The sequence below is a fragment of the Hydractinia symbiolongicarpus genome, chromosome 12 (assembly GCF_029227915.1).
Source record: "Hydractinia symbiolongicarpus strain clone_291-10 chromosome 12, HSymV2.1, whole genome shotgun sequence".
Taxonomy (NCBI): domain Eukaryota; kingdom Metazoa; phylum Cnidaria; class Hydrozoa; order Anthoathecata; family Hydractiniidae; genus Hydractinia; species Hydractinia symbiolongicarpus.
The window spans coordinates 13540200-13684378 of NC_079886.1; the positions used below are offsets into that span (position 1 = coordinate 13540200).

A 144179-nucleotide genomic window follows, 5' to 3' on the forward strand; every position below is an offset into this window, starting at 1 on the left:
AGAACGACTTAACACATCGTAGTTCATTGTGATTAAAAGTGCTGTACTGATGACCACCTGTTTGACCACGTGGAACTACGTTATTTACGTGTAGAGTATTTATTAGGCTATAAAATACCAATATTAGAGATAGAGGAATGTTCCTTCTGGTACAGTCGACGTCGACCAAGGGAAATTCTCTAAGTTATCTGCCAATAACCAACACAAAATAATATGAAATAGTATTAAATGCCAATCAGCAACACATAATAATGTGAAATGATATATAAATGCTAATAACTAACACATAATAATATATATCAGAAATACATGACGTCATCTGCCAATCACCAACACCAAATAATATTAAATGTAAGATATATTAAATACTAACATATAATAATATTAATGAAATCATATGATGTCATGCGTAAAAGCGACTACCGGGAATAATGCTGATATCAACAAAAAATAGAATTTAGAATGAGTTGGAGGCAAGAAAGATGGAAAAAATTTGTTGAAGAGGATCCCCCAGTGGTAAGGTATGTTTGGGACAGGTTCAAAACACGGGAAATGTGCAACGGGATTGTTCAAAAGAACCACTGGTTATTCAAGTATATTCCCGACAGGTTTAAGACGCGGGACATGTGCACTATGGTGGTTGAGGAATATCCAGGGATGCTGAGACATGTTCCTGATAATTTCAAGACGCAAGACATGTGTAATATGGCGGTTCGAGATAGACCTCATGTACTCGAGTATGTTCCCGATTGGTTCATGAATCAAGCGATGAATAATGACATCGATCCGCAGTTGCTTGATGCGTATCTTCAGCGGAAAGCGGAGAAGGGTAGGATTAAGGAAGAGATACTTTCTATTGCGTGGCATCCCAATAGAGCCGTTGATTGGTGTTTTTCAGAGGATGAAAAGGCAGACCTCAAGCTCTTGTGGAGTAAAAAAACGATGAAGGAATATTGTGATGAATGTGGAATTGATCTCGATCAATATGACAGATGTGATAAGTGTGGACGGAGGCTAATAATTAAAGAAAGGATGCTCTATTGGCAACACTATATGATGTATATAACGTATAATGGAGGTTACTGTGTTTGTAAAATTCCTAGTTGAGGGTTCAATTTCCATAAATAAATGTTTAAATTTTACAATGAATCCATAGAGACAAGGGATTTCTATAGTGAACCAACAGTACTTAATCTCGAGGAGGTTCAAATTGAGAACATTGTAGTTAGTGATCCTATTAAAGTTAATAAAGGCAAGGATGAGCGTTTTGTCATTGGTTATAAAAATAACAATAGATTTGAACTTGAAAAAAATAACAATAGATAGTGGCCACAGGTCGATGGGGATTAAGTTTATCATCCCCACTAGCCAGGGCCTGACATCAGAAGGCCTAGCAAAGCTAAGTAAAAGTATACGCGTTTATGTAATCCTGCTACTAGGATCACAAGCGAGTGCAAAGGCATCAATCCTAATGCCGATAACTATACAGCGAGGCAAAAACTATTGCAGAAATTCAAGGAAATGGTTTTACGCGACGAGAACGTAGGTCAAGACATCGCCGAGTTTCAAAAGGTGCTGCAGTATGCCAGAACACCAGTAAATTCTGCTGTAATGTCAAGCGTATACATGCTTCCCTCGAATATGGATCTTCGCATTGGAAAGATTGTAGGGTATAACAACAACGTTCTAATTGCTCCTTCTAATGTCGGTGTTGGTGTGGAGCTAGGCCTGAATACCATGGTTGTCAAACATAAGACATCCTTTACTATACCTCATAGGCAACATATCAAGCCTATACCCCTCCCTCCATCATCCTCCAAGGAAGCTCCTGTTCACGATGATACCAAAGCCACGTTGGTTATGGTAGGAGTAGGACTTATCCTCGCTTTAATCTGGATGAAAAAATAGGTCTAATGTGTTGAACAACATTCTAGACTCTTCATCGATTCTTACTCCTCCTGTTACTTAAATACCCACCGCGGCAGCCAAGGCCATATACAAGTGCTTTGCTGCGAATTCGACAACTCTCACTGCAACTCTGAAAAAGAATGATGCGATGGTACCGATGATCCCTGGGAGGGCAGCTCCCGCTTTGCCTGCAAGATACTTTAAAATTTCCTGAGTCTCTCCAATTGTTTTTGAATAAACCCTTTCCCACCACCACTTCCTCCCGCACCTGCTGCCCCATTTCCTCCAGTGACGGCGAGCACGATTGTAGAGACCAATAGACCAACAGCTGAGACGATGTTCGTGATAGTTATCCCTTGCTCTTTGAAGAGAATAGTCAGCTTCTCCCTTAGTGATGTGTCGTCCTAAGCGATTTTCATGAGGGTCTCCTTAATCGCCTTGAGCTATGGATTCCAGAGAGACCATGTTCTTCTATTATCGCTTTTCGATCATCCTTTAGCTTTTCACAATCTTCTTTGGCTTTATGGAGGTCCTTATCCCAATTTTTTTGTTGCTCCTCTGATACGTCGGAGCCAGCTTTCTTCGCCTCAAGCCTCTTGATCTTGTCATCTGCCTTGGAAAGCTCACCATCGTAGTAAATCATTTTACTTTTCACGTTATTCAAGTCGTCCTGGAGATTTCTAACATAGAAATGAAACTTTCTTCTTTCGCGTTCATCGAACGCTTCGGTAAAGGAAGTATCCTCCATAAGGCTCTTCGTTTCATCTATAACATTCTCGAGCACCGGCAACATTTCGATGTCACCAGGGTTGTCATTGATGGTATCAATATCATTCATAAGTTTCTGGGCCATCTTCCTACTACCCTTGTTCGGTGTTGAATATTGATCGAATCCCATGGCTCGCAACCTACCAGTGCCCAAGGCTTTTTTTATCGCTCCAATGGATCTCAATTTACCATTTTGTTTCGTGAGTTCTACGTCGTCATATAAAAGCCTGTTCCCATTCATTTCAAAATCATCATAATGTCTGGCATTCGGCTCTCCCAGCTCCTCACCAAGGGCTTCGTAGAGGCTATCAACCTTCGATATCAGTATTTTCCGCCTTACCGTGTCAGTGAGGCTGCCTCGTAAAGGTGTTGCGGGCTCAGTGCTTGTTCCTTGAATATCCTCGGGTCAAAGGATCTCACTCTCGGTGCTGAACTCCTCAGACTCCTCTTGAATGTCTTTCTCTGGTGTAAAATCTGGTTCAAGCGCTGGATTTATAGGCATTTATTTTAACCCATGTACCTGTATAAATAAAGATGTCTGTTTTCGGAACAAAATTAGATCCTAACAAAGAGATCAAGACGATGCTCGGTATGAAAGGCAAACGCCAAAGAGTAAAGATCAGCCATGTGCCAAGCACAATTAACCAGAATGAAGATCTCTACGTTGATATTCCTAATTTAGGAAAAAATGTTGTAATTTTCCCCGGCTCAATCAAGTTGCTTTTTGACTTGGAATTGACTGGTACAAACACCAAACGTTAGCAATATCGGTAAGGCCCTGGTTCAAAACCTTCGCACAAGCCTTAACGGCCATGAAGTGCAAAATATCTCTGACTACAACACCCTGGCAGTATATCGGGATCTATGGATCCCAAAGTATGACCGAGAGAACAACCTAATTCTAGAAGGTAGAAGCCAGCGATCACGTAGGATATGACGAGGAAAAGGCGATCGTGGCATCGTATGGAAATACTTTTGCTATCCCTATTGGCAAAATGTTCGAACTCACTAGAGACTTACCCTTCTATCAAGCAGGCTTACACGACAGATTGCAGTTTGTACTGCACTTCGCACAGCACAGCGATATAATTAAAGATGCTGGTACAGCATCATCTGGAAGCACAGCGGCAAAGGCCGCGGATTCCTCCTACAAGATCAGCAATATCTGCCTTTAATTTGACAAGGTGGTCAATGAAGACCTGGCCTCCGCGATGATGTCTCGATATAGCCGTTTAGCCATGCCGTATGAAAGGATCCTCCGCAGTAAAGTAGTGACCATAAAAAAGGCCGACACCTCCTACAACCTCCAGATCGACACTCCTGCCAAGTCTCTGAAAGGCGTCCTACTGTTGTTCGTAGACCCGGGGAAAGCGAAGGCCTATAGCGGGGTCAACTATAACCCAAAGATCGAGAAAATTAGCATCACTATTAAGGGTGAGCCTAACGAACTGTATAGTCACGCCATGCTTCCGAAAGATCACAAGGAAAACGTCGTTGAACTTTTTGGTAGCCACGATTCGGATATGACCATTGGGCAGTTCTTCAGTGCAAGATATGCGTTATTTATGGATCTTTGTAGCAGTCCGGATCACAGCCTACAGGGTTCTGGCAGACCCCTACAATGATTAAGCGATGGTATTACGCTTCATTTGACGAAAAAAGCTGACGGGACCGGTGATATACGGTGTTACGTGTATCTATTAATGGATGCGCAATTGAATATCCTCGACGGTAGGTTTCATTTAGTAGAATATTAAGAGCATTAAAACTGTTTTTTGTAGGCCTTTGGTCTACAAAATAAACATGGCAAGCATAGCAGTACTCGCAAGTGGAGCCATTATAAACGCATTGGCATTTTCAGGCTCAAATTATCTATTTAGCAAACTTAGTGGACACGGCGAGGCAGAACGCAAGAGGCATGATTTAGCGGTTGAGAAATTACAAGATGCTCAAGCCCAATGGGTTAGTGACAGACAGAGCAAAATTGACTTGTATAACCAGCAAAGAGAGCTTAAACGTCAAGCTGGAGAGTCTCAAGGAGCTCGACGAGGGTATGAGGAAATACTATATCGCGACGATTAATAAGACCCCGAAATTTTAAGACTTCCATACCCCAAGCAAACAGCAACAAGACGGGGAGCTGACGTTCATTCTCGGCTCATTAACCCCTCCTCGGCTTCATAGCGTACAAATGGATGTAATCGTTTTTTGACATGTATAATGAACATGTCAAAAGTAAAGCATATTGTTACAACCGATGAAGCTGAAAAGCTAAGTCATTATATATTACCAACCAGAACATCTCTGGATCGGGAGAAAAGCGATCAAACTACTCACTGAGCAGAGTAGTCTCTCCAAAAAAAAATTATACATTGGCTGAGTCGACAACTCCTGTGGCTCCGAAGTATCAAGGGTCCGAAAAAGATCAATTACCCGCATTTCACCATCACGAAACCGAACGAAATGCACCAATTCGACTTGCTTTACATGCCTCATGACAAGCTGTATGGTAATACGTATAAATATATTCACACAGGTATTGATATAGCCTCGAGATACAAAGTCGCGAGACCCCTGAGAACCAAGAAAGCCAGTGAGGTCGCTGATATGCTCAAGGATATTTATAAAGCGGAACCTCTCCGATACCCAAAGACTTTCCAATGCGATAACGGGAGTGAATTCAAATCAGATGTAAAGAAGTTCCTTGAAAGCGAGGGTGTCGAAATAAAGCGTGCAACTACCAAATACCACCATACTTTCACGGCGTTTGTCGAAAGCTATAAAAAGGTGTTAGCGGAAAGACTCTTCAAGCCTCAGGACGCGCAGGAGCTGGTCACTGATGAAACTAGCAGTACATGGGTGAAACATCTATACACTCTCGTCAAGAGTTTGAATAATACCAAGACGGCTATGATCGGAATGAAATCTTCATCTACCATCAAGCTTGATGATGTGCCACTTGCAAAGAAAGAGAAGCACCTGGAGGAAAAGCCTTTGCCTGATGATGGCCTTTACCTCTACCTCTTGCAACCTGGTAAGAAACATGGTGATGACAAAAGACGTGCAACGGATGCGTGGTGGAGTAAGAAAACGTACAGGCTGGATCGTATCGTACCCGCTACCCGTCTCCTATATTATCTTGATGGAGGACCCTCGCGTAGTTTCGTATCAGAGGAATTGCTACTGGTGCCCGAGTATGTAGAGGTACCTCCCGAGCATGTGAAAGAATGGTAAATTTTTGTGGCTTGACCACTTCAATCATATTTTTAAAATATGATTGAAAAATATGTTTATTCAAAAGCTTGTTAAGGTGCTTTCCCCACATGTAGAAATTATATATGACGATTGTGAGGCTTCATGGTTTAAAAGAAGCCATGTTGGTAAATATTTTGGGATTTGTGATATAACAACATCATCGAGAAGCTGAAAAATTGAATACCTAACCAGATATGAGCTCTGCCGATCATTCTCATCCAGATCCGGGATGAGAGGAGGTGGTAAAAATGGGCATGATATATTCATTTCCACTGAGGATGTTAGGAGAATCTTGGTGCGATGCAAAAGCTTGGATGCTATTAAAATTGAAGAGCGCTGTGGCTTAGAAATTCAAAACTTAAGGCTTTTGCAAAGAGATATAGGGTATGAAGTAAAAAGACATAAACATATTGAGCATGTCCTTGGATGCACATTTATACGATACAATCCCGATTCCCACGAATTCTCCATTTTTCACATCATTAACAAAATTTATCGTTATATTTCCCACTTCCAGCACTAGGGAGTAACCAGGCCTATTCATTACACGAATAGATGTTGTATCACAACATCTATTTTTTTGGCATGCCGGGTCGTACCAAGTTTATGACATATCGATATCATACAACCCTTCGAATAACTCACGTGTGGCGTCATCGAGTAAGCTGAAATGATTACGCCATGAATTTTATATCCCGGGATTATCATCTCTGAACCTGTTCCATGTATGTTCAGCGTTTGGATCATCGCATATTGGATTTCTTTCTACCATATATGGATACATCTCCCATAAGGTGCGGAGTTGATCGTTTAATGATCTACGCTGGCAACGAATAATGTAATGAGGATGTTGGCCCTTTTTTCCACATTCATTAGGATAGTTCTTGTCAATAACACATATCACATTATCATAGGGATAACCATTAGGTACGTATCGATCACGAAGTTCCGTATTTTCTAAGGTTCGAAGATCTAGCTGTTTCTCTCGCTCTTGGAGGTCATCGTTGAGTACTGCCAGGGCTTGACGATATTCTTCTATTTCATTTTGTAATTTTTTGATACCCTTCATCGCAAGCCATTTCATAATCTCAAGAGCTCTTGGTTTTCTAGATCTATGTACAATCTCTAATGCAGCATCCAGGGTCACGAAAGCATCGTCTCCGCTTACTTCCTTGGACCATGCGGCTGCCGCATGGTCTGTGATCTCATTACGAGGCGTGGTTTTTACATCTCTGTAAGTTGCTCTTATATCAGCAATTCCCAAGAACCTTCCCAGATCAGAACGCTTGAACATGGGTTTACCTTGATTGTTTAATAATATCTCAATGGTAGGCAATAAGGTAAGTGACATTTTCATTTAACTAATACTCCAACCAGAGTCCATATCATTAGGACAGATATGAAAAAATACTTAGTATTCTTTTCCCTTTCGAGTGCATCCCTTAGCTTTTCGTCAAGAACCTCTAATTAAGATTCCAGATAGGGTATCCTATCCATCTCTTCATGACAGGCTGTCAACTGATTTTCTAAGGTTCTTATATATGACATATTTATTTTAGAACACTCCAGGCTCTGGGGTGTTCCAATCTAATATACAAATACGCGTGCTTAGACTTTTTGAGTTGAGTCTTGATCTCTTCCCACTCGGTAGGTTCTATCTGGTTCGTTTCTTCGTCAATCAATTTGAGGTCTGACCTTTCCGAGGGATACCAGCAAAACAACTGCTTTTTTGTCGCCTAAGGTTCTTTGGTAAGGCCGTGTAGGACTGAGTTAACAACCACAACGAGTGTTTCTTATGCCTTCCACTGATCGCGAGCTCAAGCAAGGGTTGACGCTTCTTATCCATACTCTCGTCTTCTATCATATCATCTATAATGAATAGGCTTTCTTCACCTTCTAAAAGCCTCGATAATTGTTCTGTCCATTAAAAGAGTTGATCACCTGGTTCTATAAGGAACACATATGATCTCTCCAAAGTGAAGATCTTTCCAAGTAAGTCTTGTTCCAGCGGATGGTGGGACAGAGAATCACTATATTACGAAAATGATCCTTGTACTCATGCTTAAGCAGGTCCAGAACTCTTTGAGTTTTACCACACGACGTAGTCCCGGTAAATATTGTAGTGCAGGGGTCTTTAACGATGTCTAGAGTCATTTATTTTTAATGTATATCCGATAGTATACACAAAAATTTCCAGTGCTTACTTAGTTTTGGGGACTATACTCGCGGGCAACCACCCCTTACTCACTGAAAACGCACGACTACCGCGTCCTGCTGTGAAATACGCTACCATTTTCATAACGTCGCTGGTATCGAGTTTTGTGCTGGGGCTCGAGATTCCTAAAAATCGCTTACCAAGCATCGCGTAAGCGAAAGTGAACCCAAGGTCCACGACGGTTTCATAGATCATATCAATAATCTCTCTTTGCTGAGGGCTTACGTTTGTAGACATGCTTTATTATAGGGTTCATCGCATGTGAAAAATGTCAATCTCGTGGTTGATTGGAGGTTTTTGTTGAACCGCTGGTGGAATCTGCTGGCTACTCGCGGATTTTTTACGAGTAAAATATATTACACCCCCAATACATGTGAGTATAGCAATGAGACCTCCCGCACCATATATATATATCCACTGCTTGACTGTATAGAACTCACACCAGAACTGGTTTTGACTGGAGATTGTACAACGCCCTCTTGTTGTCTAAGATCTTCTTTCCGCTTCTTCATCAGTGCGGCCAGCTTGTGGCCTTAGGCTACTCTACCAGGATGCTTCACTGGTTTTGTTATTACCCTATCTTCTTGTGGTTGTTCAATACTCATTTTTTATAAGCCGCGAGACTTATAAAATCTTCTTTATGATGGAGAGCTTGTATCATTCATCGGTTCCTTCGAATCAAGGGAACCCTGTTTAGACATCTGAGTATGATTAATGGTATGTGCCGCAACGAGTAAGGGGCAAGGAACTTACCAAAGGCTGTATAAAGAGGATTCCAAGATCGGTCATAGACTCGCGAATGATCAAATTATTTTCTAGATCCTTACGGAGAGTATCGACATCATCGATGGGTACAAAATTGCTGATGGTTTTGCTATATAACCCAAGAGCGTAAGTGCTGATGGCTCTCGCTGTCGTTTCTCCCTTTTCCTGCAGTTCGCGTTCAACGAAATCAGCGTGTATTTTCTCGATAACCTCGGGTGTTGTTTTGTCCAGGAAGGCTTCGGTACATTTTTTCGGTAAAAGATGCTGCTTGGATTTGCGAGCATCTTTGAGAATCTGGCGTTTATCTATGGGTTGATCAAGCGCTTCTGCTGGTGTATCAAAAAGATCAGCTAACTCAGACATCCTATTTCTTATATGTTTGTATCGACAAAGGAAAGCAAGTATCAATATATATGGGAGTAGAATTGCGATCAGTAGCACTACATCCATTTTTTATTTCTTCAACCGGTAATGACCTCGGGCAAGCGTCGTGATCTGATCAGCTTGAACTATTCTCTTATCGTCAGCTCTATTTAACGCGATTTTTGTGACTTCTTGTGTGCATATATCGTGACCTTTGTTCTGAATACACCTCCATGTTTTGTTAACATCAATACCTTCCTTTAGACATTGTTCATAGTCCTCGAATGTGATACATTTTTTAGTCACGGCCTTCTTCACACCCTTGGCCTTACGATCTCCGCCCTCTTTCGTGAGACTCTTGTATGCATAAGCTTTTGGTCTCAATGTGATGAATGAAGTCATAATTTTGCCCCCAAGTTCATCCTTCATAAGGCCCACGACTTTCTTGTTTTTGCCGATCGGGAGAGGTCTGTTATCATCCTTCGTATAGGCACTCGTATCGAAGCGTGATTCAACATCATCGGCAATATCCCGATAGAAATCCTTTGTTCGTATGTGGTATACGAACGAATCTGTATCCATATAACACAGTTGTATTTCACTACCATACTTTGGCTGCATGTAGCCGTAGTGGAACTTATACATAATAGTTTTTGATTGATCCAGGATATCTTGACCAATATATACGGGTTTATTCATCTTAATACCCGTCCTACCCATCTCAATACCCATCAAATTCTTACCGAAACAAGTGCCGCTCTTGAAATTTGGTTGCATGGTAAGCTTTGTAAATGCAGTTTCATTCGTAACCAACTTGATATTCCTATGATTCCGAATGTTTTCCATGGTCTTCTCAAACACGCTCAAATTCATTAACTTGTAAAAGTACTTCTCAAAATCATTTTTAGCGGCAGTTCTAAGCCTCGTGTTGTGATCTATATAGTCCCGGAGCCATGCAATATGTTTAAATTGAATAGCACGGTGGACCTTCTTAAGCTCTAGCTCGTGTTTCAGTGCTTGATGTAAAGCTCCGATGTATACCACTTATTTCCGCTTGTGTTCCAAATTTGGCATCAACTTCTCCACTCTATGTACAAACTTGCGCTCCGGCATGAAGGGTAGCTCGTTATGCTTAACGTGGAGCTCATTCGGGTAGTCGATGTCGACCTCAAGGAGATATCCATGTTTGTTATCAGATACCAATTTCTCGATCTTCTTTTCATTTATTATCTCAATATGCGACACCCTTTTAAAACCATGTGTTAGTAGAGGCTGTTGCATTGGCGACCCGTACAGGTTGTTGGCGTCTAGGTACTGCAGATACGACGTTTTTTCATTAGGATTGTATTTATCCCCCATATATTTGTTATTCGCCTTGGCATATCGGTGTACAGCCTGGGTTATACCACCTCGGATTCCTCTCTCAAACATTAATAACATATCAGGGTCCGTAAGGAGCTCCAGTTTCATTTATGTGTACTTGAGTGCTGCCTTCCAGGCGGGACCAGGTGCGTTGTAGAAGTGAGCAGGATCCTGTTTGTAGTTCTCATGGCACACTCCTCGAAAGTTCTGAAAGATATCAGTCAATAGCAGTACATCCGTCACTAAATATGCATCGTGGTAGTCAGCCATGGTAGTCTCTGGACCCTTTGGAGTAATAGCATTCCATACATTCTGAGCATGTTCGTAGTCGTTATCACTGATATAATTCATATTAAGGGTACTATAAAAGGCCTCCTTTGGAGGTAGCTCAGCCTCCTCGAATCTTCGCCAACCATTCATGTATTCGTATGGGCATATGCCTTTCCTAAGCATGAACCGGAATAACTCATCATCGCTAAAGTAGTAGATCATAGCTGGTGTATTGGCCTTAACTCGATCCTTCTCTAACTACTTCGAGGTATTTGAATCACAACTGCTTCACTAAAAGCTTGATATATAATCATCATCAATGTTCTTAAATTCCAAGCATGTATCAGCGCACTGCTGGCATTTCATGCCTGCCGTGTTCGTACCAAAAAGATTAGATGCCAATTTCTCCAATGAGGATGCCATAAACCGACAGCTGTCAATAAATCTTATTTCGATCTTTCTGTAAAATTCACCATCGCCATATCCCATGCCTGCAATGGGTACATTGATTTTCACATTAAGCGATATGTACTTCTCGGTATTCTCAGCGATGCAGCCGATATCTTGGGTGTCGTATTTTTCGCCCAGCTCACGGATGAACAGGTGGACATCATACCATGAGGTTGTGAAATATTACGGGTATATGGTTTGGTATCCTGTATTTAAGATTGCAGGTATTGTGAGCCGCTCCTTGGTATAAGCCTGTGTATTGACAATGATCCCTAACCTTCCCTAACCGATTTTCATCGTTGAATGGTTTCATGCATATGTGGCAACTAGTGGCGGAGTCGTGCTCCCTTTTTAGAACCTCCGTTAATGGTAACATGTCCTGTTGAGGGTATGTGTTATAGAGTCGCTTTACCTCATTCTCTAGATGATCAACGAACTTCTTCACACAATCTTCACCTCTGTAGACTGCTAGTGGATCTGGCACGGAACCGTAAGCAAAGGTACTATATGTTGCCCAGCCGCATGGTTCATGCTTGTTTATGTTTTTAGTCTTTGTATCCCGAGCATTTTCTTTCATCGGAATAAGTAGGCTTTCAAAATCTGCGGAGATGACGATTGGGACCATAAATTGTTGTTGTCCATCCTCATAATATAGCCATTTTTCCTTCTCGCTGGGCATCGTGATCTTCACCGCTTCCTTGTCTTTGCAGTAGGTATAGTGGTTATCCCTAGATTCTATCGTTTGGAAACCCTGCAGGCAATTTAGACAGAAATGCATTTTGCCATGATTCTTCGATATCTCACGTCCTAGTAGTCTTGATAAATTTTTCATGGCCACGTAGTGGCTCTTCTTGTCATCGCTAAGTAGTAGCAAATTAACCTGCGTATCCCTTTCATTAAATGCCGATCGCCGTAAGATATTAAAATTTTTATTTGTTGCATATAAGACGTTCACGGCAGTGTCGGGATTGTTCCGCTCAAATTTTGTGATATCTTTGATGGATGTTGGGAACTCAATACCATCCCAATTATACTGCTCCTCATATGGTTGAAGCTTGCTTATTCTCTGATGATTTGTACCTATTTCTTCGTGATGTATGGCAGCGATAATTGACCATTCAAAGCATTCGTGATCGTTGTTATTCGGATTAATTATGCCTCGCTTGGTAGCGATCCACTTGGGTGTTTTAATATATGATGATCCCCGCGTTAACTTCAGTTTGTAGAAGTCTACATCGAGGTGTTGAATACGACCGATACTAAAACTGCTCTTGGGTAGCGCGGGATTCTCCACATGCGTTCTAATTTGAGCAAACAATGTGTCCATCCATTCATCCACTATGTTGCCTTGAATATAGATGTCATGTTGCTGTGAAAGACTTTGTCTACTTCAATGAACTCATTGGTACCATCAATGGGTTTCCTCCATAGGATCCATAGGGAGCACTGAATATTTGCAGAGCCCATGTCTTCCACCTGCTTCTCGATCAAATTTTTCACATGCGATCGTATCATACTAAAATACCCATTAATATCTGTTCCGTCAATACCAGCTATACGATAACTTCTAAAAGTCTTGAATGGATCGCATGTTTACGCTCTTGTGGTGTGAAATCTTGATTCGGTTACTTTGAAGTATGATCCTCCTGCGCTTTCTCCTCGACCTCGCCAATCAGGTTCTTCTTCTTGGCACCATCATATAGTGAAAGTATTCGTGATTTTATCGATGTATATATACTTTGCACCGGTTTCTTTATAATCTCAGGTACATGTGATAATAGCCACTCTGACCTTTCCTGCAATTTACTTTTGACTATTGGTCCTCACCATCTCTTGGAGTTCAAAGATGTCCATGTCCTCTGGTGTTGGTAGAATAGCCACTAGTCTGACTGGATTTCCTCGCTCGGCCCTCCTGAGTGGTCAAAGTGGTACATCCTCTGTGGGAGTTGATGCTGGAGTTGGTTCTAATAAAGCAACGAGGTCTGCTTTGCGTAATTTTGAATATCCTTTAACCCCACTGGTTTTTGCGATGACATGTAATTGTTTTACGGTTTTAAAATTCAAATCCATCTCTTTTATTATATATAATTTTTTGATTTCAAAAATTTTTTGCACGGTCATGATTTTGAATGGGAATTTCCCTTTATTCATATTCTATATACTAGCATACATGCCTTTACGCATGACCTTATATGATTTCAATAAAATTATTATATGTTAGTATTTAATATATCTTACATTTAATATTATTTTGTGTTAGCGATTGGCAGATGACGTCATGTATTTCTGATATATATTATTATGTGTTAGTTATTAGCATTTATATATTATTTCATATTACTTTGTGTTAGTTATTGGCAGATGACTTAGGGAATTTCCCTTGGTCGACGTCGACTGTGCAAGAAGGAACATTTCTCTATCTCTATATTACAGCCTTTGAAGGGCTGCGCACGTAGTTAACAGCATTCTTAGTGCCTGATGCTCAGAAAATCGACTAACACTTCAAAGTCCAATGAGATTGAAAGGTCTAGACCGTTGGTCAAATGTCTGGGCACGTGGAACCACGTGATTTACATCTAGAGTCCTTATTCGGCCGTAAAAATCCATAATACAGGATTTAAACGCCTGTGCACGTAGTTAGCAGGGTTCTTAATGCCTGGTGGGCAGGAAAATGAATTAATACATCGTAGTCCAATGACAACGAAAGGAGTAGAATGATGGCCACCTGTCTGGGCAGGTGGAACCACGTCATTTACGTGTAGAGTCCTTATTAGGCCGTAAAAGGCAATATTACAGGATTTAAAGACCTGTGCCTATAATCAACAGCGTGCTTAGTGCTTGGTGCTCAGGAAAACAACTTAATACATCGTAGTCCATTGAGATTGAAAAGGCTGTACTGATGAGCACCTGTTTGGGCACGTGGAACTACGTGATTTACATGTAGAATCCTTATTAATCCGTAAAAGACCATATTACAAGATTTGAAGGCTTTTGCAAGAACTTAGCAGCGTTCTTAGTGCCTGGTCCTCAGGAAAACGACTTAATACATCGTAGTCCAATGAGATTGAAAGAAGCAGACCGATGGCTACCTGTCTGGGCGGGTGGAACTACGTCATTTACGTGTAGAGTCCTTACTCGGCCGTAAAAAGCCATATTACAGCCTTTGAAGGCCTGTGCACGTACTTAGCAGCCTTCTTAGAGCCTGGTGCTCAGGAAAACATCTTAATGCATCGTAGTCCAATGAAATTGAAAGAACTAGACTGATGGTGACCTGTCTGGGCACGTGGAACCAGGTGATATATGTGTAGAGTCCTTATTAGGCCATAAAAGGACATGAGGCTTGTTATGAAGCCCAACTTTAATGGCGGAAGCCGGTTTAGTAAACATCTCCTAGGCGTTGAAATGGGGAAGACGGAGGTCAAAATGAACAAGCCTGTATACATAGGCCAGGCAATCCTGGACATGTCGAAATTGATCATGTACGAGTTCCACTATAATTTCATGCAGCCCAAATATGGTAGCAAGTTGCAGCTCTGCTACATGCTTACGGACTCGTTCGTTTATCACATTCGAACCCACGGCTTTTACAGGGATATCGAGGATGATGCTGAAGATCGATTTGACACAAGTGCCCACAACAAGGATGATAATAGGCCTCTTCCCATAGGAAAAAACAAGAAGGTCGTGGGTCTAATGAAGGACGGATTAGGTGGAAAAGTCATTACGGAGTTCATAACACTGAGGGTAAAGTTGTATGCATACGAGAGCCTTACAAAAGAGGACGGTAACAGGAAAGCGAAGGACCTTAAAAGATGTGTGACTAATAAGTCCATCACTTTTGACGACTATAGACGATGCTTGGAAGAGGGCATTGATATATGTAAAAAACTGGTGTTGATTCAACACAAGAACAATTAATTATAAACCTAGGAGGTTAACAAATTAGCACTTAACAGGGCCGATGACAAGAGGCTCATGCAACAGGACCAGGTTACCACGCTAGCCGTGGACACTACCCCCGGACCGGCACTTGAGAATAACTAAATGGATATATGTATACTAATCGCCGTAATGCTACCGTATGACCTAATCGCGTTTTGTTTTTTTCGTTCCAAAAGGTTATTAATAAAGATGTCAGAGCTTGCAGAAGTATTCAGCACAGCCTCAGAAAATTTTGAGCATGTCGAAAAACCAACGGTCCTGAAGGAGGCCCTGAGGAAGGGTAAGGGACATCTCCTACCGAAAAAAATGTACAGAGGGCTTTGTTGGCAAGGCCCCTGATGGGGCGGTAGAAAAGGTACATGCCGAGTACGTACAACGTGAGCTCTAAGAGAAGAATGACATGACAGATATCGGGATCCTTGTGTACTGCACCATTGGTAGATGTCTGGCTCCAATTTTGGTTGCTGGTCATACCGCGAGACACATGTCTAAAAAAGAGGATGAGGCGGAGGAGAAAGATCCTTGAGGATCATGTAAAATTTATCTTATACCCCTTCATAGCTATAAGATAAATGAGTGAAGAAGAGAGACAAGAAGAGCGAATCATTACAAAGGCAGTAAAGCATCCGGGGCGTGTTGCCCAAGGCCACAAATTGGCGGCACTGATGAAGAAGAGGAAGGAAGAACTTAGACAACAAGAGGGTACTGTAGAACCTATAGTCAAAGGCTCTTCTGCAAGTTCCGTGCAGTCGATGGACAATGTCTACCTTTACAGTGTAGGGACTTTGGCCGTATTAGCAGTAGGGGTCGGCGACTGGTACAAATTTGGTAGAGGCAACAATGATGGAGAATCTCACAAGCCCGCGACTCCAGAGCCTCAACAGGGCAAAGCCCAGCCTCGGATTGACATTTTTTGAATGCACTAATTTTTTTCAAAAAATGCTCTAAATAAATGACTACAAACAAGGCTTACATGGATAGCAACGTAACCCAAAAAGAAAAGGAGATCCTGGACATGCTATATGAAACCGTCGTGGATCCATCTATCACATTTGCCTATGCCCTGGCAGGTAAAAAGTTTCCGGGTATAACAAGACCATCTACCAAGATGGATACAAACGATGTCCTCAAGATGGTTGCCTATTTTGCTGCAGGGAGAGCAAGTCGCGAAATGACCGTGAAAAGGGGCTGGATACCCGCGTCCATAGTCCCGAAGCCTTAATGAGTGTCTGGTAAAATTTCTCTTTGTCGTATAGACAAACCAAAATCAACATGGAGGGGGCTAAGAAATGTTAAAATGTAAACATTTTTTATATATGGACAATTTCAAGATTAAACGTAATGGTCAAACGATAAAACAGCAGTGCATCAAATGCCTCGCTGCTAACAAGGCGTCAAAGGAGCGCACATGGTGCCCCCATCAAAGGCAAAGAGGCAATGATTGTAAGGGAAGTGGGATTTGTGAGGAAAATGTGAGGGTAGTAATCTCGCTTGCGTTGTAAGAAATTGACCCCGCAAGGCTCTACATGAAAACAAAGAGCTCATAGCTACACTGCGGGCCTATATTGAAGCTCAATTTTCGAAAGAGATGACTTGGGAAAATTACGAATGGTTGCATTTTCATCACAAGGTGCCATTCGAGTATCAAGAAAATGGCAATTCTCCGACGCTTGCTGAGGTGGCAAGGATATTACACCAACACGCAATCCATGTGGGCGAATCTCGGAATATACTTGGAAAAAATAAATGGTAGACCCCATCAAAATTGGTTCAGAAATTAGAAAGACCCAGCAGGATGAAAATTACTTGCGTCTCCATGCCCTATTTTCCCATGACATTGTGCCTCGATACATTGAGCTGTTGAAAACACCGATCAAAATACCTTCTTTTAACCTGGCACCCTGCCCTGTCAGCCAGGAAAAGGGGCGACTCGTTAAGAGGTACGGCAAGGTACTGCGGTGCCTAGATGGCAAGCTATTGTTTGACCCACTACCTTCCGAATACCATACTCGAAAGACCAAGTTCTGCCCTGCCTGCGGGGGTCTTTTGTTAGCAACCATGGGGACGTATGGATTTGTTCTACATGCGCCGCCATATACCCGAAAGTTCATGATAAAAAAATGATGTTATCAATAAAATGGTAAACGTTGTGAAGAAACATCACACAGCAATCTTTACGGGTCCGACAAGTTGTGGTAAGACACAGCATGCCCTGGACCTCCTCGATCACGAGTATAAAAAACACTATCACAACATAGTGATAATATGTCCTACCCTGCAATGGAATAGATCTTATCTCGAACGTTCCTCACTCTTGAAAGACGACTACGTGTTCCTGATCGATCCTAAGGACCAGCTGTTTGAATAGATCCAAAAATGATCATCGTTGCTGGCAGGTGAAGAGACTTTGTTTGTCGTGGACGACTGTATAGCCGACGAGAGCCTTGACAAGCGGCGACAGTCCCTGCTTGAATTAGCTATTTCGGGTAGGTATCGCAAGCATAGTTTGTGGCTCTTAACGCAGTCTTATACAGCTTTGCCTAAAAATTTGAGAAGGCAGAAGAAACAGCTGTTTATGTGGTATCCAAACGAAAGATCAGAGATAGAGAAATGTATGTTCTGGCGCAGTCGGGCACGCACATCGCGCATACCCACAGTCAACCACAACAAATCCAGTACCATGCGGTGTTAATCCGTGGAATTCAAGGGTAAGTCCCCATCCCATCATGCAGTGTTTAGTCATGCATAACGAGGTAAATTCCCTATCAATGCTGCAAATGAGTAAAAAAGTTCTAGCGCACCTAGTAGGGAAATTCCCTGATAGAGTGATGACGTCATCAGTAATCAACGCATGCGCAGTGAAGATGTGAACTGCGTTAGTTTTTGAGCAAGATGAACACGTCTGACAAAATAAAAATTCTTACAATAAAAAATGAACACACACACTGTGAAACAATTACGTGATATTGCGAAAAGCCGTGGTATTACCGGGGTATTACAGGCTACGTAAGCCGAATTAGTGGATATGTTGGAGAATGTGCAACGAAAGCCAGTTAAACCTATAACACCGGAGGATATGAACATCTTTGAGAGGCAAGAGATGTTCAAGACCCGTCCAACTATAGGCGGTAAAATCCGTGAATGGCACAACTGGCTATTACCCCCATCCGAGATGGACATCTTCGAGAAACAGGAGCTGTCGAAAAATCGTTCGGTTGTAAGGGATAAGATGAAAGGGTGGTACAAATGGCTTGTGGACGCCGTTCCCAAGCCTGCAAAGGAGGGGGTCAATAGAACCTATGCAGCCTTCAAGCGTAATGTGATGGGACTCTGTAATAAGACAGCCAACACGAAACCTTCGCTTCATGACGAGGTAGAAAAAGAGGCCGAAGAAGACTATCTCGAGGATATCCACAATCTATATGATCAACCGGGGCAAGATTTCACACCTCATGAACATAGGTATGCACTCCGCAGGACCTTTCGAAGTTTCCAAATTTCAGGTATAGGAGAAGCCGACGTATAGGGATGGTGCGAACTAACGTGAAAACTTTGGTTGAGGAGCAGGTAGAAGAAATGGGCTCAGCAAAGATACAGTTGTCCCTGTGGATTATGTGGAAAAAAGAATCGTGTCAACCTCGGAGGGGGCCAATGACGATTACATCAATGTAAAGAAGGTCTTCAATAGCAACATGACGTCAATCTTCCAGGGTAGCGACGTAGACGACATGTTGGATAGGATGTTTACATCAATCAAAACACACGTAGAACATCCGGCATTACCCCAAAGCGGATTTACCATCGATAGGTTCCTTCATCTGGATGTAGATGAAGGATCCTATCGATGGTAAATCTGCACTATACTTATATACTATACTTTCATAAACTGCGGTTAACAAAGGGTTCATCGTATATAGAACCCCCTAAATGGATAGCCTCGAAAAAGGCCATTATGAACCTGAAAGATGATGACGAAGAGTGTTTCAAGTGGAGCGTCATAGCATCTCTACACCATACAGAGATTGAGAAAGATGCACAAAGAATTACTAAGCTGAGACCCTATGTAGACCTCTATAATTGGGAGGGCATAGAGTTTCCGACAAACATCAAGGACATATCAAAGTTTGAAAAGAATAATAAGGACATTGAGGTGAATGTCCTATATGTAATGGGAAAGAAGATCAACATCCTGCGGCGATCAGAATACAACATTAGGCGTAACAAGCAGGTGAACCTACTGCTTATCACAGATGACAAAAAGACCCACTATACGGCCGTCAAAAGTCCATCGCGACTCCTAGGCAGTGAGACTTCAAAGAACACAAAATCGATGCATTTTTGCCTAAACTGCTTACAGGTCTTTCCCATGGTTGTATCGAGAGACAAGCGTTATGGCTACTGCAAGGACCATAGGCAGTTAAAATCACGATGCCAACAGAGGCCGAGAAATGGTTATTCTACAGAGATGGCCAACAACAATTCAAGGTACCCTTTGCAATATATGCCGATTTCGAGAGCCAGCTAGTCCCGGTAGAAGATGCTAGGGAGACCAAGACGAAAAGGCTGAGGAAGCATGTACCATCTGGCTGGTGCACCTATAGTACCTATGGGGATGTACCAGATCCGCTAACAGTCTACAGAGGTGAGGACTGTGTCACGTGATTCGTGGACCACCTGGAGGACGAGGTGAAGCGGCTATACTATACCTACCCGCAGCAACCCATGGCTGAACTGACAGGGGTGTCGAAAAGGGAACAAAACGAGGCCACGCACTGCCATATCTGCATGAAACCCTTTGGCGGCTGCGAAAATAACCGTAAAGTTAGGGACCATTGTCACTACACGTATCACTACTTATATGGAGGCGCGGCGCATAACAGCTGTAACCTCAAGCACAAGATACCTAGCAATATACCTGTGATATTCCACAATCTTTCAGGGTACGATGCGCATCTCTTTATCCGGGAACTGGGTGAAAAATACGACACCCACAATCAAAATATTATTGTTATACCTTACAATCCTCCCCATACGCAGATTCATATTGGATGGTAGCATGTACACGTGGTTCATTACAGCGAAGTTCACGGGCGTTCAGGCATATTGAAGTACTTTTTGGAACTCGGTGATGTCATGGCTTACATTTTCTTGCCTTTGCACCATGGATTCAAATTTCTGTACCAGGATCTGACTTGCTGTGTAGTTATCCGCATTTAATCTGATGAGAGATGCCTTGGCACCAGCCTGGGACCCCAGCAATAGGACTACGTAGACGCGAATTCTCTCACTCAGCTTGGTCAACCCTTCGGATGTTAAGCCCTGACTTGTTGGCATAATAAACTTGGCCCAGTCCCCATCAACCTGCGGCCACCATCTACCATTTGTCAATGAGGACATAAAAGCCTTGAAATTATACAACGCATCCGGATCTGCACCGTATTCGCGGTATACCTGGGCATAGCCCGAGCTCGAGTATGGATTTTTGTACTGCGAGAACCCATCGTCTTACGGCATGGGTACTTTCATCCTTGCCAGAATACGACGCATATAATAGTAAACGTGAAATTTGAGAATGTAGTTAATGAGTGGTACAGAACCCGTCATGTGCAAATCACATATGCCTAATGCCGTAGTTGAGCAATGGGTAGCGAAATTAACCTTGATATTCCAGTAGTCTAATGCTTGACCCCTCCAATTCACATTAACAGGGTAATCAAAGTTGTTGGGACCTTTATGGCGTATTTGGTAAACTCCGGGAATACCACGACATATGACTTTTAAAATGTGAAATAAATATATGAACCAAATCGGCACACTAAACTTAATAACGTTTTATCAAAATCCATAATATACTAAACGTCATAAAATCCTTTATCGAAATCAAAGTTTTCAAATAACGATTTTAATTTGTTTTTGTGAAGTATGGTGATAGGATTATCATCTTCCTTTATACGAATTTTGACGAAACCATTAAAAGTACAAAATTGTGAAATTTTATCGCCTTTGTGTAGCTTACGGCAATCCCACCAAATCGCTTTATATGATGGGCATAAATTCTCATTAATATTGTATATCTTTTCATTGCCAAGATTGAGTTTCTAGCAAGACTGTATCTTTGTAATAAACAGTCTTCGCATTTTCTACGGTTGGTAAAACGAATAATGGTTTTCTTTGAACCTTTAGAATTTTTCCCTTTCGGTAGCCGGTGGCACGCTTCGATTTCGTCCCTATTTACCACGACGCCAATCTTTGTGAGAATTTCCACAACCGATTCCTGAAGATCATGATGGGAAATTTCATCAGGAATACCAGAAATTTCTAGGTTGTTCCGACGACCATATTGGTCTAACTTACTTTGGTTGATTTCAAGGTCAATAATCTTTTTGTTCTGTACCTCGATTTCTTTTGCGAGGCCAAGAATATCATTTTTTAACTTTGTATTTTCATTTTTTAAATCTGTAACTATGGACTGTTGAAACTTTTCCAGATTATTTTCTAAAATTTCCTTCATGGTTAATATGATTTGTTTGGCCAGATGACCCTCCGGAGTATCAGGGAGCTCTGATATCATGTCATATACAGCCTCATGATCTTTTAGTATAAGTGGTGATTGACTATCTCAGTCCATAATAACATGCGAAGGTTTCAAAATGGCGGATTGGTTGACGTCGGTTTCGTTGAAGGATGAATTGCTACTGCTATACTTCTTGTTTCTCTTCTTTATTCTCTTTGATCCTGTGGACATTTCTTTACATTTAGTAACTTAATTTAATATTTAGATTGAAAACGCCCTTTTTTCCATGAGCATGACCGTTCGCATCGAAAGCTGATCAGATTTAAACGAGGTAGTGACGTCAATGATTTCTCACCAGGTGGGTAACTAGGGACCATCTAGGACCAATTTGTGTAATTTTTTCCAAACCTGGGTCCCCGCATCCGTTTCGGAATGGACGGATTGATAGTTGATGAGACCTTTAAACCCTAATATCTCTGCAACCGTTTGTCAAAAGTACACATTTTTTTGACAGCGTTTCAAGATCTATAAGATGAAGGAAACGGGTATACAAATTTCGAAAGAAAAAAATTTTGTTGTTTTATTAGGGACTTTGCTGACGTCAGCAAAATTTTTAAACCCTTGTATCTCATTAAACACTCATTAAAAGCACGTGATCATATGCATTTTCTTGATCAGCAGTGTAAGCTCTGCGCAATACAGGCAACGTGAAAACAATGTCCTAATTTTTTTTTTGTGGATAATATCTCTAACGTGAACAACGTGAAAACAATATTTGTGTAAATGGGTTGCTGACTTCATCAAAATTCAAATGACGTTTCTCTTTCTTTTTTTATCCTGCCTCAGTGGATTTTTCCACGGGCTTTATCGACTGGTCTTTATATAATAATACGTAGTGTTTGTGACGGTCATAGTGGATATCGTTATTTTCCTTCGTCGTCGCCGAAATTTTCTTTGAAGTCGCCGAAAAAAGTATGTCTTAAATGTTAAGTTTATGACGTTACGGCGCGACGTCAATAACACTACTTTAACGTCAATCTATATAATAATACGCCAGTTCCGTGTCTCTGTGACAGGCAAAGAGGATGTGTTCATTTTCCTTTGATCTTACCGAAATTTTCTTTGAAGTAACCGAAAAATGCATGTCTAATATGTTATATTTTCTGACGTTACGGCGCGACGTCAATAACACTACTTTAACGTCAATATCTTATATTAAATTAATGAAGCTGTTACAGTGCACTTAAAACTTTGAGGCCAAATAACTTGGAAACGAGGTGGTGACGTCAATGATTTTTCACCGCGTGGGTAACTAGGGACCACCTGGGACCAATTTGGGTAAGTTTCCCAAACCTTAGTCCCTGAATCCGTTTCGGAATGAACGGGTTGATGACGTCATCACAAAACCTTCAAACCCCAATATCTCTGCAACCGTTTGTCAAAAGTTCATGTTTCTATACATTTTCTTGATCAGCATTTCAAGATCTATACGATGAATGCAACGGGTGTACGAATTTGTGAAGAAAGTTTTTTTGGAACTTTTGGTAGGGACTTCGCTGACGTCAGCAAAGTTTTTAAGCCCTTATATCTTCTTAGGCGTTTGTCAAAAACATACGATACTATGCATTATTTTGACCAGCGTTTCAATTCTACACATTACAGACAACGAATGACTAAATTTCACCAATTTTGCTTCTGTATATGCACTGCTGATGTCAGCAAAAAATCTAAAGCAACCTATTTTTCCATTGTTCTTCTGCCTTAGTGGATTTTTCCACGGGCTTTATCGACTAGTCTCTTATAATAATACGCTAAGTGTGTCTGTCTGTGTGTCTGTGACAGGCAAAGTGGATGTCTTCATTTTCCTTTGATGTTGCCGAAAAATGCATGTCTAATATGCTAAATTTTCTGACTTTACGGCGCGACGTCAATAACACTACTTTAACGTCAATATCCTATATTAAATTAATGAAGCCATTACAGTGCACCTAAAACTTTGAGGCCAAATAACTCGGAAACGAGGTGGTGACGTCAATGATTTTTCACCGCGTGGGTAACTAGGGACCACCTAGGACCAATTTGGGTGATTTTCCCAAACCTGGATCCCTGAATCCGTTTCGGAATCGACGGGTTAATGACGTCATCAAAAACCTTCAAATCCTAATATCTCTGCAACCGTTTGTCAAAAGTACATGATTCTATACATTTTCTTGATCAGCATTTCAAGATCTATACGATAAAGACATTAGATATATAAAATTTGAGAATTTTTTTGTTTGTTTTTGCGGGTCTTTGCTGACGTCAGCAAGATTTTCAAACCCCTATATTTCCTTATACGTTCGTCGAAAACCCTCGATCCTATACATTTTTCTCATCAGCGCTTTAACCTCTACACATTACAGGCAACGAATACACTAAACTTCGCTAAATTTCTTTTGTAACTGCACTGCTGACGTCAGCAAGAAATCTAAAACAACCTATTTTTTATTGTCCTTCTGACTAAGTGGATTTCTCCACGGGCCTTATCGACTAGTATCCTATATTAAATTAATGAAGCCATTACAGTGCACCTAAAACTTTTAGACCAAATAATTTGGAAACTAGATGGTGACGTCAATAATTTGTCACCGCGTAGGTAACTAGGGACCACGTAGGACCAATTTAGGTAATTTCCCAAGCCTGGGTCCCCCAATCCGTTTTGGAATAAACGGGTTGATGACGTCATGAAAAAACCTTTAAACCCCAATATCTCTACAGCCGTTTGTCAAAGATACATGGTCCTATACATTTTCTTGATCAGCGTTTCAAGATCTATACAATGAAGTCAACAGGTAGATAGAAATTTGAAAAAAATTTGGGGGGGTTTTGATGGGCCATTGCTGACGTCAGCAAAATTTTTAAACCCTTATATCTCATAAATCATTCATCAAAAACACATGTTCATATATATTTTCTTGATCAGCGATTTAAGGTCCTGCACAATAGAGGCAACGTGAAAACAAGTTCTAAATTTTTTTGTGTGGATGGATTGCTGACGTCATGAAGATTCAAGTGACCCTTCTTTTTCATTTTTATTCTGCCTCAGTGGATTTTTCCACGAGCTTTATCGACTAGTTTAATATGAATTTTGTGTAAATTTAATTGCTATCCAAGTTCGTTGTATTTTTTAATAAAAATGAGAAATAAAAAAATGATTAGCTCTAAGTCAGTTTTGCTATCAATTAAAGCGAACGTCAAGGCGGGGGCATGTATAACACTGCAATTCTTTGACTTCCTCATCAATTTTTTTTTCAAATTCTTCGTGGATTGTAGCACCCATGAGTTACTACTTCTTCCCCATGCCCGCCGAAGTGACGTCACAAAATTGGATATTTTCATCAAACACCGTGGTGATTACTTTTGTTTTCAAATACAAATGGCAACCACCGTAAAAATAAAAGTAACAAGGTAATTGAAATTTCGAAGGGTTTCAATCAAATTTGGAGATTAATTACATTATAACTAAGATATTACTACATTTTCAAATTTAAATCTTTGAAAGATATTTTTGACGTTCCTTTTCCCTTAAAGATGACGTTGGCCACAAAGAAGGTTGAAAAATATAGCATGGAAAACGAGAAATGAAATCAGGAAATCTCCTTACACCAGTTAGTCAGCCATCTCTAAAACACAGTTGTGCAAACCTCTTATTGATAGAACTATCTCAGGTGGCAATCGAGCAAGGGATGAATTGAGCAAGTAGGCGCTTGAATCTTACCTTATCTTACCTCTGGAGATTCACAGCACTCTTTAAAATTCAACTTTTGTTCCACCGCAAGTGCTATCTTAAGAAATCGTAATAAAACAGTTGCAGCAATATGAAAGAACCTAAGCGAGTGCGTAACCCATCCTATGCGCTGGTTAAGAATCGAAAGTGAATTTTCGAATAGTGTATAGGGTAATCGAATAAAACATATTGCTTTGAAAAACAATTCTAATTTAAACTTGCTGTATTACAGGTATCAGGCGTTGGACATTACGCAAGTAACAACGACTGCGTTATCCTATCAAAGAGTCAAATTGGAATGCACCAAGAAAAAAAAAATTCCTGTCAACCTGCATCACTAACTGGATGTAAGTATGATCAACTAATTTTTTTTATTATTATTTAAAGATGGAGCTTTGCCCTTAAAGAAGAATATGATGCACCCAAATCATGGCAAGTGGAAAGACTACGGGAGTATATAACTGTCGCTTCTCTCGTGCCAGGCGTGTTATTGGAAACGCATTCGTCTTATTGCGGCCAGATAGAGAATAATTAGCTAACCAATAAAAGCATATATATAATAACTTACAATAAGTTATAACGGCGTTGTATTGTTCGGACGGTTTCACGAAAATCACATGGTTCCACGTGCCCAGATAGGACGCAATCGGTCGAGTCCTTTCAATCTCAATGGACCACTGTGTTCCAAGTCGTTTTCTTTAGCTTCAGGCCTTAGAACAATGTAAACTATGGCCACTGGCATCCAAAGGCTTAATATGGCCTCTAACAGGCTAATAAGAGCCCTATACGAAAATCACGTGTTTCAAAGCACGAATCCAAGACGCAATCAGTCTAGCTCTTCCAGTCTCCATGGACATTGACGTCCCGACTTGTTTTCCTTAGCGCCAGGCACATAGATCACCGCTAACTACACGCACAGGCTTTCGATGGAAGTCATATAGCCTTGCACAGCTCAATAACGTTTCTACACGTAAATCACGTGGTTCTACGTGCCAATACAGGCAGGCATAAATCTAGTCCTTCCAGTCTCAATGCACTACTACGTTTCAAGTCGTCTTTAGCGTCAGGCCCTTAGAACACTGTCACCTGCGTGCGCAGGCCTCCAAAGGCTGTGATATGGCGTTTTACAGCCTAATAAAATGCCTACACATAAGTCACATGGTTCAACACGGCTGGACAAGTGGCAATCGGTCTAATACATCCAATCTCAATGGACTATGACGTCCCAAATGTTTTTCTTAGCGTGAGGCCCTTAGTACACCTCGAACTACGTGCTCAGGCTTGGAAAGTCTATAATAACGACCATAAACGTAAATCATGTTGTTCCACGTGCCTCGACAGGCGGTCATAGGTCTAATTCTTCCAGTCTTAATGGACTACGTCGTTCCAAGTCGTTTTCCTTAGCGGTTGGCACTTAGAAAACAGCTAACTATGTGCGTCAACCTCCAAGTCAATACTATGGTTTTTTGCAGCATAGTAAGGGCTCTACAGGAAAATCAATTGATTCCACGCGCCCAAACAGGTGACAATCGCTTTAGTCCTTTATATTTCCAATAGTCTTTAACGTCCCAAGTCGTTTTCCTTACAGAATTTACAAGATAAATCACTGCATTTACTTCAACTAATTTGTATTGAATTATTTCGTAATAAGTACGGCTAATGTATAATAAGTTAAGTTAAACAATCGAATTAAACACAAAACTTCTTTAACGCGCTATAGATATAACCTCTCTAACTTAAAGTCACAGTGAACTAAAATCTCTACGGTGGAGAGCACTTTTCTTTAATGACTAATGACAAAAGGACAATTAAACTGTGAATATTTATGATTAATTGTTGCTTCGTAAAAATTGCTTTTCAAGAAAGAAATAAGAGTTATTAACAAATAATATCGGCTTCTTATAGTGTAGAATTTTCTCTGTAGAAAAAATATATAGCATATATTTCGTGTAGATTAGCCAATCATAGTGCGAGAAAAACTCTAGCCATATGATAACCTTTAATATACGTGTTTTTATAGGTCTTTCCTCCAAGTTAGAATATCGGGGTTGGGATTTCGCCATAGTTTAAAAACATAATAAGAGTGTAGCCTGAATTCCCTCATAATTTGCAAAAACTAAATAATGCGAGTCTAGTATTACTAAGTAACAATTATCACCAAACAATTTTTTTTTCTTTTTGGCGAAATTATCTTATTGTAAAAATATTACGTATACTTACGTATATTGTTTTACCAACCTCGTCCCCAGGGTCTTGTGGCCTCTGAACCGTTATTACGGTGTGGCTAACAATTATCCTGGAACAGGCTGGTCAATTATTATCCAGGTGGGTGATTTTGTTGAGAATACGTTAGAAATTGTATGAGAAGAGCCGGGTACTCTAGATGCACACGAATTTTTTTTGATATGCACAACAATTTTTCTTATTTTTCAAATCAAAACTAAGAAGTATAGGTTGTAGTGCTGAATTTATGGATAATTCTCGAACCCGGGTTAACATGCTTGACATTTTCTCATTTTTCCCAACAAAAATGGCCAACATATTTAAATTCAGCATCAAAAATTATGGAATCCAGCATTTTTCAAGTTTTAAATCCAAATGTGCAACATTTCTCCAAAGGTTTTTTGTTTTCTCTTTTAAAATGATCATAACCGAGACCCGGAATTAAAACTCTATTTTTACCAGTTTTAAAATATAAACTTTTTCCATGTTGTTCTTAATTATATATATATAAACTGTCACCAAGACAAGAAGCCTTTTTCTTTGCAGATTAATATTTACGGATTTTGCAAGATCTCATTTCGCAAAAGGGACAACACAGCCCCTAGCCCCCCCCACCATCCCCCCACCTTCCCCCCCCACACACACACACTTTTTGCTAAGTAATAATTTTTGATTTTCCGCCAATAAGTGTCTCTATCACTGCATGAAAATTGATGTTATCCAACCAGAGAACCTGCAGGCTATCTCACTAAATAATGCAATTACTTAGTCTGAAGTCCAAGGTATAGCCGTTTTACGTGTTTTAGGACTCCAAAAATGCGTTGGCTTCGCTCTTTGATTGTCACTAAAATCTCAAAATCTCCCACTATGCCTAAGCCTTCCTCCCCCCACTTTGGAAATTGTAGCGCCTCCCTTGCAACTTTTGATATTATTTAATGATATATATAAATAATGGATTAAGTTAAAGCTGCTTTATTATATACGTGTAGAGTATTAATTCTTAAAATGCTATTTGTACTTGGCCACGATGTGAAAATATGTCAGTGGAGCATAACCAATCGCTAGCCTAAAATATAATATTAGGACCTTTATTAGGAGGAATATTAGGAATATTATTTTGATGTTAAACTTTCTCAGTGTGGTACATTGACCTTAGAAGAATTATTTTGTTAAGAAACCTTACTTTTTTGTTCTTATTCGGTCCAGATTTAGAAGTTTTGTTACAAAACCTTTATCGGCCTTATTTAAATTGCTCAAATTCTGAAACCTACAAAGTATAGCAAATTCAAAATATTTCTTTATGTCTAAATAGGAAATATTTGCGAGAGCTTTCTCCATTTAAAAGGGAATGCTAAAAAAGCGCAATAAAATTTACATTTTAGTGCTTCACTTAATGTACATTTCATGAGCCTGGTTAATATATCAAATAAGTAGCTCATCATATTTACCTAGTTACATACACAAGTTTCAAAGTTTATGTTTTTACGAGATTCTTGCACATGCCTGGAAAAAATCAGAAAAATTGACAGGCAAAAATATGCAGACATTAGATGAAGAAAGTTAAATCACGGTTAAAAACTTTCGTACTGTGGCCACTGGCATCTTTTCGCTGATATTATTCAAATCTAGACTATACGCAAGTTATATATATATTTTTTTGATTTCAAGTTCAAAGATACGTCTAGCTGAAAATAAAGTTTGGAATGGACTAGTAAACGGCTTACCACTTGCATTATTTTGCCTGTTGCTTTGCGTAAGAGGTTTGGGAATATAAACAACACATATCACAATAAAAGTCAGCTGCATGGTTTTTAGCCAACAAAATGTATCTAGAAATGTGACAGATATTTTAGTTAATTTGCCCATATAAGATTTGAAGAGAAAATAGCCAGCTTGTCACCAAAATATTTATCAAAATAGACTTAACATTGTCTAACAACATTGAGTTTTGTACCCAAGTAGGGTAATAAATTTACAACATTAATATATATGCCCACTAGCTATTAATTAAGAATTTTGCTTTATATCATGTAGAACAAAAATAGTATCTTTTTCTAACATATTTCTCGAAAGAGTCTTCCTAAAGTTAATGCAAAACTTTAGCCAGTCATTTTATCCACGCTACAAAATAGAATTAACGGAAAGGCAGTCATTGCCCCATTTTTTTAAAATTTTTTTTTGGACGCACGCACCGTGGGCTTGACCAGATGCGCTTTAGGGGCCTTAAACAAATGCGTGCGTAGCGCGTAGTAAGAAAAACAGAAAAAAAAGGAATGGGAACATTTTACAATAAAGTTAATTTTTTCTTTTTATAATAATAAGACGAATCTCTCTTTTCACCGCACTCTCATAGGTTTAGATATAAAAACAGCAAAGCATTTTGTGTTATCATGTGTTTTAAAAAGTTTAACTAGATAGTTGGTAGATCACTTTATTTTATTTTGATTTATTTCCAGTTAAGCAACAAAATGATGATGATCTAAAAAACATTTAAAAAAATTAAAAATAGTGTAAGGTCCCTAGAAATAACTAGAAATAACCGATAAATGTCATCAGCAACGGAAGTTGACTGCTAAATCGGCTTGTTCCGCCGTAAACGAAGCGCATTTGCAATGATACCATTGCGGACATCGTGTACATTACACCCAGTCAATTTCGTTGTCTTTGGGTTTTTTTAGACATGCCTGAAATCAAGAAGAAGAATCATAAAAGTTCGAACTCATTACGACAATTGATTGCTTGTGTACTCATAAATATGAATATAAATGCACTTACCCGACACATTGAATGTTCTTTCTGAATATTCTTCCATGTACGTGCAGATGAAATACAATTTCCGACAATCGCCTTATATATATGTCTTCTAAAGCCCATTGGATCGCATTTGTCAGTTAGCTTGCCACCTTAACGAAAGTCATAAAATTTTGTTAACAAAACTTTCAAAGGTATTTAAATTATACGTCTTCATTTCTTAATTTCGCTTAGACAAGTCCTATAAATGATACACTTACCTGACATTATCTTTGACGCGTAGAAGCAGCGGTATACACCACAGCTGCGTGCATCTTTCTGCATCACATGTTCTTCTGTTTTGATGGATATGTTGGTTACGTTTTCCCAAAATTTCTTTTGCAGAATTTTCATTGCCACTGATACCGCATCGCTATGGGATTTTAGATTAGGATTGTAGTCGGTTGTCATGGGGTCGAGTACAATGATCGATCCACTTTTCACATCCACAACTGTCAAAATCCAATGTGTGCCGCCGTCGTTGTATGGTATAAGCACGTACTTGATATTATCTAAGTCGATTTTTGAAAATAAGCCTCTGATAGACTTGAAGCGATCTATAGCAAGTACCTCTGCCGGATCAAGATATATCATGTCGGTGTTTTTACAGCGTAGGTGAAACAAATAAGCTGTAATGATCTCATCTTGTAGCCAACCAGGTCTAAACCACGTTCGACATTCTTGAGTTCGCGCAGTTCAGATTCAGTGAATGTGACCTCCAAAGACAGCAATGAAAAAAACGTAATTGTGACACAATCAAACTTCAGCAATGGTAATCGCATATCGTCAAATCCCAACACCCTGGGTGTCACATTAGGGTTAGGGGAATTATTTTTAACGACAATTGTTGACAAGCCGATGCTTTTGTTGGAGGTTGATTTTTTTTTCCGTTCCTTGATGTTTTTAGATGATTGAACGGTAGGTTTTTGTTTTTCCAATGGTGCTGGAACAACTGTAGCTACATTCATGTAGGTGTTAGATTTAATGCCATCCACAATAATCTGTTTTTTCTCGTAAGACGGATATGAATAATTACTTCTTCGCTTTAGTGGAACCTTTTTGGTCTTTTCAAAACGCCCAGGACGCAACTGTGTGTCGAGATTTTCATTAGGACTAATTTCCCGTTCTGTTTTGCTGTAAATAGGTGTTAAAGCAGCCATAGAGTCAACGGAATCAGCGGAAAGCATTGCTACAGCTTTGCACTGCGTAATAATGTCTTGCAGTTGTTTGTTGATGTTGGGTGAGCGTAATGATGCAACAACAGGGTTGTGAACGAGTTCTCCTAATTTCACTATGCTCTCTTCATATTTCTCAATTTCAGATCTTCCTATTTTTTGTGGAGTTGTTGCGATAGGTTCCACAAAAGCGAATTCCTCGTCCTCCGTTGATAACGCAGTTGGAACTTTAGCGGTCTTGACGTCAGATGTATATATTGCTACCAGTAGTGAATGGACTTTATGAATATGTTTGCATATCAATTCTGTGTCCAGACAATTGCAGGAATATAAATGAGCGCACAATCCAAAGCATGGTAGCTCCAGGCATCTTGAGCGTGAAATAAAAGAATGTTATTACAAAATATATAAATATTATATTTCGCATTAGGAAACAAAATGTATGAAATCATTTTACAGCGAGTTTTAAGTTTTTAAATTTCTCCTCAATCTTCAAACTTCTAACCTTTAAATTTTGTTTTGTTTTTTTTGTATTTCGTATTATAACATTTTGTACTGACCTATCCAAGCAATCGTTGTCGGTGCATTTGTTTTCCAGCATCCTCACGTTGTACTGACATCCATCGCGACTTTGGGACTGTACTGTCCATTCACTTTCTGACAGCTTTTCCACTTTAGCGTCTGATATGTTTAAACCTTTGGTATGCCTTGAGTCCTCAATAGAAATATTTTTTAAATTTCCGTAATAAGTCAGGCTTCTCTTTCTACGCCAATAGTCCTCTTCTTCAATGGTTAGCAGCAAATTGATGAGGTCGTCAATTCTTTTATTCGGTCTTCTTTCCATAAAGAATGTTTTCAGTTTGTTATGAAACGATTCAACAAACATATTAGTACCTGTGTTGCAATGTTCAAACTGCCTGTAACACATCGCCCATTTTTCGGCCCTTCGAACATAGCGGTCCTAAAAGTACTTGGCAAAAGCAGGAGCAATTACAGAACATTTTTTGAGGAATCCCCTTTGCAGAATTTCAAATTGTGAAGCATCTTTTTCATTTAAAATAACCAAAAGGTGTTGCATTACTTCATCTTGCTGACTTTCTGGAACTAATTTCAGATTCCTGCGCCAAGCCCGGGTTATGTGCCACTTACACAGAAGGTGCTTAGTTTCTCCAAAAACAGCAGAAAATGCGTTCCATCCGGAATTATCATCGTCTGTCATCAAACAGTTAACTGTGAAGTCGTCAGGACATCTGCTTTTTATTTCTTCTAAGAATGGCCGGAGAGTTAATTCGTCATTTCGATTGGATATCAACCAACCCACTGGATAACCTTTATTAAATTCATCCGGCACGATCACAGTTGTCAATGGGAACTCATACTTGTTCGTGCTGTGGGTGCCATCTATACAATGTACTTTGTTTGCACCCTTAATGAACATTTCCAGCTGTTCCCTTGTTTGAATTCCGATTGCAAAGAGATCCTTTTTGATATCGATATCATCGTACATTTTTGGCCCAATAACAACTGACTGTCCCTGTGGCTTATACACAATAATACAGTTGTAATTTTCCATTTCTAATTTTTTCACCAACAAGTGAGTTGATGTGCTGTCATCAGGGTGTAGCCTTCTACCGTATTTCATGTGTCTTTTTATGTCAGTAACATTGCTCTTACTGACCAGATGTGCCCGCGTCATTTTTGAGTCGTTTTCCCTGGTATTACGGTTACCCATCCCGTCACGTAAGTCCTTGTATACTTCGTTGACTGGTATACCAATAGACAGTTTTGCCTTTATTTCCTGGCGGATGGTTGATGGTATGGGTTGAAAAACAGTATTTTCTAAATTGACTGCGTGGCTATGAGATGTGATATACTCTACTCTAATTTCTTTATTAACTTTGTCCATGTGACAGGTCAATCTAGCTGGGCAAAAGCGTCCTGTTTTAATCTGACCGCGTTTAAATTTTTTCTCTGTTTTTCGAGCTGGTTCACCTTTTTTTCTATGCGATCTTCCGTCCCCGTCATGCTGGCAAACGTAATAAGCGTATTTCGTTAATTTAGAGTCACCATCCCCTCTTTGTTTTGAAAAATATATGTGTTTATCTAATTCTTCTTTTTCTTTCCATTCCATGAACATCTGTTCGTCCTCAAATACCAAGTTACGAACGTTTGTCTTCGTACCATGGAATGTGTTTAGGTGTGATATCATTCTACTTTTGTGGTAAAAAGTCTCTTCACAACCAGGGAATGTACATTTTGAACGCTTACCCTGATCAGTTAACGTAGTGTTATGTTTCTTCAACATATGCGCTTTTAACTTATTTTTGCGTGTACAGTTTGCGTCGCATTCATCACATTGAAAGGTGGTTACATTTTCTGTGATGACCTTTTCAGGGAATTCCGTATTAATTCCATCACTTTGCTTTTCGGCAGGTGAATCTGAAAACATGAGTAAAAAGGTTAGAAAAAAAAGGAAAATATTTATCATTTAAAACATTTATCTTTATCGCATTTTTTACTTACCCGATCTTTCATCATGGGTAATTATAACTTCATCTTGAAGTGCTTGAAGCTTCTTTTCTCTTCTGCGCTTGTATCTTTTAGTTTGCTCTAAAATAATAAAAACGTGCCTTGCCTAAAAACTCAGAATTTTTTACTTATTTTCTCGCAAGGACGCTACTTTCTAGACGTATTACAAATACGAAAGGTAGTTGGGAAGTGCATACATAACTTACTAGAAACTTCTTTTCAACATCTGAAAATATTTTATTTAGCTCTGTGTTGCATTCATCTTCCGAAGAACTGTCAACTAAAAAAAAGTGTATAATACTGTATATTGGAAACAGTTTGGCGATTACTTTTTAACATTGAGGATACTTTACTCATCTTACTCACTCACCGATTATTGAGTACTTTGCTTTGTTTATATTTTGCTTCAAGCAACCTTGTGAAAAATATTTTTAAAAGACTAAAACATTTTGTGACAGTGTCTATGAAGTAAAAAATTACATTTTAGAGACCTTACCTAATTCTTCCCTAGTTTCCCTTATAATGGCTTTGTATAAAAGCTTCTCTCCGATAACGTTCGAACTTGATTCTTCTACAAACAAGAAAACACTCATTGAAAAAAAGGTAAAACATTTGGCGAGACAACTTTCATAAAGAAAATACAGTTTTTCTCACCTGTTTTTTCTGTTTCCATAACTAATTCTTCCACAAACTATCTACAACAAATAGTTTAGCCGAGAACAAGCACCCAGCACAAAGTAAATAAACGTTTTATATATAATTTTTAATATTTCAAAAAATGGACTAGCTTCAAATATGTACTAACTCAATTTCCTTGATGATATGATTTTCCCGCGCGCACGTGGGGTTTGTTTTAATGTTTAAGCCTATGACTTTGAACCCTTGATTCCATATTTGGTGTTCTAATATTAAACTTACAACGGAGTGTAACGATATCTTCATCTGAGAGGTTATTTAAAAAATGGGGCAATGACTGCCTTTCCGTTAATTCTACAAAATAATTGACCGCCATATTTGTTGTATTCTTGTTTACACAAACTCCCGTGCGGGGCAGATTTAACTTTTTGCAGGACAATAAATGTTCATAAATTAATTTTAGGGTATAATTATCATAACTTATAAGCGATCACGACCAGCCTGTTCAAGCACTTTTTTGCCGCTATCAACTTCATCAACAAGGCAAAATTACCTGGGAACGAGGCTGTGATTTTAGAATAAAATAATTTCGACAATTATTTTAAAAGCATTCATTTGAGGCTGAAAAAGTGTTAAAATAAGTACATCCATCCTACTCTAGAATTATAATAATAAAAAATGTGTATCTCATAGTACAGAAACAAATTCTAATTTAGATAAATTAATCTGTCTAATTAAAATACCATGACATTCACAAGCTGGTTTAAACGTTAAGTGAAAACTGAGCTGTATTTGATATAAACCTGTGATGAAAACTAAGCCTAAATTATGATTTTGCTCGGAACTATTTTGTGATAAAACTCAATGATAACAGTCGATGTACACATCTATAAATTACGTCCACATAGTAATATTCTGTAAACATAAACTTAACATCTTAACTTAGAAGTAAGATCATAGTAGCGTTGTAGTCTAAAATAGGTTGCTTTTAACGACTGTTTCAGTTCGTTGGATGGTTGTACTTCTATAAAAATACTGAGAAATTTATTGCGTTTTATGTTAACTAAAGAGCTTGAAGGAAAATATGAAGAAAGTTAACGAGAAAAGGTCGATAAAGTTAAGAAGGTACCTTTGTTTTTTTTCAGTTTATCACGTGTTCTGTTATCTCCACTTCACATCTCCACTTCATTTTCTAATCTCTTTCGTTTTTCAAATTTTTGTAAAGTTTGAAGCACCAATAAACGTTTCAGTCCATAAATGATTTTTTGTAGTGCCAGTTGTAATCATTGCTTGAGTACTAAAGGATGCGCTGTGTAAAACTTGCAAAGGTTAGACATCATCACACCACTAAAGCCCACTTAAATATCTAGAACATTCAAAAGACTGGTTTCTTTATATGAAGCCAGGCGTAATTTTTCAGCGACCTTATTTTAAACATTTTAGGTAGATGATTTAAATTTTCTTCATTCATAAGCAAGCGCTGAGTGTGGGTTGATAAAAGGGTAAAGTAGCTAATAATATAAGTTGTCAATAAGATAATGTTTTTTATTGAACTGTAACTATTACCATGACAATAATGTACCCACTTATTTTTCTTATACGATAAATTTTATTAGAAAAAACAAGCCAGAAATTGCTGAAAGCTAAGTGCAAAATAAAAACAATGGTAAGGATGAAATTATACTGTTTTACTATTTCCTTACAATACAAAAACGAAATAAGAACAATTTCAGGATGATCATGTATGAAAAAAAACTTATACGCCACTTTTATACTCTAACTGAAAATAAATAATGATATAATCAAGTGAATTACATTGGAGATTTTCTCTTTGAGCTAGAAAAAAGATGATGAGATAATCCTTTTTTAGAAACCAGAAAACTGGCGAAAAACCCAAAAACTACAATCATGGACAAAATGTATTGAAACAGCACAGCTAATTTCGAATTTAGGCACCACAAGTGATCACATTGGTTGTTTCTATGTCATTACAGTCGCTCATTTTGAGAATTCACTTGCACATACTTACCTAGGTTATTTAAAACATGCCAATTGTTACTGACTTCAGCACAACCCTTTTTCCCAAATATCGTAAAACTTGTGGGCTGCGACGTGGATTATTTTGTTGTGAGGGCTAAAAAGAATGCTAGCTTCTAGCGAATTTCGAACGCCCACTACCTGGTCTACGAGTGCGCAAGAGAAGAGATTTGCAGCCTGTCTGTACAGGGAACGATCTCGCTCAATTAGATTATCATGTTGTAAGAAACTCTCAAGACTCTAACGAAATTGCCACATGAGCTTCTCTTTTAATATGTTTCCGTCGACTTGCATGTAGCAGCAGTTATCAATTAAGTAGAAGTTAATTTAATGATATCAAAGATTTTAATAATAAATACTTTTAAGTCTGGAAAATCTCCTTTAATAATACGAAGAGTGTGTCTTTCTGTGACAGGCAAAGTGGATGTGTTCTTTTCCTTTAATGTCGCCGAAAAATGTATTTCTAATTTGTTAATCCTTCTGACGTTACAGCGCGACGTCAATGCATTTAGACTGACGTCAATGCGTTTAATTAAGATTAGTGAAGCATTGCAGTTATAGCTTTGAGGCCAAATAAGTTGGAAACAAAGGTGGTGACGTCTGTCATTTTTCACTGCATTGGTTACTAGGGAAAACCTGGGGCCAATTTCGTTTCGAAATGGACGGGTTGATGACGTCATAAAAAACCTTTAATCCACAATATCTCTTTACCGGTTCTCAAAAATACATAATCCCATACAATATTTTGATCAGTGTTTTAAGATCTATACGATGAAGACAACAGGTATACGAATTTCTAAAGACGTCAGCAAAATTTTTACACCTTTGTATCTCCTTAACCGTTAGTCAAAAGTGCATGATCCTATACATTTTCTTTATCAGGGTTTCGAGCTCCAGACAAAGAGGCAACGTGTGAACAAATTACCGAAAAACAATTTTGTGTATTGACGAGGCTTGCTGACGTCAGCAAAAATTTTAAACGTATATATCTGCCTATCTTATCCTTAACCGTACATGTTCATATACATCATTTTGGTTAGAGTTTCACAGAGTTTCCAATTATTTGTTACGCCGGTTAACAAAATTCTGAAAAAATCATTTATATATATGACCTTGATAGTGTCATTTTTTCTCTGCCTGAGTGGATTTTTCCACGGGCGAGTTTACAGTAATAAACTAACAAAGACGTATTTTTTTATAAATAGCCAATAATTTCCTTTTTTCATCTTAAACCGTAATATTATAAGGACAAGTAAAATATAATTAAAAAGAAACTTCGATCTCTTTAAGAACAGGAAATACGAAGATTTTGTAATAAAAAGCTCGTCTTTGTTTGGAAAAACAACTGTCTCGATGGGTTGAAAGTTTTTTTAAATTTCAGTTTGTTTACTTTCTAAACAAGGAAAGGAAAGTGAGATCAGAAGTGGAAAGACATACTTTTATCACGAATAATAAAATTCAATTATCGATGAAAAAGAAGCGTTGGTCTGTGATGGCGAATCGGCCAAAGTAAGAGGAATAACTTATTTATTTATGATTTTCTTATTGTAAACAAAAATCCCAGCTGACGTCGTCGCCGTTGATAATTTTGTTCAGTGTTTACACAACCTTATTATTTAAACATGCCATGTTTCTTTTTAGAAGTAGTCGTGGCTTAATATTAACTTTATTTTATCTTCCACTCCGTTGTTCTATTTGAATATGCAAATACAATTATACCATTACACTACGTGTGGTATAACGTGTACATTTCTTCTTATTATTATTGTCCAAATTTCTGTGATTCTTAAGAATTCTTTATTCCAGCCAACACTAGGATGTCTCCACGACATCAGAAAGACGTCTTTTCATGACCGTCATTACACTGTTATGTAGTGGTCATAATTTTAACAAACGACGACGTCATTTACTGACATCTTAAGGACGTCTTCAAAAGACGATATACGGACGTCTTCAAAATACGTCACGTGTGATGTCCTATAATCATTTCCAAGACGTCCTCACGACTTTAAGTTGAGTGTAAAAACTGGTAATTGCTGCGAGGTCGCCGGATGGGATACAGCCTGTAGTGGGATGCAGGGAGTTAGAACTGGCGTTTATATTTGGGAATACTTTACTATGTTACAGCACAGTAGTCTGCAGGATTAGAACAAATATCTTACGATGAGAACCTTTTTTGGTCCAAAATTTATTTTTAACAAATGCAGATATACAACTTGCTTATAAGGGTACTCGAAAAAAACTGATGTTTTTTTCGATTTTGTTCTTGTTTAGTTACATTAGTTAGATGAATAAAAAAATCTAAAAATCATATTTAATAAATCATTAATTTTAAGGTTTTTGTTTTTTCGTACGCGTTCAAGGGCATGTTTTATAGGCCATGGGATTGATTCTCAAATGATTTTCAAAAACATATTTACATGAAGATGTGGACAAAGAATCTCAATGAATGGAATGATGGACCTCGACATAATCCTTAAATAAACCTAAATAAAAATCTGTTCATAAAACAGGTTCTCTTAGTCACTCATAATAAATTTGTCAAATAGTTTCAGCTAAGTCTCGTTAAATAATGCGTTAACATGAAATAGCGATACAAAAACAAACATTATCGAAACCTTCCGTTAGTTTTTACTTTCGCTTCATATGTGCTGAAAGTTGATATAGCAAACAAAAAAAAAAAAATTTTGAAATGGTTTTCTATATTTTTATAACTGACCAACAATCCGTTACTCTTTGGATATGTGTTTCTGTATTTGCTATGCTATTTAGTACAGTCGCTAAGGTCAACATTATGATAGAATTGTTCATTTTGTGAATAAAGTGTCAAACATGGACCTTCTTTGGTATACAGAGAATCAATTTAGATGTGGTGCACAAAATTCTGACTCCTTGATGACGCCATAGTGACGCCATTTGGTCCCAAAATGACCCATATTTTATTTTTGTCAAATCATATTAATTTTGATATCATTCGAAAGAGAATAAAATTTTAAGCATTTTTCATTATTAAGTCATGTGCTCAAAATAAAGTCATCTTGAGATATTGACCACAATATTTATAACATGATCAAAACATTTGTCTGTTTTTTCAAACAAAACGTTACATTTCGTTCGATGTTAACAAAAAAGACATTCAAAAGTTGTCTATTTCTTGTGTTTTGTTGTGTTGTGAAAATGGTGCTTTATTATATTTTATATTTTACTTTGCAGTTTAATGATAATATTTTTAAATAAAATTTATGGATTGTAGTAAATGCATTTTGTGTCAACAAGATCAAAAAGATTCGTCTCTCGTCGATCCATTAAATAATAAAAACAAAGTTGATGGAAAACATCTACGCTTTTCGAGACAATGGTATTTTCTTTCCAAAGAACTTACTTGAATCATTTGACACGCTTGACTCTGGTGAAGGAATATAAACAAAGATTAAGGAACATAAAGGAAAATGGCATAAAACCTGTGCATTGGGAATGGCAAACTCAAAGTAAGAATAATCAATATTACAATCAATACGGGTATAGCGATGTTGTGTCATTTTTTGTTGAAGCTACTGCAGTAAGTTTTCCCCTTTGAAGAACTTTAAACTTTTCCAGGTTAAAAAGAGCAGTTCAGCGGTCATTGAGACAAGAAGATATCTGAAACAAAATTAGATAGTACTTTTCCAAATAGTCAATTTATTATTGATGATTATGAAGTAAGATCTAGAAAAGATCGGGATAAAAATGGGGGTGGGCTAATTGAATATGTTAAAAAGGGAGTGGTTTGTAAGCAAATAAACATAGCTAACCTTACAAGTAATGAAATTATATGTTCTGAGCTAAACATCAGAAACAAAAAATGGACTATTATCACCCCTTATCGTCCACCACGTCATTCTAATCTTCAAAGTTTCTTTGAAGATTTGGAGAAAATTCTAACCAAAACACTCTCATTTTGTGATAACATCATTGTGATGGGGGACATAAACATTGATACTCATAATAAAAATGAAATAATAAATCATCATTACATAACTTCTCTTTGCAATACTTTTGACCTAAAAAACTTAGTCAAAGACAAAACATGTTTTGCAAGTGAACAAGGGACATCAATTGATGTTATTTTAACAAATAAACAAAGGTCTTTTCAAAACACTATGGTTACTGAGACTGGACTCAGTGACCATCATCTGATGATTACAACTTTCCTAAGATCTCATCTAGTAAGATTGAACCCAAAACAAATTGTTTATAGAAGTTACAGAAAGTTTGATGAGAGAAAGTTTCTTTCTGATGTTAAGAATACACGTTTTGATTTTAATGAAAATGACCCTGCTTCAAATTACGACAACTTGACAAAAACGTTTAGAAACATTTACAATGAACGATAGCAAATCCAGAACTAACGAGTCCACCTCGAAAAGTAACTCGTAAGTCCTTCAGTGGCTGCGATACCACATCTTCTATGTCTGGGAAAGGAAAGAAAGCTTTTTTTGACACATGGAATGTATTGAATAAAGAAGTTCACCAGTCAATGGAAATCACTACCAGAGGCATCAACGGTGTGTCGTGAGTTAATCAAATGTGGCTGCAAACAAGGCTGTACAGGCAGATGTAAACGTTACAAGGCGAATCTGGCATGTACAGAACTTTGTCAGTGCTCAGCACAGTGTACAAACAACTGATATTATTCATATTTTTGTCTTTAGATATCTTTTCTATAGTTGCTTTATTTGTAAAACAATTTTTTGAAAATAACTGTTGCTTAACTACATGTAAACTCAAAGGTACACGTAAAAATTAGACAAAAACTACATGTCAGGGGGTAACATTTTCCAATATCAAAATATAATACAACCAATTAGCAAAGGTTTTTCCCTTTTAATTGTTTTTATAACAGTCTATTAAAAGTATCAATGATTTAAAAGAGTTTAAAATGTTTTTAATGTGTTTGTGTTTGAATAATTAGAATAAATTTTTTTCAAAAAATTACCCCCTGACATTGTATAACATTTTGGTCAATATTTCAAGATGACTTTATTTTGAGCACATGACTTAATAATGAAAAATGCTTAATATTTTTTTCTCTTTTGAATGAAATCTAAATTGACATGATATGACCAAATAAAATAATACTAAATGACGTCACTATGACGTCATGATAGAGTCCGAATCTTGGGTACCACTTTTAAATTGATTCTCTTCATACCAAAGAAGGTGCATGCAAAGTTTGACACTTTATTCACTTTATTCAATGAACAATTTTATACCCTAACTACTCTACTAATAGGATTTAGAATGTGGACTATTTTTAGCTTTTTTATAAAATTTCTAACAACATATCCAACCAGATACTGCAATCCCCTGATTTCGCCATTTTTTTATTTCTTTTGGTCTTGTTGCTACAGTGTCAGGTATTCGTTTAAAGTAAGCACTGTGAGCCAGCTGTGTTGCTAAAAGGGTACTGTTAGGTTTTTCTAAATCAGGAAAGTAAACATCTGCATTAATAACTATTTTATTGTAAAAAGTAAAATAAAATTTCTCTGCAGTGCCTGTATCACTCAAATAGTCATAAATTTTCCATACATATGTATGAACTGCTTGTGTTAATACAAAGGTATAAGACTTCCTCGTAGAACTGCATTGTAACAATTATCCTCAGACAACGAGTTTTGAGAATCTAGAACTAAATCACTCAGTGCTGTGCTATTGATTTCATTTGTAATTTATTTAACGATTTCTTTTATTTGTGAATGCTTGCAGATTCGGTGACGTGGCAGGCCTGCCTTTATTCTCTAAGTTTCCGTAAATAAAATACCATATATAGTTTTTGAACGAAATCAATTTTCTAAAAATTTCGACGTGAAAAAATTTTCGGTCGGGGTTTGTTTATGGGGGTTGACTTATGAAAGTTCTTAACGAATTTTGACAACGATTTTAAATTTGTTCGAATTAGACAAAGATTCTAATTACGAAGTGTCGAATTAGAGAAAGTCCTCCAGAGAAAGAGAACATTCCATTTTCCCAGCCGGCACAAGACGTCTATAAGACGTTTAAGTTAAGTCTGTTGTGTTTGAGGTTATCGAGACGTGAAGTTCAGTTGAAAATATATAGAGTAGCATTCGCACGTGTTTTTACTGCTTCTAAATACAACAAAGTTGCTGTTAGCCGTTTTTTGAACCTCTTTTAGACGTCTAGTTATTTCGCGTTTCGTTACGACGTCTATAAGGCGTCTTTTCTTGGCGTTATAACAGACAGAATTAAAAAAGGTGTGAAAAGACGTTTTTTAGACGTCTAAAAGAGGTATAGCAAAAGATGTCTTTTGTAAGACGTCTTTTAGATCAATTTCGAACGAGAATTTTTTGTTCGATGTGCTGTGCTTTAAAAATGGACGGGAGTTTAACCTAGAGATATCTGTTTTTTGTTAATTTGATTTTAAAATAAAATGATACAAAAATCACTGCACTGAATATAAACATTATATTCTTTAGTTTAAATTTATTTTTGTAAGATATAAGTTCAAAGCTTATACTTTATTAGCTTTATTTTTTGACCCCCTAATACACATTTTCAATGTTTTTGTGATTCAAGCGACGACAACAAGGGTTTGAAAGAATCGACTGTACATTTTCGGTAGGTTTGTATACAATTGTTATCGTGATATTTTTGGAGATTTTAAATAAATCCATTCAGATTCGGACAGTTTTATTTTTCGTTTTTAGTTTCTTGATTGCTCGGGCTACTTAAGGCCAGTCCATTTTTATTCGAAGGTCATATTCAATATCTCCAGTTATAAAGAATCTGGCATAATTTATTGGCCACATATCATTATATGAATAGTAAAACGCAGAATTCAATTTTTCCGAGACATTTTGATGACGTCATATGCCAAAAACGCGCTTTTCAGCGTCATTGAACAACTACAATTTTTGCGACAAAGGGTGTGAAAGCGCGTTTTAAGTGGTTTATTTACAGGATAACTCTGTCGTGAGTTTATATACATCGCCAAAATGTCGAAAACGCGCAGTCTAGTAAATCTAAAGCTATTTTTTGAAATTGACAACGTCATATCTTCGCGGGAGGTAAATATTTCAATTTGATACAGAGTATTCGAAAGACACTTCATGCCAAGACTTGCTTTAAGACCCCTTAATGGTGCGGAAAACCGCTTGAAAAAAACTGCGGGTAAAGCGCGTTTATGGCATATGACGTCATCAAAATTTTTCACAAAAGTTGAATTCTGCGTTTTACTATTCATATAATGATATGGTGGCTAATAAATTATGCCACAATCTTTATAACTTGAGTTATTGAAAATGACCCTGAAATAAAAAAGGACTGACCTTAAGTAGCCCGAGTGGGATTTTATGTGTGCATAATATTCTATGCTCGTTGAAGATTAGAAGAATTGTTTATTGTTTTACAGATACAGAATGAAATATGGAGAATTACTGAAACGCAAACTAAACGAAGAATATGTATTTAAGAAGTTAATGTAATGTCAATGTAATGGGCAAGAATAAAATGAATGTAAATCGTAAATACAGATTAAAGTAAAAGTTTAAGTAAAGTTTATACCTTGGTTATTTATTGCGATCATTCTTTGACTCCACTCTTCACTTCGCTTATTTTATTTCTTACACAATCCATCCCAGTCAGCCCACCAACGTCGCAGAGACGTCGTAGTGACGTCGAGTTTTAACGTCGGTGCGACGTCCGCTCAACGTCAGAATGGAAAGTCGCGCAGACGTCGGACCTCGAGCACAACGTCCTCCGTCCCACGTCGTTACAACGTCGTGGCCACGTTGTAACGACATGGCCAACGTCGCGACGTATCAGCAACTAGCAACAGACGTCTGTACGACGTGGTGTGCCTGCTGGGATGTTACTTGTGACATGTTTGTTAAAAAAAGGTTCCTAAAAATTATATTCTACAACCAGATTTTTCATTTTTTTATCATCCTGGTTACAAACCATTTTAAAGCCTACAGTATTCTTAAATTATTTTAAATTTTGGCATTATATATAGTTATATATAGTTTTTATTGTAAATTTGCATAGTGAATATATATTTATGGTAATTTAGTATTCGTATTTGTCTACAACATGCTTAAAAACAAGTTAGAAATAGGTTATGTTTTAACGTCTAAAAGACGCATTCTATGACGTTCAAAAAAACGTTCACTGCAAGACGTTTAAAATGGTTAAACAAAGATATCTACTAAATGTCTAAATCTAGTCTATTTTGTCCGCTTTTTAGACGTCTTAAGTACGTCTATTACAAGACGTTTTAAAAACGTTTAATCAAGATATTTAACAAAAGCGGACAAAATAGACCATATTTAGACGTTTTTTATACGTCGTCGCATGCTTCTTTTAGACGTTTTTAAGACGTCTTTGTGCCGGATAGGTTTAGTATTCATTTGTTTTTTAACAAAATTCTTACTGTGCTTATCTCTGTTTTTAGATTTACGTTAACCCCGGGTACTAAACCGCCATTATGTCAAGATTTGGATACACGGTATATAGTACACACAGGTTTGTTGGTGAAGTCGCCACCGCAAACGAGTTATTTGAGAAAAAGTTGGAGAAAGCGTTATTTCGTTTTGTATGATATGACTGTAGACAGAACGAGAAAAAGTGAAAGTTCCGCCATTGATGAGGATGGCAAATTCCTTATTTATTACAAGAAGCGGGTAGATGAAAACTGGATAAGTAAGTCAGTATGTCGTTTTTTAAATGTCCCATTTTTAATTTCTAGCAATAGAAAGTTTCAAATGTATAGTTATAGGATTTTTATTATTTTTGGTTAAAATTTAAGTTTAAAATTAATTTTTATCTAATCTACAAATTTATTTTCACATTCGCTTTTTACATCTTATTTCTTTGTTCTATTTGCTCAGTCAGTATTTTTAATTTCGGATATTTTCTCGACAATAATCTTGTTTAGCTATCGTCATTGTTGTCATTTCAAGTTGACTTAAGATAACGAAATAAGTACATATTTCATTTGCAACCATGATTGATCTAATCCTAATTTGTTTCAGCTCCAGAGACATTCCGCTATAACATGTTTAGACTTGAAAACATCATGGGCATTTCATAATAAAAATGTGCCGTCCACGTTTGCCTGTGTCGTTAAAAATCGTTTTTGATTTTATCATTGTGTTTACGTGTTTACAATTTGGATTTTAACATAACATTCTAAATCATACATTATTGCACGAACTAAAACAAATCGACAACTGGAATACCAATTATTTTTATTAAGTAAAGCAGAATTTTAGATAAGGTTGCAAAACTAATATAGGCATAACTTTTTATCGGGAATGAATATATTACTACTGAAACTGGTTTTCAAAGAGTAAAATATATTATTTATTTGCATGTAATACAACAATGTGACATTTATTTTTTGTTTGTAAAGTCCGTTTATTAAACTGCGAGTCTTTGGGTAGTCTTGTCAACGAAACAATCCTGAGAATGTTTACTTTGCTACTAGACGCCATTAAGTAACACAATAAGCGTCCCACTAAAAATTCTTGAAGCTGCAACTCTAAGTGTTTTTCTCATTTCTAAAACAGTTTTTTTTTTTATATGTAAGGAGGAAAACTAGTTAATTACGTGGAACTATGGCCACAGTTAGAGAGACATAATCGTTTAATTTCCACAAAAGTAATTTATTTATATCACATCATTAAAGAAAGAGAATTTCCATCAATTTTTCCTAATGAAGCCCCCTCTTTCGCTAGCATAGCAAGTTAAATCTTATATCCTCCAATGAAACAATTGTTAGCTTAAAAGGTGTTGTAGCTAACATTTCAAAGGTATCTATGAAGGAGATCACACTACACATTAAGCCTATAATAGCTGTGTTAATTTAAAGGTTACTCTATTTGCCAGCATCAAATTACATAAAGTATGTAAAAATGTATTAGTTTGATTCAATTGAGATATTATATTTATTGTTATTTTTTTGTGTTTTTGGAAGAGTTTGCACTTAAAAAAGATTTTTTATAAAGAAAATAAGCATGAAGCTGTCATCAAGTGGAATTATTAAGAAAGGAAATCTAACTAAATCACCTCCGTTAGATTCCAAAACAAAGCGTTGGCACCTAAGGTTTTTTATTCTCTATAATCCAAGTTATGTGGAGAATGAGAGAGATTTTGAAAGTGAGGAAAATGTGAAATATGAAAGAAGAGGGAAAAGAAGAAGATCGAGTCTGGTGGCAAGTGTAGCCAATCTATTCCGTAATAGCAGTAACAGTGAAAAAGGGTTTTTAGAGGATGTTCCAGATTCTTTATCTTTGTTATATTATGAGAGTGAGGAAAAGGAAACAAAGGGAAGCCTACCTTTAAGTAAGTCATTACTGTCGCTACTTTTTTTAACTTGTTATCACTTTAACACGTCCCTTTCTTAAAAGAACCCTTAAATTGCTCTTAATGTTTTTTTGCACGCATCTTTGTCGAAATTGATGTATAACTGTCAAAAATCGTTTATAGGTGTCCCTGAAAATGGTTTAAACAGGAACTCAGGAACTATAATAATAGTGAAAATATTTTGTGTCTCAATTTTTTAATTAAATCAACCTGAAAACATGTCATGTCAAGTTTTAAGTCTTAATTTCAATTTTATCTTTAGCAAAAAGTATGGTTTGAAAGAGAAGTATTTTTATAGCCCACTTTGCTGGGCACTTTTAGCTTTATCTCTTTCAGTACATGACTCGTACTTGTTAATGTATCCAAATTAAGGAGGTTTTTAAACAAGATATTTTAAACTTGCTAACTTTGAAAAAAAAAAGTTCTCGTAAAAATTTAAGAGTTTCAAAAATTATTTCTCACAAAAATTTCCCCAAAGTATCCCTTAATAGTTCTGCTCTTTTACATAACAGAATGCTCGGAAACTTTTGTAAACAATTTTTTTTTCTAAAAATATTAACTCATCACAAATTTTATATCCATGAAGCAAGCACTACTTAGAAATTATTCTGCCCTTTTCTTTACTTCCTACTTTTCCATAAGATTCAGAACGCCACAAAAATAAAAACTTTTTCCACAAACTGGATTTGAAATCTGAACAATGAACTATCTAAGTTCAGCAAACAAAAGTTCTATTCAGGAAGTACTTGCCAGCTAGCTAAACTATATTAAAGTTTTATGTAACTTGCGCATAAAACAGCACAACTTCTTTTCCAACCTTAAAGAAGTTTATCGCAGTTACCAAAATTATTTTTCCTGTATTTTTTACTCCTGAGACAATACAATTTATTGTCAGTACGCTTTCTGATACTGGGACATATAAAGTTCTACCATTTTTTGATCGCATAAATTTACGTATTCCTTATTTCGCGTTCGCATATTCTGACCATATATTGGCTAAAATTCACTTAACGATACCATTTATCGTCGTCTTCTCATATCAAAAAGACAAAAAAAACTGGGGACGAGGGTGTACCGGAAAACTGTATTTGCATTCTTCCCAACTAGACACTAGCCTCTTGTGGCTGACTATTTGGACGGCTCTTACTAGGGGCAAACCACGAAGCTACTGCATCCCCGAGATACTATCCCGATCGTGACATTAGATCTTCAAAAATGACCTTGACCAGCACTTTTTCTGTATTTCAATTACCGTGTCAATTTTGTAACATAATTAACTGAACATTCGCCATCCTTTGGTTTTGCTTGTTCAGAGAAATAACGCTCATATGTTATGTTCTTTTTAAATCACATGTGCAGAGTAGTGTGAAATTCTGGTTTTACCATTCCATTGCGGCAGCGGTGTTGGCGGCGGCAAAGTTCAGGACTTTTTTTATCGCATCATTGTCTCACTACTATTTTCTGACGTAAACGGAAAGACGATGTAGTTAAGAAAGAAGATCTTTGTCCTCAGCTGTTTTTATCGAAGCATTACGGAGTTTCATACCGCTAGCGAAGCGCTTTGTAGGGACAAATTTTTGGCTTGTTTTCATTTGTCTCGATGGCCCAAATAATTTTCATGGTCACTCGTATATCTTCTTATAAATCGTCTCGTATTACATTCGTATCTTCATATAACTCTTCCCTCGTTAACTTAACTCCTGCTCGAACTCGAACGCTCATATATATTCCTAGCATAATGTTCTCGAATGTTCTATTCGAGAAGTTTCCTATTTTACAATATAAACAAATAACCTATTATCTATATTATGACGTCACATACTGAGTGTGAGTTCATTAAAGCATAGTCATTGTCAAGTCATTGTGACTTTGCAGTTCTAGATAGTTCATTGTGCCGAATACGTATAAAAACTGTTCATATAAATGTTAATGAATTTTCTATCATTACGTCATGTTATAAGTTCGTGATATAGTTCACGACAGTTTTTCACAACTATTCTGGTTAGTGCTGCGAAAAGAGGCAAAAATGCAAAATCTTGCCTGATGTTTCTTCAACTAATTTTTTACTTTAACTGACGTTTTGCTTTTTAATAACACGTTTAAATGGTGTTGCTAACCCTCTTTGTTGTATATTGACATGGGTAAGATGTTGGAATCGAAGAATACTTAAATTACTGACTTTTATAGAGAGGCAAGAGAAGACATATTGTTGATGTTGGTTTTAGGGGTTATCTTCCTGTTGCAAGCTAGCTACATATACCAAACATTGTGTGTTGTGAGGAATAAAGTAATGGTTAAAAAGAAACACTGTTTTATCATTATCAGTGCACTTTGGCAAGAAGAAATAAAAATTACAGCTAGCTATAGAAAGACTTGAAGAAAGTTTTTTTACAGTAAGCTATAGCTAGCTAGCTATATATGGATCTGCAAATTTGACATGGATTAACGTGGAAGAGCATTTATTGAAGGATTTATTTGCAAAGTATAGCTAACTAGTTATATTAAAAAAGAGCACAGATAAAATCAATTGAAAATAAAATACACACTTCAATGACATAATGACTGGCTTTGACTTTTCGTTAGAAGTTATTGCATATAAATATTACATAGCTAGCTAGGAAAGGATATGTGTAATAGCATGTTAAACTGTATTGTGTTCTTAATTTTGGTAAAATGCATGAATAAATTTAGGCAAGGTGCACTTTTACAATTTTGTGATAGCTATAATAATTTTGGTACATTGACATAAGAGAAATTTGGCAACCGAAAATATTTGACGAAAACAGTTAAAATCACTAAATTTGTTTAAAAAGTTATTTTCCATTAAATTTGTTTATTTTAATCACAGTATATTATTTTATTTTATATTTCGCCGCGGTCGAAACTTTGTACTTTACAGTGAAATTATTCCAATGCAAAATTGAGGCGTAGCAAATTTTAAGGCTAAGTTGGTGTTCACTGTTTGATGTTTTTTCAAGTTGAGTGACATTAGAAATGAGTTTTTATGATCCTATTTTTAGCATCTGGGCAACTTGAAGCAATTAAATTAATAACTAAGTTTAGGTCTTGAACTTTCATAATATACAATCTTATGTCAATACTGAGTATCCTTCCTTTAAATAATTGTATAATCAATATATCGCACCAGTTTAAAAAGTGAAAATACAAAGGAAAAAGTGAATAATTCTCTGCGTACTGCATGTTTTTCTTAGCAAATGCCTTACGCTCTGCGGGGGATAAATATTACATAACTAGCTAGGAAAGGATATGTGTAATAGCATGTTAAACTGTATTGATGTTTTTTCAAGTTGAGTGACATTAGAAATGAGTTTTTATGATCCTATTTTTAGCATCTGGGCAACTTGAAGCAATTAAATTAATTACTAAGTTTAGGTCTTGAACTTTCATAATATACAATCTTATGTCAATACTGAGTATCCTTCCTTTAAATAATTGTATAATCAATATATCGCACCAGTTTAAAAAGTGAAAATACAAAGGAAAAAGTGAATAATTCTCTGCGTACTGCATGTTTTTCTTAGCAAATGCCTTACGCTCTGCGGGAGATATAAAAATTTGTCCCTACAAGCGCTTTGCTAGTGCCCAGACCTGCGCGGTATGAAACTCTGTAATGGACCTTAATTAAGATGAGGAATGAAGCTGCTGTGCTATCTATGAGTTTTCGAAATTTTACAAAAAAAAATGAAGTAAAAAAAACAAAATTTTTAAAATCAAAAAATCACCAATTTGGGATGATTTAAAAGTGTCTTTCTGTTACAGTACGTAATATTTCTTTCTCTTTATAGCTAGCTAAAATTTAGAGAGTTTATACAGGGAAATTTTAATTTTTCATCTCAGCGAAACAACTGAGCAAGCAAACAAACAAATCAATTTTATTATGATGTGTATATAGAGATAGGAAAATATTCGTTCTAGCGCAGTCGACGACGACGACAAGGGAAATTCCCCAAATTCCAGAAATCCGAAATCCCAATTTCGACAAATCCGAAAACAAATTCGATTCCGATAAATTCTCGAGCATGCGCAATAGCGACTTACGGGAATATTGCTGACATCAACAAAAATGAAGATTGCGCAATTGAGTAGGGGAGAGTTCCATACTAATAATACGACCGCGCTAGAAATTTTATTGATTGACATCAAAAATCTATACAATAAAGATGAATACACATACTGTGAAACAATTACACACTATCGCGAAAACCCGTGGGCTTACGGGACATTCCAGGCTACGCAAAGCCGACCTTGTTGCTTTATTAGAGGCACACCCAAGACCTGTTCCAGAATCAAGGTCGCAAGCATTTACACCAGAGGCCCTGGATATATATTTAAACGTCAAGAAATGACAAAACCCGTCCTATTAGGAGCAAAATTGAACCTCGACTCCCCACACCCGAAGCCATGAATGTTTTTGAACGCCAAGAGATGTTGAGAACACGTCCAGTAGTCAAGAGTAAGCTGCGAGAGTGGTCTCACTGGCTTGTGAACTATGTACCAGAGGGTATTAGAAAGTCGGTGCAAGGTATATATGCATCAGTAGAAAATCGCATCCTTGCTCTTTATGATGGGGCAAGAAAGACTCTGATGGGTGAAGTCAAAGAAGAGGCAAGGGAAGATCATGCTGAAGACAAGCAGCAGCCGAACCAAGATTTCACGCCTCAAGAACATAAGCATGCTCACCATAGAACCTTCCGAAGTTTCCGCATCCCTGGCATAGAGGGTACGGATGTCGATGGGTACTTGGGGATGGTGCGATCACACGTGAAAACCCTGGTTGAGAAGCAGGTTAAAGACATGGGGTCTGCTAAGGTGCAGTGATCCCTCTGGATTTTCTGGAAGAAGCCAGTGGAGGGTACTAATGAGTTTATCGAAGTTGATAAGGTCTTCCATAGCACCATGACACCGGTCTTCAGGGTACTGTCCTGGACAAGGTGCTAGATACGATGTTTGCCCAAGTCAAAACGCATGTGGACAACCTAGCGCTGCCCAAAATTGGCTTCATAATCGGTCGAATCATGCATCTCAACGTGGACTTTCATAAGCTACGACTAACAAGGGGTTCCTCATATATCAAAGCACCCAAGTGGATAGCCACCAAGAATGCCATCATTAACCCCGCGAACAAGGACGAGGAGTGTTTCAAGTGGAGCATGATAGCTGCTCTGCATCATGAGGATATAACTAGCGATCCACAGAGAATCAGCAAGCTGAGGCCATATGCGGAGCGCTATAACTGACAGGGCATCGAGTTTCCCACAAGCATCAAGGATATCACCAAATTCGAGAAGAACAACCAAGACATCGCGGTGAACGTCTTGTACGTGACGGGGAAGAATTTTAATATCCTGCGTCGATCTACACACAACGGACGCGAGAAACAGGTTAATCTGATATTCCTCACGGACGATAAAAAGAGTCATTATATAACCATCAAAAATCTCTCATGGCTCCTGGGTAGCGAGACATCAAAGAATCAAGCAAAGATGCACTTCTGTATGAACTGCTTGCAAGCCTTTCCAACAATCGAATCGAGAGACAAGCATTATACCTACTGCTGAAATAACGAAGCGATCAAGATCACGATACCAAAGCGAAAAGGAAAAGTGGCTCTACTACAAAGATGGTCAGCAGCAGTTCAAAGTACCCTTCGCCATCTATGCGGATTTCGAATCCCTGCTCGTTCCCATGACGGAAGATAAGAGGGAGAACAAGACGAAAAAGCTGAACAAGCACGTATCATGTGGCTGGTGTACATACAGTACCTTCGCCTATGGTGATATATCATATCCCTTGCAGGGATACCGTGTGAAGATGTTCGTTCAACACCTGGAGGATGAGGTAAAACGGCTCTACGCTACCTTCCCACAGTATGACATGCTGCCCCTAACGGAGGTGTTACAAAGAGAGCACGAAGCGGCAAAGACATGTCACATCTGCATGAAACCATTTAACGATGACTCAAAGAGCCGCAAAGTTCGAGACCACTGTCACTACACATGTCTATACAGAGGTGCCACACACAACACCTACAATCTCAAGTACAAGACCGTGATCTTCAAAAAACTTTCGGGGTACGACGCCCACTTGTTCATTCGAGAACTGGGGGAGAAGTATGATACCCAGGACATTGGTTGCATCGCTGAAAACACTGAAAAGTATATCCCCTTCAACGTAAAAATCACCGTACCCATTGCAGGCATGGGGTACGGTGATGGTGAAACGCACAAGAAGATCGAGATCAGGTTCATAGACAGCTGTCGATTCATAGCATCAAGCTTGGAGAAATTGGCAAGCAACCTCGATGATGAACAGTGCAAAAATCCCCGTTGGTATTTCGCTGAGGATGACACCTTTAAACTCATGCGCAGAAAAGGTGTATATCCCTACGAGTACATGGATGGCTGGCGACGATTTAAAGAGACTGAGCTACCTCCCAAGGAGGCCTTCTATAGTACCCTTAATTGAACATGAAGGGGATCAGCGACGAAGACTACGAACACGCTCAAAAAGTCTGGTATGTCATCAATCCAAAGGGTGCTGAGGTCAACATGGGTGACTACCATGATTGATTGATTGATTGATTTAATTTATTTACAGTCGGTTATTATATACAATAATTCTTTAAAAAAATAATATTTTGCAAAAAACTAATCAAAACCGACCAAATATTTTTATATATTTACAATTTAGATGAAAACTATAATAAATAAATAATGAATAAATAATAAATAAAAGATAAACATTCCTCCTCTCCCATTTTCGTATTGATTACGCAAGTTATGGAATCAATTTCCGACACTCTGTGCATGAACAGTGAGAGCCATTCCATTTTTTAATCATTTGCTTAAATTTAACTAGATCTTCGCAACTCTTCGTATGAAAAGGAAGTTTATTCCAAACTTTTGGGGCTAAACATCGCAAACTGTTTAGACCAAAGGTGCTTGTTTTTACACTGATGGTTTTTAGGTTGTTCATGTTTTGACTTCTTACTGGCCTATCAGTTTCCTCAAAAAGGAAAATATCTTTCATGAAAGAAGGACTGATGTTTCTCCGAATTTTAAATATTTCTATGCCTAAATATCTGTGCCTTAGTAATTCCATATAATGTTTATTTGGAAGGCAATCAACTGGTCTTGGGTCATCATGAATAAAACTTAAAGCCCTGTTGTGGAGTTTTTCAATTTTCAAAAGAGATTTCGAAGAAGAGAAATGCCAAACTAAGGGACAATAATTAAAATTTGCATACACGAAGCTTTGTGCTAAAATAGATCTTGTTTGCAAAGATAGTACATTTTTAAATCTAAATAATGCATTCAGCTGGGCTAAGGCTTTTCGACAAAGATTACTAATGTGCAAGTTGAAATTTAATTTATCATCATTTGTTACTCCTAAAAGTTTTACGGACCTTTCTGATTGTATGACTCTATCGCCAATGTTTATTTCAAGCTTCGAGTTATCAATTTTGGCTCTTGATAGAAGGATCGAATGAAATTTGTTTGGATTTGCTATCATTTTGTTATTATTTAACCAAGAAGGGCAATTTCGGATTCCCTTTCTAAAATCTTAATGAGATTTTTAATAGTTTTGAATAAGCTGATATCGTATTGTCGTCTGCGTAATTATGTAGGTCACTATTTACAATAAAATAAAATAAATCATTCATAAATATATTAAAAATAATTGGGCCCAACACAGAACCCTGAGGCACACCTGACAAAATTAATTCAAATATACTATACTTCGCATTTACTCGTGTGGATTGTTCTCTGTTTGTAAGATACGATAGAATATACTCAAGTGATTTTACATCAAAACCGTTAGCATGAAGTTTGGCTATAAGTAGATCGTGGGGACACAGTCAAAAGCTTTTGATAAGTCCAATAATTTTGAACCAACCACATAATTCAGATCCAGTTTTTTTTTTCCAATCCTCTAATAGGCGTATCAATACGTGATTGGTGCTATAGTTTTTCCTGTAAGCAGATAAGTACACAGAAAGTTTTTTTTCCATGAAAGACATTATTTGCTCTTTGATTATTATTTCATAAAACTTAGAGAAAAAATTTAATACACTAATAGGTCTAAAATTATTGAGACTGTACTTTTCCTTGCTTTCCTTGTCAATTGGTGTAACAACCGCACGCTTAGCTTTAGTTGGGAAAAAACTGGCACGGATGCTACTATTTAAGGCATTTTTGAGGGGCAATATTAAGTGCTCACTAGCTAGTTTTGCAAGTTTTGGCGGTATCTTATCTTCGCCTGCAGACGCTTTAGTGTTTATTTCTTTAAATACTTTTTTAATTTCTTCATCACCTATTTCCTTAAATTGAAAATTTTCAGACACATTTTCAATATTTTCTTTTATCTTTAGGATACTTGGATGATTTTTATAGGTTTTAAAAATTTTCTCAATCAACTTTTTCTTATCTGTAAATGATTTAAAATCAATAGAGGTAGGTTTAATACCACTGCTATTTTCAACAATATTTATGAAGTGGCTATTCAATGTTGTTGCCACTTCATTTTCATCTGTAATCAAATTATCGTTTTGGATTATCGTAATATTTGCATTACTTAAACAATTTTTATTGGTTACAAAAGGTTTCATAACTTTCCAAAAAATTTTATTTTCGACTGCTCCGGCCTGGGTTTTTTTTTAAAATATTCCTTAACAGCTATATTTCGTAATTTTACGCATTTGTTTCTTTGTCTTTTATAATTGGCATTGTTTTCCTCAGTTTTATCATTGTTATATTTATTTTTAAACCTTGACCTAGAGTATATAGCCTTTTTTAATTCTTTATTCATGAAGGGAGCATCGTTTCCACGCAATGTTTTCTGTTTCAAAGGAGCATGTTTATCTACAATATTTCTAAAAATTACTTGAAGATTTTCATAGTTCAAACCAGGATCGGCAGTGTCACAACAAAAGTCAGCAGCTTTTACATCAGCCAAAAACGTCTTTTCATCGAAATTTTTATAGTTTCTATAGAATATTTTCTTTGGCTGTAAACGGGCTAGATGCATTTTTAAAAATGTAGTTATCATTAGATGATGGTCACTTAACCCTGTTTCAAACGCTGAACTATTTTGAAAAGACCTATATCTGTTTGTCAATAAAACATCAATTGAAGAGCCTTCTTTAATGATATGTACCTCGTCGCGGACGTCCTGCTATTGACTGACATCTTCCAAAGCTTTCGAAGTGTATGCCAGGAGAACTACAAGCTCGATCCTGCCCATTTCTACATCGCACCAGGCCTTGCATGGAAAGCAGCGTTGAAGTACACTGAGATCAAGCTGGAGCTCCTTAAAGATCCCGACATGCTCCTGATGTTTGAAAGAGGTATCCGTGGAGGTATAACTCAAGCTGTACACAGATATTCCAAAGCCAACAACAAGTACATGGGGGATCAATACGACCCGGAGGCTGAATCATCATAATTGCAGTACCTCGATGCCAACAATTTGTATGGCTGGGCCATGCGTCAAGACCTGCACACGCATGGGTTCAAATGGCTGTCTCTTCAGCAGCCACCTCATGGGTGTGGAATTGTGTAAAACAGAGGTAAAGATGAACAAGCCGGTGTATATTGGTCAAGCCATCTTGGATAACTCGAATATCGTTAGGTACAACTTCCACTATGATTATATGCAGCCCAAATACGGTAGCAAGTTGCGGATCTGCTATATGGATACCGATTCCTTTGTCTATCACATAATAACGGAGGATTTTAACCGCGATATTGCCGATGATGTAGACACACGTTTTGACACGAGTGCCTACAGCAAAGATGACAACAGACCTCTCCCCATCGGTTAATACAAGAAGGTCGTGGGTCTAATGAAAGACGAGCTAAATGCATACAAGAGTCTCACGAAAGAGGGTGGCGATCGCAAAGCGAAAGGTGTGAAGAAGTGTGTAACCAAATAATCCATCACCTTCGAGGACTATCAGCGCTGTCTGGGGGATGGTATTGACATATACAAAACCTGGGTCTGTATCCAAAACAAGGGGCATCAAATCTACACGCAGGAAGTGAACAAGCTGGTGGTCAATAGGGTAGATGACAAACGGATAGTGCAACCAGGCCAGATATCAACGCTCGCCAGGGGTCATTATCGCTTAGCGGCTAAGAAGAGCTTGTAGCATGTCCAAATTTTGTATAGTGCTACTGTATAAAACAACGTAAAAAAATGGATGTAAAGTGCTGTTCACACAGTAATCGCTCTTTCAGAATAAACAACTTCAAGATCGACAAACGTAACGGCCAACGAACAAAAAGATGCATAAGATGCATTGATGGTGATATAGCGTCAAAGGAACGAAACAAATGCCATCATCAAACACATGCGATTTCGCCAGGTGTAAGTATCATCTAATTTTAAACAAGATTCACCGTGCTCTAAATCGTGATACCGAGATAGCCTCAACGGAGTATCTCGGTTGTAATATTGTCACATTTATAGGGTACATCCAGGCCTAGTTCACGGAAGGTATGAATCGGGGGAACCGAGGGCAGTGGAATTTCGATCATAAGGTGCCACTTAAATATCGAGAAAATGGTGTTACCCCCAGCAAGGAGGTACAACTCGCGAGGCTGCACTACACCAACATGCAACCGATGTGGATTAGGTATATCAGTCCAAGGGCAACCGATTCATCACCAAGTAGTTAGCGCTCTTTACCATATGATTTCAAAGGTGTTGTCACTACCTTTACCAGAGGGTGTCAATAAATGTTGGACGTCTTGTTGCTGATCGCTATACTCCTCCCATACATCTTGTTACTTGTTTGTTTCTATCGATACAGACATGTAATAAAAAGAATGAGTGCATAAGCTGAAATTTTCGATGTTGTTAATACTCCTGCAGAAGCCCTTGAGCAACGTGAAAAACCTATAGACAAATGCCAGGCTTTGAAAGATGCAACACGTCAAAGTAAACAGCACCTTCTACCCAAGAAATGCACAAAAGGTTTTGTTGACAAAGCATCACCTGAGGTGATCGACAAAATACATACTGACTACATCCAGCGTGAAATCCAGGAAAAAGGATCAAAAACAGCCAAGGCACTGTCAACCTACGCGATAAGCATGTACACCAAGGCTATAAGTAATGTAGTACCTCTCGACAGTCCCGAAGCTTTACGCCAAGATCTGGAAGAGGACCCTATCATTAGGGACAGCATGGCTGACTTGGGGATCCTTATTCAGCTTTTGGAAAGTTCCTAGCGCCTCTGCTTATTGCTGCGCATACTGTAAACCACTGCCAACTCTCCATGTCCAAGATAGATGAAGAACGAGATGATGAAGAGCAACAAAACAATGGAAAACAGTCTATCGAAGATACACATGGCAATCGTGAAATAGTTGATAGGTCAAACAATGAGGTCCTGTGCAAAAGCAGAGTACGAGCGCGGTATACGGACTGGTGCGCTGTTTACGGAGACTGTTACGCACGCGGTCTAGTGATTTTGACACCAGCGGCTGATCGATTTCCACCGCAAGCATGTAATTTAATGAGGGTTCCACATATGAATAAGATACGACCGGCAGGGAAGGTTTGAAGGCTAGAGTGAAGTGATTTTTGTAACTTTCTCGAGTTACAATAAATGAGCGTTATTTAAAAAGAAGAGAGAGTAGATACAGTACCAGTAAAGCACCCGGGAGAGTCGCACAGGGTCACAAGTTGGCAGAACTGATGATGAAGAGGAAGGAAGATCTGAAGCAACAAGAGGGTACAGTAGAATCTACAGTCAAAACCAGTGAGGTCTTTACAGTCAGGCAGTGTATACATTAGTGGAGGCCTTGTTGCTATCGCCTGTGTAGGAGGGGCATATTATATTTTCCGTAAAAAGCCTGCAGCGTCTCCACAGCCCGCCGAAACACCAGAGCCCGCCGAAACATCAGAGCCATCGCCTGGCGGATCCGGAGGGGTACGTGCGCCTCAGCAAAAACCCACAGCCCAGCCCCATACCAACTTTTTTCATATGCGATAGTCTATAATATAAACATGAGTTTTAATATGACCCCCAAAGAGAAAGAAAATCATCGACATGCTCTATGAAACTGTCGTTGACCTGGGCTTTACCTTTGCATATGCCATGGTTGGCAAGAGATTCCTCGGGATAACGAGCCCCAGTACCAAGCTAGATACCAGCGACGTTATGAAGATGGTGGCCTACTTCACAGCCGGAAGAGGAAGTCGTGAGATGGCTGTAAGCATGGGGTGGATTCCTGCCTCCATCGTGCCAAAACCCAAGTAAGTACCTACAAGGTTTGTGTTTGCCACTCTGGCAAACACAAATAAATGACTCTAGATATTGTAAAAGACCCGCATATCGCAATCTTCACAGGGCCTACAAGCTGCGGGAAAACGCGGAGGGTCCTGGATCTCCTTGATAATAAATACAGGTACCATTTCAACAATATAGTTTACTCTGCCTCACTATTCGGTGGAATAGGACCTATCTCGATAGACCCAGTCTGTGGCAAGATGACTACGTGTTCCTTATAGAGCCGTGTGATCAACTCTTTTACTGGATCGAGCAACTATCAAAGCTCCTAGCAGGAGAAGAGACGCTCTTCATCATTGATGACTTGATAAGGGATGAAAGTCTCGACAAGAAGCGTTAACCCCTGCTCAAGCTCGTTGTCTCGTGGAGGCATCGAGGACACAGCTTGTGGTTATTAACGCAGTGTTATATGGCCTTGCCAAAGAACATCAGACGTCAAAAGAAGATGTGGTATCTCCACGAGAGGTCATATATGAAGCTAGTGGATAAGGAAACCAACATGATCTCGGATTAGGAGAGCATCAAAACTCAGTTCATGAAGTCGAAACATGCGTGCTTGTATGTGAGATTGGAGCACCCTCGGACCTGGAAAATTTTGGAGTGACGCGGACATCAGTTGTACTCGGCGGGTACAACTAAAATTTGGAGCATTTTTGTCTTGACTTTCAACTAAATAAATATGACTTGTATCGAAAAATCACGAGAGGAGTTTGAGGGAGAGATCCGGAAATTGGAGGAAAAAATCGAGGACTTGGAGGAAACAATCAAGGACTTGGAAGTGAGACATGAGGAAATCAATCAGTCGCTGTAAAAGATGTGGCAGAGTGATAAACACGACGACCGGATAGCTTTAATCGTTCGTCTTTCGTCGCTGGCTCTTACCATGATCTACTATATGATGAAATATTAAGACCATTTCACATCACGAAAATAGGTGATCATAGTAAGACCACCCGGTCTGGTATGCTAGGAGGAGGGAAAAAATCCTCATGATATCGGGAAGTACAAAATGCGGCTTGGTGACGCTATTACTGATCTCGAAGGTGTAGACAGATCTGTCCACACCCAACCAAACACTATTTTACTGACGGAACCGTCTTTTAGCATCACCATGCTCTTCTCCAGGCCGCAGCAAATACAAGTATAGACCATCATCGGGTAGCGGTTTCTCATCATGCTTTTCCTCAACTTGCGGCACTTCGTCGAGCTTGATCGCTTTCGAAGGTTTCATATCGATCATAGCTGTTTTGGTGTTGTTCACACTTTTGACAATAGTGTACAAGTGTTTAACCCAAGTGGTACTCTGTTCGTCAGTAACCAACTCTTGAGCATCTTGAGGCTTGAAGAGGCTCTCGGCGAGCACCTTGTTATACGATTCGACGAACGCCGTGAAAGTGTGGTGGTATTTTGTAGTTGCTCGCTTCATCTCGACCTCTTGACTTTCTCACAGCTTTGTCACGTCCGACTTGAATTCCGAACCATTATCGCACTGAAAGGTCTTCGGATAACGCAGAGGTCCTGCCTTGTAAATATCCTTGAGCATGTCGGCGACCTCACTAGGCTTTTTCGTTCTCAGGGGTCTAGCCACCTTATACCTCGAGACCACGTCGATGCCTGTGAGGATGCATTTATACGTGTTGCTATACACTTTATCGTGGGGCATATAGAGCAAGTCAAATTGGTGCATTTCATTCGGCTATGTAATTGTGAAATGAGGGTAATTGATACGCTTTGGCCCTCGAATATGCCTGAGCCAGAGCAGTTGGCGAAAGAGCCAGTGAATAACTCTCTTTTTTAAAAGTATGTTTAGCGAGTAATTTGATCGCTTTTCGACCAGTGCAGAGATGTTCCGGAGAGTAGTAGATACTGCTTAGTTTTTTCTTCTCTTCAAGGGTAATGGTGTGTGCTGTTGCTTTCGACATGTTTATTACATATCGAAAACGTCCCGCGTTGTATCTAGGCCCACTTATACGCGGCAAACCCAAGAAGTGCCAAAGATCCAAGAATGAACGTCAACTCACCGTCTTGCTGGGGGTATAAAAGTCGGATAACTTAGGGTCTTTTTCGATCGTCACGATGTAATAGTCCCGCATCCCCTCATCAAACTCCTTCAGACTCTCCCCCGCGGCACGCTGTTCCTCCCGTCTCTTGTTATATGCATCGATCTTCGCTTACCTCTCACGTACCCACTTTGCTTGAGCTTCTTGGAGTTGTTCAATCGCTTTATTGTGTCTTTTGCGCTCTTCATCGCCATGCCCCGATAGCTTGCTAAAAAGGAAATTAGACCCACTAAACGCTAGTGCGTTAATTGCTGTGCCTGCTACGAGTACACCAATACTTGCCATCTTTATTCTAATATTCTACAGAGTGGAAGCGCCCATCCAAGATGTTCAACTGCGCATCTTGGAGCAAGTAAACATAGCAGCGGATATCCCCAGTTTCATCACCTTTCTTGGTCATATGGAGAGTGATGCCATCACTAAGTGATTGCAGGGGTTTCCCGCTACCATGGAGACTCTGATCTGGACTTGCTCTGAAGTCGACAAATAACGCGTTTCTTTCCACAAAAAACTAACCGATGGTTACCTCCGAGTCATGGCTTCCGAAGAGCTGTGCCACTTGCTCGAGATGGTCTTTCGGAAGCATGGCGTGGCTATACAGTTCATTCGGCTCGCCCTCGACAGTGATCGAAATCTTTTCGATCTTTGGATTGTAGAATATCTCGTTAGCGCCAGCATAAGCTTTCACTTTGCTAGGATCAACAAACAATAGGAGTATACCTTTCAAGCTCTTGGCAGGAGAATCGATCTGGAGGTTGTAAGAGGTGTCGATCTTTTTCATGGTCACCACTTTGCTCCTCATGATCCGTTCGTACGGCAAGGCCAGCCTCGAGTATCGATGCATCATAGCACTCGCGAGACCCTCGTTTGTCACTTTATCGAATTCGAAGCAGATGTTGGTTATCTTATACGCACTGTCGGCTGGTTTAGCTGCGGTAGACCCTGAGGCAGCCGTACCCTCATCTTTGATCACTTGGTCATAGGGTGTAAAATGAATTACGAACTGTAGCCTGTCGTGTAAGCCTGCTTGATAGAATGGTAGATCCCTCGTAAACTCGAAAAATTTGCCAATAGGGATGCAAAAGGTGTTTCCATAGGCTGCCACGATCGCCCTTTGTTCATCATTGTCTGCGTTTTCACTAGCTTTTACTTGCAGAGCCCTGATCTTCCCATCATTGGGGTTGATACCCTCTAGAATCAAATTGTTCCCACGCTCAAATTTTGGTAGCCACAAATCGCGATACACTGCGAGTATATTGAAATCGCTGATGTTTTGTACTTCGTGGCCGTTCAGGCTTATGCGAGGGTTTTGAACCAGGGCCTTGCCGATGTTGCTGACAATAGTGCGTTTGGTATTAGCACCAGTAAGCTCCAGGTCAAAGAGGAGTTTAAGGGGGCTGGGGAACATCACATCATTATCCCCCAAATTGGGAACGTCCACGTACAAATCTTCGTTTTGGTTGATCGTGTTAGGGTTGTGTGAGACTTTGACACACTGTTTCTTCCTCTTCATTGCCCGCATAGGCTTGATTTCCTTCTTAGGATCTAACCTTGTTCCGAATATGTTACTCATATTTATTATAGTTTTAGGCTGAAATAAATGGATGAAAATCCGGGATATGATAACGAAGGTTTTATACGTGAGGAAGATATTTAAGACAAGCCCGATGAGTCTAGTAGGCCTGACAATCTCCCCAGCTCCACGACGGAAGAGCCCCCTGGGGCTAGTAGCGCAGGTACAGGCGATAGCCTAGAGGATGAGAGGTGGAAGGTGGTTAAAACAAAAGTCGACTCGCTTTACAAACACCTAAGTGATGTGCTGGGGCAGCAACCTCACGCGACGCATTACAACAGGTTTGCACTACAAGGTAATCAGCTCGTCTACAAAGGCATAGACAAGGACATTACGCTTACAAAAAAACGAAAGGGGGTAAGGTGAATTTAAAACTGCTACAGCAATAGCAAGAGACTTAGGTAAAGGGGTATGGGAGCTATAGGTTTCACCGACTATACTACAACACCAAACAAAAGGCGGTCAAGCATGGACTCAAAAACTCATGTGCAATATTAAACCTCTTCCAACGAATGCCCATAAAATCTCTATGCAATTTTTGGAAGGGGTTGATAATGTCATTGATGAAACGAAAAGCCTGCTCGAAACTTCGTTTGGCGATGAAGTCCTCACGGATTGTGAGAAAGGAGAGCTTCATTTCCATGTTCAAACGCTCCAGGACGACTTGAATAACGTGAAAAGTAAGATGATCTACTACGATGATCAAGGCTTGAGTTGAAGAAGGCCGGGTCCGACGTATCAGAGAAGCAGCAAATTATCTGGGATGAGGACAGAGATGAGGCCAAGGAAGATCTTGAAAAGCTAAAGGGTGCTCGATATCCAGCAATATAAGAACATGGTCTCTCTGGAATCAATACCCAGCTCAAGGCAATTAAAAACACACTCATGAAGACCGCTGGTGATGACACGTCTCTGACCAAAAAACTCAAGATCCTCTTCAAGGAGCAGGGTCTGACTATTGGAAGTATCGTGAGTGCTGTTGGTCTACTGATTTCAACTGCTGCCGGAGGAGCTGCAGCAGGAGGAAGTGCCGATGATAATAGTTTTGTACGGAAACAGCTTGAAAGACTCGGAAAGTTCTTGAAGTACCTTGCAGGCAAAGCAGGTGCAGCACTACCAGGGATCATTGGCAGCGTGGTGTCGTTCTTCTTCAGAGTTGCAGCGAGAGTTGTAGAGTATATAGCAAAACACTTCTACCTGGCCATCGCAGGTGCTGTGGGTATAGTTGTTGCTTATATGGGTAACAGGGGGAACACACGTCGTGGCAAGAATCGATGAGAGTCTAGTATGTTATCAGCAAACTAGACCCTTACATGAACCACATGTATGCAAGTGTGAACCGTATTCCCACAGTGATAACAGTAGCCTTGGTTTCGTCGCGCCGAGTTGCATCAACTCCTGGCGCAGTGTACGACTCTGATCGGGGTAGGGTGGCACCCTCCCCTTTAATTTCTTTCCTTGGTGCTTGATGTTTGGAACTCTGTGGTCTGGCAGCGTTAATCTGTGGGTTAACACCAATCGAGAAATAGTCCTTGCTGATTATGAACTTGTTCGTAAAATTAGCAATCTTACCTATCCTCAACCCCATATCACTCGGGATCATATACACTCCATGAGCAACACTATAATCGACCTTGCTACGTGCATACCTGAGTACATTCTCAAACTCATCGATCTCCGTACCTGTGTTGGTAGGCCTTTTGACAAGATCCTCGAATCTCGTTAAGTATAGACGTTAGGCATCGATTGCACTTCCTTCACTCCCGATTATACCAGATCGCGCATTAGCTTGACCTTGGAGTATCAAATACGCGTAAAACCTCACGCTTTGTGACAGGCGTTGAACACCGATACGAGTGAGACCCTGAGATGTTCCAATTACCCAACGACTCCAGTATCTACCGTCAAAATAGCTAGGGCCTGCACCTGGATAGTCCTTTCGTTTGCCAGGAGCTAAAAATGGTCTCGTGTTTCCACTCTTGTTCACTACTAGATACCCCAAATTCACGAGCCAAAGCATGGAGCTTTTGGTTGCTGAAAGGGTTGTTCAAGACTCTAAACCCTTGGGAGCCTGGCAAGAGGATCTCAAGCTCTGCAAGGACCTTCCGGATCTGAAAATACACATGGAACCTATACACACCACGTACAAGAGGTAAGGGAGAGTTTAGATGCTGCATGGAAATACCACATGCGAATGTCGCACAGTAGACAGCAAAGTTCAACTGTGTTGACCACAAATTAAAAGGGTGGGCCCTCCACTCCTGCACTGGAGGGTTAGAATGAAATACATACTCCACGAAGATATCACGGAATTTTACATTAAACGAGGACCCCTTCACGTCTATCACGATGTTCCGCACCGTGAGATCATCACCCTTAAGCTGTTTGAGATAGCGCCCGTGATTAGGGGCATACCTCGCTTTTGGGTTATACGAATATATGGTCATGTTTCTTTAAGAAACATGCGACAATTATACGTAACTGACATAGCAAGGCCTATAGTTTTTGATGACTACCTAGGTCAAGACACGAGGATAGCCCTGAAATCGATCAGTATCTGCCCTACGTGGCTGAACCTCTTCAGTAACAACGAGTTTCCCATCCGCAAGGCAGGACCCGATCAGACGGTTACTCGAATTTAGATCATGAACGGTTAGTAGCGGGCGGAGGACAAGATCGAGCTCTTCGTACTCAGGAATGGACTCTGCAGGCTCCGTGTCAATGACGGATACACGGTGGTGATTCATCGACAACTGCAAGAGCTCTTGGGTCTACCCTACGATCCCAGCAAAAAATACTATAAGAAGGGTGACTACGATTCATTCTATAGGACTGACGTATAGCAGCGGCTGAGACTTGTTTGTCCACAGTTAGATGAAGATGACTGTCTGCTGGATGGTAAAAAATCCAAAATACTGGCTATGCTCCCCACCAAAGAGCTAAACACATGGGGAGACATGCTTACGTGGAGTTTTGACACTCCTATATACCTCTCCCTGAAGGGCTCGACAGACAGGCTGGAGTTTATGCTCACGGATGAGCATCACCATGATAAGAATGTTTCGTTCATGGGAATTACTATGCACTTACTGATAGAATAAATGACAGACACTGCTAAGTTTTATCCGAGCTTAACGAATGCACCTGCGGAGGAGAGGCAGGATAATAGACTGACCTACAGACTGAAGAAAATCAAAGAAGTGAAACAATACTTGCGAGCCGGGATTAAAGAGCGTGACAAGCTCGCCAAAAAGTTCAAAATGCATGATACGTGGGTTAGATACATGGATCACGGGTTACTAGCGGTAAGTGTGATAACTTCAGGCGTTGGCATTGGTAGTATACTCTCAAGAATCGGGGTACCACTGGCCGTGGCTATGGGTGGAATTACGATTGCCTTAGGGGTGGCACAGGCGGGTCTGCGGAACGCCGGAAGGAGGTTAGGTGTCATCAGACTACTAGCGGAGACCAAGTTGAACTCTATCGTTGACTTGATCTCCAGAGCTGTGGAGAATGGTGTGATTAGCGACCACAAGCTCAGCTTAATCATGCAGGAAAAGCAAAAATACATGGCGCTGAAGGAGCAATCCCGACAACGAACACGCAAAATCATGGATTCGATCAATGAACGGGAACGTATGCAGCTTGTCGCGAAAGGACGTGAGGAGGCGAAGGACGAGATTCTGAAAAAACTTCAATCTGCGCAGTATGTCAGCGGTACTTAGAGGAGCCACCGGCTTATTCATAATCTAGTGTGTTGTTCAACATACTAGACGATTTAGAGTACTTCTTCAGTATCTCGATCAATGATGTTGTCACCATCATGTACGACACATCGCTGCTTTTCGGAGAGCTGTCTCGAGTATTCTTCGAGATTTTTCTGCCAAACGCTCGTGACGCAAGGTTCGCAATAAGGACCGTCTGTTTGTGTAGAAGTGTCCTTGTACTTGACCTTGCGGATCGCTTTGAGAAGAGGACCTCTATTCATAGTGGAATAGTTACTTATCTTTAATGTTTTCGCTTCCTTTTTCAGTTCGGGAACGTTCATGTTTGTTTCTATGTTGAAACTCAACATAGAACCTTGATAATCCACTTACAAAACAGTGAAGCCTTCTTCATCATCAAAGTCAAAGTCGCTAAGGTAGCGGGAGCCAAAAAACTCGACAACTTTATACTTGCACTCCTCCAAGTAGGTGTGCATGTAGTCATTTGGGGCTTGCCTATAGATTCCAGATAGCTTGATGATGGCCTTGCACTCGCAGCTGTGTTTTAGTGGTACTTTTTTGGAATAGAAGTCGGTTCTAACTTTACTCTCCCACTCCTTCACATTGGCTGTGATGTATTACCCTTTTTTCACAAGGGGAGTGGTGAAGCAATGACCCTCCAAGAACTCTACCTTGGTCAGGATACTCTCATACTTCTCTAACCACTCTGGGTGGTTATAGATTTCGAATGACATAGTAAGAGAAGCCCTCTTCGTAACGCGAGGCACTATTGGAATAGAGCTTTTTAGGTGTTTTGATCAATAAAGGTGATAGCTTGCTGTCATAGCCAATGACGATACGTTCATCTTTCCCCTTGTATGCTGGAATAGGATCGCTTAGCGCAATATTTTCAATGTTTACATCTTCGATATTTAGTGGAGTCGCTTTGGCATAAAAGTCTCTTGGGTTAACATTCTCGTTACCGAATTTGAACATCCTTTTATTTTGTGGAAACTGGAGTTCAACTAGGGCTTAGTACAGGGACAGCTTCCACCATTATACGTAATGTACTCTTGATAACAGTACCAGCATAGCATCTTACCTTTTATGAAAAACCTCTGTCCACAGGAGCATCTGTCGTACCTATCGAGCACGCGTTCACACTCATCGCATTGTTCTTTCATCGTTTATTTACTCCACAAGAGCTCGAGATCTGCCATTGCATCCTCTGAAAAACACCAGTCTATAGCTCTGTCAGGATGCCAGGCCACTGGTAGCAATTCCTTGTTAATCCTATACTTCTCCGCTTTCCGCTAACGATATGACTCGAACAGCTAGGGATCATATTGAACCGCCTTGGTACACATTTTCCGAGTAACAAACCAATCCGGAACATCCTCGAATAGTCCGTGATGTTCTTCAACTGCCATAGTACACATTGCCTGTGTCATGAAACGTTCAGGAACAAACTGCATGCTCAGGGATTCCAAGTCAACCGCCTTGGTGCACATTTCCTTGAAACGTTCTGGAACATACTGGAGCATCAGAGATGTCAATTCCGCCGAGGTGCACATTTCATGGGTCTTAAAATGGTCCGGAACATCCCTGAGCATCCAGTGATCACCCTCAACGGCCGTGACGCACATTTCTTGCGTCTTGAAATGATCCGGAACATTCATGATCAGCCAGGGTATCTCCCGAACCGTCCTGGTACACATTTCCTGGGTTTTGAATTGTTCCGGAGCGTACATGAATTCGAGATGATCAGCTGGAATTGCCGAGTACACATTTACTGGGTCATGAAACGGTTCTGAACAAATTTCATCATTCGGGGTTCCTCCCTAATCACCCAGGCACACATTTCCTGGGTCTTGAAATGATCCGGAACAAATCTGAATGCCCTAGGATCCTCTTCAACCTCCCTGACCCACATTTCTTGCGTCTTGAGATGGTTGCGGGTTGCTGATAGTAGAGCTGATACGGTGTCATAAATCTTTTTGAACAGGAACATATTTTTTTTATTACATCCTGGCATCAATTAGCAGTCACAACTCTATGGACTCTCCCCTACTCAATTGCGCAATCTCTATTTTTGTTGATGTCAGCAATACTCCCGTTAGTAGCTATTGCGCATGCTCGAGAATTTATCGGAATCGAATTTGTTTTCGGATTTGTCGGAATTGGGATTTCGGATTTCAGGAATTTGGGGAATTTCCCTTGTCGTCGTCGTTGACTGCGCTAGAACGAACATTTTCCTATCTCTTATATAGCTACCTATGTAGTTAAAAATCGTAGCTAAGAATTTATTTGTCGGATAACTTAAATTTACATGCACACGCAACCGATGCAACTGGATGGAGCTAAAGAAATTTCCATTAATATCCAGATCAATTTCATAGCGACACATTCTTCTATTCTTGGCCGGCACGCGTACGATGAAGTGTTTTTTGATAAGTTTCATTTCAAACCGACTGCGGTTTCTGGTTGGGTTTAAAATATGTGTCGAGTTTGTGAATGACGTCTGCAAATTTGTTCGTATCTGCATTTAACGTGCGATAAATCTCTCTCGTAAATCTTCACCACAACAGTGTAATTAAAGCTTTTTTCTGTGTTTCTTGAGTAATACAACTGACAGTAGAAATTAATTCCAGATCATCTTTCCATACTAATCATTTCTTATCCAAATCCACTGAAGTTTCTTTAATTAATTGTTCCACATATAAAATATTACTAAGGGCTTTTGCCATATTTTACGTCGCTACTTATTATGAAATTTTACACAGAGATTACTATATTATGTCTTTCGTATATATGCTAAACATAAACTAATTTTAGATGCAAAAATACATGTTTTTATACTACATCGCGACACACAGTACAAGCACATACTCACGAACCATAGTACTAAACATAGAGCTACTTCATTTGCGCTAGCCACATATTAGAAATTCAGAAAAACAAACACCAAATTGGTCCCAGGTGATCCCTAGTTACCCACGCGGTAAAAATTGACGACGTCACCGCCACATTTGTGACTTAACTTTTTCGGCAACATCAAAGGAAAAACATCCACTTTGTCTGTTGCAGACACACAGACGCACAGACACGCTCTCCGTATTAATATAAGAGACTAGTAGATAAAGCCCGTGGAGAAATCCATTAAGTTAGGATAAAAAAAAAGAAACGTCATTTGAATTTTGATGACGTCAGCAACCCATCCACAAAAAAATTTGTTTTCACGTGGCTTCCATTGTGTAGTGTTTAAATTGCTGATCAAGAAAATGTATATAATCATGTGCTTTTGACAAACGGTTAAGAATATATAAAGGTTTAAAAATCTTGCTGACGTCAGCAATAGCCCGTCAAAACCCCAAAAAATTTTTTTAGAAATTTGTATACCTGTTGCCTTCATCGCATAGCTCTTGAAACGCTGATCAAGAAAATGTATAGGACCATGTGCTTTTGACAAACGGTTGCAGAGATATTGGGTTTGCAGGCTTTTTGATGACGTCATCAACCCGGATTTGGGAACCCAGGTTTGGGAAAATTTCCCCAAATTGGTCCTAAGTGTTCTCTAGTTACAGTTACCCACGCGGTGAAAAATCATTGACGTCAACACCTCGTTTCCAAGTTATTTAGTCTCAAAGTCATAGGTGCACTGTGATTTTTTTTTTGTAATTTCACTGTAATGGCTTCATTAATTTTAAGTAAGATAGTGACGTTAAAGTAGTAATATTGACCTGGCGCCAAAACGTCAGATAATTTAACGTTTGTGACATGCATATTTCGGCTACATCAATGGAAAATGACGGACGGACGGACGGACGGACGGACGGACGGACGGACGGACGGACGGACGGACGGACGGACGGACGGACGGACGGACGGACGGACGGACGGACGGACGGACGGACGGACGGACGGACGGACGGACGGACGGACGGACGGACGGACGGACGGACGGACGGACGGACGGACGGACGTATTATTATAAGAGATACCACAATGACGTGTAATTTGTTTGTATAAAATTTGAAGTGAGCACTGTTATGAAGTGAGCACTGTAAATTTGAGTTCATTTATATTTGATGTTAGAGATGACTGCAGTTCTCATTTCTATGCCTTTTTGCTTAAATTTATGTGTCATGTTTGCTAGCTTACTTTTTAGTTTGGTTAGTTCTAACTGCAACTTCTCCTGTATCTATTTCCTTTCTGTTATGTTTTCTGGCAATGGTATCCTTCGATTAAACAGGTCAAGACTATTTATGGTTAACAACATAGGTTTTTTTCTCATCTTTAAAGTGAGCAGAACAAACTCTTTTTCAGTTGTTGACTTTTTCTGCTTATTTTTGAAAGCCATTTTTTCCCCAGTTCTTGTTCTTTTGTTATGACATAAAAAGTAGGGGGGGACACTGGGGAACACAACAAATAAAGCCTCCTCCAGTAGCTACTGTGCTGGCTTTAAATGTTTGTTATTATTTTCTAGAGAAGTTGTTCGTAAGCTCTCTTCTGTAGCACAAGGTAGGTTGGAGAGAGGTTTTGTGAAATCAGGAGATACAAATATTTAAAACAGCTGTTCATAGGTGTTGAACATTGAATAAAATTATTAATTTATGAATTTTTTGTAGCACGCTTTATGCTTGTTACCAACTTTGACTACAACTACCGTAATGCATTGCGCCTAAGCGGATTTACGGGAACGGTGATTGCTTCTCTTATACAATCAAGGTGAGTCGCCGCAGCTAATTATTATTAAACATTATCATTTTAGACAAAATTCCGTTGGATGGTGCAACAGTATCTGAAAATCCGAAACCGGTAAACGGTTATCAGTACGTCATTGATTTGCAAACAACAGAAAGAAAATTTTATCTATGCGCAGACAATTCTACTGATCATAAGAGCTGGTTAAATGTACTTCGAAGCACGTTAGAACAAAGTGAAGTAAACAGGGTATTGCATCTTAACAACTGTTGAAAATATTTTTTATCCTAGCCTACTTTTCCTTTTTTTCTCTTTTGATTTTGTGCATACCCCACTCTTGATCAATTGTTATAATGTTCTATTTAGTCGAATGCTCGACGAGATTCAATCGAAGATTTCTTACAGTTGTCGAATACTTCAACGGAAGAAAATGTACGCGGAGACGACAGGTAAGTCTTTTGTTTTTCGCGAGTTTCGGCACTGACGCCATCTCCTGCGTAAACAAATTTCTTAAAATCCATATTTGTACATACACTGCCGACGTCATCAAAATTCTTAAAGTCTCCTATCTTTCGTTGACATCTATATATTTAGATGTTTAGGTGTTTAGAATTGTAGATGTTCAGATGTTTAAATGCTTAGGTGCTTAGATGTTTAGATATTTAACTGTTTAGGTGTTTAGACGTTTAGATATTTAGATGTGTAGTTGTTTAGTTGTTTAGTTGTTTAGGTGTTTAGATGTTTAGATGTTTAGATGTTTAGATATTTAGTTGTTTAGATGTTTAGATGTTTAGATGTTTAGATGTTTAGGTGTTCAGATGTTTAGATGTTAGGATGTTTAGATGTTTAGGTACTTAGGTATTTAGATGTTTAGATGTTTAGATGTTCAGATGTTTAGGTGTTTAGATGTTTAGATATTAGGATGTTTAGATGCATAGATGTTTAGATGTTTTGGTGTTTTGGTGTTTAGATGTTTAGGTGTTTAGTTGTTTAGTTGTTTAGTTGTTTAGTTGTTTAGTTGTTTAGTTGTTTAGATGTTTAGATGTTTAGATGTTTAGTTGTTTAGTTGTTTAGTTGTTTGGATGTTTAGGTGTTTAGATGTTAAGATGTTTAGATGTTTAGATGTTTAGATGTTTAGATATTTAGTTGTTTAGGTGTTTAGATGTTTAGATGTTTAGATGTTTAGTTGTTTAGATGTTTAGATGTTTAGATATTTGGATGTTTAGTTGTCTAGGTGTTTAGGTGTTTTGGTGTTTAGATGTTTATGTGTTTAAGTGTTTAAATATTTGCATATTTATAAAATTAGGTATTTCTATATTGTCATAACGCTCGTAATAATTCGTAGCATTCGTAATGTCAACCTCTTATAGATCACAACAAAAGGCCCTGGATTGCGTCGATGGATTGTTTTTCTTTTCAATCCTTAATTGAAATAAGATTTTATTGTTTGTTTGGAGAAGCAAACATCCTAAAAAAAACTATTATTATCCATCGAAGTCAAAGTTTCTTTATTGTCAGTAAAAATTAAAATATGTTTAACACCCTTCGTTGGACAAAAGTGCCGACAGTTTGCCCGAAAACTTATTAAATGGGACCACCACAAAGTAACAATGTCAGGCTTGTCATGGAGCATTATTTACAATTAACGTTTTTCTCACAGGCTGCAACAGAAGTTGGATAAACTGAAACGTGAACGTGTCGCAACAGCTAGCAGTCCGAACAGCAGCCCTGACTTGCAGTTTAACAAAGAATTTTGCAGCGGTGATAAAACAGACTCGGGTATATCAGAACCAATTGAAGAAGAGGATTATATGTGTCCACCACCAATAAAAGGACAGTTTCAAGATATGAGCTTGCGTGATAACCAGTCGTCTGGTTACAATTCAAAAAATGATATTCACAAACCAATAGGCCCTTCACACCATGGTTACATCAACTTTAATCGTAAAGAAATACCTCAGGCTATTATTTCTCAAGTAGAACATGGTTATGTAAATACAGATAGAAACAGTCGTCCGTGTTTGACAAGTAATACACATCTATCCCCAAGATTGAGACGATCTCAAGATAATTATGACCGATATATAGTTGCTTCGGAGGAAATATATGGTTTTGAGGAAATGAACGACACTCCCTCGGTAAAAGACAATGACTTTAAGGATATATATGACATACCCCCAGCCAAAGACAATGATTTTGGTGATGTGTATGACTTTCCCCCAGCAAAATACAATGATTTTGGGGTTATATATGACATACCCCCAGCCAAAGACAATGATTTTGATGATGTGTATGACTTTCCCCCAGCAAAAGACAATGATTTTGGGGATGTATATTACACACCCATAGCGAAAAACAATGATTTTGGGGACGTATATGATATCCCCCAAGGGAAAGACAATAACTTTGGAGATGTATATGACATTCCCCCAGCAAAAGACAATGGTTTTGGTCATGTACATTACATTCCCCCGACAAAAGACAATGATATTAGTGATGTATATAACATCCTACAAGCGAAAAACAATGACTTTGGAGATGTATATGACATTCCTCCAGCGGAAGACAGCGATTGTGTCTATGACACTCCACCAGCAAAAAATAAAAAAAGTATTCGCCAGAATTATTCTTCAGTGCAAGACAAAAATAACAATGGAGACGATGCATTTCGAACCTTAAACTCAAATGTATCTCTCACAAAAGCTGATGTGTATAGTGTTCCGTCAAATGTTACTTTCTATGATCAAAGGGGTGAAAGTCTGCCACCTGTACCAAAAAGAGGTGATCAAAATATTGCCTATGACTTTTTGCAGATTTCGTGCTCCAACAAAGGTACAGAAACCAAAATTACCAATTATCCAATTTTTGCCAATGGGTATTCTTTATTAGATTCAAGAGAGACCTCAACAAAAAGTAGAAATAGTTCTGATAGGTTTCTAGACAGACCAGCACAGCCATCAAGAAAATTGAAACCAGAACAGGTTCCAAATGTACCTCCTCGCACTACATCAAATCGCACTACTACAACTAATCCTGAACGATCAAAGAAACGAAATCACTCGCAATTTCCGGACAAATCGCTACCCGCACATTTAAGTTTGGATTATCATATCGCAGATAATGATATTTGTTATCAAGAGATGGATCCGGAACATGATAAAACTAACTTATGCTCCAGCATTACCTCAGTGGAGGGAAATACTGATGTTGGTTATCAGGAAAAAAGTTCTCTTCCAAACAAAGACCAATTGAAATTACCTATAGATAACAGTAAGTAGCTTGTTGCTAGTTTTTCTTTTCTTTTCGTATAACTTTCAGTGTTTGCAGGATAAAATGGTTTACAAAAGAAACATTTTCTGTAGTAAAGTAAAGATTTAAGTTCGGTAATCCTGTTCAGATTTAGGGTGAGAGTGACCTGGTTAAGGGGGAGGAGAAATGGAGGGTAAAAATTCCCAAACGCTGTAACCTTTACAACTACTGGCTTATTTTAATACTAAGCAGGCATAGCAAACATCACAAACTAACTAAGATTGCAACCTAATTTTTATTTTTAGTCGCGTGGTTAACAATAACAATTATGATATATCGATTGTTGCGATGTGCATTTTCCTAGAATACTTTTAAGATCTGAGTTGTATTAAATTACTTTTAAAGACAACGAAAAATCTCACCTAATTTTTAGCCTTCCTGCAGCTGTAAACGGGCGCCAAAGTGAATATATTTTTTTAAAACAAAGTAGAATCTATATTATACTACCCGTATACGCGTGTCTGTCAAAAGGGTAGCGGCGGCTTACCGGTGGTTGGAAATGTTTCATTTTGTTATATCTTAGTATGCTATTTGTGTTTATTCATTGTGTATAACTCTATCAAGCGCGGGTCCGAGTTTCCATATTTTTCAACCTCCACCAAGTTACCAAGATTTTCTTATTTCCAAATCTCGTTTAGACATATCGAACCATATGATAATCTCTGAGCCTCCACAGTGAGCCTTCCTATGCTTGGGTTTTATATTATAGAATTTTTTTTTTTTTTTTTATATATATATATATATATATATAGTTATCACATTTCTTAAAAAAAAAAAAAAAAAAAAAAAAAAAAAAAAATCCTTATTATGCAATAAGTGCTGGCTGCTACGGTTTCAATGAGCTGTTTATTTCAACACAGCCAACGTTTTATCTCTAACGAAGTCTTTCAGAGTCGAATGAGACCTTCCGCCGATATACAACTATAGCCTATGCCTTTCCTCTATTTAATCTATCAACAACCATTTAACAAAACCTAAATCTACAACTCTTATTGAAACCTAGATCTCCATGCTTCTTGTATCATTTTTGTTCTAAACTTTTTATTCTTATTGTTGTTATTATTATGTTATTATAGGGATAAGAACCATTGTATAATGGAACCCGAATAAATGTCAAAAAAAAAAAAAAAAAAAAAAAAAAATTATATAAACTTATATTATATATTATATATTATTTTGCCGTAGTTTCCCTATTCATAGCGTGAGACGTAGCTTCTCCATCATCTGCGCCTCGTTTGAAATGATTCTGCCTTGTTCTCTTTCCCTGGTGCTTCTTTTCTTCAGTGATCATATGAATTGCTCGCTCTGTGACTCCATTGATGATTCGCTGCCAGTTCTCTGGTCGGTCTGTATAGACTGATGGTTCTCTGGTGATTCTGTATAGACTGGCGTTACCAGTTTTAGTCCTTACGATTTATACCTATATATATGGATGTACAACATTGTTTGCCTGTACTAAACGCTCAGCCTAAAGTAACATTTATTTGCTAACTTTAAAAAGTTTGGCCAGCTCTTCTTATGAATTGCTCTACGGGTGTTTAACTCTGGGTAACACATTTACTTGTGGTTTAGCCCGGCGTTTTGATGCTAGTGAAATAATAAGAATATACTTTCTAACAGATGTATGCCTTGACACCTTCAAACATAAGAATATGTCAGGGCGTATCTTACACCCTCTTTTTGCGAAGCAATTGAGCTTCGCAAGCGAAGCGAAATTGTGGAGCACGTTTGCTACGCGAAGTATACCAAGAGAATTATTGAGATTCTCAAACTTTCGATAGAAAAAAAATCATATAAAATCAGCTTAAGGAGATATGACTGATATTTTTTCTCGAAAAGGTAGGTATTTTTTTGTCTAATAGAACAAATAAGTTTGGACCAAGCAGCTCTTATAAATGTTAGCTAAAAATGCCAGTAAATAGGCTTTGTACCCCCCTACCCCCCGTCTTTCGTACCCCCCCCCCCCGTTATTTCCCGATTTTCCGTTTGCCGGAAGCGAAAGACTGGGAAGTAAACTCAAGCAATCAGAAAACGGCTATCGGCTAAATTGAATTACCGTGTATTTTACAGACCTAAGACAAATACATAGTTTATACCAAGTCCTGATAATAATTGGCGTAGCTGGCATGCTATTTCTCTTAATATTTGCACTTGGAAAGCTTGTATTTACCTTTTGAAGGCACATTATATTAATTTGAACGTTTAATGCGCAAAAACGTGTTATTTTTATGGCTTCATTAAAAAGAAGATTTTAAAGTACCAAATTATCAGCTTGAATTGGCATGTTTGTGGTATTCTTTTCATACAGCAGAAGAAAAGTGAGTTGCGAAGGTATGGATGATTTGAAAGTTATATTTACGTTCCTTGGTTTGATGTAGCTAGCTAACTAAATTACTTTTTGGTGCGTATGGCCACCATGGAAAATTATTTTTGCTGTCATCCTTCAATCGAATCATTAGCTAGTTAGATAGATAGCTACCTCTAGCTACAGTCAGAAGAAGAAAATTCTATTCATAATGATTAACAAAACTCTTTTTTTTTAAATTTTATTACACGATTTTTAAATATTTCCTAAAACTCAAGTTGCTTCTTTTTTTTGTTGCATCGTGGAAATAAATTTAAGTCACCAATCCAAAACTAACGGGAAAATACCTCTTTATTCTTTAAGGTATTTGCTCATTTGTGGTTAAAAACTTTTGTAGTTTTGCTACTAGGGTCTTTTTACTGATATATGTTCTAAATCTGAACTATTTTATCAAATGGTGCCCTTACCTGGAAATTCTACTTTGTTTACCTACTTTCGCATCTTGTTAAATTCTTCAACACTCAAACCTATAGCAATAAATTTTTCAAGAAGTTAGCTTATGTACGATGTGTGAAGTCACAAATGACCAATTGGACTTTTGTTCGATAATGGTGGCAACCGTTAATGTAATTATTGTTTTTGTGAGATTAAGTTTGGACATATATAAAATATTTAAAAAAGATAAAAAAAAAAAACTAGCCAAAAAAGCCATAAGTGTGAGGGCAACCTTGAGCAAATTGTTAAGTACAATTTGTACTTTCCAAATGGAAAGCAGTGCCTTCAATTCTGTTGTCTTGGCCACAAAAAGTAGTGATCTATATTTTATGTGGTTAGCCTCGTTAATTGCAATAAATTTACCCTGTCAATTGTTCCAGGAGGGACAACATGACGATTCTAGAGTGCTAAAAAGCTTCCATTTGAGCTACAAAAACCCTTTAAATTTCTGTTCATTAAGGAACAGCTGTTATATGGGATTGAACCCATATGAATATGAAGTGAACACTCTACCGACTGAACTACCAATCCACAAAAGAAGACAACCCCCAAAGTAAACAGAGTTGCATCACTTTATTAATTCTATCAAGCATGTATCAATCATATTGTATTTAGTAAATAATATTTGAGCACTCTTTCCCAAAAAAAGATATATATTTGTAGTTTAGAAATTTAGCTCTAAATATTGTCTCTCAAAGGCACTGGATTTTAATGTATTTAAAGACTTTACTATACATATAATATAATATACTATATAAGAATGTTTTCTGTTTCTTTTTAGATTGCGTACAATGAGCGAGAGATGTTATCTTTCAATATGTGAGATAAAAAGAAGAAAGCGAAACCTCATCCCGCGTTGTTATTGTTTTTCTGTCAAAAACTTGAAGCTGTTTTATAAATCTTGATGAAGTTAATAAATTGTTTTCGTTTCTATAGATGTTTGTTTTTGTTTATTGTTTCTCGTGAGTTTACAAAATTTATTGCAACAGATTCATTGGCTTCAAGAAATCGGTTTTCATAACTAGTGCCGTTATTTTTAAGTGAAAAAAAACACATGCTGCTTCGTGCGCCTTCTTGTCTCTGAAGGTCTCTATTATTATCTGTGTTCCGAGTATTATTTTCCGGTTGAAAGAGTACCTTACGATGCGCATCCCCTTAATTCGTGACATTTTCGCACACTACGGATTGTACAACTCGATGTATTGCATTTCTTTCAAAATAAGGGTTTTAACCTTATAAAAGTATAACTTTGCATGGATTTTTAGTGCTAAAAGCTTCATCAATGTTGGATTTACGTCGGCCACCACTGACAATATTGTGATTATTGTCAATATTTAATCTTATAATTCTGTGAAAAAGAGGTTTTACGAAATTTCTTAGTTATCGTTTATGTTTAGTTTCGCGCGATCTAAATTTCTCGTACCTTCCTAAAAGAAATATTCCGCATATATATATTGTATTTTTGCCAAAAAATCACTACTTTTGCACAACGAGTTGTTGTTGTTCCGCGGAGAGTTTATTTTACAACCTCGTCGCCAGGGTTTTCTTCGTCTATGATATTCAGTTTTGGTGTATTTCCCAGATATCAGCTGCAGTAAGATGTAAGCACCTCGTCGTATTATATCAAAGAGAAACAAAAGCACTAGGGTCAACTATTGGCTAGTTTCGATTTTGCTTGCAACTTGCGTAATGCTTCGCAACCTTTTTTTAATTTCTAGTTGTAATTTTGCGTGCTTGGCCGTACAAAAAACGTAATAAAAGCGCAAATATAAATTACTAACATTTGAAGATCAGTTAGCATACGGATAACTTAAATTGTATCCATTGTAATCGAGAAAAATTTCTAGGTTGTTTGACGCTATGACCTGGGCAGGCCAATTTTGTCCACTCCTCTCCACCCAATCTTAATAGAATTAAAACACTTTTGTCAACAAGTCATTTAAATTCTAAAAATATTTTAATTTAATTTTAAGTGTACACACCCTTTCGACCACATTCAACAATACCTTTGCCATGGTAATTTTAAAAATAGGAAGATTTCTTAATTGCAAACAATATAAATCATCAAGTTTTAGCTTATTGGAGCAGTATTTTAAGAGTTATACTGGAAAACACTGTTTAAAAAACTGTTTAAAAAATTACTTACCTCCACATTTAGCTAAAATAAAAACATGGATTACAATCCGTTGTTAACCCGTCATAACAAACACAGCTGACCAAACTTTTTTATTTTACGGAGAATATTCCCAGCTTAAACAAACACTGAGCAATTTTATTTTGTGAAAAGTTTTTGTAAAATTTAAAAATAAGCTGTTTTCACCCGGTTAAACCAAAAACAATCGTGCAACATTGTTTTATTTTGCGGGAAAAGTTCCTGTGAAAGTTCAAAAATTATTTGTGACACGGGCCGAGTACTTAGTACACGTAAACCATATTGCATATCCGTGTTGGCGAAATACCCTTTTTTAAAAAACAACTTCATTGCAACTTCGGTTTAAAAAGAAATACAGCAAGGGGCCTCCTGTTACCCTATCCAGCTAAAACAATAACTCAGCAACTTTTTTTGAAGAATCGGTTTTCATGACACCTTACTGCATTCGACATAAGAATTATTGACTAAAAAATTTTAGTGTTTTTAAACTACATTTGGTTTGACTACTTTGACTTTTAAACCAGATATAAATAAACAGCCGGGTGGATGTCCACAAACCCAAACATCAATAAAAAAATAATTTTGAAATTTTTTTCGTACTAAGCTAACAGCGTAATGTAGCATTTTTTTTTTTTTTATTAACTGTCCTTCAGGCACTTCCATATTTTACAATGGCTATTCGTCCTATTAAAATAATAGTAATATTTAAATAAAGAAATAAGTTATTCTATAAAAAAAGACACTGTAAACTGTAGACAAGATTAGCAGAGTTCAAAGTGGCGAAGGATTGAGAGACATCGATATAATAGATTCTGACGGAGAATTAAGACCAGAACATATGAAAATGAAAATTATACACTAAAATATATAATATAAAAATATACATACATTAAATATATTTATTAATCGACGGGCTTAAGAAATAAACAAAAACAATCGAGCAAATCAACAAAAATTGAGACTAGGTAGAGCAGAAGAAATCAAACAAAGCATGAAGTATTGCTCAAAAAAGGACGAATTTTTTTGTTACCAGGTTCTTCCCCGATAGCTTTGGGAAGATCATTTAGAAGGCGACTTGCCTTGCCAAGAAACAATTTCTCCGACACATTAAATTCATACTTAGAAATAACTTCGTCAACATTACGAGTTCCACGTCCAGCAATTCTCAACTTGAAACCTTTTAAATACGATGGAAACTTATCCTGGTGAATCGATTTGTGGGCAAGTTTTAAAATTTCAGAAGTGTATTTGTTGTTGGATCGGTAGCCAACCAAGTTGTATTACATCCTCGAACGTGGAATATCTCAGCGTTACAAAAGACACAATTCTGCATAATAGTTTATTTTTTCAGCTGGAATAGTGGCAGGTTCCAAAACAATGAACAGCAATAGTGAATTTTCGAAATTAGAAGGGCTTCTGCCAGTTGATTCCGCAAACGAAATGTTGCTGTGCGACGAAGATAGCGAAGAACGTATAGTTTCGCAAAAACTGATTGAGAGAGTTTATTGATATGAGTTTTCCAGGTTAGATTTTGATCGAACTGGATGCCAAGAAGTCTGTAAACGGTAACGCGTTCGATCAGTTATCCGAGTGGTGGACATGGAATGTTGAATGGTTGGGGTTCATGAGATCGTGAAGTTTTGCCATTTGTTTTTTTGTTATTGAACGCAAGATTATTTGTGGTCGACCATTGCTTCAGCTGGTCTAATCGTTGATTCAAGTTGTTGATTGTAGGTTGTATGTTTATAGTCTTACAATGTTCATAGATACTTGTATCGTCTGCATATTGGTTTGTGGTACCACCCTCGACGTTGTCTTGTAGGTCGACCGTATAAAGGTTAAATAGTACAGGACCAAGAATTGAACCTTGAGCCCAAATAACACTGTTCCGTAGTCAGATTGTTTGTCGTCTATCTGAACGAATTGGCGGCACTCACTGAGGTACGATAACATCAGCATAGCAGCATTGTTGGAAAAGCCTATCCTTCGTAATTTAATCAACAGGGTTTTGTAATCGACAGTGTCAAAGGATTTTGAATAGTCCAGAAATGATGCCAGCGTGACCTCGCCTTTGTTCATCGCGCCAACGATGTCGTCTCGAATCGTGTTTCGGTCGAGTTACGCTTGTGGAAACCGGACATCGTTTGGTGGCATATATGGTTCTGTTAATAATCAACGATCTGTCTTGCTATTAAACGTTCGAAAAGCTTTGATAAGATCGGTAAAACAATGACAGGTCTGAATTGGTCTGGATTAATGGACTGTTCTGTTTTTGGAATTGGTGTTACTTTGCCGATATTTCACAGCTGCTAAAGGGTGTTTTTAGCTATCCTGCGTTGGTGATGTGAGTAAGTGGGGATGTGATGTGGTCAGCAATGGGTTTGATGAATGCTACAGGGAGGTTGTCGTAGCCAGCGGAACAGTCGCTTCGAAGATTTTTAATTTCTCTGAGCACTTGATCGTATGTGACAGGACGAAATTGGAATTCTTGGTCAGCTTCAGTAACGAGGTCTTGAAGAAGGAGTTGAATTTCCTCTTTAGATGTCGGTAGCGATCCAAGGTTTCTGTGTGCCGTAGATATGTAGTGTGCATTTAGTTCGGAGGGTTGGATGTTTATAACGTTATTATTTGGATGGATAAATCGGTGGATAGTTTCCAAACCTCTTTAGGCTTTTTCGATGAAAGAAGTCTGCGGTAGAAAGTCTTTTTGGTACATTTTATCTGTCTTTTTAGAGCGTTTCGAGCATTTCAAAATTCATTCCAGGCGGCATTCAACTGAGTCTGGTGGGCTAAAGTACGCTTTTCGTGACAAGTTTGTTGTAGGTTGGTGATTTTTAAGTCTTTCATCCAGGGTGCCGGAGGAAGGGTGACCTTGATTCCCTTCAACGCTGCGTGACGTTCGATGCACTCAAAGAGCAGATGGTTGAGTGTGCTTAGGCTGTCATCGGTACAATCAGTTGCATAAACGACATTGAAAGGGATGGTTGCGGTGTCAGCAACATACGCCGACAGGTCAAAATTTCTCATGTCACGAATGATCTTGTACCGTGGTTCAAATCTGGCTACACGATTATTGATGCAAGCGAATACTGTTTTGATCTTTTAGGATAAATACATTAGTTACGCGCCACGAGACAGATTATTACGCAAAAAATGTAAACAAATATACTAGCTTTTTTATTTTATGAAAAATGCGGGAGAATGTGTTTCTCCTTGACAAATTAAAGTGTGCTACATAAAAAAGTAACACATAGCTCTAGCGACATAAAAACTGAACGTCTAAAAATATCAAAGTTCTTACTTTTTTCAAATTACAACCACTTCAAACTCTCATTTTCAAAGCCCTCATTTTCTACCTCTAACTTTACTTTACTTTTTCTAGCTCCATTCTTCACTTCCGAAGTCAGTTCTGGTGGGTTCTAACTTCCCATTTTACTCCTGCTTCCAGTTCTTCACTTGGACGTTTCCTTCATAGGACCGTTGTTTTTTTGTGTGTGTGTGTGTACAGGGTAAACCTGTTCCGAAGTCCAGCGTTTAAATTATTTTAGCAAATTAAGTTGCGTCAGCAAGACTGTAGATGCAGAAAGACGTGCTGCTGCTGTTCACGTACTGTAAAAAAAAACCCGCGGTGTCATTTGTGGCAAATTGAACATCTGCGACATCAAAGAAAATTTCGGCAACTTCAGAGAAAAATAAACATATTCACTATGCCAGTTACAGACACACTGACACACTCATCGTATTGTTATTGAGATTAAAATTTCGCCACCAAAAGTGAAAACCAATACTTTTGTTTCTAGATTACAATAGACATAAATACATATTACATATCTGACTCCCTTCTTACAATATTATTCCACGAGGGCCTAAAATACGTCTACACAATTTTTTTCTTATGTTGTCTTCTCTTCTCATTTTTCTATGTTATTTCAGCTCCAAGATGAATATTTTGATGTGTAGGTATGCATATTGTTAAAAAGATATAGCTCGATATTATAAAGGGTATTTTTATTATTATTATAATCTTGAGCTAAAACAACAGTAGTTAACTTAAATAGAAATTTATTCATTTTGGCACCCGCAATTTCTTGTGTTTTAGTAACGTCACTAATTAAACACGTGACCAAAGATCAAAATAAGGTAACCAATTTGTTATCTGATTATGGCTTTTACATCTGACAAGTAACTTTCAAAATAAGACAGAAGTTGCAACTGTTAAGCATCTCACCAAATCTTTGACCGGATCACTGAGACCCAAACATAAACAGCTCTAAGCCATGAGGACAAAGTTAAAAAATTCATTTGTGTTACAATCGCCGAAACACTTTTATCGTGTCGCCACCTATCTGTGCAACAGGTAGCATATTCACTGCTCTATTCACTAAATACAAAAATGGTAACTCGGATTTATTGCTAAAAGTTGCGACACAAACAATTTATTTAGAAATAACGTTTTTCTTATAATCATTAATTTTTTTGCTATCAATTACGGTTTTTTGTTACCAGTAACAAGAACAAAATTAAATCGATTTGATTTTTTTTATCTTGGCGCTGGCAAAAAATAAGTGTTGTGAGTACCAAGAAAAACTGGTTAACAACAAAAGCAATTTTTGGCCATTTTTCTAGCATCAAATTGCTATTATCGCCTGGAAAAGTGTGGCATTAAAAAAGACAAAAATTCCTGGGAACGAGGTGGAATAACTATTAATTTTGTGCTTTCATATTCATTACGGCTTTCATGTGTTTTTTTATCAGAAATATGTTTATTTCAGCGAATAAATTAATAGAAGTTGAAGAACCGTATCAACCGATGAGACCTGTTAGTGCCAACCTGGAAAATCCACGGTCGTTTGTTGCCCAAGAAAGACAAAGATCCCCTTCATCACTTGGAAAGGTTTTTAAGAGTCCTAACTACAGAACGTAATGAGATTATTGTTATTCGCCGACCGAATAGCAAGAATGCCTTCTTTCTGCAGAAAAAAACTTATAAATCAAAGACTTCAATTTATTTTTTTGGTATGATATCCTGTTAAAAACATACTTTATCTATTAATATTTCTGTGTAAAAGAAAAGAAATACAAAAACAAATTTAATGTTTAAGCGCATAGTAAACATCACACGTTTCTCTCTCTTTTTGGTGCGCTATTCTTAAATTTGTTTTTTTGGTGTGCTTTTTCTAAAATTTTTTTAGCAAATTGACAATTATATAGGAAGTAAATATTAACTCAAGGCATACAAGACCTTTCAAAATCTTTCTTCGATAACTGTCCGGTCATAGGTGCTGTGAACTTTTTATATGCATAACGCTTGATTGTCTGGACACAATTATTCTTAACCCTCTGCTATTATCTAACAAAATCTGATTTTGATGATGAAAAAACGAAAAACAAAATAAATAAAAATAACCAAAAAAAGTAAGCACAATAAAAATATATCTTTTATTAAAAGTTATATGTAAATAGAATTTATGCGAAAGAAAATTTTTATTTAACAGAAGCTAAAATGTATATTAATTAATATTTGTGTACCTTTTTGTAGGACATTAAGTCTTGTAAAATAGCGCTTAATCAAATTCACGCGGTAAACAAACTGTTAAGTTAATAAGAATTTTTAATATGTTTCAGCCATGTCATTAGCCATCTTCAGAATAAATAAAATACGAAAATCTAATGGTTATAAATACTGTCCTAGATAATTACTATATGTTAATGGCAGTAAAATTACAATGTAAAAGGTGAGGAAATAATGGAAAGAAAGAGAAAGAAAACAAGGAGAAAAAATGTAAAAAAAGGAAGAAAAAAATCGTTAAAAAGACAAAGAAAGTGCCAAGTGATCAATTTGAGAATGGAGATCAGATTTTTCCCATTGCGTATGAAGGAGTTCTTTGATTCTTGAATTACCTTTGTTTTAGCGTTATATATTATTTTAAAACAATCATTATTTTAAGCTGTGAAACATGACTCGTTAGAATGACGATAATTAAAGATATGGGAAATAGTGTCCCTTTTGACGTGCTCCCTTATTCTAGTTTTAAGGTGGCGCTATGTCTCGCAAATATAACTGCAATCTTAGTCAGCACACTTAAACTTATAAATTAATATAGTGCGAGCATTAAAGGGTAGTTTATCTTTATGAGAGAAGTACTGCTGAATTTTAAAAGAGTTAAAAATGATTTTCGCGTGAGAACTTACCAGCGTATGGTAGTTTAAAGTAATGTATGTTACTTATGATTTATCTTAATGTTAAATGGTCAGAATCACTCGACTTAAGCAACTTTTAACAAAACTATTAATAATATAATTAAAATTCTATCGTAAGTTATTTTTAATACTTTCAACTTCTTGATAAAAAATCAAACCAAAAAATGTTTCTTTTAAAAGCCCTATCTATTAAACATTTAACAAAATTAGTTTTAAAAAAGCAATAAAACTTTTGAAGTTAAGTCCATTGTGTGTAGGTTAATGATAAGTTTTAAGACTAGGTTTTAAGACGTATTAAGATTTCGGATCTGTTGTAAAGTTTTGGCTATCTTCTCTTTAATAATAGCCTTATTTTGTCTGTCTGTCCGCGAAAAAGGCGTCCCGTAACGGAAACACGAAATTTTTAATATGCGCACGAATATCAAATGCGATGTATTTTTAACCACTTTGTTGCGACGGGTAAATTTAAAAGACGAGCGAACGCCACGGGAGACCCCATGGATTTTTCCACGGGTTAATGACTAGTCTCTATAATAATAGCCGTCGTCTGTCTGTCTCTGCGCAACATGGCGGAGCAAGTAGTGAGACCCGCCGAAAATCCCCGCGGCCCTGCAGCTTTATTTCGAATCCCCGGCAGACCCCGTTTTTTTACCGGCCTTGCTTTGCCGCTCATTGTAATAAACCAATCACGAGGCTCCATTTTCGCTAATGACCAATCCAAGTGCTTCGCGGCCTCAACATGCCGACGGGAGGAAACATGCTACCCCTACGAAGGCCATTTTGGTTTGGAAGTGATGGTGTGAAGTTTGTAGGTTTCCTTTCAATCCTCCTTATTTCTTCTGAGTACTTTTTATCCTATAGAATTATTTAGTTTGTTTTCGCATGTTGAGGTAAATATTTCATCACGTTTTCTAGCTACGTATAAATCTTAAACAAACCAATTTTAAGTTTTTGGCTAGCTACAAAACGTACATTTTGAGGCAGCTAGCTATAGCTATCTTTATTTATTCCTATTCTTTTAAAGTTTTTATTCAGTTTGGTATATTGTTCTTTATTTTTATGTTGAAGTTGGGTCTACCTATCTAGCTCCTTTTAGCTCTACCTCTGGCTAAAAAGTGAAAGTAGCTAAATGCAGTTATAGGCAGCTACCAATTTTATTACTGCTATATGAAAGCTTATGCTGAAAAATAAAATTGCTGAGTATATATTTTTTTAACTGAACTTGATAACGACAGGCGGTTTCCTGATTTTTTTTAAACTGAAGTCGCGATAAAGTTTTTTTAAAAATGGTGTTATGCCTATACTCATGTGCGACACAGTCTAGCTGTACTAAGCGCATAGTCCGGTGGTAACAACGGGCTGTTTCCTGTGTTTCTGTTTAACCGAAGTTGTGATAACATTTTTTACAGAAAAAAAGTACACACTGTTTACCTATACTAAGCACTCAGCTTAACATTTTTTTGAACTTTTCTCGGGAACATTCCCTGAAAAATAAAGAAGGTTGGCCAGCTGCTTTCGCTATGATGGGGTAACATTGAATTGTAATCTGGGTTTTTATTTTACCTAAGTTGTCGAAAGTTATTTTTTAAATAGTATATTACACCGGAAACACCATAAAGTTGTGTGCACTTCACTTGATTTTCTACACACTATATGGCTGTACTAAAGCGCTTTACCTGAATGTGTGGCACAGTTGACGGTTCTTATTAATCACTCAATTTGGTGTTTAACGCTGGGTAACACAGCTACTTGTGGCTTAACCCGCCGTTTCAACAGAGTGTATCCTGTGTTTTGTAAACCAAAGCTTCAATAGTTTTTTTGAATAGGGTCTTAAGCCTAAACGTGTCGCACGATTTATCTGTACTAAGTGCTCAGTCCAGTGTCACAATTAATTTGTTAACCTTTACTGAAACTTATTTCGCAAAATAAAATAAAATTGACCAATTGTTTTTCCTATGACGGGGTAACAAATGGTTGTAAATTGTGTTTTTATTTTGGCTAAAGTTACAGTAGAGTTATATTTTCAAAAATACACTACAGCCGAAACACTATAGTGTTGTGTGCGCTTTACTCGATTAAGGACATACTGCGTACCTGTACTAAAGCGCTCCACCTGACCGTGTAGTACAGTTTAAGGCTCTTATTAAGCGCTCCACATAGTGTTCAATGGCGGGTCACACCTTGACTTGTGGCTTACCCCGGCGTTTCGACGCCGGGTTTCCCGGCTATCTCTATAATAATAGCCGTCGTCTGTCTGTCTCTGCGCAACATGGCGGAGCAAGTAGCGAGACCCGCCGAAAATCTCCGCGGCCCTGCAGCTTTATTTCGAATCCCCGGCAGACCCCGTTTTTTTACCGGCCTTGCTTTGCCGCTCATTGTAATAAACCAATCACAAGGCTCCATTTTCACTAATGACCAATCCAAGTGCTTCGCGGCCTCAACATGCCGACGGGAGGAAACATGCTACCCCTACGAAGGCCATTTTGGTTTGGAAGTGATGGTGTGAAGTTTGTAGGTTTCCTTTCAATCCTCCTTATTTCTTCTGAGTACTTTTTATCCTATAGGATTATTTAGTTTGTTTTCACATGTTAAGGTGAATATTTCATCACGTTTTCTAGCTACGTATAAATCTTAAACAAACCAATTTTAAGTTTTTGGCTAGCTACAAAACGTACATTTTGAGGCAGCTAGCTATAGCTAGCTTTATTTATTCCTATACTTTTAAAGTTTTTATTGAGTTTGGTATATTATTATTTATTTTTATGTTGAAGTTTGGTCTACCTAGCTAGCTCCTCTTTTAGCTACATCCTGCTAAAAAGTGAAAGTAGCCAAATGCAGTTTGGCTGCAAGTGAAAGTAGCCAAATGCAGTTTGGCTGCAACACAATTCTTAACAATTCTTATGCTAAATGCAGTTGGCAGCGGCCACTTTTAATGCTGATTTAAAAATTTGTTATGCAAAATAAAATTGCTGAGTAATTTTTTAAACTGAACCGGGTTAATGCCAGGCTGTTCACTGATTTCTTTTAAAACCGAAGCGATAAGGATTTTTGGAAAATGGTATTACCCCTATGCTCATGTATGACACGATTCACCTGTTAAGCGCTCAGCCTGGTGTTAACGACGGGCTGTTTCCTGTGTTTTTATTTAAACCGTTGTGATAAATTTTATTTGGAAAATTTTATTACGCCTGTTACTCATGTATGACACTATTTACATGTTAAGTGCTCAGCCTGGTGTTAATGACGTGCTTTTTCCGTGTTTTTATTTAATCCGTTGTGATAAAGTTTTTTTACCTGCAATAAACATTCAACCTGGTGTTAACAACAGGGTGTTTTGTGTGTTTTTTATTTAAATTGAAGTTGCGATAAGTTTTTTTGGGAAAAGGCTATTATGGCTATAACGCATGTGTGACACCATTTACCTGTACTAAGTGCTCAGTCCGGTGTCATGATTAATTTGTTAAGGTTTACTGAAACGTACTCCTCAAAATAAAATAATATTGACTATTTTCTTTTCTTATGACGGGGTAACAACAGGTTGTAAACTGTGTTTTTATTTCGGTTAAAGTTGCAGTAAAGTTATATATATACATATATTTTTAAAAAGTACATTACAACCGAAACACTATAATGTTGTGTGAGCTTTACTCAATTCACGACATATTCTGCATACCTGTACTAGATCACTCCAATTATGGAGTTTTTTTTAGTTTTTTTATGGGGTAACAACTGGGTTTTTTCTGTGTTTTAAGTTAAACCGAAATTGCAGTAAAGTTTTTTATGAAAAGGGTATTATGCGTTCTCGGCCCACTGTCATGATTAAGTTTTGAACTTTTACGGAAACTTATTCCGCAAAATAAAATAATATTGCCCGATTGTTTTTGCTATGGCAGAGTAACAACGGTTTGTAAACTGTTTTAATTCAGCTTTTGTTGCGGAAAATTATTTTTTTTAAATATCTTACAGTCGCAACACTGCAATGGTGTGTGCCCTCCACTTGATTTACGACATACTGCATACCCGTACTAAAGCGCTCCACCTCACCGGGTCGCACAGTTTGCGGTTCACCCGGCGTTTCGACGCCGGGTCTCCCAGCTAGTCTCTATAATAATAGCCGTCGTCTGTCTGTCTGTTCAAAAGGGTTACTGATATTCCTTTGATCTTTCCGTGAATTTTTAGAAAACAGGGGGTTGTTTAATGGAAAACTTTATAATTAATTGAACTAAACTCAAGAAATTAATTTATTACCTTAATTAATTTAATTACTTTAATTTATTGCCATAAGTAAGAAAAGTAAATTTAGCGATAAAAATGAATGCATTATTTTAATACGCCATTTTTAATAATAATTACCCCCGTGACCTCAATCGCCGTTTTCGCTCAGAAGCTACAGAAAACAAATGGGACAGTTTACTGATAATTTTACTGACTTTGTTTTGACCGCTCGCACATAATACACCAATCAAAACACTTGATTGTTTAAAAAACAATCAAGTGTAATATAATGTAATATAATAATAAATAATAAATATATAATAATGTAATATAATGTAAGATAATGGTGGGTCAGTGCTGTTTGTAAGTCTGTTTCAATTTTTGTGTACTATAAGCTTTTTATTTTCGTAATATTGTTTTTTTGTATGTTCTAAAATGTTAAGATAAATACATTGTCACGTTTTTAGTCACGTACAGATCTTAAACGCGCCAGTTTTGGATTTTTGGCTAGGAACGAAGATTTTGGAGGCTAGCTAGCTAGAACCTTACTTATTACTATTCTGTATGGTATAACAGCTTTTATCCTACCCAACATTTATTTTTGTGTTGAGACTGTAGCCATTTAGCTAGCTCCTATCTTTGGCTAAAAAGTGAGAGCATAAAAATGCAGTTTGGCTACAACAATATTCTTAAACAAAAAGTGTTATGCTAAGTGCAGTTAGCTAGGTACCTACATCTGTTTTTATTTTTTCCTGAAAACTTTTTGTGCAAATAAAATGACTGACAGATTATTTTTGCTGAACCGGTAATGACAGGCTGTTCCCTGTGTTTTCATTAAAACCGATGTTGCAATGAAGTTTTTTTGGAAAGGGCTATTACGCGTATACGCCTGTTCAACTCTGTTTTACTATACTAAGCGGTTAGCCCAGTGTTAACAACATACTGTTGTTTTTGGTAAAGGCTGTTACGCCTATACGCATGTACAACGTGGTTTTCCTGTACTAAGGGGTCAACCCAATGTGTCAATTCATTTTTAAACTTTCTCGGTAATCACGTCTGTACGGATGTGCAACAATGTTTACTTGGACTAACCGCTCAGCCCTGTTGTGTTTTTTTAAACAGAGTCTGTGAAAGTTTTTTCCAAAGGCGTATTATTCCTATACGCCTGTGCAACACGGTTTAACTGTAGTAAGCGCTTAGCCCAGTGTCACGATAAATTTTTTAACTTTCACAAAAACTTATTCCGCAAAATAAAAAAATATTGACTTATTGTTTTTGCTATGATGGGGTACCGACTGTTGTTTGCAAACTGTGTTTTTATTTCAGCTATCGTTGCGGGAAATGTTTTTTGAAAAATATGTTACAGTCGCAAGACTATAATGGTGTATGCGCTTCACTTAATTTACGACATACTGTATACCTGTACTAAAGTGCTCCACCTGGTCGTGTGGCACAGTTTACGGCTCTTATTAAGCGCTCCACAGAGTGTTCAACGTCAGGTCACACCTTGACTTTGGCCTACCCCGGCGTTTTGACACCGGGGTAAGCCAAATGCGAGACGCGTTTAAGTGGTATAAAAAGGATGGGCGGACCCGTGGATTTTTCCACGGGCCATCGACTAGTCTCTATTATAATAGCCGTATTTTGTCTGTCTCTGCGCAACATGGCGGAGCAAGTAGCGAGACATACGGAAAATCCCCGCGGCCCTGCAGCTTTATTTCGAATCCCCGGCAGACCCCGTTTTTTTACCGGCCTTGCTTTGCCGCTCATTGTAATAAACCAATCACGAGGCTCCATTTTCACAAATGACCAATCCAAGTGCTTCGCGGCCTCAACATGCCGACGGGAGGAAACATGCTACCCCTACGAAGGCCATTTTGGTTTGGAAGTGATGGTGTGAAGTTTGTAGGTTTCCTTTCAATCCTCCTTATTTCTTCTGACTACTTTTTATCCTATAGGATTATTTAGTTTGTTTTCACATGTTAAGGTGAATATTTCATCACGTTTTCTAGCTACGTATAAATCTTAAACAAACCAATTTTAAGTTTTTGGCTAGCTACAAAACGTACATTTTGAGGCAGCTAGCTATAGCTAGCTTTATTTATTCCTATACTTTTAAAGTTTTTATTGAGTTTGGTATATTATTATTTATTTTTATGTTGAAGTTGGGTCTACCTAGCTAGCTCCTCTTTTAGCTACATCCTGCTAAAAAGTGAAAGTAGCCAAATGCAGTTTGGCTGCAAGTGAAAGTAGCCAAATGCAGTTTGGCTGCAACACAATTCTTAACAATTCTTATGCTAAATGGAGTTGGCAGCGGCCACTTTTATTACTGATTTAAAAATTTATTATGCAAAATAAAATTGCTGAGTAATTTTTTAAACTGAACCGGGTTAATGCCAGGCTGTTCACTGATTTCTTTTAAAACCAAAGCGATAAGGATTTTTGGAAAATGGTATTACCCATATGCTCATGTATGACACGATTCACCTGTTAAGCGCTCAGCCTGGTGTTAACGACGGGCTGTTTCCTGTGTTTTTATTTAAACTGTTGTGATAAATTTTATTTGGAAAATTTTATTACGCCTGTTACTCATGTATGACACAATTTACATGTTAAGTGGTGTTAATGACGTGCTTTTTCCGTGTTTTTATTTAATCCGTTGTGATAAAGTTTTTTTACCTGCAATAAACATTCAACCTGGTGTTAACAACAGGGTGTTTTGTGTGTTTTTTATTTAAATTGAAGTTGTGATAAGTTTTTTTGGGAAAAGGCTATTATGGCTATAACGCATGTGTGACACCATTTACCTGTACTAAGTGCTCAGTCCGGTGTCATGATTAATTTGTTAGGGTTTACTGAAACGTACTCCGCAAAATAAAATAAAATTGACCAATTGTTTTTCCTATGACGGGGTAACGAATGGTTGTAAATTGTGTTTTTATTTTGGCTAAAGTTACAGTAGAGTTATATTTTCAAAAATACACTACAGCCGAAACACTATAGTGTTGTGTGCGCTTTACTTGATTAACGACATACTGCGTACCTGTACTAAAGCGCTCCACCTGACCGTGTAGTACAGTTTACGGCTCTTATTAAGCGCTCCACATAGTGTTCAATGGCGGGTCACACCTTGACTTGTGGCTTACCCCGGCGTTTCGACGCCGGGTTTCCCGGCTAGTATATTTTATATTGTTTTATTAAATTTGAAGCTGGCTAGGTAAATTTGTATATATCTTTGCTTCAGTGCTTCAAAAGAACCTTATTTTCTTTATCTTAGCTTTTTTAATTGGAGGTGCGGCTTATAAGCATGAAACATACATGATGGTGCGTTATAAGGATTCTGGTAAATTTGATTTCTTTCAGAAATGTACAATCGGCTACTAGAAATATTATTGAACGAGCTTTGTCCTCTTCATATCCAAATTTTCAAGGTTAAAATTGGTTGAATTGAAAGATAGCGAACTCTTGTGCCGATATATTGGCGATTTGCACACTTCATAATTTTTCAATTACTGAAAACCTGCGAAACAATGAAGACAGTGAAGATTTTTTAATTGATGCAGAAGTTAAGGTTAACAACTGCAGATATAACAACCTTATTTACGGCTCTGCCTTTAAAGACGCTGGGAAAAAACGGGATGATACAGTAAAAAATTTCTTTTTAAAGTTGGTTTGGTTATAATCAACGTGTAATGTTACAAAAAACTTGTTACCAAAATAAAAAGTTAAAGTTTGTAAATTAATCTATAGATTTTTCCATCCTCTCTCTATGTTTTTTTTGCACACATCCTCTTCTTCTTTACTAACCTCCTCTTTTAAATTGGCTGTAGTAACGTCAGCTTGATTTCTGTCAATTTTTTCTGATGGCTGAAGAAAAGCATCTTTAGATTGTTCGTACACTGGGTTGAAGTTCGGTTTATTGCCCATAAGTGCGTCTAACTGTTCGTAATATTGCAACGTTTTTCTATTTTCTGTTTGCCAACGTATGCAGACCTACATATAAAAGTAAAGGTGTTATTTATTTTGTTATCCGTTGAAAACTTAAAGCATGGTTGCAATAAAGTAGGGCCTGGACCCATGTTGGAAAATCTTTTTTCAGAAGTCATCAGTTTAATTGGGATGAGAAGAAAATCATTGACAGAGAATCCAGAACAACGGCCAGGAAGATTAAAGAAACCATCAATAGTGTAGCACGTAACAAACACATAAACAGCATCTCGTATCAACTTCCTGAGATTTGGTTACCAGCCCTACAGAAGAAGTAGTTACCTACATCTAGGTCCGAAAATTTTAATTACCGTAATTAGCTGTAATTATCAGCTCGTTTCTGATTGGTTAATTTTTATGAATTATGATCCTCTGCAATTATATAAATACATGCTCAACATCATTTTACTTTGCCCGATGATTGGAGAAGGATCATGTTCAAGAAATGATAAACTTTCCACAGTAATTTCTCTGTCTTCTTTGTAGTTAATCCTCACATTTGTTTCCTCTAATATCGAACGCTAAAGAAAAGGGGCAAAAGCTCATTTAATTAAGAAAATGCTGGCAGGAGAATTGTTTAATCTCCCTGTATCTTCATTCATGAAAAGAACACAAGAAGACATTCAGAACCAATGTGTGTCTAAATTAACTTTCGCATGTTTCAAAATACCCTTGCCAGAACAGTCAAACATTGGATTAGGCTTATCACGGTTCCATGCGACCAAACAGGTGGTAATCAGTCTAGTCCTTCAAGTTTTTAAGGACAACTGCGTTCTAAGTCGTTTTCATTAGTGTCAGGCCCTTAAGAGGCAATCAACCACGTGCTCAGGCATCTAAAGGCTTTAATATTACAGCCTAGTAAGGAGTCTACACGTAAATCACGTGGTTCCACATGCCCAGACAGGCGGCCATTGCTCTAGTCCTTTCAACCTCAATCGACTACGATGTATTAAGGTGCTTTCCTTAGGGCCAGGTTTCTTACGACGCTGCTAACTACGCGCACAGGCTTTTAAGACCTCTAATATGTTCTTTTACGGTCTAATAAGGAGTCTTCACGTAAATCACGAGGTTCGACATGCCCAGACAGGTGGCCATCTGTCTACTCCTTTCAATCTCAATCGACTATGATGTATTAAGTCGTTTCCCTTAACACCAGGCTGTTAGGAAACTGCTAACTACGTGCACAGGCGTTTTAAGTCCTGTAATATGGCCTTTTAAGATCAAATAAGAAGACTACACGTAAATCATGTTGTTCCAAGAGCGCAGACATGTGGCCTCTGATCAAGTCCCTTCAGTCTGAGTGGCCTACGGTGTCCAAAGTTGTATTTCTCAGTGCCAGGCCCATGGAACGTCGCTAATTACGTGCACAGGTCTGCAAAGCCTGTAATATAGCCTTTTACGGCCTAATAAGAAATCTACACGTAAATTGCGTGTTTACACGAGCCCAGAAAAGTGGCATCGGTCTACTCTTCTCAATCTCAATGGGCTACGTTGTATTAAGTTATTTTCCTTAGCACTAGGCCCTTAGAACGCTGCTAACTACTTGCACAGACTTTCAAATTCTGTAATATGGCCATTTACGGTCTAATATGGAGAATACACGTAAATCAATTTGTTCCACTGTCGCAGACATGTGGTCATCTGTCGATTCCTTTCAGTCTCAATGGACTACGATGTATTAAGTCGTTTTCCTGAACGTCAGGATTTTAGGACGCTATTTACTACGTGCACAAGCTTTTAAAGCCTCTAATATGGCCTCTTAGGCCTAGGATGCAATATATTAAGTCCTTTTTCCTTTTTATGAGCGCTAGGGTAAATAAATAAATAAATAAATGAATGAATGAATGAATGAATGAATGAATGAATGAATGAATGAATGAATGAATAAATGAATGAATGAGTAACTACTTGCGCTAGGTTCTTAGGAAGCCAGGTTTTTAGGACGCTGCTAACAACGCGCACAGTATTTTAAGGCCTGTAATATCTCCTTTCAAGGTCTAATAAGTTGTCTACGCGACATCACGTGTTTTTACGTGCCCACATAGGTGGCCATTGGTCTACTCCTTTCAATCTCAATATGTTACGATGTATTAAGTTGTTTTCCTTACCACTAGACCCTTAGAACGCTGTTAACTGCATGCACTGGTTTTAAAGCCTTTATGTGGCCTTTTACGGTCTAATGAGTAGTCTACTCGTAAATCACGCGTCCTCACGTGCCCAGACAGATGGCTATTGGTCTAGTCCTTTTAGTCTCAAAATACATGCAATCTTCTAAAACCTGTAATACGGCCTTTTTACGGCCTAATAAGTTGTCTACGCGAAATCACGTGTTTTCACGTGCCAACATAGGTGACCATCGCTCTAGTCCTTTCAGACTCATTGGGGTACGGTGTAATAAATCGTTCTCCTGAGCACCACTCACAAGAACACTGGTAACTACGTGCACAGGCCATGAAACCCTGTAGTATGATGTTTTACAGGTTAATAGGGAGTCTACGCGTACGTCACGTTGTTCGACGTGCCCAGAGAGATGGACATCGGTCTAGTCCTTTTAAGTCTTAATGGACTACGATGTATTAAGTCCTCTTCCGGAACGCCAAGCTCTTAGGACGCTGCTAACTCCTTGTAAAGACTTTTAAAGCCTGTAATACGGCCTTTCACGGTGTAGTAAGGAATTTACGCGTAAGTCACGTGGTTTCACAGGCCAAGTCATGAGGCTACATTCCTAGTCCATTTATTCTGATTGGAATACGATGTATTAATTCGTTTCCTTCAGCGCCAGGACCTAACAAACCTGCTAACTACTTGCACAGGCTTTCAAAGTCTGTAATATGGCATTTTACGGTCTAAAAAGGAGACTACACGTAAATGATGTTGTTCCACGGGCGCAGATTCGTGGCCACCGATCTAGTGCTTTCAGTGTCAATGGGCTGTTGTGTCCCAAGATGAATTCCTTTACGCCAGGCCCATGGAACGCCGCTATCTTCGTGCACATGCTTTTAAATCTTGTAATATGGCCTTTTACGGCCTAGTAAGGAGTTTATACGTAAATCAGGTGCGTCCTCGGCCGAAAAATGTGGCCATAGGTCTAGTCCTTTTAATCTGAATGGACTACAGATTATTCCTGCACGTCAGGCTCTAAGAACGCTGCTAACTCTTTGCACAGGCTTTCAAAGTTTGTATTATGGCCTTTTACGACTTATTAAGTAGTTTACACGCAAATCACATCGTTGCACGGGCCAAGGCAGGTGGCCATCAGTCTAGAACTTTCCATTTCAATGGAGTACGATGAATTAAGTTGTTTCCCTTAAGGCCAGGCTAATAGAACGTTGCTAAGTACGTGCACAGGGTTTCAAAGCCTGTGAAATAGCCGTTTACGGCCTAATAAGGAGTCTACATGTAAATGGCGTAATCCCACGTACCTAGAGAGGGGGCCAACGGTCTAATCCTTGCAATTTCAATGGACTACAATGTATTGAGTCGTTTCCCTTAGCGTCAGTCTGTTAGGACACAGCAAACTACATGCGCATTCTTATAAAGCTTGTAATATGGTCTTTTACGACCAGGTAAGGAGTCTACACATAAATCACGTGGTTCAAAGTGCCCAGACAGGTGATCATGGGTCTATTCTTATCATTATCAATGGACTACGATGTATCAATTCCTTTTCCTGTGCGCCAGGCCCTAAGAACGCTGCAAACTACTTGCACACGCCATCAAAGTCTATAAGATGGCCTTTTAGCGCCTAATCAGTAGTCTACACATAAATCACGTGGTTTCACGTGCCCAGACAGGTGGTCATCGCTCTATTCCTTTTAGTATCAATAGACTACGATGTATTAAGTCGTTTTCCTAATTGCCAGGCCTTAGGAACACTGCTATCTACGTGCACACAACATCAGATCCTCTAGTATGGCCTTTTACGGCCTAATAAGGAATCTACACGTAAATCACGTGGTTCCACGAGCAAAGAGAGGTGGCCATAGATCTAGTCCTTTCAGTCTCAATGGACTACGATGTATTACGTTGTTTTCTGGAGTTTTAATCTCCTGGGACTCTGCCAACTGTAATATGGCTTTTTACGGCCTAATAAGGACTATACACGTAAATCCCGTGGTTCCACATCCTGAAACAGGTGACCCATCAGAACAGTCTTTTCAATATCAACGCACTACGATGTATTAAGGCGTTTTCCTGAGCGCCGGGCTCTTCGGACGCAGCTAACTACGTGCGAAGACTTTTAAAGCCTGTAATATGGCCTTTTGCGTATAAGAAACAGTCTACACATGAATCACGTGGTTGCACGTACCCAGTCAGGTGGTCATCAATACATTCTTTTCAATCTCAATGGACTAAGATGTATGAAGTCATTTTCGTTAGCGCAAGGCCTTAAGAACCCTGCTAACTACATGCACACGTCATCAACCCTGTAATATGGCCTTTTACGGCCTAATAAGAAACCTGCACGTAAGTCACGTGATCCCACGAGCTGAGAGAGGTGGCGATCGGTTTAGTACCTTCAATTTCAATGGACTACGATGTAATAAGTGTTTTTCCTTCGCGTAAGGTTCCTAGGATGCAGCTAACTACATGCACAGTCTTATAAAGCCTGTAATATGGACTTCTTGCGGCATGATAAGGAGTCTACACGTAAAACACGTAGTTTCACGTCCTCAGACAGGTGACCCACCAGAGCAGTCTTCTCAATCTCAATGAACTACGATTTATTAATTCGATTTACTGTGCACCAGGGCCTAAGAACGCCCCTAATTACGTGCACACGCCATCAAAGCCTGTAATATGGCCTTTTACCGCCTAATAAGGAGTCTACTCGTAAATGACATGCTTCCACGTGCCATCAGTACAGTCTTTTCATTCTCAATGGACTACGATGTATTAAGTCGTTTTTGTGAGCGCCATGCCTTAAGAACACTGCTAACTACGTGCACACGCCATCGACACCTGTAATAAGGTCTTTTACGGCCTGATAAGGATTCTATACGTAAGTCGCGTGGTTCCACGTCCTGAGACAGGTAGCCCATCAGTACAGTCTTGTCAATCTCAACGGACTACGATGTATTAAGTGGTTTTCCTGAGCGCCAAGCCATTAGGACGCTGCTAACTACGTGCGAAGACTTTTAAAGCCTGTAATATGGCCTTTTGCGGCCTAATAAGGAGTCTACACGTAAATTGCGTGGTTCCAGCTGCCTAGGGAGGTGGCCATCAATCTAGCCCTTTCAGTCTCAATGGACTATGATGTACTAAGTGTTTTTCATGAGCGCTAGGGTCTTAGGACACTGCTAACTTCATGCACAGTCTTTTAAAGCCTGTAATATGGTCTTTTACGGCATAATATACCCACTGTGAAATTCCAGTGTTTTGTATTTTCCTGCAGTAAAGTAAACATAAACATGGACGCCGAAGCTGAACCCAATAGAAATATTGGCAAGAGACAGTATTTGGTAACCTAATCACAGGCAGACCTAGAAAAATTTCCAACAAGGGAATCTTTCGGGAGGTCCCTCGCAGAAGGTTTTGATGCAGGAACTGGAAAAGTGGAAGTTGACCATTGGTCTGTAGTAAAGAACTGCACCAACATGAAGGTTCGCATTATCACTGTGCATTAAAGTTGAGTGGTGTTAAGAAATGGATAAGCGTTAAACGGTCTTTCGAGCAAAGATATGGAGTGGTCCTTCATTTTTCTGATTGTCATGATCATTATGTATCTGCGTATCGCTATACATGTAAAGAGGACAATGAAGTTGCCCATAGTCCTGGCCAGCCTGATTTACTGCTGTCGGTTCACCACAAACAAGAGCGTGCATAAGTGCGTGCCGTCGCAAGCGCAAGAGCAATGTGCACACCGGTGAATCCTCCAAATCTGGTAAAGTCCAAAGACTGGCTAATTTGGAGGTAGCTGATTTTGTTTTCAAGCATGGCGTACACGACATAACTGAAATTTATGTCATGGCGGAGTATAGAAAGTCACAAGGTTCTTGTTCTCGAGAGCAGAGAAAAACATAGGTGAACTAATTAAAAAAACGTGGACGATGAAAGGTGCAGCAAAACAAATGCAAAGGAAAAACATAAGCCGCATGGAGATGATTTCCCAGACTGTACAGCAGAGCTGTCCTGATAATTCTATATGGCTTGTGTCTGCGATTGAAGTGCTGCAGCACAACTCGATCAGCCCCCACACATTTGCCGGGTACATAAAGGATTTGTTGGTAAAGGGTCGTGGTAAATGGCGCAATCTCATTATGGGGCCCTACAACAGTGAAGACGATCGAGAAACAGCTATGATGGACTCTCGCTGGCGAATTGTAGAATTTAATCATGTTTTTCCCCAAAGTGACCAGAAATAAATAAAGAGCTGTTCAGCCTGCTTTAGTAAATTGGTTCAAATGGCAGAATGAGTATTTTTTAACATACATATATGAAAATACGTTACAGCACCGCATTTACTGTACACATTAATAAAAGTATATATATACTTTTTTATAAAACTGCAGTAACGTGGTAACCTGTCGGAAACTCTATGTTTTTGTTATGATTTTGCAGTAACGTGTACAGTAACGTGTGCAGTAACGTGCGGTAACATGTGGTAATTTGTGTTACCATTTACATTTTGTTTTACATTATGAAGTTGCAGTAACGTGTGCAGTGAACCTTAGTTTATGTTAACGTTTACATTTGTTTACATTTTTAACTTTCCCAGCATTTCCCAAAACAACAAATAATCAAAATACAACAACAAGCCTTAGATATCAACATAATTATATATACAAAAAAAAATATGGAGCAATAAATAAGAAAGTTGTAACATAAAACCTTAGTACCGGATCCTCTTACCACGAGCTTTCAGTACCATTGTGATCCGTCTCGGCATACTTTCAATCAGGCCATTTATCTTTTCCAGCGGATATTCACGCATCGTTGTCTTTATGCGCTCTGAGAGTTCATCATTTGTCTCCCGGGTAATGTTATTGTTGAGGGGTTGTTGTTGTAATTGCCGGGAAACTTGATTGAAGAAATTCTCGATCGGGTTCAGGTCTGGTGATCTTGCAGGGTTTAGTAACACTTTGCTTTTTACTCGGGTATAAGCCCTGTGTGCTGCTGCGCTGTTTTGTCGGGGGCAATTGTCCATGAGGAATCTTTGCCTTCTAGGGTCTGAACTGGCAACGATAAAGTTTATGTTTACCTGTCTTTCTTTGTTTCCCTTCGCTGTGCAACCAAATTGGAGTCCCTCTGAGCGTTTTCTTCACTTAGTGCTTTTGCTTGGTCATGAGGGTTAGTTTTGTACTGGAATCCCTAGCCATCCAGATAAAAGGCAATTCCATTAGAGATAGGAAAATACCAATGTTAGGACAGACCCCCTTAGCAGTTTCCTATCCCACGTTAAATTATAGATCATCCACGTCAAATCAACGATAGAAGAGTCGATAAAATCCATGTGCACTTTACCACTTTACGTCAAATAAGCGGGCATGCTCTATAATATCTGTCCAAACAACCCTCCCCGGCCGTGTCCCCCGGGCCCCCTCCCCGTCCCATGGGTCCCTACCCACCCTCATCTGTCGTGCCTTATAATTTATAGTGTTATGTGTGTCTATAATGTCCTCTCGCCAGTGTGGTAATACCATCAATGATAATAAAACATAAATAAATAAATAACAACACGCAAGCAGTTTTTGTTATCTACCATCTGTCAATCAAACGCTTATAACAATAGGATTTTACATATTTTACATACCAGAAAGTTGTTTACATAAGAAAAAAGTCAAAACGAAAGTAGCCGTTGCTAAGGATATTTGGTATGTAAGGAATGCATTGTTTCTCTATTGTTATTCTGGTTTGATTGACATTTAATTGACGTCAATCTTTATCTAAACAAATACCATATGAAATAACCCGTTGTCATAACAATCACAAGAGCGATCTTCTCATCTTCGTGTGTAGGAGGAGTATCTTTGTGGTAAGGTGCAGTAATGTGTTTATCTGTAGTATCCACGTGGTGTACGGTAATGTGTTTATCAGGATGGATATCAGGATGATCGGGTGTTACTGGCTTCTTTCTAGTTATCTTATGTGATTCAGCTGTTTTTTCAATAACATTGACCTTTCGATTAATACCGATGGTAAGATCCTCACCCGATATCAAAATCTTGTTGTTGTAACCCACCACACCGGTCTTAATTCTGAGATTCATGTCACTAGGTAACATATAAATACCTTGTCCAACCGAATAATCAACCTTACTTGAAGCGTAGTTTAGCGTATCCTGATAACGTTTAATGTCCTCCTGAATATCAACCCTACGGTTAACAATATCCTCAAGGTTATTCATAAAAACTCTTTGGGCGGTCAGAGCACTTGAATCATTACCGAGGATGGATGAGCGTGCCGAGGCTTGAGAACTAAGAACAAGATAGGCATAGGCCCTAACACTGCTCGAGATCTTCACAAGGCCCGTTTTTGTAAATCCATCGGATTTTTCCACAATCCACCGTGTCATGGAGTCGTCCGAGAAAAAACTCAACCCGGGAGTTGGATAGTCTTTACGTCTTTTTTGATATGAAGTGAAAAAGTACTGACCTCTGTATTTCATGGGGTTGGAATCAACATCATACTCACCACATATTTTTAGAAATTCCTCATTTGAATAGGGATTGTCATATTGATTAAAACTATCTTCAAAGGGTAGAGGTGTCTGCAAGCGCTTAATGATTCGTCTAATGTGATAATACACATGAAAACGATATATCGACCTGACCATAGATCTACCATCCTTCAGGTGTTCGGAACTTACCCCACAGGCACTTGAAGCGCACCAAGTGGCGAAATTTAGCTGGGTTTGCCATAGTCTAAAAGGTTGATCATTCCAAATTCTCATACGTTGCGCGTTATGACTAAGTTCATAATTGGTAAAAATATTAGGAAAGGAAGCGGGGAAAGAGCCACTTTCAGACACAATAATGGCCTGTTTGTACAGATCCCTAGCGCCCAATATTTGAAGATCCAGCCCTCCATTTGGTTTATATGTCGCATTCGGGTTATATCTGAAAATGTCATCCATTCTTTGATTTAAATATATTCACAATCTCTAATATAATAATGTATATCACAATAAAGGACGTAAATAGCGAGAAGAAAATCTATTTGTATCAACCGATAGACAACTCACATGGTACAAAGGAGGTTGCGATCGTGGAGACGTTTTCGGATAATGTTACATATGTAGTTACAGCTACAATAGATATACCCTTGGCTGATGGAGTTACCACGGTTAGGTTACCACAGGGTCAGCAATACACGGGGAGGGAGTTGAATTCAATCGTGAGAGGTGATGTAAAATCAACACAACTAGCTAGAAACTCTAAGTTGAGTAAAATATTCAATCTAGGGGGTATAACGGAACTACATTTTAATCTTAATGAATTGGATAACTCGTTAAATCTTAAAGATGGTGAATATAGCAACAACCTGATGACATATCATATATCCGAGTATGGTGGTGATTTTACATATATTGAACCGAAAAATCCGCAATATAAGAAACTAAAGAAAGGTTTACTTCAATCACTTACCATGAGAGTCACGGGTCAGGATGGTAAGGTGCTATGGGGTGGTATGAAGACAACAGTTACCCTACACATAAGAAATACGGCGGACAGATGATACCATAGCATTAACCGAATTAAAGTAAAATAAAATAAAAGTAATATGGAATAGCATGGAATACGGGAAAAAGTTAAACCCAGAGCGTTCACTTAGAACCGCACATGGCGTAAAAGGAACGCATCAAAAAGTAATTGTCACTCACAACCCAAGTGAGATTGATCAGAACCAGTTACTCCTGATTAGGTTCCCTAATTTAGGTAACGATGATGTCATTGTTCCGGGTACTTCGAAAATAAGTTTCGACATTGATCTCGAGTCAAAAGCTGACACGAAGAGAACATTGGTCTCTAACATAGGGAGGGCAATTGTTAAAAAGCTAGCTATCAAGTTCGAGGGTACCGAGATTCTGAGCATTGATGACTTTGACCTTTTTGGGTGCTACAGAGATTTATGGCTAACCAAGTCTGAAAAAAGAAATGCAATAAGACAAGGCATCATCTTTGATGAAGGGTGTACAGAAAACTGTATGAAACTGAGAGTTGGAGCCGCGGATAAAGACGCATCGGAGGTAGCGGACAAAGCTATTTATGATGCATACAAAAACAAGTTCACCATACCACTAGATTTTGAAATGTTGGATAGCACGATTCCTTATTATCAGGCAGGATTAGGTAATAGGCTGTGTTATGAGATAACATTCAACAATTACGACAGGGTAGTATTATCAACACCTACCAAACCTTCGGGTTCCGCCTCGGCACCGGCACCGGATGCTAAATACAAAATCTCCAACATATCTCTAGAATATGAGATTGTGACACAACCCACACTCGCCAGATTCATTTCAAATGAATACCAAAACATGGCCGTACTTTACGACAGATTTTTGAGACATAGACAAATTAGGGTGGATAAGTCGGACACAACATGGAATTGGTCGTTCAATACACCGTGCAAGTCCCTGAAGGGTATATTGGTTCTGTTTGAGGAAGAGAAAGCTTACAAACGAGATACCGGTAAGTTCTACAATCCCAAGATCAAAAAGGTATCGGCCATAGTTGAGGGTAAGCCTAACCAACTTTTCGCTCAGGGGATGCAGCCGTTTGAGCATTATGGTGAAATTTGCAAGTATTTTGCGGAGGGCAAACAAAGGGATGGTAACGCAGGTGAAATACAAAAACATCTGCAACTACATGATGTGAAGGTCGCGGACTACCTAACCACGAAATATGCTCTATGGCTGGATTCCAGAACCATAGATGAAAACTCACTGCACGGGACCGGCCGACGGATTGAAAATGCGAGCGAGGGCATCACACTGCAAGTTGAAAAGACGGCCGAGGCAGCGGGATCCTTAAACGCTTACATATATCTAATCATGGATGCTCAATTAAATATTCAAAACGGTGAAATTATGGATGTACTATATTAAGATGGACTACATGAAAGATCCTCACACGGCACTATTCGTCGGTCCCACGGGCTGCGGAAAATCTAAACGCGTAGTAACGCTACTAGAGAGTGAATACTTTGATCACTTCGATTTCATTGTGATTATATGTCCAACATTAAGATGGAACAAGACATATATGTGTCGAAAATGGTTTTGGAACGACAGATATGTGATTCTAATTGAGCCCAGAGGTATGTTATATGAATGGATTCAAAAGATGACGGATTTCTGTGCCGGATACAAAACATTATTCCTGATCGACGATATAATCGCAGATGAGAAACTGGACAAAAAGAGACAACCACTGCTGGAGCTGGCCATCAGTGGTCGGCATCGAAACCACACCATGTGGCTACTCACGCAATCATACACCGCGATACCGAAGAACTTACGAAGGCAGGCGAAAATGTTATATGTGTGGTATCCGAAGGACAGGCAAGATCTCGCAACTATTCATGAAGAGAATGATGTCATTGAATCACGGTCAGAGATCCAGAAGGTTAAGGAAAGGCTAAAAGATGGCAAATACACACATTTAGTTATGAGAATGGAACATCCAAGAACTTATGTGATTTGCTAGATTGGACGTTTTTTTTGTTACAAGAGTCTTGTAACAAAAAGTAACAGATCTATAGACTCCTATAAGACTATCCTATAATACTCCTATAGACTCCTATAATACTCCTATAGACTACTATAAGACTATCCTATAATACTCCTATAGACTACTATAGGACCATGATAGAATATATCAATTTCATAATATTAGTACTAATACTAGTAGTAGTACTTAGTTTTTGCTTTTTTTGTGTTAAAAAATACCTATCGCTATTGAAAATGGCCGAAACTGCAATTGACAACTTAATTTTTATTAAGGGTCCTACACCCGATGATGGCAAGAGGCAAAAATTGCTCGAGTGTGTGTTAACCGGAAATAGCAAGCTATACCTGGGTAAAATGTATACGGACGAGCAAATTCAAAAGCTCAAAGATGAAGAGGTAAAGAAACTCTTTAGTATCTATGAAGCTAAACTATCAGGTCAAATGGTGAAGCCTTTGGGGCAATCAATCATTCACATGTATTCCATGGGGGCCTGTACAGTCTTAGGAATAAACAATCAAGATGCATTGAGAGATGACCTGGAGAATGACCCATTCCTAAACTCCGCCCTTCAAAGGTTCACGTGCGATTTGTATTATAGATTCGGCTCATTCTTATCACCAATCAGTGTGGGTCTAATTACAGGTAGGCATTATATCGCCGGAAGAAATTTAAACGCAAATAATAATATAGATATAGATAATAAAGATGTCAGAGGAACAGACTCCTATTCAGGTGACAACGAAGAACCCTAAAAAGGTTGAATCTGGTAAGAGGTTGGCGGAATACAACCGTAAAAAGAGGGAGGAATATAAAAAATGGCTCATGGCACAGAATCAAGCACAGCCTACGCCTCAAGCACAGAATCAAGCACAGCCTACGCCTCAAGCACAAACACAGCCGACGCCTCAAGCACAAACACAGCCCGAAGATTCAAATGATATTGTAATAGATGTGGATTCTATGACCGAAGGCCCTAAACCAGATGGAGGGCCCATGAACTACACCATAATGGGGGGAGGAGTGATAGTACTAGTCTTAATTGGTGCTTATTTCGTGTATAAAAATAAGGACAAAAATATTAAGGTGAAGGGTACCCCACCAAGTAACTCTGGTAATAAAAAAACTATGAGAATAAGTAAGCTTGAAATGGAATAAAGGGATAATATCGCGATACTATAATCTTGAAGTAAATATAAGACATGGATAAGAAAAGTATAGTCAACGATATTTATAAAGCATCGGTCGTATGCGTTTTCGCTGTGGGCTATTCAATGCTCGGGAAAAAGGTATTAAAAATGACACCACCCTCAATTCAGAAGTTTGACCTGGAAGATACCGGAAAGCTTGTAGCCATAGTCGCCGCAAGTGAAATGACAAGAGAATATCTAGTTAAGCAAAAAATTATACCTGAAACTATAAATATATAATGTTGCGAATACTGGAATGGTTGGTCTGGGTTTTATATCGACGTAAGAAAGTTGAGAGTATTTTACCCAAGGTGGAATACACGGAGGTGGATACGGATGTCATAGACTCCGAAGCTATCGTATTAAAATAACAACACTAAATTATACTGTAGTAGTATATGAAACATGGCTTCAATTGCAATGATGTTGGGAGGTGCCTTTGCGAATGCTTTGGCTTTCACCGGATCAAGCTACCTCTTTTCAAGTTTATCCAAGGATAGGATAGATAAGGAACGGAAGCGGCATGATCTGGCCATAGAACAGCTGCAAAAGGCTCAGGTTATATGGCAACGTAAAAGACAAGAGAGGGTGGACTTTATCAATAAGCAGCTCAAACTTGAGAAGAAGGCTGAGGGGAAATTCACAGAGCTGGATGATGCGATGCGTGAATATAGAAAAGTGTTTGGAGGGTCAACTCTCACGGATATTCCACGCGAACCTGTATTGAGCGACTTTTATACACCCAGCAACGGCCAGCATGAACGGGAATTGGCATTTATCGCACTAAGCATGATTGGTGTCGGGGGCGCCGTGTGGTATTTCGAAAAATAGTACGCGTGGTACTACTACTACTACTATGTTACATGACACATGTAACATATATTCAATATCACTAACGCTTTGTTACCATGTAGGTGTATATCAGACCTCCGATTCCAACTATCAAAGCCCACAGGTTTTGACTCAACCAACCGACGGCTTCCTTTGCTCTATTTAGGATCCATGATACGATGGATCCAATTATACCCGGTAGTGATGCGGCTGCGGCACCGGCTAATCTACCCAGGAGAGATCCCAGCGCGCTCAGCTTGTTCTTTATCCATTCCCTCGCACCACCTTCGGTTTTTTCATGATTTTTTGTATTACCAGTGGATGACCCCCCCACCCCCTGGTGTCAAAGTTTCAACTAGAAGGCCGATAACCATACCAAATGCCGTTAGTACGCTGACAACAGTGATACCCTGCTCACGGAATAGGGTTCGTATCTTTTCACCCAATGTAGTTTCTTTGTCAAGTACTTTTGTAATCGTCTCCCTGATGCTTTTTATTTGACTGTTAAGTTTACCTTTGAGAATATCGATAATCTCTTGCCGGCCTTTCAACTCATTTTGCAAACCTTTCAACCTTTCTTTCGCTTCATTTTGTTGTTCCTCGGTCATATTTGGTGTGTTTTCCATCTCTTCCAACTTGTTTTTTTCTCTGTCAATATGCTGTTCGAGCTGAACCTTTTTTGCAACTTCATCCTGAAGACTTCCTCTTATGTTTCTCAATGATCTATCCAATCCTAGCAATTCACGCATAGGATATTCAAATAGATCACCGGTCTGGGTTGCTTCATGGTCTACAGATTGTTTGACCAATGAAATTAAATCTTCCGTACTGTTTACCACATCCCTGGATATAGCTTCTAATTCTACATCACTTGCTGTTGTTATTTTAGATGACGAGGGTAATTCTTCTTGTATTTTGTTTAGCTTAGCAGCTTGTCGGGCTGTAATCTTACCTTTTGGTATGTCAAAGCCTAAATTACGCAGCCTTCTCTTGCCTAATATATCTGATATAGTACCGGTGGCCCTTAGTCTTCCATTGTTTGTCAAAGGTTCGTTTTTATCTCTGTAGTATAATTCACCATCCTTAATTTCAAAAAGGTCTGTATGTAGCACCTCAGGTTTTGACAGGGATCCTTCAGATAATCTATCATACAACACATCAACCATTTCCCGCAAAACTCTGGTACGTTGAGTGGAGCCTCCACCGAATGATGTCTCCTTTTCATCGGGTGTGTGTATCTGTACCCGTGTGCGTTCCTTCGGTACCGGGGGCGTGGTTTCATCGGCACCCTCGTCGGTTCGACCATGGTCCCCAAATGGATCAATGTCAATGTCTGCCATTATTTTATTTATTTAGAGGATAGTTTTTTCTTAAGATAATAGAAATGGCCGAGCATTCTAATCCTGTGGAAATGTTTAAAACAGATATATCCAATTCCCAACTTGAGGAGCTGCTGAAATTACGAGATAAGTTCCGTGATAGGATAGAAAAATACGGCGGATCTCTGATTATATCGGCCCTTATCGGGGGTATATCCGGAGCCGTGGCCGTTATCAGCTCGATAGCGACCGCAGTGACCATTGTTAGAAAAGGCCGCGCAGTTTGGGGTCCGGGTATGTGCCTATTTAGCTCTGCTTCGTGTGCGGTTACCACCGAATATGTTAAGAGATATCGGGAGAAACTTAACAAAGTCAGAGCCTCATGTCACGTTGTACAAAACGCCATCGATGTGTTCGATAAAACGCTACCAAACAGCCTGTACATCAGTAGAGTCGATTTTGAAAGTTTGTGTGAGACATATCACAGAACTCTTGAGGATCTGGATAAACTAGATAAACCATAGGTTATTTAGAGGAAAGTTTTTCTTTGTAATAACTAATGGCAGAGATTTATCCGAAGCTACCCACGGCTCCTGAGTATTCGAGCGAGCAAGACAAGTTTAATACTAATACTGTGAACTCTCAACTTGGGGAGCTTAGAAAATTACGTGATAAGTTCAATACAAAATATGATAAATATAACAAGACGCTACACAGACTGGTGCTTTTAAATGCCAGCGCCACGGCCATAACCGTCGCTTCGGGCATAGGTTCGGTGGTAACCGGTGCCACGCTCATCGGAATCCCCGCTTCCGTCGGATTGGGAGCCGTAGCACTGTCCGGAACCATTTTCACGGGCTCCGTCATGGCCCTGATTAAAAGATATCGGAGCAAACTTGACAAGGTCATGAAATTATATGATGTTGCGACGTCCGCCATCGCCGTGTTTGAAAACTCCGTCTCGCGGGCTCTGAATAATGATGAAATTAGTCACATTGAATTTCAAACCCTGAGCGGTATATACTACGAAGCTCTGGACAAGATGATGAAAACCGACAGAAAGATGGAGAGCGAAACTCGCAACCAGTTTGAAAAAAGTCTAATGGACCAGGTTCAAAGCCTCAGAAGGACCGTAAATCAAGGTTAGTGATGTGTGCATGTACACCGCTCGCATATTTCGTGTGGTACGATAAAAATTAATATTAAGGCGGTTTGTGACATTATGCGGCGCGATCGTCCCCCCAAGACTGAGCCATAGCGGCCCTATCTGCCGACCGACCCGCGCGATCCCCGGCATCATCTTTACCTGTTTCTGGTAAAGATATCGTCCCCTTTTTCACCAACCTTGCACATAATCAGGAGGTAATTCTGTATCTTCGGGTATTAACATCAATTCCTCTTTTACAAAAGCCCGTCCAGGTTCGTCTTGAACATAGTACATTACACGGTTACCAGGTTGCGCTATTACCTCACGCAATCTATATGTGTTTTTCGACCATATTCTATCGGTTGCCCGTCTCCGCCCATCATCATGCTCTTCACCAGGTTGTAGTAGATATCTATACAAGTCATCTTTAGGTAATTCTACTTCAGGTGGATAATTCTCTCGTTTAGCAAGAGGCACCTCTTTCATTATAATAGCATCTTTCGGCTTCATATCAATCATCTGCGTCTTTGTATCGTTTAGCCTATCAATCAGTTTATACAGATGCTTAACCCATGTAGATGATACCTTTTCCGAATCATTCAGTTCTTGGGCATCTTGTATTTTGAATAAATTTTCGGCAAGTATCTTGTTCAACGCCTCAACAAAAGCTGTGTGTGTATGCTTATATTTTGTAGTCGCTCTTTTAATTTCAACCTTATGCTTCTCCAACAGCTTTGATACATCTGCCTTGAATTCTGAACCGTTATCACATTGGAAAGTTTTCGGATAAGTTAATGGTCCTGCCTTGTAGATGTCCTCAATCATAGCGGCAACCTCTTTGGCTTTCTTAGTCCTCAAAGGTCGGGCTACCTTGTATCTGGAAGCAGCATCGATTCCCGACAAAATGTACTTATATTTATTACCATACAGTATGTCACCGGGCATGTACAATAAATCGAATTGATGTAAATCATTAGGGGTGGTAACTTCATAATGTGGTCTTTCAACATGTTTTGGAGCGGGTAAATGTACTTGCCAAAATGCTTGTTTTGATAGCCACTTCTTAACCTCCTTTGGCCTGAAACCGAATCCTCTTAAGCTCTGAACAGCCTTTTGTCCTTTCCATAAATTTTGAGGTTGATAGTAAGTCTCTTGAAGTTTTGACATGTTTTATTTATGCACACCTTTATTTATCTCCTTTTGTTATGATGTGGTACGATAAAAGTGCTTAAAGTTTTTTATATTATATTAATATGTCAGACATGGATACCACACCAGATTACAAATTGATTAAACTGAGAGAGTTGCGAGAGGTTGCTAAATCCCGCGGAATTAAGTATATCGTGGGTATGAGAAAGGCTAAACTGGTTGAGGTGATTGAGAAGAATGATCTCGACCCATCCTACACCATCGATCTGGATACCAAGAAGGAATGGTATGGATACTGTTCAAGGTGGAGGTCGAAAAACAGGGAGGCATATCTAAAAGCTCAAAAACGTTATAACGACAAAAGATCCAAGTGATTGGGTATTTTTTTTGTTACTCAGACGAGTAACAAATGTTGGTGGGTGGGTACCCATGGTCTAACCGGTCACGACCCTCAAGGTGCTGGTGGGTGGGTACCCATGGTGTACCGGTCACGACCCTCAAGGTGCTGGTGGGTGGGTACCCAAGGTGTACCGGTCACGACCTCGGAGGTCCTGATTTTTTTCCCTGGGGGAGTACCCACCCACATTTACACTCCGGGAAACGATCCATGGTGGAGCGATGTCAGTATCATAAACCGCGTTTTACCACCATGGAGCAGCGCAACCCCGGGTGGTTGTCTTGCGAACGAAGCCCCTCACGATCCTCCACCCCGGTTAACGATTTATAAAACATCTTAAAGGTTCGCAACCCCGGGTGGTTGCCCCACAAACTAGGACACTCACGACCCTCCACCCCGGTTAACGATTTATAAAACATCTTAAAGATTACAAAATCGTATATCACAACCAAGCATGTCTTCAGGAATCGTTCTCGATTTGATACACAGTAGAGAATATATTGATGACTTTGATCTTTTCACGGTCCCTGATTTAAGAGCCAGAGCGAGGTACCTTGGCCTACGTGGATACTCGCGGCTCAGAAGGTCTGAGCTTATCGAGTTATTGTTATCAACAGTACCCGCAAGATATCCCGATATGACTTTACCGCTCGTCATAGGGATGATGGATCTCGAAGTGACCGAATTTTCAGGACCCGTGATGAGACCAAATGTATCAGTGTCAAGACCGGTACCAGCACCGATTAGACCAGTACCAGCACGGGTTGAGGTTGATGATGAGGAAGACGCGGACGATGACATTGATGAAGATGATAGATGTATCATTTGTCTTTCTAAACGAAAGACCGCCACCATTGTTCATGGTAGAACAGGGCATTTTTGCTGCTGTTTATCGGGCGCAAATAAATTGGAGAAGAGGGGGGATAAATGCCCTATATGTCGCGCATCAATAGATCTTGTCATTAGACAATATATTTGAGGGGTCGGATTGTTAGGGCATTTTTTGTTACTCGGACGGGTAACAAATGTGATTCACGACCCTCGAGGTGCCAATGAGTGGGTACCCATGGTGTATCGATGTATGTATCACAAAGCGTGTTTTACTACAATTTAGCATGGTGGTTGCCCCACAAACTAGGACACTCACGACCCTCCAACACGGTTTACGATTTATAAAAATGGCTTAAAGATTACAAAATCGTATATCATAGCCAAGTAACAAATTTTATGAATCTTTAGTTTCACGATTATAAAAAACCATCTTAAAGGTTCATAAATCGTATATCATAACCAAGCATGACTTCGAGAAATACAGTTGTTGAATTAAGAGCTCTCGCTAGAGAACGCGGCCTACGTGGCTACTCAAGGCTCAGAAAGGCCGATCTGATCGAATTATTGACACCCACTACTGTGTCAGCACCCATACCCATGCCGAGACCCACTAGACCCGTACCCGTGCCGAGACCCACTAGACCCATACCCATGCCGAGACCCACCAGACCCGTACCCGTGCCGAGACCCACCAGACCCGTACCCGTGCCAAGACCGGTATCAGCACCCATACCAGCACCGAGACCGGGCACTAGCCAACAAGACATGGATTTGAAAAGCAAGTTGATCGAATGGAGAGACTGGTTAATAAATCATGTACCTAAGGCTATTAAGGAGAAAGCGAGCAAAGCTTTCAAAACCATGAAGGATAAGATCATGGGTTTGTATAAAAAGGGCAGTGGAGAGGAAGAGGAAAAGGTGGAGGAGGAGGAAGAGGTGGAGGAGGAGGAGGAGGAGGAGAAAAACCCCTATACCCCCATTGAAGAAGCTTTTGTAGGTTCATACAAACGTTTCAAAATAAACTCGGATGGTGGGAAGAATGTCAGAGTCTTTCTCGAAAAGGTCGAGCACGTCGTAAATAGGTTGATGAGTGACGTGCTCGGGCAGAAGAAGTCGCTGAAGACTCAGGCGACCTTGTGGGTGAAGTGGGTAAGGGAGGACACCAGCTCGACCGATGCCCCGTGCGTACATGTCGATAAAGCTTTCAATAGCTATATGGAGATACTGCACGCCCACGATGACATTTCTGATGTTTTCGATCGGATGTGTAATAAGATAATCGAGCAGATTGAAAACCCTGCTCTACCTGCCAGCGGATTCACAATCGATAAAATCTTGCATATGCATGTGGACTTTCATAAACTGAAATTAACCAGAGGTAGTTCTTACTTGCCGCTACCCAAGAATTTCAGTGGAAAGCGATCTGTGATTAACCCTCATAACGAGGATGATGATGAATGTTTCAGATGGGCTATTATCGCTGCTCTCAATCATGATAAAATCGATAATCACCCTGAACGAATCTCAATCCTTAAGAAGCATGATAAGTATAATTGGGATGGTCTAACTTTCCCAATGGCGCTAAACAAGATAGATCTCTTCGAGAGGAGGAACCCCGATGTCGCTGTGCATGTTTTGACAAAGGATGAGGGAGAAGGTATCTACATGTGTCGCAAGTCGAAGCATCTTGATCGTAAGGAGACGGTTGTTTTGTTTTTACTGTGTGAGGGGGATAAGAAGCACTACATTGCTGTTAAGAACTTGAGCGGTGTACTGAGCAAGGTTAACTCGAAGGATGGACATAGAGAGCATTATTGCTTGAATTGTCTCTCTGGTTTTCCAAGCGAACAGAAAAGGGATGAGCACTTTGAGTATTGCAAGAATAACGATGCCGCTAAGATTCAACTCCCTAAGGAGGGTAGCACCCTAACCTTCACCGATGGTAAGTTTCAGCTCAAAGCCCCATTCATCATGTATGCCGATTTCGAAGCTTTTACAAAAGAGTTGCCAGAAGATGAGAGAAAATGCGGATCATCCACCGAGAAAGTTGGTAAACATGTTCCCACCGGATTCTGTTGTTATAGTAAATATGCTCATGGTGAAGTGCCGGACCCTCTGAATCTTTACCGCGGTGAGGACTGTGTTCCGCGCTTTGTAGATCATGTAGTTTCTGAGGCGAAAAGGTTATATAACATGTTTCCTCAGAAAGCAATGGATCCACTGACGGATGAAGAGCGTGACGGTTTCAATAGAGCCAGGGTGTGCCACATTTGCATGGAAGAATTTGATGACAAGGATGACATCAAGGTTAGGGATCACTGCCATTTCACCGGTAAGTTTCGTGGGGCTGCCCATCAGAAATGTAATCTGCGTTACAAGGTTCCTAATTATATTCCGGTTGTCTTCCACAATCTGAGTGGCTACGATGCGCATTTATTCATTAAGGAGCTTGCTAGGAAGTACGGAGAAGATGGTATGGGTGTAATCGCGGAGAATAAGGAGAAATATATCTCTTTCTCTACGGATGTTAAGGTTGGTGAATACACTAACAAAAATGGGGAGACTAAGGACAGAAAGATACAACTGAGATTCATAGACTCATTTAGATTTATGTCAAGCGGCCTAAGCTCCCTGGCTGACAACCTATCAGATGATCAATGCAAAAACCTTCGAAAATTCTTCAATGGTGACGAATTCAACATAATGAGAAGGAAGGGTGTATACCCATATGAGTATGTTAACTCATTCGATAGGTTTAATGAAACTGAGCTCCCGTCAAAGGATGATTTCTACAGCAAGCTGAACATGAATGGTATCAGCGATGCCGATTATGCGCATGCCCAGAAGGTGTGGAAGGACATGAAAGTTGAAAATATGGGCGTTTATCATGATATCTATCTCAAGACGGATGTTCTGCTTCTGAGTGATGTGTTTGAGACATTCAGAGAAAGATGCTTGAGAAACTACGATCTAGACCCGGCTCACTTTTACACTGCTCCGGGATTAGCCTGGAGGGCGTGTTTGAAAAAGACCAAGGTTAGTCTAGATTTATTGTCGGATATGGAGATGGTCATGTTCATTGAGAGTGGTATTAGGGGTGGATTGTGTCAGGCTGTCCACCGCTACGCCAAGGCCAACAATAAGTATATGGGGGACGAGTACAACACATCGGATGGGAATTGCATGGATTTATTTGAGCAGCAGGAAATGGCTAAAACCGTGCCTTTTGTAAAAAGAGAATTGATTGAATTGAGGTACTGGTTGATGAAACATGTACCTAGGGTCATCAAGGTGAAAACTAGTAAAGCTTACAGAGCCGTGAAGGATAAGATCATGGGTTTGTATGAAAAGGTATGTTGGGGACCGTCTGTACCGAAAGAGGAAAAACAATATACCACCAAAGCCAACACATCTGAGAGTAAGGAGATGAATAGCTATCTCCAGTACCTAGATGCAAATAATTTGTACGGCTGGGCCATGATTCAGAAGATGCCGACCGGAGGGTTTGAGTGGGTTGATGACGTGGTTTCTGATTTTACACCCGAACTGATTTCACAATTAGCTGTGGAAAACGGTGAAAAGGGGTACATCCTTGAGGTTGATGTTAGCTATCCACGGGAGCTTCATGATTCTCATAACGACCTTCCTTTCATGCCCGAGAGGAAGATCATTAATGGCGTCGAGAAGCTGACACCGTGTCTTTCAGACAAGAAGAAATATATCACTCATATCCGTGCGCTTTATCAAGCGTTGAAGCATGGTCTTGTTCTTGAGAAGGTTCATAGGGTCTTGAGATTTGATCAGAGTGCGTGGTTGAAGTCGTACATAGATTTCAACACTGATTTGCGTACCAAATCAACTAATGACTTCGAAAAGGACTTTTTCAAGCTGATGAATAATTCAGTCTTTGGGAAGACAATGGAGAATCAGCGAAGGCAGAAGGATATACGTTTGGCTACCAAGAAAGAACAATATGAGAAGCTGGTGATGAAGCCCAACTTCAAGGGTAGCACGTGGTTCTCGGAAACACTGATGGGCATAGAGATGTCCAAGATCAAGATCAAAATGAATAAGCCAATCTACCTGGGACTGGCAATTCTCGACTTGTCCAAGATGGTTATGTATGAGTTCCACTATGATTATATGAGACCAAAATATGGTGTGGATGTAAAGCTTTGCTACATGGATACGGATTCATTCGTCTACCACATAAAAACCGACGACTTTTACAAAGATATCGCCGACGATGTGGCTTTGAGATTTGACACATCAGGGTACGATGAGAAAGATGGTAGACCTCTACCATTAGGTTTGAATAAAAAGATCATTGGTCTGATGAAGGATGAGTTGGGTGGTAAGGTAATGACCGAATTTATCGCTCTTAGGGCTAAGAATTATGCTTACAAACAGCTATGTGGTAGGGAGGATAAGAGGTGCAAGGGGGTCAAGAAATGTGTGGTGAGGAAGACAATAGGTTTCGATGACTATAGGAGATGCTTGTTGGAGGGTGAAAATGTTTACAGGGAACAGATGACCTTTCGATCGATTAAGCATGATGTTCATACCATAAAAACAAATAAACTCGCTCTCAATGCTGATGATGATAAGCGTATAATTATGGAAGATGGTATTACCACACTGGCTAGAGGACATTATAGACACACATAACACTATAAATTATAGGGCACGACAGATGAGGGTGGGTAGGGACCCATGGGACGGGGAAGGGGCCCGGGGGACACGGCTGGGGAGGGGGTTTTGGACAGATATTATAGAGCATGCCCGCTTATTTGACGTAAAGTGGTAAAGTGCACATGGATTTTATTGGCTCTTCTATCGTTGATTTGACGTGGATGATCCATAATTTAACGTGGGATAGGAAACTGCTAAGGGGATCTGTCCTAACATTGGTACTTTCCTATCTCTCCATTTACCCAAAATTCTCTTCCAAGTTTTCGTTTGCGTATTTTTCTGCAAAATGTCATTCTTTTCACCAGATCGGCTCGCAGAAGCACACACTTGTGCCGTGCTTGACTGTAGCGGTGGCCATTTTTTGCTAACACTCGTGTTATCGTTCGGTTGCTAACTCTGCCCACCAGACCTTCCTCCACTTTTATTCGCCCGGTTGTGAAATTAAGTCCCTCGATCCTGCGTAGTGTTTGTACCGCCCTCAAAATGGAACGGATATCTAGTTTAGTCAGCTTTGTGGGCCTGCCAGGGTTGCTTTTCCGTTTGTCTTCTGTCCCCTCCCCATAATTCCTGTTGGCGTGTCGATATATGCTGCGCATGCTATAAGCTGGAAACATAGTGCGCAGCTCTTTCACCGATACACCAGCCTTTGGTGCAACGCAGCCATGTCGGCCGAATCTTTTGTTGACACATATGCCGCAGACTTTTTGTTATTGTTTTTGCTCATATTTTACTAAAAAGAGAAAAACATTATCATAGACAATTCTTTTTAATCTATATTAGGACAACATTCGTTAAATTACATTTTTGAACAACGTTTTTACGAGAATTTTTCTAAGTCCAGAATTTTGAAGACAATCCTTGACATAACGTGGGGCAAAATGTCAAACTTCTATAGAAAGTCCCTCCTACCCCCGGTTTTATTGTTGAATGCTGGACCAAGCAGGTACGAAACACCCAAGGCGTCCACAATACTTCAACACTGAGAAGAGGGAGGGTGCATTTACTGATCATTTTTTGCCACAATATTATGTCAACGATTGTAGTCCTTTCAGTCTCATTGGACTACGACGTATTAAGTCGTTTTGCCGAGCACCAGGCATTAAAAACGCTGCTAAGTACGTGGAGAGGCCTTCAAAGCCTGTAATATGCCCTTATACAACCTAATATATCACGTAGTTCCACGTGTCTCAACAGGTGGCCATCAGTATATTCTTTTCAATCTCAATGAACTAAGATGTATTAAGTTGTTTTCCTGAGCACCAGACATTAAGAACACTGCTAACAACGTGCACAGCCATTCAAAACATGTAATATGGTCTTTCACAGCCTAATAAGTTGTCTACGCGAAATCACGCGTTTTCACTTGCTCAGACAGGTGGTCATTGGCCTACTTCTTTCAGTCTCATTGGACTACGACGTATTAAGTAGTTTTCCTGAACACCAGGCTCTAAGAACGCTGCTAAGTACGCGTAAAGGCCTTCAAATCCTGTAGTATGGTGTTTACAACCTAATAAGGAGTCTACACGTAAATCACGTAGTTCCACGTGCCTAAACATGTGTTGATCAGTACAGCCTTTTCAATCTCAATGGACAACGACATATTAAGTCGTTTTCCTGAGCACCAGGCACTAAAAACGCTGGTAACTACGTGCACAGGCCTTTAAAGCCTGTAATATCCCATTTTATGGCCTAATCAGGACACAACACGTATGTCAAATGGTTCCACGTGCACAGACAGGTGGTCATCGGTTTAGTTCTTTCATTCTCATTGGTCTACGATGTATTAAGTTGTTTTCCTGATCACCAGACTCTAAGAACGCTGCTAAGTACGTGCAAAGGCCTTCAAAGGCTATAATATGGTCTTTTATAGCCTAATAAATTGTCTAAGGGAAATCACGTGTTTTCACGTGCCCAGACAGGTGGTCATTGGCCTACTTCTTTCCGTCTCAATGGACTACGAGGTATTAAGTCGTTTTCCTGCGCACCAGGCTCCAAGAACGCGGCTAAGTACGTGCAAAGTCCTTCAAAGGCTATAATATGGTCTTTTACAGCCTAATAAATTGTCTACGGGAAATCACGTGTTTTCACGTGCCCAGACAGGTGTTCATTGGCCTACTTCTTTCCGTCTCAATGGACTACGAGGTATTAAGTCGTTTTCCTGAGCACCAGGAACTATGAACTCTGCTAACTACGTTCACAGGCCTTTACATCCTGTAATGTGGCTTTTTACGGCCTACTGAGGACTCTACACCTAAATGACGTGGTTCCACCTGCCCAGACAGGTGGCCATTGGTCTAGTTCTTTCAGTCTCATTGGACTACGACATATTAAGTCGTTTTCCTGTGCACGAGGCACCAAGAACGCTGCTAACTACGTGCACAGTCCTTCAAATCCTGTAATATGGCCTTTTACGGCCTAACAGGAACCCTACACGTAAATGACGCAATTCCACCTGCCCAGACAGGTGGCCACCGGTCTAATCTTTTCAGTTTCATTGGAATACGATTTATTAAGTCGTTTTCCTGTGCACCAGGCACTAAAAACACTGGTGACTATGTTCACAGGCCTTTAAATCCTGTAGTATCTCATTTTGTGGCCTAATCAGGACACAACACGTATGTCACCTGGTTCCACGTGCAGAGACAGGTGGTCATCGGTTTAGTTCTTTCATTCTCATTGGTCTACGATGTATTAAGTTGTTTTCCTGATCACCAGACTCTAAGAACGCTGCTAAGTACGTGCAAACGCCTTCAAAGGCTATAAAATGGTCTTTTACAGCCTAATAAATTTTCTACGGGAAATCACGTGTTTTCACGTGCCCAGACAGGTGTTCATTGGCCTACTTCTTTCCGTCTCAATGGACTACGAGGTATTAAGTCGTTTTCCTGAGCACCAGGCTCTAAGAACGCGGCTAAGTACGTGGAGAGGCCTTCAAAACCTGTAATATGCCCTTCTACAACCTAATAAGGACACTATACATAAATCACGTAGTGCCACGTCCCTAAACAGGTGATCATCAGTACAGCCTTTTTAATCTCAATGAACTACGATGTATTAAGTTGTTTTCCTCAGCACCAGGCACTAAGAACGCTGCTAACTACATGCGCAGGCCTTTTAAGCCTGTAATATGGCCTTCTATATCGTAATAAGTTGTCCACGCGAAATCACGTGTTTTCACGTGCCCAGACAGGTGGCCATTGTTCTACTTCTTTTACTCTATATGGACTACGATGATTTAAGTCGTTTTCCTGAGCGCCGGGCTCTGAGGGAGCTACTAACTACGTGTAAAGACTTTTAAAGCCTGTAATATGGTTTTTTACGGCCCAATAAGAAGTTTCCATGGAAATCTTGTTGTTCCAGGAGCCTAGGCAGGTGGCCATTGGTCTACTCCTTTCAGTCTTAATAGACTACAAAGTGTCAAGTCGTTTTTCAGAGCGCAAGGCCTATGGACGCTGCTAACTATGTGCAAAGACTTTCAACTCCTGTAATATGCTCTTTCACAGCCTAATAAGGACTCTACACGTAAATCACGTAGTTCCACGTGCCTAAACATGTGTTGATCAGTACAGCCTTCTTAATCTCAATGGACAACGATGTATTGAGTCGTTCTCTTGAGCACCAGGAATTATGAACGCTGCTAACTACGTGCACAGGCCTTTATTTTCTGTAATAAGGCCTTATAGGGGCTAATAAGGACACTACACGTATGTCACCTGGTTCCACGTGCACAAACAGGTGGTCATCGGTCTAGTTCTTTCAGTCTCATTGGAATATGATGTATTAAGTCGTTTTCCTGGGCATCAGGCACTAAGAACGCTGCAAGCTACATGCACTGGCCTTTAAAGCCTGCAATATGTCATTTTATGGCATAATCAGGACTCTACATGTATATAACCTGGTTCCAGTTGGCCAGAAAGGTGACCATCGGTCAAATCCTTTCAGTCTCATTGGACTATGATGTATTAAGTCGTTTTCCTGAGCACCAGGCACAAAGAACGCTGCTAACTACGTGCACAGGCCTTCAGAGCCTGTAATGTGGACTTTTTCAGACTAATGACTCTACACGTAAATCACGTAGTTCCATGTGCCCAAATTGGCCGTCACCAATACGGCCTATTCAATCTCAATGGACTACGATGTATTAGGTCGTTTTCTTGAGCACCAGGCCCTAAGAACGCTGCAAGCTACATGCACAGGCCTTTAAGGCCTGCAATATGCCCTTTTATGGCCTAATCAGGACTCTACACGTATATCACCTGGTTCCAGTTGGCCAGACAGGCGACCTTCGGTGAAGTCCTTTCAGCCTCATTGGTCTATGATGTATTAAGTCGTTTTCCTGAGCACCAGGCACTAAAAACGCTGCTAACTACGTGCACTGTCCTTCAAAGCCTGTAATGTGGCCGTTTACAGACTAATGACGCTACACGTAAATCACGTAGTTCCACGTGCCCAAATAGGCGGTCATCAATACGCCCTTTTCAATCTCAATATACAACGATGTATTAAGTCGTTCTCTTGAGCACCAGAGACTATGAACGCTGCCAACTACGTGCACAGGCCTTTATTTTCTGTAATATGCCCTTATAGGGGCTAATAAGGATTCTTCACGTAAGCCACCTGGTTCCACGTGTCCCAACAGGTGGCCATCAGGATTTTCTTTTCAATTTCAATGAACTAGGATGTATTAAGTTGTTTACCTGAGCACCAAGCACTATGAACGCTGCTAACTACGTTCACAGGCCTTTAAATCCTGTAATGTGGCCTTCTAAGGCATCATGAATAACGTGGCTCCACCTGCCCAGACAGGTAGTCATCGGTTTAGTTCTTTCATTCTCATTGGTCTACGATGTATTAAGTTGTTTTCCTGAGGACCAGGAACTAAGAACGCTGCTAACTACGTGTACAGGCCTTCAAATCTTGTAATATGGCCTTCTACGGCCTAATAACGACTCTACACGTAAATGACGTGGTTCCACCTGCCCAGACAGGTGGCCACCGGTCTAGTCTTTTCAGTTTCATTGGACTACAATTTATTAAGTCGCTTTCCTGAGCACCAGGCACTAAAAACGCTGGTAACTATGTGCACAGGCCTTTAAACCCTGCAATATGTCCTTTTATGGCTTAATCAGGAGTCTACACGTATATCACCTGGTTTCATTTGCCCAGACAGGTGACCAACGGTCAAGTCCTTTCAGTCTAATTGGACTATGATGTATTAAGTCGTTTTCCTGAGCACCAGGCACTAAGAACGCTGCTAACTACGTGCACAGGCCTTCAAAGCCTATAATGTGGCCTTTTACAGACTAACGACTCTACACGTAAATCACGTAGTTCCACGTGCCCAAATAGGCGGTCATCAGTACTGCTTCTTCAATCTCAATGGTCAACGATGTGTTAAGTCGTTTTCCTGAGCACCAGGCAATTAGAACGCTGCTAACTACGTGCACAGTCCTTTAAATCTTGTAATTTGGCCTTCTACGGCCTAATAAGGACTCTACACGTAAATGACCTGGTTCCACCTGCCCAAACAGGTGGCCATCATTCTAGTTCTTTCAGTCTCATTAGACTACGATGTATTAAGTCGTTTTACTGAGCACCAGGAACTAAGAACGCTGCAAGCTACATGCACAGGCCTTTAAATCCTGCAATATGTCCCTTTATAGCCTAATCAGGACTCTACACGTATATCACCTGGTTCAACGTGCCCGACAGGTGACCATCGGTCAAGTCCTTTCAGTACAATGGGACTATGATCTAATAATTCGTTTTCCTGAGCACCAGGCACTAATAACACTGCTAACTACGTGCACAGGCCTTTAAATCCTGTAATATGTCCTTCTACGGCCTAATAAGGACTCTACACGTAAATGACGTGGTTCCACCTACCCAGACAGTTGTCCACCGGTCTAGTCTTTTCAGTTTCATTGGACTAAGATTTATTAAGTCGCTTTCCTAAGCACCAGGCACTAAAAACGCTGCTAACTACGTGCACAGGCCTTTAAAGCCTGTATTATCTCCTTTTATGGCCTAATCAGGACAACACGTATGTCACCTGGTTCCACGTGCACAAACCAGTGGTCATCAGTCTAGTTCTTTCAGTCTCATCGGACTACGACGTATTAAGTTGTTTTCCGGATCACCAGGCTCTAAGAACGCTGCTAAGTACGTGCACAGGCCTTTATTTTCTGTAATATGGCCGTACAGGGGTAAAAATAAGGTCTCTGCACGTAAGTCACCTGGTTCCACGTGTCCCAACAGGTGGCCATCAGGATTTTCTTTTCAATTTCAATGAACTAGGATGTATTAAGTTGTTTTCCTGAGCACCAAGCATTATGAACGCTGCTAACTACATTCACAGTCCTTTAAATCCTGTAATGTGGCCTTTTACGGCCTAATGAGGCCTCTACACGTAAATAACGTGGTTCCACCTGCCCAGACAGGTGGCCATTGGTCTAGTTCTTTCAGTCTCATTGGACTACGACATATTAAGTCGTTTTCCTGTGCACGAGGCACCAAGAACGCTGCTAACTACTTGCACAGTCCTTTAAATCCTGTAATGTGGCCTTTTACGGCCTAATGAGGCCTCTACACGTAAATGACGTAGTTCCACCTACCCAGACAGGTGGTCACAGGTCTAATCTTTTCAGTTTCATTGGACTACGATTTATTAAGTTGTTTTCCTGAGCACTAGGCTCTAAGAACGCTGGTAACTACGTGCACAGGCCTTTAAAGCCTGAAATATCTCATTTTATGGCCTAATCATGACACAATACATATGTCACCTGGTTCCACGTGCACAGACAGGTGGCCATCAGTTTAGTTCTTTCATTCTCATTGGTCTACGATGTATTAAGTCGCTTTCCTGAGCACCAGGCACTAAAAACGCTGGTAACGATGTGCACAGACCTTTAAACCCTGTCATATCTCCTTTTATGGCCTAATCAGGACGCTACACGTATGTCACCTAGTTCTACGTGCACAGACAGGTAGCCATCGGTCTAGTTCTTTCAGTCTCATTGGGGTACGATGTATTAAGTTGTTTTCCTGAGCACTAGGCTCTAAGAACGCTGGTAAGTACGTGCAAATGCCTTCAAAGGCTGTAATATTGACTTTTACAGATTAATAAGGACTTTACACGTAAATCACGTAATTCCACGTGCTCAAACAGGTGGTCATCATTACAGCTTTCTCAATCTCAATGGTCAACGATGTATTAAGTCGTATTCGTTAAGTCGTATGTAGTCTGCTTTGCACAATGACTCACTAAGAATGCTGCTAACTACGTGCACAGGCCTTCAAACCCTGAAATGTGGCCTTTCGTGGCCTAATAAGAACTCTACACATAAATGACGTGGTTCCACCTGCCCAGACAGGTGGCCACCGGTCTAGTCCTTTCAGTCTCATTGGAGTACGATGTATTAAGGCGCTTTCCTGAGCACCAGGCGCTAAAAACGCTGGTAACTATGTGCACAGGCCTGTAAACCCTGTAATATCTCCTTTTATGGCCTAATCAGGACGCTACACGTATGTCACCTAGTTCTACGTGCACAAACAGGTGGTCATCGGTCAAGTCCTTTCAGTCTCTAAGTGACTAAAAACGCTGGTAACTACGTGCACAGGCCTTTAAAGCCAGTAATATCTCCTTTTATGGCCTAATCAGGACACTACACGTATGTCACCTGGTTCCACGTGCACAAACAGGTGGTCATCGGTCTAGTTCTTTCAGTCTCGTTGGACTACGATGTACTAAGTCGTTTTCCTGAGCACCAGGCACTAAGAACGCTGCTAACTACGTGCACAGTCCTTCAAAGCCTGTAATGTGGCCTTTTACAGACTAATGACTCTACACGTAAATCACGTATTTCCACATGCCCAAATAGGCGGTCATCAATACGGCCTTTTCAATCTCAATAGACAACAATGTATTAAATCGTTCTCTTGAGCACCAGGGACTATGAACGCTGCTAACTACGTGCACAGTCCTTTTTTTTCTGTAATATGGCCGTATAGGGGCTAATAAGGACTCTACACGTAATTCACCAACAGGTGGCCATCAGGATTTTCTTTTCAATTTCAATGAACTAGGATGTACTAAGTTGTTTTCCTGAGCACCAAGCACCAAGAACGCTGCTAACTACGTGCACAGTTCTTCAAATCCTGTAATATGGCCTTTTACAGCCTAACAGTGACCCTACACGTAAATGACGTAGTTCCACCTACCCAGACAGGTGGCCACCGGTCTAATCTTTCCAGTTTCATTGGACTACGATTTATTAAGTCGCTTTCTTGAGCACCAGGCACTAAAAACGCTGGTAACTACGTGCACAGGCCTTTAAAGCCTGAAATATCTCATTTTATGGCCTAATCAGGACACAACACATATGTCACCTGGTTCCAAGTGCACAGGCAGGTGGTCATCGGTTTAGTTCTTTCATTCTTATTGGTCTACGATGTATTAAATTGTTTTCCTGATCGCCAGGCTCTAAGAACGCTGCTAACTACGTGCACAGGCCTTCAAATCTTGTAATATGGCCTTCTACGGCCTAATAAGGACTCTACACGTAAATGACGTGGTTCCACATGCCCAGACTGGTGGCCACCGGTCTAGTCTTTTTAGCTTCATTGGACTACAATTTATTAAGTCGCTTTCCTGAGCACCAGGCACTAAAAACGCTGGTAACTATGTGCACAGGCCTTTAAACCCTGCAATATGTCCTTTTATGGCCTAATCAGGAGTCTACACGTATGTCACCTGGTTCCACGTGCACAAACAGGTGGTCATCGGTGTAGTTCTTTCAGTCTCGTTGGACTACGAGTTACTAAGTCGTTTTCCTGAGCACCAGGCACTAAGAACGCTGCTAACTACGTGCACAGTCCTTCAAAGCCTGTAATGTGGCCTTTTACAGACTAACGACTCTACACGTAAATCATGAAGTTCCACGTGCCCAAATAGGCGGTCATCAGTACTGCTTTTTCAATCTCATTGGTCATCGATGTGTTAAGCCGTTTTCCTGAGCACCAGGCACTTAGAACGCTGCTAACTACGTGCACAGTCCTTTAAATCTTGTAATTTGGCCTTGTACGGCCTAGTAAGGACTCTACACGTAAATGACCTGGTTCCACCTGCCCAAACAGGTGGCCATCATTCTAGTTCTTTCAGTCTCATTAGACTACGATGTATTAAGTCGTTTTACTGAGCACCAGGAACTAAGAACGCTGCAAGCTACATGCACAGGCCTTTAAATCCTGCACTATGTCCCTTTATAGCCTAATCAGGACTCTGCACGTATATCACCTGGTTCAACGTGCCCAGACAGGTGACCATCGGTCAAGTCCTTTCAGTCCTATTGGACTATGATCTAATAATTCGTTTTCCTGAGCACCAGGCACTAATAACACTGCTAACTACGTGCACAGGCCTTTAAATCCTGTAATATGACCTTCTACAGCCTAATAAGGACTCTACACGTAAATGACGTGGTTCCACCTACCCAGACAGGTGTCCACCGGCCTAGTCTTTATAGTTTCATTGGACTAAGATTTATTAAGTCGCTTTCCTAAGCACCAGGCACTAAAAACGCTGGTAACTACGTGCACAGGCCTTTAAAGCCTGTATTATCTCTTTTTATTGCCTAATCAGGACAACAGGTATGTCACATGGTTCCACGTGCACAAACCGGTGGTCAACAGTCTAGTTCTTTCAGTCTCATTGGACTACGACGTATTAACTTGTTTTCCGGATCACCAGGCTCTAAGAACGCTGCTAAGTACGTGCAAAGGCCTTCAAATGCTGTAATATTTTCTTTTACAGATTAATAGGAATTCTACACGTAAATGACGTAGTTCCACCTACCCAGACAGGTGGCTACCGGTCTAATCTTTTCAGTTTCATTGGACTACGATTTATTAAGTCGCTTTTGTGAGCACCAGGCACTAAAAACGCTGGTAACTACGTGCACAGGCCTTTAAAGCCTGAAATATCTCATTTTATGGCCTAATCAGGACACAACACATATGTCACCTGGTTCAACGTGCACAGACAGGTAGTCATCGGTTTAGTTCTTTCATTCTCATTGGTCTACGATGTATTAAGTTGTTTTCCTGATCGCCAGGCTCTAAGAACGCTGCTAAGTACGTGCAAAGGCCTTCAAATGCTGTAATATTGTCTTTTACAGATTAATAAGGACTCTACACGTAAATCACGTAGTTCCACGTGCTCAAACAGGTGGTCATCAGTACAGCTTTCTCTATCTCCATGGTCAACGATGTATTAAGTCGTTTTCGTAAGCACCAGGCACTAAGAACGCTGCAAGCTACATGCACAGGCCTTTAAAGCCTGCAATATGTCCATTATGGCCTAATCAGGACTCCACACGTATATGACCTGGTTCCAGTTCGCCAGACAGATGGCCATTGGTCAAGTCCTTTCAGTCTCTAAGTCACTAAAAACGCTGGTAACTACGTGCACAGGCCTTGAAAGCCTGTAATATCTCCTTTTATGGCCTAATCAGGACACTACACGTAAGTCACCTGGTTCCACGTGCACAAGCAGGTGGTCATCGGTCTAGTTCTTTCAGTCTCGTTGGACTACGATGTACTAAGTCGTTTTCCTTAGCACCAGGCACTAAGAACGCTGCTAACTACGTGCACAGTCCTTCAAAGCCTGTAATGTGGCCTTTTACAGACTAATGACTCTACACATCAATCACGCAGTTCCACATGCTCAAACAGGTGGTCATTAGTACAGCTTTCTCTATCTCCATGGTCAACAATGTATTAAGTCGTTTTCGTAAGCACCAGGCACTAAGAACGCTGCAAGCTACATGCACAGGCCTTTAAAGCCTGCAATATGTCCATTATGGCCTAATCAGGACTCCACACGTATATCACCTGGTTCCAGTTGGCCAGACAGATGGCCATCGGTCAAGTCCGCTCAGTCTCTAAGTCACTAAAAACGCTGGTAACTACGTGCACAGGCCTTTAAAGCCTGTAATATCTCCTTTTATGGCCTAATCAGGACACTACACGTAAGTCACCTGGTTCCACGTGCACAAGCAGGTGGTCATCGGTCTAGTTCTTTCAGTCTCGTTGGACTACGATGTACTAAGTCGTTTTCCTTAGCACCAGGCACTAAGAACGCTGCTAACTACGTGCACAGTCCTTCAAAGCCTGTAATATGGCCTTTTACAGACTAATGACTCTACACGTAAATCACGTAGTTCCACGTGCCCAAATAGGCAGTCATCAATACGGCCTTTTCAATCTCAATAGACAACAATGTATTAAGTCGTTCTCTAGAGCACCAGGGACTGTGAACGCTGCTAACTACGTGCACAGTCCTTTTTTTTCTGTAATATGGGCGTATAGGGGCTAATAAGGACTCTACACGTAATTCACCTGGTTCCACGTGTCCCAACAGGTGGCCATCAGGATTTTCTTTTCAATTTCAATGAACTAGGATGTATTAAGTTGTTTTCCTGAGCACCAAGCACTATGAACGCTGCTAACTACGTTCACAGGCCTTTAAATCCTGTAATAGGCCTTTTACAGCATAACAGGGACCCTACACGTAAATGACGTAGTTCCACTTACCCAGACAGGTGGCCACCGGTCTAATATTTCCAGTTTCATTGGACTACGATTTATTAAGTCGCTTTCTTGAGCACCAGGCACTAAAAACGCTGGTAACTACGTGCGCAGGCATTTAAAGCCTGAAATATCTCATTTTATGGCCCAATCAGGACACAACACATATTTCAACTGGTTCCACGTGCACAGACAGGTGGTCATCGGTTTAGTTCTTTCATTCTCATTGGTCTACGATGTAGTAAGTTGTTTTCCTGATCGCCAGGCTCTAAGAACGCTGCTTAGTACGTGCAAAGGCCTTCAAAGGCTGTAATATTGTCTTTTACAGACTAATAAGAACTCTACACGTAAATCACGTAGTTCCACGTGCTCAAACAGGTAGTCATCAGTACAGCTTTCTCAATCTCAATGGTCAACGATGTATTAAGTCGTATTCCTGAGGACCAGGCACTAAGAACGCTGCTAACTACGTGCACAGGCCTTCAAATCTTGTAATATGGCCTTCTACGGCTTAATAAGGACTCTACACGTAAATGACGTGGTTCCACCTGCCCAGACAGGTGGCCACCGGTCTAGTCTTTTCAGTTTCATTGGACTACAATTTATTAAGTCGCTTTCCTGAGCACCAGGCACTAAAAACGCTGGTAACTATGTGCACAGGCCTTTAAACCCTGCAATATGTCCTTTTATGGCCTAATCAGGAGTCTACACGTATATCACCTGGTTCCATTTGACCAGACAGGTGACCAACGGTCAAGTCCTTTCAGTCTCATTGGACTATGATGTATTAAATCGTTTTCCTGAGCACCAGGCACTCGGAACGCTGCTAACTACGTGCACAGTCCTTTAAATCTTGTAATTTGGCCTTCTACGGCCTCATAAGGACTCTACACGTAAATGACCTGGTTCCACCTGCCCAAACAGGTGGCCATCCTTCTAGTTCTTTCAGTCTCATTGGACTACGATGTATTAAGTCGTTTTCCTAAGCACCAGGCACTAAGAACGCTGGAAGCTACATGCACAGGCCTTTAAAGCCTGCAATATGTCCATTATGGCCTAATCAGGACTCCCCACGTATATCACCTGGTTCCAGTTGGCCAGACGGATGACAATCGGTCAAGTCCGTTCAGTCTCTAAGTCACTAAAAGCGCTGGTAACTACGTGCACAGGCCTTTAAGGCCTGTAACATCTCCTTTTATGGCCTAATCAGGACACTACACGTATGTCACCTAGTTCCACGTGCACAAACAGGTGGTCATCGGTCTAGTTCTTTCAGTCTCGTTGGACTACGATGTACTAACTCGTTTTCCTGAGTACCACGCACTAAGAACGCTGCTAACTACGTGCACAGTCCTTCAAAGCCTGTAATGTGGCCTTTTACAGACTAATGACTCTACACGTAAATCACGTAGTTCCACGTGCCCAAATAGGCGGTCATCAATACGGCCTTTTCAATCTCAATACACAACAATGTATTAAGTCGTTCTCTTGAGCACCAGGGACTATGAACGCTGCTAACTACGTGCACAGTCCTTTTTTTTCTGTAATATGGGCGTATAGGGGCTAATAAGGACTCTACACGTAATTCACCTGGTTCCACGTGTCCCAACAGGTGGCCATCAGGATTTTCTTTTCAATTTCAATGAACTAGGATGTATTAAGTTGTTTACCTGAGCACCAAGCACTATGAACGCTGCTAACTACGTTCACAGGCCTTTAAATCCTGTAATGTGGCCTTTTACGGCCTAATGAGGACTCTACACGTAAATAACGTGGTTCCACCTGCCCAGACAGGTGGCCTTGGTCTAGTTCTTTCAGTCTCGTTGGAATACGACAGCTTAAGTCGTTTTCCTGCGCAGGAGGCACCAAGAACGCTGCTAACTACGTGCACAGTCCTTTAAATCCTGTAATGTGGCCTTTTACGGCGTAAAAAGGACTCTACACGTAAATGACGTGCTTCCACTTGCCCAGTCAGGTGGGCATTGGTCTAGTTCTTTCAGTCTCATTGGACTACGACATATTAAGTCGCTTTCCTGTGCACGAGACACTAAGAACGCTGCTAACTACGTGCACAGTCCTTCAAAACATGTAATATGGCCCTTTACGGCCTAACAAGGACTCTACTTATAAATGACGTGGTTCCACCTGCCCAGACAGGTGGCCACCGGTCTAGTCCTTTCAGTCTCATTGGACTACGATGTATTAAGTCGCTTTCCTGAGCACCAGGCACTAAAAACGCTGGTAACGATGTGCACAGACCTTTAAACCCTGTCATATCTACTCTTATGGCCTAATCAGGACGCTACACGTATGTCACCTAGTTCTACGTGCACAGACAGGTAGCCATCGGTCTAGTTCTTTCAGTCTCATTGGGCTACGATGTATTAAGTGGTTTTCCTGAGCACTAGGCTCTAAGAACGCTGCTAAGCTCGTGCAAAGGCCTTCAAAAGCTGTAATATGGTCCTTTACAGACTAATAAGGATTCTACACGTAAATCACGTAATTCCACGTGCCCAAACAGGTGGTCATCAATACAGTCTTTCCAATCTCATTGGACTACGATGTATTAAGTCGTTCTCCTGAACACCAGGGACTATGAACGCTGCTAACTACGTGCACAGGCCTTTATGTTCTGTAATATGGCCTTACAGGGGTAAAAATAAGGTCTCTGCACGTAAGTCACCTGGTTCCACGTGTCCCAACAGGTGGCCATCAGGATTTTCTTTTCAATTTCAATGAACTAGGATGTATTAAGTTGTTTTCCTGAGCACCAAGCATTATGAACGCTGCTAACTACATTCACAGTCCTTTAAATCCTGTAATGTGGCCTTTTACGGCCTAATGAGACCTCTACACGTAAATAACGTGGTTCCACCTGCCCAGACAGGTGGCCATTGGTCTAGTTCTTTCAGTCTCATTGGACTACGACATATTAAGTCGTTTTCCTGTGCACGAGGCACCAAGAACGCTGCTAACTACTTGCACAGTCCTTTAAATCCTGTAATGTGGCCTTTTACGGCCTAATGAGGCCTCTACACGTAAATGACGTAGTTCCACCTACCCAGACAGGTGGCCACAGGTCTAATCTTTTCAGTTTCATTAGACTACGATTTATTAAGTCGCTTTCCTGAGCACCAGGCAGTAAGAACGCTGGTAACTACGTGCACAGGCCTTTAAAGCCTGAAATATCTCATTTTATGGCCTAATTATGACACAACACATATGTCACCTGGTTCCACGTGCGCAGACAGGTGGTCATCAGTTTAGTTCTTTCATTCTCATTGGTCTACGATGTGTTAAGTCGCTTTCCTGAGCACCAGGCACTAAAAACGCTGGTAACGATGTGCACAGACCTTTAAACCCTGTCATATCTCCTTTTATGGCCTAATCAGGACGCTACACGTATGTCACCTAGTTCTACGTGCACAGACAGGTAGCCATTGGTCTAGTTCTTTCAGTCTCATTGGGCTACGATGTATTAAGTTGTTTTCCTGAGCACTAGGCTCTAAGAACGCTGGTAAGTACGTGCAAAGGCCTTCAAAGGCTGTAATAATGTCTTTTACAGATTAATAAGGACTCTACACGTAAATCACGTAGTTACACGTGCTCAAACAGGTGGACATCAGTACAGCTTTCTCAATCTCAATGGTCAACGATGTATTAAGTCGTATTCGTGAGCACCAGGCACTAAGAATGCTGCTAACTACGTGCACAGGCCTTCAAACCCTGTAATGTGGCCTTTCATGGCCTAATAAGGACTCTACACATAAATGACGTGGTTCCACCTGCCCAGACAGGTGGCCACCGGTCTAGTCCTTTCAGTCTCATTGGAGTACGATGTATTAAGACGCTTTCCTGAGCACCAGGCACTAAAAACGCTGGTAACTATGTGCACAGGCCTTTAAACCCTGCAATATGTCCTTTTATGGCCTAATCAGGAGTCTACACGTATATCACCTAGTTCCATTTGACCAGACAGGTGACCAACGGTCAAGTCCTTTCAGTCTCATTGGACTATGATGTATTAAGTCGTCTTCCTGAGCACCAGGCACTAAGAACGCTGCTAACTAAGTGCACAGGCCTTTAAAGCCTGTAATGTGGCCTTTTACAGACTAACAACTCTACACGTAAATCACGTAGTTCCACGTGTCCAAATAGGCGGTCATCAATACGGCCTTTTCAATCTCAATGGACAACGATGTATTCAGTCGTTCTCTTGAACACCAGGAACTATGAACGCTGCTAACTACGTGCGCAGGCCTTTAAATCCTGTAATGTGGTGTTTTAATGCCTAACAAGGAGTCTACATGTTTGTGACGTATTTCCACGTGCTCAAACAGGTGGCCATCCTTCTAGTTCTTTCAGTCTCATTGGACTACGATGTATTAAGTCGTTTTCATAAGCACCAGGCACTAAGAACGCTGGAAGCTACATGCACAGGCCTTTAAAGCCTGCAATATGTCCATTATGGCCTAATCAGGACTCCACACGTGTATCACCTGGTTCCAGTTGGCCAGACGGATGACAATCGGTGAAGTCCTTTCAGTCTCCAAGTCACTAAAAGCGCTGGTAACGATGTGCACAGACCTTTAAACCCTGTCATATCTCCTTTTATGGCCTAATCAGGACGCTACACGTATGTCACTTAGTTCTACGTGCACAGACAGGTAGCCATCGGTCTAGTTCTTTCAGTCTCATTGGGCTACGATGTATTAAGTTGTTTTCCTGAACACTAGGCTCTAAGAACGCTGCTAAGCTCGTGCAAAGGCCTTCAAAAGCTGTAATATGGTCCTTTACAGACTAATAAGGATTCTACACGTAAATCACGTAATTCCACGTGCCCAAACAGGTGATCATCAATACAGTCTTTCCAATCTCAGTGGACTACGATGTATTAAGTCGTTCTCCTGAACACCAGGGACTATGAACGCTGCTAACTACGTGCACAGGCCCTTATTTTCTGTAATATGGCCGTACAGGGGTAAAAATAAGGTCTCTGCACGTAAGTCACCTGGTTCCACGTGTCCCAACAGGTGGCCATCAGGATTTCTTTTCAATTTCAATGAACTAGGATGTATTAAGTTGTTTTCCTGAGCACCAAGCATTATGAACGCTGCTAACTACATTCACAGTCCTTTAAATCCTGTAATGTGGCCTTTTACGGCCTAATGAGGCCTCCACACGTAAATAACGTGGTTCCACCTGCCCAGACAGGTGGCCATTGGTCTAGTTCTTTCAGTCTCATTGGACTACGACATATTAAGTTGTTTTCCTGTGCACGAGGCACCAAGAACGCTGCTAACTACTTGCACAGTCCTTTAAATCCTGTAATGTGGCCTTTTATGGCCTAATGAGGCCTCTACACGTAAATGACGTAGTTCCACCTACCCAGACAGGTGGCCACAGGTCTAATCTTTTCAGTTTCATTGGACTACGATTTATTAAGTCGCTTTCCTGAGCACCAGGCACTAAAAACGCTGGTAACTACGTGCACAGGCCTTTAAAGCCTGAAATATCTCATTTTATGGCCTAATCAGGACGCTACACGTATGTCACCTAGTTCTACGTGCACAGACAGGTAGCCATCGGTCTAGTTCTTTCAGTCTCATTGGGCTACGATGTATTAAGTTGTTTTCCTGAGCACTAGGCTCTAAGAACGCTGGTAAGTACGTGCAAAGGCCTTCAAAGGCTGTAATATTGTCTTTTACAGATTAATAAGGACTCTACACGTAAATCACGTAGTTCCACGTGCTCAAACAGGTGGTCATCAGTACAGCTTTCTCAATCTCAATGGTCAACGATGTATTAAGTCGTATTCGTGAGCACCAGGCACTAAGAATGCTGCTAACTACGTGCACAGGCCTTCAAAGCCTGTAATGTGGCCTTTCATGGCCTAATAAGGACTCTACACATAAATGAAGTTGTTCCACCTGCCCAGACAGGTGGCCACCGGTCTAGTCCTTTCAGTCTCATTGGAGTACGACGTATTAAGACGCTTTCCTGAGCACCAGGCGCTAAAAACGCTGGTAAGTATGTGCACAGGCCTGTAAACCCTGTAATATCTCCTTTTATGGCCTAATCAGGACGCTACACGTATGTCACCTAGTTCTACGTGCACAAACAGGTGGTCATCGGTCAAGTCCTTTCAGTCTCTAAGTCACTAAAAACGCTGGTAACTACGTGCACAGGCCTTTAAAGCCAGTAATATCTCCTTTTATGGCCTAATCAGGACACTACACCTATGTCACCTGGTTCCACGTGCACAAACAGGTGGTCATCGGTCTAGTTCTTTCAGTCTCGTTGGACTACGATGTACTAAGTCGTTTTCCTGAGCACCAGGCACTAAAAACGCTGCTAACTACGTGCACAGTCCTTCAATGCCTGTAATGTGGCCTTTTACAGACTAATGACTCTACACGTAAATGACGTAGTTCCACGTGCCCGAATAGGCGGTCATCAATACGGCCTTTTCAATCTCAATAGACAACAATGTATTAAAACGTTCTCTTGAGCACCAGGGACTATGAACGCTGCTAACTACGTGCACAGTCCTTTTTTTCTGTAATATGGCGGTATAGGGGCTAATAAGGACTCTACACGTAATTCACCTGGTTCCACGTGTCCCAACAGGTGGCCGTCAGGATTTTCTTTTAAATTTCAATGAACTAGGATGTACTAAGTTGTTTTCCTGAGCACCAAGCACCAAGAACGCTGCTAACTACGTGCACAGTTCTTCAAATCCTGTAATATGGCCTTTTACAGCCTAACAGTGACCCTACACGTAAATGACGTAGTTCCACCTACCCAGACAGGTGGCCACCGGTCTAATCTTTCCAGTTTCATTGGACTACGATTTATTAAGTCGCTTTCTTGAGCACCAGGCACTAAAAACGCTGGTAACTACGTGCACAGGCCTTTAAAGCCTGAAATATTTCATTTTATGGCCTAATCAGGACACAACACATATGTCACCTGGTTGCACGTGCATAGGCAGGTGGTCATCGGTTTAGTTCTTTCATTCTTATTGGTCTACGATGTATTAAATTGTTTTCCTGATCGCCAGGCTCTAAGAACGCTGCTAACTACATGCACAGTCCTTTAAATCTTGTAATTTGGCCTTCTACGGCCTAATAAGGACTCTACACGTAAATGACCTGGTTCCGCCTGCCCAAACAGGTGGCCATCATTCTATTTCTTTCAGTCTCATTGGACTACGATGTATTAAGTAGTTTTCCTGATCACCAGGCTCTAAGAACGCTGCTAAGTACGCGTAAAGGCCTTCAAATCCTGTAGTATGGTGTTTACAACCTAATAAGGACTCTACACGTAAATCACGTAGTTCCACGTGCCTAAACATGTGTTGATCAGTACAGCCTTTTCAATCTCCATGGTCAACGATGTATTAAGTCGTATTCCTGAGGACCAGGCACTAAGAACGCTGCTAACTACGTGCACAGGCCTTCAAATCTTGTAATATGGCCTTCTACGGCCTAATAAGGACTCTACACGTAAATGACGTGGTTCCACCTGCCCAGACAGGTTGCCACCGGTCTAGTCTTTTCAGTTTCATTGGACTACAATTTATTAAGTCGCTTTCCTGAGCACCAGGCACTAAAAACGCTGGTAACTATGTGCACAGGCCTTTAAACCCTGCAATATGTCCTTTTATGGCCAAATCAGGACTCCACACGTATATCACCTGCTTCCAGTTGGCCAGACAGATGACCATCGGTCAAGTCCTTTCAGTCTCATTGGACTATGATGTATTAAGTCGTTTTCCTGAACACCAGCCACTAAGAACGCTGCTAACTACGCGCACAGGCCTTTAAAGCCTGTAATGTGGCCTTTTACAGACTAACGACTCTACACGTAAATCACGTAGTTCCACGTGCCCAAATAGGCGATCATCAATACGGCCTTTTCAATCTCAATGGACAGCGATGTATTAAGTGGTTCTCTTGAACACCAGGAGCTATGAACGCTGCTAACTACGTGCACAGGCCTTTAAATCCTGTAATGTGGCCTTTTGCGGCGTAATAAGGACTCTACACGTAAATGACGTGCTTCCACTTGCTCAGACAGGTGGCCATTGGTCTAGTTCTTTCAGTCTCACTGGAATACGACGTATTAAGTCGCTTTCCTACGCACGAGACACTAAGAACGCTGCTAACTACGTGCACAGTGCTTCAAAACCTGTAATATGGTCTTTTACGGCCTAACAAGGACCCTACACGTAAATGACGTAGTTCCACCTGCCCAGACAGGTGGCCCTCGGTCTGGCTCTTTCAGTCTCATTAGACTATGATGTAGTAAGTCGTTTTCCTGAGTACCAAGCACCAAGAACGGTGCAAACTACGTGCACAGGCCTTCAAACCCTGTAATGTGGCCTTTCATGGCCTAATAAGGACTCTACACATAAATGACGTGGTTCCACCTGCCCAGACAGGTGGCCACCGGTCTAGTCTTTTCAGTCTTATTGGACTACGATGTATTAAGACGCTTTCCTGAGCACCAGGCACTAAAAACGCTGGTAACTATGTGCACAGGCCTTTAAACCCTGTAATATCTCCTTTTATGGCCTAATCTGGACGCTACACGTATGTCACCTAGTTCTACGTGCACAGACAGGTAGTCATCGATTTAGTTCTTTCATTCTCTTTGGTCCACGATGTATTAAGTCGCTTTCCTGAGCACCAGGCACTATGAACGCTGCTAACTACGTGCATAGGCCTTCAAAGCCTGTAATGTGGCTTTTTACAGACTAACGACTCTACACGTAAATCACGTATTTCCACGTGCCCACGTAGGCGTTCACCAATACGGCCTTTCCGATCTCATTGGACTACGACATATTAAGTCGTTTTCCTGTGCACGAGGCACCAAGACTGCTGCTAGCTACTTGCACAGTCCTTTAAATTCTGTAATATGGCCTTTTACGGCTTAACAGGGACCCTACACGTAAATGACGTGGTTCCACCTGCCCAGACAAGTGGCCACCGGTCTAGTCCTTTCAGTTTCATTGGACTACAATTTATTAAGTCGCTTTCCTGAGCACCAGGCACTAAAACCGCTGGTAACTTCGTGCACAGGCCTTTAAAGCCTGCAATATGTCCTTTTATGGGCTAATCAGGACTCTACACGTATATCACCTGGTTCCAGTTGACCAGACAGTTGACGATCGGTCAAGTCCTTTCAGTCTCATTGGACTATGATGTATTAAGTCGTTTTCCTGAGCACCAGGCACTAAGAACGCTGCTAACTACGTGCACAGACCTTCAAAGCCTGTAATGTGTCCTTTTACAGACTAACGACTCTACACGTAAATCACGTAGTTCCACGTGCCAAAGTAGGCGTTCACCAATACGGCCTTTTCAATCTCATTGGACTACGATTTATTAAGTCGCTTTCCTGACCACCAGGCACTAAAGACGCTGGTAACTACGTGCACAGGCCTTTATAGCCTGTAATATCTCATTTTATGGCCTAATCAGGACACTACACGTATGTCACCTAGTTCCACGTGCACAAACAGGTGGTCATCGGTCTAGTTCTTTCAGTCTCTTTGGACTACGATGTACTAAGTCGTCTTCCTGAGCACCAGGCGCTAAGAACGCTGCTAACTACGTGCAGAGTCCTTCAAAGCCTGTAATGTGGCCTTTTACAGACTAATGACTCTACACGTAAATCACGTAGTTCCACGTGCCCAAATACGCGGTCATCAATACGGCCTTTTCAATCTCAATAGACAACAATGTATTAAGTCGTTGTCTTGAGCACCAGGGACTATGAACGCTGCCAACTACGTGCACAGTCCTTTTTTTTTCTGTAATATGGCCGCATAGGGGTTAATAAGGACTCTACACGTAATTCACCTGGTTCCACGTGTCCCAACAGGTGGCCATCAGGATTTTCTTTTCAATTTCAATGAACTAGGATGTATTAAGTTATTTTCATGAGCACCAAGCACTATGAACGCTGCTAACTACGTTCACAGGCCTTTAAATCCTGTAATGTGGCCTTTTACGGCCTAATGAGGACTCTACACGTAAATAACGTGGTTCCACCTTCCCAGACAGGTGGCCATTGGTCTAGTTCTTTCAGTCTCATTGGAATACGACATGTTAAGTCGTTTTCCTGCGCACGAGGCACCAAGAACGCTGCTAACTACGTGCACAGTCCTTCAAATCCTGTAATATGGCCTTTTACAGCCTAACAGAGACCCTACACGTAAATGACGTAGTTCCACCTATCCAGACAGGTGGCCACCGGTCTAATCTTTCCAGTTTCATTGGACTACGGTTTATTAAGTCGCTTTCCTAAGCACCAGGCACTAAAAACGCTGGTAACTACGTGCACAGGCTTTTAAAGCCTGAAATATCTCAATTGATGGCCTAATCAGGACACAACGCATATGTCACCTGGTTCCACGTGCACAGACAGGTGGTCATCAGTTTAGTTATTTCATTCTCATTGGTCTACGATGTATTAAGTTGTTTTCCTGATCGCCAGGCACTAAAAACGCTGGTAACTACGTGCACAGGCCTTTAAAGCCTGCAATATGTCCTTTTATGGCCTAATCAGGACTCTACACGTATATCACCTTGTTCCAGTTGACCAGACAGGTGACCATCGGTCAATTCCTTTCAGTCTCATTGGACTATGATGTATTAAGTCGTTTTCCTGAGCACCAGGCACTAAGAACGCTGCTAACTACGTGCACAGACCTTCAAAGCCTGTAATGTGTCCTTTTACAGACTAACGACTCTACACGTAAATCACGTAGTTCCACGTGCCAAAGTAGGCGTTCACCAATACGGCCTTTTCAATCTCATTGGACTACGATTTATTAAGTCGCTTTCCTGACCACCAGGCACTAAAGACGCTGGTAACTACGTGCACAGGCCTTTATAGCCTGTAATATCTCATTTTATGGCCTAATCAGGACACTACACGTATGTCACCTAGTTCCACGTGCACAAACAGGTAGTAATCGGTCTAGTTCTTTCAGTCTCTTTGGACTACGATGTACTAAGTCGTCTTCCCGGGCACCAGGCGCTAAGAACGCTGCTAACTACGTGCAGAGTCCTTCAAGGCCTGTAATGTGGCCTTTTACAGACTAATGACTCTACACGTAAATCACGTAGTTCCACGTGCCCAAATACGCGGTCATCAACACGGCCTTTTCAATCTCAATAGACAACAATGTATTAAGTCGTTCTCTTGAGCACCAGGGACTATGAACGCTGCCAACTACGTGCACAGTCCTTTTTTTTCTGTAATATGGCCGCATAGGGGTTAATAAGGACTCTACACGTAATTCACCTGGTTCCACGTGTCCCAACAGGTGGCCATCAGGATTTTCTTTTCAATTTCAATGAACTAGGATGTATTAAGTTGTTTTCATGAGCACCAAGCACTATGAACGCTGCTAACTACGTTCACAGGCCTTTAAATCCTGTAATGTGGCCTTTTACGGCCTAATGAGGACTCTACACGTAAATAACGTGGTTCCACCTTCCCAGACAGGTGGCCATTGGTCTAGTTCTTTCAGTCTCATTGGAATACGACATGTTAAGTCGTTTTCCTGCGCACGAGGCACCAAGAACGCTGCTAACTACGTGCACAGTCCTTCAAATCCTGTAATATGGACTTTTACAGCCAAACAGAGACCCTACACGTAAATGACGTAGTTCCACCTATCCAGACAGGTGGCCACCGGTCTAATCTTTCCAGTTTCATTGGACTACGGTTTATTAAGTCGCTTTCCTAAGCACCAGGCACTAAAAACGCTGGTAACTACGTGCACAGGCCTTTAAAGCCTGAAATATCTCAATTGATGGCCTAATCAGGACACAACACATATGTCACCTGGTTCCACGTGCACAGACAGGTGGTCATCAGTTTAGTTATTTCATTCTCATTGGTCTACGATGTATTAAGTTGTTTTCCTGATCGCCAGGCTCTAAGAACGCTGGTAAGTACGTGCACAGACCTTTAAATCCCGCAATATGTCCTTTTATGGCCTAATCAGGAATCTAGACCTATATCACCTGGTTCCAGTTGACCAGACAGGTGACCATCGGTCAAGTCCTTTCAGTCTAATTGGACTATGATGTATTAAGTCGTTTTCCTGAGCACCAGGCACTAAGAACGCTGCTAACTACGTGCACAGGCCTTCAAGGCCTGTAATGTGGCCTTTTACAGACTAACGACTCTACACGTAAATCACGTAGTTCCACGCGCCCAAGTAGGCGTTCACCAATACGGCCTTTTCAATCTCAATGGACAACGATGTATTAAGTCGTATTCCTGAGCACCAGGCACTAAAAACGCTGGTAACTACGTGCACAGGCCCTTAAAGCCTGTAATATCTCATTTTATGGCCTAATCAAGACACAACACGTATATCACCTGGTTCCGGTTGACCACACAGGTGATCATCGGTGAAGTCTTTTTAGTCTCATTGGACTATGATGTACTAAGTCGTTTTCCTGAGCACCAGGAACTATGAACGCTGCTAACTACGTGCACAGGCCTTTAAATCCTGTAATGTGGCCTTTTGCGGCGTAATAAGGACTCTACACGTAAATGACGTGCTTCAACTTGCTCAGACAGGTGGCCATTGGTCTAGTTCTTTCAGTCTCATTGGAATACGACGTATTAAGTCGCTTTCCTGTGCACGAGACACTAAGAACGCTGCTAACTACGTGCACAGTACTTCAAAACCTGTAATATGGTCTTTTACGGCCTAACAAGGACCCTACACGTAAATGACGTAGTTCCACCTGCCGAGACAGGTGGCCCTCCGTCTGGCTCTTTCAGTCTCATTAGACTATGATGTAGTAAGTCCTTTTCCTGAGTACCAAGCACCAAGAACGGTGCAAACTACGTGCACAGGCCTTCAAAACCTGTAATGTGGCCTTTCATGGCCTAATAAGGACTCTACACATAAATGACGTGGTTCCACCTGCCCAGACAGGTGGCCACCGGTCTACCGGTCTAGTCTTTTCAGTCTTATTGGACTACGATGTATTAAGACGCTTTCCTTAGCACCAGGCACTAAAAACGCTGGTAACTATGTGCACAGGCCTTTAAACCCTGTAATATCTCCTTTCATGGCCCAATCAGGACGCTACACGTATGTCACCTAGTTCTACGTGCAAGACAGGTAGCCATCGGTCTAGTTCTTTCAGTCTCATTGGGCTACGATGTATTAAGTTGTTTTCCAGAGCACTAGGCTCTAAGAACGCTGCTAAGCTCGTGCAAAGGCCTTCAAAATCTGTAATATGGTCTTTTACAGACTAATAAGGATTCTACACGTAAATCACGTAATTCCACGTGCCCAAACAGGTGGTCATCAATACAGTCTTTCCAATCTCAATGTACTACAATGTATTAAGTCGTTCTCCTCAACACCAGGGCTATGACCGCTGCTAACTACAATGTATTAAGTCGTTCTCCTCAACACCAGGGCTATGACCGCTGCTAACTACGTGCACAGGCCTTTTTTTTCTGTAAAATGGCCGTATAGGGGCTAATGAGGACTCTACACGTAAGTCACCTGGTTCCACGTGTCCCAACAGGTGGCCATCAGTATTTTCTTAACAATTTCAATGAACTAGGATGTATTAAGTTGTTTTCCTGAGCACCAAGCACTATGAATGCTGCTAACTACATTCACAGGCCTTTAAATCCTGTAATGTGGCCTTTCATGGCCTAATAAGGACTCTACACATAAATGACGTGGTTCAACCTGCCCAGACAGGTGTCCACCGGTCTAGTCCTTCCAGTCTCATTGGACTACGATGTATTAAGTCGCTTTCCTGAGCACTAGGAACTATGAACGCTGGTAACTACTTGCACACGCCTTTAAACCCTGTAATATATCCTTTTATGGCCTAATCTGGACGCTACACGTATGTCACCTAGTTCTACGTGCACAGACAGGTAGTCATCGACTTAGTTCTTTCATTCTCTTTGGTCTACGATGTATTAAGTCGTTTCCCTGAGCACCAGGCACTATGAACGCTGCTAACTACGTGCATAGTTCTTCAAAGCCTGTAATGTGGCTTTTTACAGACTAACGACTCTACACGTAAATCACGTATTTCCACGTGCCCAGGTAGGCGTTCACTAATACGGCCTTTTCGATCTCATTGGACTACGACATATTAAGTCGTTTTCCTGTGCACGAGGCACCAAGACTGCTGCTAACTACTTGCACAGTCCTTTAAATTCTGTAATATGGCCTTTTACGGCTTAACAGGGACCCTACACGTAAATGACGTGGTTCCACCTGCCCAGACAGGTGGCCACCCGTCTAGTCTTTTCAGTTTCATTGGAATACAATTTATTAAGTCGCTTTCCTGAGCACCAGGCACTAAAAACGCTGGTAACTTCGTGCACAGGCCTTTAAAGCCTGCAATATGTCCTTTTATGGGCTAATCAGGAATCTACACGTATATCACCTGGTTCCAGTTGACCAGACAGTTGACGATCGGTCAAGTCCTTTCAGTCTCATTGGACTATGATGTATTAAGTCGTTTTCCTGAGTACCAGGCACTAAGAACGCTGCTAACTACGTGCACAGACCTTCAAAGCCTGTAATGTGGCCTTTTTCAGACTAACGACTCTACACGTAAATCACGTAGTTCCACGTGCCCAAGTAGGCGTTCACCAATACGGCATATTCAATCTCATTGGACTACGATTTATTAAGTCGCTTTCCTGACCACAAGGCACTAAAGACGCTGGTAACTACGTGCACAGGCCTTTATAGCCTGTAATATCTCATTTTATGGCCTAATCAGGACACAACACGTATGTCACCTGGTTCCACGTGCACAGACAGGTGGTCATCGGTTTAGTTCTTTTATTCTCTTTGGTCTACGATGTATTAAGTTGTTTTCCTGATCGCTAGGCTCTAAGAGCCCTGCTAAGTACGTGCAAAGGCCTTCAAAGGCTATAATATGGTCTTTTACAAATTAATAAAGACTCTACACCCAAAT

At 39.9% G+C, this 144179-nt stretch overlaps 3 protein-coding genes across 11 annotated transcripts; 1 reads left to right on the forward strand and 2 right to left on the reverse strand.

The window, feature by feature from the left end:
* Positions 1-31044: 31044 nt before the first annotated feature.
* LOC130622291 (uncharacterized) lies at positions 31045-32694 on the reverse strand. Its single transcript, XM_057437740.1, has 2 exons — positions 32327-32694; positions 31045-32136 (listed from the first exon to the last, which is right to left on the reverse strand). Exons 1-2 carry the CDS (start codon positions 32692-32694, stop codon positions 31182-31184), a joined length of 1323 nt encoding a protein of 440 aa, XP_057293723.1. The 3' UTR covers positions 31045-31181.
* A 33-nt stretch (positions 32695-32727) lies between these two features.
* LOC130621268 (uncharacterized) lies at positions 32728-34304 on the reverse strand. Its single transcript, XM_057436573.1, has 2 exons — positions 34286-34304; positions 32728-34205 (listed from the first exon to the last, which is right to left on the reverse strand). Exons 1-2 carry the CDS (start codon positions 34302-34304, stop codon positions 32728-32730), a joined length of 1497 nt encoding a protein of 498 aa, XP_057292556.1.
* A 1613-nt stretch (positions 34305-35917) lies between these two features.
* On the forward strand, positions 35918-93549 carry LOC130622289 (GRB2-associated-binding protein 1-like). 9 transcript variants are annotated; one of them, XM_057437733.1, is made up of 6 exons: positions 35918-36056; positions 45418-45665; positions 71758-71939; positions 72057-72139; positions 73351-74960; positions 84724-93549. In XM_057437733.1, the coding sequence occupies exons 1-6, from the start codon at positions 36016-36018 to the stop codon at positions 84873-84875; spliced, it is 2316 nt and encodes a 771-aa protein (XP_057293716.1). In that variant the 5' UTR covers positions 35918-36015; the 3' UTR covers positions 84876-93549. The 9 variants fall into 9 exon arrangements, 8 of the variants coding, with proteins under 8 accessions (XP_057293716.1, XP_057293717.1, XP_057293718.1 ...); XM_057437734.1 differs by lacking the exon at positions 35918-36056 and adding an exon at positions 38238-38477; XM_057437735.1 differs by lacking the exon at positions 35918-36056 and adding an exon at positions 40106-40456.
* Positions 93550-144179: the final 50630 nt, after the last annotated feature.

What these genes read in the sequence shown, in the direction of transcription:
- LOC130622291 (XM_057437740.1), bottom strand. Translation starts at nt 32,694, where the DNA reads ATGTGTTACAGGCAGTTTGAACATTGCAACACAGGTACTAATATGTTT. An exon ending in GACAACGATTGCTTGGATAG is followed by an intron (nt 32,137 to 32,326) that starts GTCAGTACAAAA and finishes TTCACGCTCAAG; the next exon opens with ATGCCTGGAGCTACCATGCT.
- LOC130622289 (XM_057437732.1), top strand. Translation starts at nt 46,982, where the DNA reads ATGAAGCTGTCATCAAGTGGAATTATTAAGAAAGGAAATCTAACTAAA. An exon ending in AAAGGGAAGCCTACCTTTAA is followed by an intron (nt 47,310 to 71,757) that starts GTAAGTCATTAC and finishes TTATCATTTTAG; the next exon opens with ACAAAATTCCGTTGGATGGT. An exon ending in AATGTACGCGGAGACGACAG is followed by an intron (nt 72,140 to 73,350) that starts GTAAGTCTTTTG and finishes TTTTTCTCACAG; the next exon opens with GCTGCAACAGAAGTTGGATA.